The following is a 111,678-nucleotide window of genomic DNA, read 5'->3' as shown; positions in this document are numbered from 1 at the left end:
ACAATGCAAATTTTCTGTCAATATACAGCGGCAAATCTAGGTTTTGGCAAGTACCAACCATGTTTTGCCACTTTGTATTTTCTGGTAACTATCGCACTGGAATTAAGTGGGTATATTCATTTGTTAAATTTAGATATACAAATGTAGGATATATTGATGCATAAATCTGATTTTCGTATAGCGCACCAGTTCAGACCACATGGCTACTGGAATTTAACTGAAATCTACATGCATGTACCAAGAACTGCCTATTAAGCATGGAAGTTTCATAAGCAGCGCTACAGGTTTATTCAGATATGACAAAAGTTTTTAACATAATAAATGCAAACATACCAACTTTTAAATGAATTGGTAGTGATTTACACAAGTGGACTGTATAAATCTGACTACTTGTCTTAGCAAGTGGTAGGTAAATTTTGTGAAGTGACAAAAAGGTTATCTAAATATTATGCTTGCACAGATAACAGAGCAGAGGTGTTCATATAGGCGATTGTCAACAATTGCATTTTCGACTCCTTGAAAACAACCAGCTCAATTGTTTTGACACTTAGTATGTACTGTAAAATCTGTATTTGAAGCCGTGGCTTCTACTTGCATGGTACAACGCAACAGAAGGGATGCGGCTTCCATTAGACCTACACATGAGAAATGGTGAATTTTTGGTTCTCAATTGTTCAAAAAAATGGATGAGACTTCTAATACAGATTTTACGGTAGTTACCTTGGGGGACCTCTGTCAGATTTGCTCATTGCATGAAAACTACTGGTACTAGCTCAATTGCTTTGATACTAGATATGTAGGTACCTCAGATTTCTCCAATCTTCTATTTTAGGTAAAATGATATTTTCGAATTCATCTTGTACACTGCCAATTTGAAGTTGACATCATCCTATTTACCAAACTGCTATTTTGTGGATGTGCGTTGCTCGTAGGACAGCAGAGCTATTTAGACAGGTCGCTTGTCGTTAATGCAAGAAACGTACACTGCTAGGAATTTCCAATTTGATTGCATACATGAAAATTTGTAATTGGTGCAACTATGAGATTTACACCATTAAGCTTACTGTTAATTAATAGAAGCTCAGACTTAGAATTATCGCTGTAAATTTTAATTATTTTATCAACAAGTAGGCAAGAGTTATAGGCTGAAGAATAATCACGTTTGCAAGAACATTAACTGAAGGTGATTCACTACAAATGAACATCACTTAAAATAGTGTTTGTTTGAATCAAAACATTGAGAATCATACTGTGGGAATAGGACGACCACTCTGACTATACACTAGCTAGCGATTTGTATCAGGACAAATACAGTTGGCCATCCTTTCTATCCTCTCAATGCTTGAATCACCAGCTAATTATCATGGAGGATGTTCCACCAAACAATGTCTAGGGGGTCAGATAAGTTTCAAAGTCGATTTTCCAACCTTTGGCTTATTAAGCCAAGTTTATAAAAGTAATAATTATTACCCCGGTATGAACTTTTCCTTGGAAAGAAAAATAAATTAATTTTGTTTTAAATTTTCCAGTTACATACAGGTCTGAGGATATAAAATAATTGTCAGATATACATAAACAATCTGACAAATGGCAACACAAGAAGAAAAAAAATATCCTAGTCTTTTAGTGGATATTAAAATCATGAATGTCTGATGTGGAAGAATGTGATTACATTTGATTTGAAAATGATGCAGCTGTTGTGTAATGGGCAGTAAGAATATAGCATGTGTGTAATGAACAACAATGATAAAGTTATATAATAGACAGTTACAACAGGAATAGCACACATCTAATTGGGAGTTGTATCAATACAGCAGGTATGTAATGGAGAGTAACAATACGGCAGGTATGTAATGGCTAGTAACAATACGGCAGATAGGTAATGGAGAGTAACAATACGGCAGGTATGTAATGGCTAGTAACAATACGGCAGGTATGTAATGGCTAGTAACAATACAGCAGGTATGTAATGGCTAGTAACAATACAGCAGGTATGTGATGGAGAGTAACAATACAGCAGGCATGTGATGGAGAGTAACAATACAGCAGGTATGTAATGGCTACTAACAATACAGCAGGTATGTAATGGAGAGTAACAATACAGCAGGTAGGCAATGGAGAGTAACAATACAGCAGGTATGCAATGGAAAGTAACAATACAGCAGGTATGTAATGGCTAGTAACAATACAGCAGGTATGTAATGGAGAGTAACAATACGGCAGGTATGTAATGGAGAGTAACAATACGGCAGGTATGTAATGAAGAGTAACAATACGGCAGGTATGTAATGGATAGTAACAGTACTGCAGGTATGCAATGGCTAGTAACAATACAGCAGGTATGCAATGGCTAGTAACAATACAGCAGGTATGCAATGGAGAGTAACAATAATACAGCAGGTATGTAATGGCTAGTAACAATACGGCAGGTATGTAATGGAGAGTAACAATACAGCAGATATGTAATGGCTAGTAACAATACGGCAGGTATGTAATGGAGAGTAACAATACAGCAGATATGTAATGGCTAGTAACAATACGGCAGGTATGTAAAGGCTAGTAACAATACGGCAGGCATGTAATGGAGAGTAACAATACGGCAGGTATGCAATGGCTAGTAACAATACGGCAGGTATGCAATGGCTAGTAACAATATGGCAGGTATGCAATGGAGAGTAACAATGCGGCAGGTATGTAATGGCTAGTAATACGGCAGGTATGCAATGGAGAGTAACAATACGGCAGGTAGGTAATGGCGAGTAACAATACGGCAGGTAGGTAATGGCTAGTAACAATACGACAGGTATGTAATGGCTAGTAACAATGCGGCAGGTATGTAATGGCTAGTAACAATACGGCAGGTATGTAATGGAGAGTCACAATACAGCAGGTATGTAATGGCTAGTAACAATACAGCAGGTATGTAATGGCTAGTAACAATACGGCAGGTATGCAATGGTTAGTAACAATATGGCAGGTATGCAATGGAGAGTAACAATGCGGCAGGTATGTAATGGCTAGTAACAATACAGCAGGTATGCAATGGAAAGTAACAATACAGCAGGTATGCAATGGAGAGTAACAATACAGCAGGTATGCAATGGAAAGTAACAATACAGCAGGTATGTAATGGCTAGTAACAATACAGCAGGTAGGTAATGGAGATTAACAATACAGCAGGTATGCAATGGAGAATAACAATACAGCAGGTATGCAATGGAGAATAACAATACAGCAGGTATGCAATGGAGAATAACAATACAGCAGGTATGCAATGGAGAATAACAATACAGCAGGTATGCAATGGAGAATAACAATACGGCAGGTACGTAATGGCTAGTAACAATACGGCAGATAGGTAATGGCTTGTAACAATACGGCAGATAGGTAATGGCTAGTAACAATACGGCAGATAGGTAATGGCTAGTAACAATACGGCAGGTATGTAATGGCTAGTAAATGGCTAGTAACAATACGGCAGGTAGGTAATGGCTAGTAACAATACAGCAGATAGGTAATGGCTAGTAACAATGCGGCAGGTATGTAATGGCTAGTAACAATACGGCAGGTATGTAATGGAGAGTAACAATACAGCAGGTAGGTAATGAGATTAACAATACGGCAGGTATGCAATGGAGATTAACAATACGGCAGGTATGTAATGGCTAGTAACAATACGGCAGGTATGCAATGGAAAGTAACAATACGGCAGATAGGTAATGGCTTGTAACAATACGGCAGATAGGTAATGGCTAGTAACAATACGGCAGATATGTAATGGCTAGTAACAATACGGCAGATAGATAATGGCTAGTAACAATACGGCAGATAGGTAATGGATAGTAACAATGCGGCAGATAGGTAATGGCTAGTAACAATACGGCAGGTATGTAATGGCTAGTAACAATACAGCAGATAGGTAATGGCTAGTAACAATACGGCAGATAGGTAATGGCTAGTAACAATACGGCAGGTATGTAATGGTTAGTAACAATACGGCAGATAGGTAATGGCTAGTAACAATACGGCAGGTATGTAATGGCTAGTAACAATACGGCAGATAGGTAATGGATAGTAACAATACGGCAGGTATGTAATGGTTAGTAACAATACGGCAGATAGGTAATGGCTAGTAACAATACGGCAGGTATGTAATGGCTAGTAACAATACGGCAGATAGGTAATGGCTAGTAACTATGATTATCGTATAGAAGCATAAATTACATAACAGGAAATCTACAATAGTTCACAGCACAATGTAATATTCACACAATATAAAAACTAAAATGTCATTTAATATTTTTAAAATACTGACATTTATTTTGAAGTAAATGCAAACTTAGATATCATGTCTTGTTTGCTTTTTTTAGATATTTTCCACAATGATAGAAATCAACAAGTTTTAAATGCTTACTAGTGATTTACACAACAACATAGACAAGTGGGAGAATTGATAATACCTAGCACATTGATAGGATTCAGCAAACAGTCTCAGTCAGTCGACCCTAACCCTAACACATGAAATACAATCCTACTTTAACAGCAAAACATGTTACAGTACAAAAGCACATGTGTAAGCTTTCCATATTTCTCAGCCTCTGTTGCCAACACCAACTTGAAAATAACAGTCACACAAAAGATGCTTTGCCCAAAGAAAGCGTTTTTTAAACTTATTTTACATTTTTTCCTGAATTATTAGAGACTTTGTGAATTAATTACACAAATCTTAGGTTTTGCCTGAAATTGGACAGTCATTCGCTAAACTTCATCTACGTTTATCTAGTTTTGACATTTTCAGCGGCTACTTGACCATGGTCCCACCACTAGAAAATCATGATTTGGAGTTGACAGTGGACGGTAAAGTTAAACAGAATATTAATAAGAGGATCTTCATGCTAACTCGGATACATGATGTGATCCAATAACATTATCTCTTACAACCCAGAAAATATAGAACGTTGTAACTTCACAATACAAGATTTGATAAGTAGATTATTATCGTAACCCATTATATAAGGAGGTGATAAGAAAATAGATGCAGTTTGATTTGAACTTCTATCAATTATTTTTCCTGCTTTATGCCCTCATAGTTAAATACTCCATAAGTACATTTTAATCTCTGCTTTGAAGCTGGTCAAAGCTGATGTACTGTCATGCATCAAAAAAAAAAATCAGATCAGAAAGCACTATAATGTTTTCTAGCACCTTGCATCAAATCAATAAATTAATATGCAAACAACGCATGAATAGTAATAACTGACATGTCCTTTATACATGCAGGATAGTATGTTACTGTACTGGGTTCATTTTAAAGGTTTTGACGTTGCAGTTAACTATCCAAATTCATCAGGTTTCAATTTAAACCCATTTAGCAATCAACGAAAAATAACGGTCAGCTGATAATATAAACCATACACAGTACTGTAAAACATGTTGAAAAAGCGACATGCAATTTTAGCGAATTGTGGTAAAATGACGTAATAGCGAAATGTTGATTTAGCGAATCTCTCTTGTCATTGTTGATTTCCTGTTTTCACAATACTTGTCTGGCGTGTGTCAAAACAAATGAGCAGTTATCATCTCCATAAAAACAAAGAAAAACTGTCAAGTGTAATTGGGAAGCGCCCCGAATTTTTATGTTCCGGATTACTGTATACAAATCCCCAAGCCTTGGCCATTTTGAATTAGCTAATAGGTTCTCTCGCTAAATTCGCTAAAAAGACATGCTCGCGAAAAAGACATGTTTTACAGTATTCACAGTACATCCTGTACGAGACATAGTACATTACATTCATCCTTTGGAAGACACGTTAGATAAATCACAGGAAATTAGAGCATTAATTGATTTACTTTAAGCAAGCATGCAAGATCAACTCGGATGAGATTAAATGGTAATAAATGCAAAGTTAGAATCACAAATCCTTAATCGGTTTCTAGTAACCATTTTCATTACATCAACATCAGCTGCAATATACACAAGACGACAACAATATCTATACATAATGCTTCTCAAGACAACAGTCACTTACGCCTGCAATTATAAAAGCAGGCAAAATACAAAAAAAAAAAATGAAAACTGCTTCCAAGTACTTGATGACTCTTAATGTTTGTAAGTTGAATTCATCTGGCCAATTTTACCATTATTGATGAATGTTCCCTTTGCGTCTTCATCCTCATTGTATTCATCCGTACTGCTCTCTTCGCAATCACTACGAGCGTCTCTATCAACCTTCACAATAATAAAGATTATAAAGATTTCAATTGCGCTTTTTGCTCACTGTATGACATATATGCAAGTTAGTTTTTGATATTCCTAATTGGGACTGGCTGATGGATGAACCAACAATAGTATACATTCATTTCACATGGCCAAGTGTCAATTTCCAGGTCATAGGTTAAACTATGTCTAAAGGACACTCTTATTCAAACAAGAATTTTTAACCTGATTAACCCAATCAGCCCTAAACCCCCAAAATACCCTCCCCCAGTTCAAAGTCTAGACAACAGTCAGTCCCAGAATGCCTGCAGGAATTTGCATTAAAACAGCGGTTCAAATTGTTCTCATTCACACCCTTCAAGCTTTGTTATCATTCCAATAACGTATGTTTATATTTAAGATTGTCAGTTATCTGTACATGGATTCATCAAGACTACATAAATCAAATAGTAAGTGTGAAACATGAAGAAAAGTTGCCCCTAAATGTATTGATTTATTTGTGTTTGCACACTTCAATGTTACAGTGGGTTGCCTAAAAAAAGAACACTCTTTCAAATACCAGTGAAAATGAGTGCTGGATAAGTTCTGAATAAATTGTTTTGATACAACGTTGAGTTGCAAATTGAGCTAAGCAGCCGAGGATGTAAATCTAGACATTTCATTGGCTGGATAATTGATGTGTGTCACTGACTGCTAATAGGTACCAGAAGACAAACATTTGTTGATAAAGAACTTGGCAATAAATCAAACTAGGAAATACAACATGATAGTAGATAATTTTAACTTTGCACTCCAAAATGGTATATTTAAGTTCATGGGCATTCGCCACATCTTTATCACAGGAGGACCACATATTGAATTTATCTTACCTTGCCATGTGTTAGAGACTTGTATACCATTCTCATAATAATGGAGAACCAGAAGATGTGTAAAAGTTGTAATACTAGCAATAATATATTGAAGATCCACCAAGAAGGCCATGGACCACAAATTTCACGACTCTCTATTGCCGCACTCTTGAAAACACTGGAGGTAAAAGACAATTATAAAATGAGATCATTCAGCACACCTGTGTACATCTTTTGTCTTGTGTCAAGAAGGTAACTCACTGGTTTAGGTCTGAACTGTGTATTAAGGATGATGTGTACAACTTAAGGTATACTGTAAAAGGATTAATTATTCACTGGGTTTTTATTTTTGCTTATTTCACTGATTGGAAAATGCGCTAAATTAAAATCCAATGAATATGCAAAACTGTGCATAGAACGCATTATCTACATGATAAAACTGTGAATTAAAAACCCACTGAATATGCCTGAAATGGTAAATCAGCAAAATTTAAACCCCGTGAAAATTAGACATTTTACAAGTAATCATTCTATCAGTTGCCTTCTATAAACAAAAAACTTCCTTGGGATTCACAACAAATCACGGCAAAATAAATGTAGTTGGAGGTCGGGAATGTATTTATCTACCTGTTTCACGTGCTGTGCAGTGGTATAATATACTTCTATTTTATTTTTAGTGAGATCTTGTAATTGGGACAAACATTATTAAGAGATCATGCATAAAAAGTACTCACTAGAGTGGAAAAACAATCAATCTTGATACGAAAAAGATAATGGCAAATATAATAAATAACACATCACAGATTCGTTGATACTTGGCATAATTGGTCATCTTTGCAGCCTGTGAAAAAAGATGACATAATAGGTGATTTCCAGTTTCACTACGAGATCTCGCATGAAAATTCGCTGATTTAACATTAGCAGCAAAAATGAAATGATTTGTATTTTGAACTGTTTTTTTCATAGTTCATTATCGAAATGCAGAGCTTTCAGACAGGAATATGAGATACACTTACTTCAGCAAAATTGACAATCATCAAATAGATAAAGCAGTGTGGAAATACCCGCTTTTGATGAATCCCACTCAAAGATTTGACGTCACTACAATGAAGTTTGATTTCACGCATAACAAGATCCCAGTGAACAAAAGATGTATATTGCGCTGAAGGATAACAGCTGATTTTCTAGACTGGCAAAGTCGGGACGAAGTCAACAGTGGAGCTAAAAAGTTGACATGGACAGCGACAGACAAGCACTCATAGGATAAGCTCTCCTCAACAAAGTCAACAGCAGAGCTAAAAAAAGAAGTCCCGACTTTGCCAGTCTACTGATTTTCCTCAACTGCTTTATACATAAACTATAACATCAATCTGATTACCAATTCTTTCAACAAAAAACAAGAAACATGCCAGCTATATACATATCTAAACAAACTAAAATAAGGTTCAGTAAAAATAAGCCCAAATTACAGTAAATATTGGGAGATTACTGCATCCAACCAATAGTAATTTGGAATAGAGGCGAATCTCTGTTAATATGTGCGTGTTAGCTCAAATGATATTTGAAGACACAATAAAACAGAAAGCTGAAAATCCTAGCCATTATTATAACATGTCGAAAACATTAAAAATTGAGCTTTTATTCCTTATATTGTGCAAATTCAGACCATAAAAATTTGATGCGATGAAAAATATTAATTACCGGTACATGTTAATGATTATTATTTGCAACACATTAAAATTTAAATAAGCAATTAAATTTCTCTATTTAAATGATAATACTTTGCAGTATCCAAAGTGCTAAGGTCAGGGAGAGAAACGTGCGCCTGTGACATTTTTTTTAGGTAAATTTCAAGTGTTCATGTGTGGGGGTCAAGTTAATAAAAATGTTAGTGTCCAATGATACAAGAAACAGAATTTTTTTTCTTGCCTAAAAGTATAAAAGCAGGACAGGCTGGAAAAAGTGAATAAAAACCACTTTGTGTCCTGAAGGGCAGACATGTTTATTATCATTATAATGAGGACATCTGTCATGATTTGGGCATGTCATTCTGTATTTAGAAAAAAACATGATATAATTTGAAATGATATATCAGGAAGCAGGTATCTCATCAATACCACTTACTTTTGGCATGTTGACAATTAGTGGAGATACACTGAATCCACGTCTTAGGAATGATTTGCATACATGGCAAGTCTCAAAATTAAATTCCTCATAGATGACAACATGAAAACATGTGCCCCAATTGGTCAAGAACCCCCCCCCCCCCAAGTTTTATTTTTAAAAACAAATAGTAAACACAAACAATAGTTAACTGTAATCCAAAAATGAAAACAATTGAACTCCACTCGTTCTGGTCCAATATTAGAAAAGACAACCCAATTATTTACACTAAAGACGTTAGAGTCCACTATTTCAAAACTGGTTGATTTTCGCTTCATTTCACTATCAAATCTAGGCTTGATTATTGAAAACCATTCAATTTTCACTGCTAGAAATGTACATGATTTAAAGATTTTATGGCATTAGCAAACAAATTTTGCTGGTCAGTGGTACTTCACTTCATAGGATAGCAGCAAAATTTTTACCAAAATTTCACGATCTTCACTGATTCACAAAATGTGTCTCTCCCAAAATAAAAAGCAGATTACAATATATAGGTATCACAACCAATAAAAAACAAATAACGTCATTCAGCAGAATTTTTTTTTTTTTCAAAATAAATTATATTTCCCGCATCCTGATACAAATTATAATTTTAGTGTGAAACCAGAATGTGATGAGATTTCAGATTAGAAATTTCTTACCTCTAAAAAGATATCAGACACATCATGGGTTAATATAATTAAAGCACCGACACGAATCATGTTGACCACCCAAGAAAAACCAATTAACATTACAGTCGCTATGTGATGAATGAACATCTGTACGAAGTCCTACAAGAAAAGAATATTACAAGTTATTTATATACTGTAAAACATGTCTTTTTCGCAAGCATGTCTTTTTAGCGAATTTAGCGAGAGAACTGATTTGCTAATTCAAGATGTCGCTAATGACTTTATTATAAATTCAAAATGGTCACCAAACAACGTCTTTTTTCTCCACACACATTTTGTAAACAACATAAAGAAAACGTACCGACATGATAGATACACTTTATTGAAAAGTAAATTAACACAAAAAAATATACGTATTCATTGTGCTCATTAATTCAATGAAAACGAATAAATAACATTGATACAGTGATACTGATATAAAGTTTTTCTTCGTTTTTATGGAGGTGATAACTGCGTATTTGTTTTGGCGCGCAACAGACAAGTATTGTGAAAACAGGAAAACAACAATGAGAAAAGAGATTCGCTAAATCAACATTCTGCTATTACGTCATTATACCACAATTCGTTAAAATTGCATGTCGCTTTTTCAACATGTTTTACAGTAAGTCATGTGAAAGGTGAATAAGTTTTTAAAAACATTCTACAAGTTTAATATTTTGTCTAGGATCAAAGTTTGATAACAGATCACAAGACACAAATGCTGACACTTGTAGTTGTCAGGTCAGCTTAGTCTCATTAGTAACGGCAATCACATGAAAACATTAATCGATGATTTATGATGAGTTTGCAGTAGATTTTGTTTTACAAAATAAATCAATTGTTATGTAATGGTATTTAAATCATTAATGTATAATATTTTTTTAAACCTAAAAAAGGAGTATTGGGTATGGGTATTGGGTATTGGGTATGGGATGGGGTGGGGTGGGGTGGGGTGGGGTGGGGTGGGGTGGGGTTCATAGCATCTGACCCCTGAAGGGGGTTGTACTTTTTATTGCGGGATTTTATCAGCAACCGAACCGAACAAACTGATTTTTAGCGTTTAAGAGAGAAGCATAGACATTTTAGATAGACCACACATGCATGTGATGAATCAGAAAGGAACAGACAATAAAAATTACCTTTCTCTTGACATCTAAAAACTGTGAGAACAATAAAGAGCAGTAAAAAGAAAGCTCTAATAGATAGTACTTCTCCAGTTGATCCGTCAAACTCTGTGAAATTATAATATTGAGATTTGTCATATGATAATGATATGATAATGATATGATAATGATAACATGAACACAATCCAGTATCTCCTCTAACAAGAATGAGTTTGTAAAGATTTTAAGTCAAAATTAAAATCTCCCAAAAAGAACTTGTGAAATTGTGTCAGCTAACTGATTATAGGGAGGAGCTGACAACATTGGTGCAACAAGTTTAGAGTGTATGCAGGGATGGAGACTTCCAGAAGAACAAAATTAAACCATTTGGGCCCTAGTTTTTCCTCTATTTTACCACGGTAAAATAAATCAATCGGTTTTTGTTTTGTTTTAATATGAATACCATAAATGAATTGAATAATTTATCACTTGATCATTGATGATATAGGATATTTTTTTCAGGGTCACCAGGAAAGCACTTTCAGATAACATAGATGCAGACGTCAAATGAGTTTCTGGTTTCCTCGTTGCTAAGCTAAAATGGGAAATTATCGACAAGTATAGGATTTAGAAATTAAAATAAAATTCTATTTTTGACAGCTACCCAAATCAAAGAAGCCTGTGTGCCAAGGGTATTTGAGTACAAATACGCAATATTTCAAATTAATTATAGACTTAATATTTGCTGCTCAAATCAGATGTCTGTCAGCTAATATAGCTCTATCCTTGAGATGTACTATATTAGCCTTTTCACCTCCAGACTCGCCGAAATTTTCTGCACTTTTTTTCTTGTATTCTTCAATATTTCAGGAAATGAAACCTAATTTTGGTCAATTTTCATTTTTTTTCTCAAAAAATTTGGTTATTTCTGTCCCAATCTTTTTAACAAAAGTGCAAACTATAAACAAGACTATTTTGTGAATTTCTGATGAAAAAGTTAAAGCTTGCAGTATTTGGTACCTACATGTATGTTTAAATTAAATCGTGCAATTGAGAAATAAGAAAATGGTAAATTTCATGCATGGATTTCATGTAATCAGAACTTATTGTAACAAGTTTTATTCAAATTTGATGAGTGATACTGGAGATATCTTTGGAACACTTATAAATTTGATAATTTATGCAAATATTTCAACCCAAATCCAATCAGGTCTGGGCGTTGTATACAAGCATATCATATATATTACAAATATTATTGAAATGTGACAATTAGATTTTGAAAAACCTGAAAACTGGCTAACTATTATGCAAATTATGTAATTAATATGCACATTGTTAAGACTAATCAGGTCTGTGCAATGTCTCTGGCATCTATGTACTACGGTAAGTTTCACTGAAATCAGATAAAAAGTGGTTTTTGAGATATCAGTTGAACAGACATACATACACACAGATAGATAGGTTAATCCAAAAGACTCAAGAGTCAATTAAAGCAATACCTAATACATTCAATATTTAACAAACTCAACTGTATATACTTAATTATTTACTAAAGTTGAAACCACTCATATTTTTTTTTTACTTTTTACTACTAGGGATAACTGTAAATATAAATGAGGAATCACAATTCCCATTCAAAATATGTTTATATCCCTGTAATTACAAAACTGATATCTACATATGCAAATTTTCATAATTTAGTGACCTTGAATATCCCCGAAAGGTTCAAGATTGTACTTTTAAATGACTAATTCAGTAATTGAAAAACTAAGACATCATGATCTTAACTGCGTAGGAAGGCTTTCAGTTGCGACACTATTCAGACGAAAGCTTTAAGAAATTTACACAATTGCTCTTGGCAAAGACGAAGCATGTAAAAGTATAAAAACCTTTGAAACTAAAGTCACCTAGAGCTACCATACACAATTTTACAAGATTATCCTACCATGGCACCATTTAAACCAAAGTCATACAACCCAGGGCTATAAGATACACAATTTTACAAGGACACCCTACCATGGCAACTTTTAAACCGAAGTTGTACAACTTAGGGCTACCATACGTAATTTTACCTTACCATGGCAACACAGCGACAACAATAATTTATGTTGAAGTAAAATTCAAGAAAATATACTTGATAGTCGAAATATACAATATGTCCTCGTCCATTTCATTTCAAGAATTGATGTAAAGAAAAACTACATATACAATGTAGCAAACTTCTGATTTTGCTTGGGGAAAACAGAAATCAGAGGCATGTGTTATGTTTGTATGTTACCGCATTTGATGCCGAGTCGCCTGTGCAAACAGGCCTCACAAGACAAATGGACTCAGTTTTTCAATGTGGTATTAAGCCAATAAGGTCACATTTTTTTTTTTTAATTGATAGAAAACAAATAACACAACTAGGAAAATGCAAAGGCTCATGGGTAAACGCTTGTTTGTAAACAATGACATGCTATGGCCACCTGACGCATGCACAGGTGACGACTCCCTCGCTTCAAGTTTTCGTACAGTCGGTAACTCTTAGTATTTTAGTCATTGGATTGATTGTAGTTGTGTTCAGCAGTGACAATAAAAATTGACAACACATCTACGATTGTTCCATATTTAGAAATAAATGCAAGTGAAAAAGTTTTTTGTATGAGAGTTTTTGAAAGTTGATTGTTGATTTCTGAGAAGCCGCCAAAATTTAGCTACATTGTACAAATAATTATATAACGTTGGTTATAAAAAAAAAGTGATTAGAACATGAAAGACTGTATACTATACCTGATAAGGGTAATCAATCCAACAGTACTTTGTATCCCAGAACCATTTCAGTTCTTTCATATGCTGGAATCCATAAATAAATGCAGCTGTATAAAATGTAAATCGCCAACTGAAATAAACAACTTTAATTAGTAATTCAATCACACTAAATTTAAAGCTACGACTGTGGAATACTTTATTTTCGCTGGATTTAATTTTTCGCTGAAAAGGTCTTTTGGGCCTTTTGTATGGAATTTATTTTCTCTGATTTTTGATGAGTTTAATGTGAAATATAGGGAAAAAAAGTATATTCGCTGAATTTTATTTTCACGGAATCATCCCTTCAGCGAAAATAGCGAAAATAAATTCCAAGCGAAAATAAATTATTCTACAGTATATTTGCTACTATTCTAAGTTTTTTTGTTTCATTTTAATTTGGAACACATTTGCTTATCTATTTGCAGATACTCAGAAACAAACAATAAATTAACTTTTGAAGTAACATATATTTGGTGTTAGATTGGAAGCAGGTGTTTTTCCAGGAAAAAATGCAATTTAGCGGTGCCACCAAGTGGGGGGTTCTCCCTACCAGGGTGTGGAGTTTTTGTTAATTCTAAGTTAAAATGGAGCATTCTATGGCTTCCTTGGGGCCAAAATTACTATCAGACAGGTCACTGTGGCCACATGTGATCCCCGGTAAATCAGGATTTTATGGTTGCCAGAGGATCTGCTTCCCAGGGTAAGGGGGCGCATTGCCATGGCATGAGGGTGTTGCGCCCCTGTTCCCTTGTTTAAAAAAATCCAAGGGAAGTAAATTTTTTTAAATCAAACATGGGCCAAAACATTTTTCTAATTGAAGTCACAAATTTGTTTTCTGTTAACAACAAAACCCAAGATAAACAAATATAATACAAATCCAGCCAAGGCACAACACATTAGTTAACAGAAAGAGTGAAAAAGGTCCATTTTTTAATGTGTTTTTTTTTAACTTATTTACATAAGATAGATGGATAAATTTTTCAATTTCAACATAAATTCAAAGAAAGGTACACACCAAAAAAAAAAAAAAAGTCAAAAGATTAAAGCTGTTTTTTTGAGAGGATGTTGTTCACAGACAGACAACAGATGATTCCAATAGCTCATAGCCAGGTAAGCTAAATATGGATACGAAAATAGCTTTTTTCAATTCAGAAATTGTGCACAGGAACAAATGTCGAATGAATGAATTAATAAAAAAAAAATACCTGCTTTCACAGAATTTTGTCAACAATGTTGGTCTTTCCTGATTACGCCGATGTCTAAACCATCTCTCCACCTGTCGAGTAGACCAGTCCAACTGTTTAGCCAATCCCTGGACATGTTTTTTCGATGGATACTGTGTAACAGTCTTAAATACTTTCTCCAGAATAGTATTTGACTCTGCTTTATTGACTCTGCCAGCCTTGACACCAATACATAGAGCAACTGGAGTTGCTACAAATCTAGAAATTAATAATAAGAACATTGTTCATATTTTAAACCACATGAAAATATACATTCACATATTCATTTAAGATTTCATGTACTGAAACATTCCACTTTTCGGGAATAAAATGACAGGATTATTTTTTGTGATCTTCACTGGAAAAATCTGAAATTTATTATAATTTATTTATTCATCCTTAAACTGATTTTGTGGTTAATTTATATTGGTAATCAATAATTGACTAATGATTTAATTGCTGGGAATGGCCAGGCAATGTTTTTTACACATGTTACATCAGTCACTATTAGACCCATATCTAATATACTGCAGCGCCACAACCATCAACTTTTAATAAATTTATTGTTTTCTTTATTATTATTCACTTATTTTCTGTATTATCATTTCTGGGGGAATAACATTTCAAAATGCAGATACTTAACAAAATCGTTAAGCGTATATATGGTATGATTTCTAAATACTGTGGAATACTTTATTTTCGCTGGAATTAATTTTCGCTGAAAAGGCTTTTTGGGCGTTTTGCTTGGAATTTATTTTCACTGATTTTTCATGAGTTTAATGTGAAATATAGGAAAAAAAGTATATTCGCTGGATTTTATTTTCACGGAATCATCCCTTCAGCGAAAATAGCGAAAATTAATTCCAAGCGAAAATAAAGTATTCTACAGTATCAAATATCTACATTGCTGTCTATTGAGAACGTCTTGGTGAAGTTTTATTCCTTGTATTGTATTTCTATATATGCTATGACAATTTTAGCATATTTGGCCTTGAAAAAATGTACTCTCTCAACTCTGAAGCCCTAATATTAGAACTCAAGTTATTCAACTCAACACACCAACAGATTCTAGAATACAAAACAAAAGTGAGTACAAGTTTCCTGATGTTTAACATAGTTAAATCATCTAGGCCTTGTCCTCATCCACAACAATACCACTAACGTAGTTTGGGTAAACAAAGGCCATTCATGAAGTTCACTCATTAGATAACGTGTAGATATAAGACAGGATAACTCATTCATCTTTTGCTCAAACATGAAACAATAACTCGTTACATTAACACAATTCAACATTCTTAGATTAAACCAGTTTTATTTTTAGAAAATTAATGAACTACTCGGCTGCAATAACTCGCCGGGCAACGCTCGTTACCGACTATTATAGTGGCAAAATTGTTTCTAGTGTCCATAAATGCATGTTCCTTTAAAATAGCCCCAAAATGTGCCCCCCAAAACACCTCTTGTCCTACCAAGCCCAGGGTAATGTTTACTGACTTGTGGAAATGCATGGTTTGCAAAATACAAGGTTAGTTATATCATCAACATCTGGGGATGGAAGTGAACAATAAAATACTTGAAAAGTCATTTACGCTTTCAGAGTATATGCATGGATATTTAAACAATATTGAATTTTGTTTGGCAAGTAGGTAACACAAGCGACCTACATCAATCAATACACTACAGCTGTGATATATTCACAAAGACATCATAATTGAACAGTTTAAAATAAACATTATTATTATACATCTGTCACAGTAACGCCATAAGTAACAGTGTGCCATAATTTTGCAGTATTGCACTGGGTATTCGCATCCTACCATATTAGGAAATTTGAATTTCAAATATGGAACAATTACGTGTGTGTAAGCGTCCTGTAATAAAAACAAACAAACATGGCAGTCTCCAGGGTTTGACCGGATCCTACATAAAGAAGGTCACTAAATCTATTCTAACTGTTGGAATTTTGGCATTCCCATGATGTATTCTTAGGAGGAAAAGATGTATAATAATACACAGACAGTACGCAGTTGCATCGCCTCCCCTGCGCATCAGTTAATACTCCCACTGTACTGTCTTTATGCATACTTTACGGTATTCTCGTGATAACCTCATATTATTACCAGAAAAACAGTAATTACATTCATCCAAAATAGATTGCAGGAGATCATCATCTGACAGGTACAGGTACCGGTACATGAATTCTCTCTTTATATATAAATATACTGTAATGCAATTAATTTTTAATTAGACAAATAAGACAAATTTTCATGAATTTCCCAGAGTCAGTGAAGATTACAAAATACATGTATTTTAGCAGAGAAAATAGGATGATCACAAAATATTGCCCTCACTGACACCATAAATAATCAAATATCAACAAATTTCTAGCAGAGTAATGTAAATAGTATATGCATAAAGTAATTCCTATAGTTGATGGCAAACCTTGGCCTGATGATGACCATGAATCACATCAACAAGTGTGTTTTAACATTTTTTTAATGCATCAATGATATTCACAACATTCTCTAGTGCATTAATATTCACACAATTTTGCAGGTAATTAATGCAAGCAATGACTACCGTATTTGCTCTATTAGAAGCACATCTTCAATAAAAGTACATGTGAAAATTAATATTATTGGATTTATTGTATACTAAATCATTCAAATTTTTGGTTTTCTTGAAATCAAACATTGCCAATACTGTATGTTAGTTCATTGAAACATGTTATTAATATGTTCATTGAACCATCGCTTCTTTTATTTACATATTTAAGCACAAGCGCTATTTAATAGAGCAAATATGGTATATATTTAATCGTTAAAGTGAAGACTGTTGTACATACATGTACAAAAATAATTAACTATGTCATGAAGTTAAAATCATTGGAAACTCCAACAATTTTAAAACTTAGAAGACTCAACATTTTTGTTCCAGGTCTCTGGCGACAAAGTAAAAAAATGTTGGCGGTACTAATAAAAGCAAATTTATTGTTTCTCCTGCATTTTCGCAAGTTCTGATAGCAAAACACAGTGTATTCTGTATTGCTTGACATTAAATATGTCAATCAATTCAAACAAAGGCATATTTGAGGGAATGAGACTTGGTAGCCAGCTGGCCACTCTTGAATGTTAATAGCTATGCCAACCAAAACAGTGGCAACTTCTTAGAGGCCCGAGAACATGGATGTATTATACAATGAAAATGTTTTATATAAATATATTCACATGGTTTATGACTGTCTGGTATCTTTCTCAAGGTTAGGCTGAAATATTCTGCAATGAGTAACCAGAAAGCTATAAATCAGTAGACTTAATGTTTTTATGAATACCCTGCGCCTTACAGAGATACTTTATGAGTTAAGCTCTGCAAATCCCATTATGCTTTCAACAAGTTAGTTTTATTTGTCCCTATGTTTGAATACCTGTGTTATTTTTTTTAGATGGGGGGGGGGGGGGGTAGTGTCTTTAGATGGCACTGTCGTCGAAATATATTTCGGATATATCAGTAAGTAAAATTATTTTTATTGTTTGCTTTTGTGCATAGCAGGACATTTTACTTCAATAAGCATGATGGTGATACGGTAGATACAACAGTACATGGATGCCTCAAAACATAGGTTTGAATAGAGAAGTCGTTGCCATGGAATACAGCAATACAATGGAAATTAGTTAGATATCAACAAACGGGTTCAAACTTGTACTTCCTTTGGACGGCAGCCAGCAATAGAACACACAATATTGTATCCATAAATACAAACTTTATTTGTTCTGTTGGAGCGAATAATATTTCAATTTGTTTTGTTAACTGTCTAGAAATGCTCGTTTTAATTTTTCCACATGATTAATCGAATTTTTTGTTAGGAGTACCCCCCGGTACATTGCGTTTGTATAGTTGTTACAATATTAAATAATGACTTGTTTGACCATAATAAGTGCTTTCACTATATACGGCTCATAACCCAACGTCAATTCTTGCTTCTGATAAATACACAATCTGCTACGCTTCAAAATACTCTGATATCCAGGAGTAAATGCCATGAAAGATATTAACTTATCAGTGCTTGTTCATAAAGGATGGTCTGCTACTACAAGTTGACTGATTGGTTGGATCTCAGTAAAAGAAGCATGCTGATTGGTTGATCTCATTAAAAGAAGCATGCTGATTGGTGCATTTGCAAGCTACTGAATGAGACCAAATAGGCATATAATTACAATGGCTTGTGGTAACATTTATATGCGGCAAGCAGGTCAAGGTATCATGACAAGCTTACGTAAATGACAGATGTGCGTCTATGGTCATAATAAGTCATGTTATGATGATCCCACATAAAACAAATACAAATTTAGGTTTATGTGTGCTTCTTTTAGAGATGCGCTTTTAAATACAGCAATTACAGTTTCAATTCAATGCCTGAATCAACATATCCCTAAAAGTCAAACATCCTTTTTTCCCAGAACTTTGATGACAACCGGTTGATTTTTATAAGGAAAATAATTGAAAAAATTTGTACCCTTAGAAGGTACAGAAATGTGTGACACTTTGGGGGTTAAATTCAGCAAGAGATCATTGCATGGGGCATATCAGCATTTTGATTTGATTTGATTTAATTGATTTAACCATAGACCTTCTAAGGTCTATGATTTAACATTCTTATTTTAAGAATGCAATTGTTGCTGAATCTTGAATTATTGGTAGTAAAAGTATAAATTAAATAGTCTAAAATAACATGCTAGCTATGTTTTACTATTTTGGACAAAAAAAAATTGAGAAAAAGCTGGTAGGAGTCAAATTAAAATGAAATAAAGAATACTGCTTTACATTTGCAAGTTTTATTATGAACTGATCTTTTGAATACATGGGATTCAACACATGTAGGTTGTTATTGTCCAACTATTTCCAAGATGGTGGCAGTATTTAGGGATTTGTTTCAAACAGATGATCCATAACTTGAACCTAAACAGTAAACTTGTTTTAATATTTACTATATTGTAGCTACTAGTCATTAAAGTTATTAGACAAACTGAAAAAATACTTGGAAATATATAGCTATACATAGAGTATACATGTATCTAATCATGTTTAAACACAGAAAATTACATAGTTTCCCCTTGGCTTTATGTTTGTTTCATACTTGCAGTATATAATTCATTACAAATAAGGCAAATATTTAGAGAAATTTCCAAAATACCAGCAGATTTTATTAATTTCTATTGTCACAATGGAGTAACTAGCACAAATATACATTACTTTATTTGCTGGATTAGTAGGACATACTCTAGCAATTTTTATTTCTCTACCATTTACACGGTATTTTATAATCCAGCTATACAGTAAATGTGATTTTGGGTTTATTTGTGATTCCATTGGATGATGCACTTCTAGTAGAGCAAGTATGTATTTGTAACTTATCAGGGAAACATTCTGTGTTTGAATGATGCCTGCAATAATTTTAATTTGTTTGGTTTCCACAACTCAAATTTGTTTATCAAGATAAAGCCTCATGTGAGGCAAAGCCAGCAGCAGAATAATTCATTGGCAATTTTGTCTAATTTTGTAAACTTTTGTGGATGAAATCTACACATATTCGCAATAATAATAATTGTGACATAAGTCACTGCTGTAATATTCATAGTCACATATATTTAACTAAGCCAATGAAAAATGATTTGACAGGAACTTCATAAGGGCTGTTTATAACAGTTAAACTTGCTAAGAAAATGATCGTCAATGTTTAGAGTTCATTGCACACCCTAATTTGAATGAAGATTCATATAACTTTGAAGAAAGATAAAAACAACAGTATTGTAGAAAACATGAATTAGTTTTATTGCTAGCATTTATTTTAAATAATTCTAACTAACTTATATTAACAGATCATTTGCTGACACCTGTTATTTTAATTTAATTTCAGCTATCTATGGAGACTTTCATCAGGCCATGTGTTAAAACTGTTTTTCAATTTGTAATGAATTTTGCATTCAGAAATGAAAATAATTTGGGGTCAGATTTCAAATTGAAGCACAGTAATGTTCCTGATACACAAAAACTTGACATCAAAGAACATCCCGCATAATATGCTAAAATCCGGATAAAATCTGTTGAACATCTTCCCAACATGGGAATCAGTCTGGTACATTCCTAGTATATAGACAACAACTTGAGAAATAAACCAAGGCACTACTTGTTGGTACTTAACTTCATACGTAATAGAGGACACGTTCGTCATGTTGCCATAGAAATAGTATAATCAGCCATTTTGAAGAATAAGTTCTAATGCCTCTATTGTTAATAAGGATTGGCAACACAGACACAATTCTCAATGCTTGTTTTCAGTGAGGTCACACCCTCTTTAATCTCCAAGCTACACATTTTTAACAATAGGTACATTTCATTACCTTTAATATAGATAATATTTGGCAATGTGTGCTCAGTAGTGTAATGATATTACTGTTAACAGTTAAGAATTTTCATGATTTTATGAATTTGTAACATTTATAAAAACAAAATTTTGCAAAAGTCACTGACATTCTGAGTCAAGGGATCCCAGAGAAATGTTCACTGCTATAAAACCTTTTCCAATGATGAGTAATAAAAGCAGTTTCTTCATATCGTTTATTTGTTCCCTGTTCCTTTGATCAACAGTCCCTTGTTTTATGCGCCTTGAAGTTTACGCTCATTAGGGTTGAGATAAGTGTGAAACTATTCTAAAATCTCCCCACTGCTATAAAATATGATTTTCAGTGACTCACGAAAATTCGTCTCTCGCAAAATTAATTATACTTGCCAGTTTATAATATATCAACAAAATTTATTACATTATAATAATATGAGGTTATTACGAAGATACCTCAAAGTATACACAAAGACAGTACAGCGCAAGTATCAGCCAATGCGCAGCGGAGGTCGATGCAACGTCGTACTATCTGAGTGCATACTTTTAGGTATCTTCGTAATAACCTTATATCTTTTCCTTTCAAGAATACGTCATGGGACTGCCAAAATCCAGCAAACTTTTTTGTGTGGAGTCCGATCACCCTGGTGGCAGCCATGTTTGATTTTATTTCCTAAAATGGTAGTATGAAAATATCTTGTAAAATACCGCAAAATTAAGGCACGCTGTAACTTATGGCATTACAGTGACAGATGTATAATAACAGTATGTATTTCTCCAGCCTATATTAATTATCCTGGACTGGTGATCCAAAAAATTTACATATGCTACGTGCACTTGATTTTGTACAATGATACAGTGATATGCGATGAAGATTTCAGGATCTTGCAAGTAAAAAACAAAACAAAGTTGAAGATGAAAAAATGAATTGCCCAGCATACAGGGCACATAGACTGCATGTATTTAACAAAGCAGAAATTCATATTAATAATTTTGGAACCAGTAGTGCAAGTGATTAATTTATTTCCATTATGAGCAACAATCATATGTCACTTCCCATAGCTCAGTTCATTAAGACCAGTCTTAATACCAGACAGTGACTGTGTTTTGAATGAGTTTGGAGCTTTGCATTTTTGTTGTTGTTTTTTTTTCTTGACTTGTTTTATTATGTATGACCATTTTTATCTTAACCAAGAGATATTAGGAGCTAATAAATACGATTATCAATCAAGTATATTTTAACCAATGGCATCACAGAACAGTCAAGGCTTACACTAGGAGTAGGATTTCTAGAAATGCACGTTTGACATGCAAATTTGTGATCAACTTGCAATTCATACATACTAGTATACCCATCTTTTATAAAACCTTGGTGATTCACACTGATAAAATCTGTGACTCATTCTACACCTGTGTATCTAATGCATAAGTGAAGTGATTAATTTAAACAATACGAGGCAAAATGCCAAAATATTAAATGAATATTCATGAATGAAATTTGTTGACCAATAAAAAAAAGGTCAAGTACTTTTACCTTGAGTATCGAAGTATGTAATTGCTAGTTTGACAGTAGACAGATTTACGTAAATTTATGATGGGTTGAGAAGATCATAAATTAATCTGCCCAATAAATGATATTACAAAACTCTGCACTTTGTAAAACAATACAAATTTGAATTGTACCATAACAAATATACACGCCATACAACCATCCAGCGCGTACGTCACAATTTTAATAAACAATATTTTATGTATTAAATTGAAACAATCCGACGATCCGAACAAGTGTTGTATATCGAAGATAAAATGCAATATCCACGTGAAGGACATGTTGCTTGAGGTTCATCAGTCACAAGGACACAATAGATTAGAAACGTACGACCATGACAGCAGATAAACCCGGCATGTTTTGTAGAAGGAAAGCGGCACAACACATTGTAAGGAACACTCCGCAGAACACGGCGTGAAAACAGCAACAATGCTGTCTATGAACATAATAATAATCGTGAACTTGTTGATAGCGTTAGAGATTAAAAAGACATGTACTTACCTTTCAAAAACTATTCTGATCAAAAAGATCAAGATAGCGTAAGGGAAGGCTGAGTAAAGATCCTCTGCTTGTGGATATCTGGCTTCATCCGAATTTCTCAAATCCGCCCATGTCACATTGATCGGTAGCCAAAAACGCTCATTCCAAAACCAAGAGTTAGCAACTGGCATGGCAACAGTCAACACTAGATTATTTAGTTTATAGTAATATCGTTTCTAGGCCCCGAATAAGAAAATATTGCACGAAACACACTGCCAAAAATCGAGATTCAAAGCATGGAAAAGGGAAAGTCGGGCGATGTCTTGCCGGATCCGGAAATGAGCAGCCACCCTGAGTAGATTGTACCATTCTGTGAGAGGGAAAGTTTTTTGTATTTTTTTAACGCGAAAGTTGAAGCCCTGCTATACATATTTAACGACAGTGTGTTTATTTTCCGCTAAAAGGTTCGCTTGTCACTTAAAAATAAAATTTTATTATATTATTTGCTTTTCAACATGCCAATTGGGAACACTTTGTAAAACAACAAAGAACGTGTCCCCTGAATAATAGTGTACAGACTCATTTCTCGCGAGATATCAGCGTACTGATTCGTGACTTCCTTCTTTTCAACTGCACGGCCGCCATAGTGTCGAAGGTAATACTGAATGTTGGTAAATGAATCGCCCATCATCGGCCACATTTTCTTCCCAAACAACCCAGAAAGTTACAAAAAACACTTCTTGGTTATCTTATCTAGGTATTCTTGAATTAATCTGTGAACTAAATGGCATTTTAAGCCACATAATCATTCATTTGGTCAGGTCATGATACTCTAGTTGTGTACCAAGTACAGTGTACCAGGTTCGCAGAAATGATTGAATGACATCTTATTTTATTCTGATCAGGTCTGTTGAGCACTGGTGTCAGCCCCAGCTATTTAACTAACCCAAAACTTTTCAAATTTGGGTTTTCTGGACGCGTGATTTAGATTAATAATTATTGGATTATCTCTAGTCTTTAGTCGCTGATTCCATGCCTTCATTGAATAAGTAACCATATTCCGACGCTGTGCTGACCATATCGTGACATTGGTTTGTTATTGGTAAACCAACAAGACAGACTGCGCCAAAAAATCATAGCGTTTTGGGTTAAATACCCTTCTTCAGTGCTAACAAAAATTGAACATTGTATTAGAACAACACAGGAACTCAAAGCACTGAAGTTATTGATCTTATTCCAAATGGTGTCTGCCTTGAATTCTTAACAAACAAGAATATTGGGATTTGCTAGGCCTGTGTGCACATCTATTCCCATATACTACCTGGTTTGCAGGGGGTAGGGTAGCATTTGGAACAACGGACATGTACATAGGGCTATAGGATTTGTTACCTACTATACCTTTAGATTGAATACACCATTAATACTAGGAAGGTTATCATGGGAGAAGTAGATTTTTGCTGTACAATTATGTTGATCCAAGCCCAAACTATCCAGTTCTAGGCTGTATGGAATCTTAATGTCAATACAAAGTTGTGATGGTATAGATACAATAATACCACACACACCTGGGATTGTTGCTTCTGTCTGGATATGTGTGGTCACTGACAGGGCTTGAACTTGTGATTTGGGAACATAAATTTTTAGATCAAAATTTCTGAAAAAGTGTTTGAGAGGCGTATTTGGCTACATTGGTCACCTAGGCCTTTGTGAATTCTTGCGGAGCTTGAACAAATTAGGTGAAAACATGGGTGCATAGATTAACTTGATTTATCTGTGTATTCATGACAATCCAGTCTGATTGATGAAACTGATCTAACACCATCTAAACTGTTTCATCTCTTACAGCAGTACAAATATGGGGAAATTTATGAAACCTGGTAAGGTGGTACTTGTCCTTGGTGGACGATTTGCTGGCCGCAAAGCAGTTATCATAAAGGTAATTTTGTTGTTACACAGTGCAAGTCAACAAGGACCTGCCCAGTATTTTAAAATGCTATTTATTTTAAACTGGATCATTGAATTATGATCATAAACAAACTTGTGTAATATGTAAAAAGCACAATGCTTTTCTGCACACATACGGAGTAGGTTTCATATAATTTTGTGTACTGTATTTACTCTAGTATATTAGAAGCACTTCTGTTACAAGCAGACATCAACAACTGCATATGTTGGATCATTAAATTATGATCATAAACAAACTTGTGTAATATGTAAAAAGCACAATGCTTTTCTGCACACATACAGAGTAGGTTTCATATAATTTTGTGTACTGTATTTACTCTAGTATATTAGAAGCACTTCTCTGTTACAAGCAGACATCAACAACTGCATATGTTGGATCATTAAAATGACCATATGCTCACCTCTGTTATTTACCTATGTGTATGTGCTACTAATAGAGCAAATATGGTACACATTCTTATACTTAGATTTTTAACGTTACTGATGTAGTCGTTGATAACTATTAGGAGGACATTGAGGCTATGCAACTGGTTAAATATGCATCAAAGTCAATTTGAAATAGCTTGAATTGCTCGACAAATCTGGAAATGAGCAGCAATCTTGAGTCTGAGAGGGAGAGTGCTGTGCATTTCAAGAAAGCAATCAAGTCTGAAAGCATTGGTTTAGTGTTTGCCTTGGGTTATTTTTCTAGTGTTGCTGCATAAGCAGATTGTATAGCATGCGTTTTCTTTGGTCCTTCATTAGAGCATTAACTCATTTTGTTTGCTCTTGTTAAAAACACCGCAAGTCCAATTGCTTCGATATTGCATATATAGGTACTACATGTGGACTTCTCTCAGATTTGATCTTTCTGTGATATCTTCAATTCTCTAATTTTTGGTAAAAAGTGATATTTTATACTTCTTGTTGAAAACAGCAAGTCAGATTGCTTTGATACTACACATATAAGTACCTTAGGTAGACCTCTTAGATTTGTTCATTTTCTAATGATATCTTCAGTTCTTTATTTGAAATGTGCATTGCTAACAGCAAAGCTATCTTAGTCGAGAGGCTGCTTGTTACATGTAGGATAACTTTGATGAATCAACAAATGAAATTCATCTTAACCAAAATGACATTATATACAAACACCTAATTATCTGGTTGATCGAGAAAACTTAGCTGGCTATATTTAAAAAAAAAAATCATTTGACATTGGAAAGTGGGTAACCATTTTGATTATAATTTATCGAATGCCCCTCCCCTAATGCACATGCTTTATCTCATGTTTATACAAATAAAATGAAGTGACAAGGTAATTTTGTTTTTATTTATAGAATTATGATGATGGTACATCAGACAAACCATATGGCCATGCTCTCGTAGCTGGTATTGACAGGTATCCACGAAAAGTTACTAGAGATATGGGAAAGAAAAAACTAACACAGCGTTCCAAAATTAAGAGCTTTGTCAGAGTATATAATTACAATCATCTTATGCCTACACGGTAAGTCTCCTCGTGGTCAGTGCCATGTTGCAAATGAATTCAAAAATAATAATCGTTTTTCTCCCTAGAAATTAAAACCACTGTGGCAGTGAAAATTTGCATAACTCCTCGAAACAAATATTGCAATGTTTAACTTACTCAATTACAGTGTACAAAATTATTGACTTACAAAACTGTTATTGCTTCAATTTTAAGTTTTCAGCAACTTGTCAATTTGATTGAAAAAGTCTGCAACAGCACAGTGATTATGGGAGTCATGATGACTGTGACAGTCAGACCAGTGCGTCATTAAAACAAAGTATACCGCCACGCAACTTTTATCCTGATAATGCAAGGCTGAAATGAATACCTAAACCAGATTGGAAAAATCATTTTTTTGAAGTGATTTGCCTGTATTAAACTATCAGCAATAACCTATTCAAATAAAAAAATCATCCCCCAATCTCAAACTCAAAAATGTATGTTTATTCAGAAATTTGACAAAAAAACAGTGCAGAAGGTTTATTGGATCTTGTCCTTTCTTGCTTCATGGCTAAACAGGTTGGTCTTCAGCTAAGGAATACTATGCAGCATCAGCCACCCCTTTAAACCAGCATGGCTGAAAATGTTAATCTTAAACAAAGCCCAGGATGTAATGCACTTTGTAATTTGCATACGTGTACGAGTCTATGTGGTGACACTAGACTGTTGGTGTCAGTGGGAAGATGTCATCTTTATGCCCACAGTAAACTTGCATGTTTCATTACAACTAATGCATTTATGAAGGGATCTAGAAATTTGAATAAAGGTTGTGAATCCAAATTTAAAACAGCTGAAAGTTTAGTTTCAATGCGATTTACATACTTGTGACAGTCGAAGTAAACGTACATCAGCTGACAAAACAGAATAAATATCCTTCAGTTGAAATAATCTGTGCTAAGGAATCACTGTTAATTACTGTTGTCTACAATTGATTTGTAATGGAGGTTTCTCGAAGAAAGCACCGATTGTCTGGTTTTATTAAAAGCTATTCTGTTAAGTGGTATGACGGATACAATTATTTTTCTTCTTTCTCTCTAGTTATTCAGTTGATGTCAATATTGATAAATCTGTTGTAAACAAAGATTGCTTCAGAGATCCATCAAGGAAGAGGAGAGCAAGGAGGGAGGCAAAAGCAAAATTTGAAGAAAGGTAACTCTACTTCCTTCAAACTTTTATTTGTCTCTGTGAAAAGATGAAAGTTTGATTTAAGGCTTTTTATATATAGTTGTTGAAGGGTGATAGGGGGGGGGGAGTCTCAGGAAAACAATTTCGCTAAAAACTGTTGACTATGTTAACATTGCCAGGGTTGAATTTGACTTAATTCCCTTTCAACATTACAATGTCTGCGACTTGAATACAATCATTTCGAATAAGTGGTGGCAGATATCATAGAATGCAACATTCTATGAAATTACCAAGTGTGCACCTAATATTTCCATTTTACCAACATGTGTTGTAAAGGAGAATCCAACAGTAGCTGTTGAATATTTTAAGACATTATTCTGAGATGTTATTGAAAAATTCCAATGCCATTCCGCCAAACCAGAGTTTGACCATTGAAATGAATAGTCACCATGTTTCTGATGCAGGTTGAAAAACTTGAAATATCTGCAATTGAAATATTACAATGCTGCAAGGAAAACTCTTAGGGAGATCCAAAATTGAGCACAACAAAAAACTGTTAATACCAAATACGAAATAGAAGTTGCAATAACTGTTCATTCAAAATAGGGTATGCAGTATTTTGATCTCAGAAATGGAAATGTACAATTTTCTTTTTTTTATATTTCAGATACAAGACTGGTAAAAATAAGTGGTTTTTCCAGAAACTTCGCTTCTAAATATGTATATGTAAGATGATTTGTTTTATGTACCAACGATAAGAAAATAAAGTAACTTTTTGTTGGATTGCGTGTTCATTACTTTTTTTGACTCCCGTGTGCGAAGCACAAAAAGGGAGTCTTTGCAGGTAGTGTGTCTGTATATGTGTACTTGGATTGCTATATGTTCCGAGGACAAAAATACAGATATATAGCTACTTCAGAGGACCTTTTTCATAGTCCTCAGAAAACATAATTTATATTAATAGTTAATTTGATTATTAATACGTTTTGCGTAGCTTAGGTTTAGTATCGGGGGAAGGTATGGTTCACGTTATATTAATATTAATATAATTATACCATACCTTACCCCGATACTACACCTAAGCTTCGCAAACATTTCTATGTTCAGTCACGGGATATTCAACTCTTGTTTAATTAAACTTAATTAAAATGCAATTCTCCATTGTATTGCATTGTAATTGAGTTTAATTAAACTCCAATTAAAACGCAACCCTATATAGGAACGCGTTTTAATCGAGTTCATATCGCAACTATATTAAAAGTTAATTCAACTATATTAAAAGTTAATCCAATGAAGTCCTCGGAACATATAGCAATACAAGTATGTATGTGTGTGTGCGTGTCCGTCTGTCCGTCTGTTCCACTGATATCTCAAGAACCATACATCAGTTTTTGATGAAACTTGGTGCATAGATGCTCCAAACTAATGCGCAGATTTGATTAGTTTTGGGTAAAAATCTGCAATATTAATTACCTAATTTGCATAATGATTAATCAGTAGTAATCATCACATTTTAATGAAATTTGGTACATAGATGTCATAGGACACTGCACAGACCTGATAGTTTTTAGGGTAATAGTGTATATTAATTTGCATAATTAATTTTCAGCTATTGATATTTTGAATAGTAATCATCACATTTCAATGACACTTGGTACATAGATGTCGTAGGACACTGCACAGACCTGGTAGTTTTTAGGGTAATACGAGTACATATTAATTACCTAATTTGCATAATTAATTTTCAGCTTTTGATATATCAAGTAGTAATCATATTTCAACGAGACTTGCTACATAGATCTTCTAGGATTATGCAGAGACCTGATTAATTTTAATTGGATATTAATTACCTAATTTGCATAATGTTCCACTGATATATATAGAACCACAAATTGGATTTTAATGAAACTTTTAAAGAGAACTATGCAGAAACCCAATTAGTTTTTGGTAAATATTTATGCTTATTAATCTCCTAATTAACACTGATATCTCAATTACTGATCATCACATTTGAATAAAATTTGGTACATAAATGCTCTAGGACAATAGACAGGCCTGATTAATTTTGGGTTAAAATTTGTTCATATTAATTCAATCTCTAATTAGCATAATAATTCATAATGTTCTGTTCTGTTCTGTTCTGTTCATATTAGTTGCCTGATTTACATAATTAGTTTTCAGCTTTTCCATCAATATCTCATGTACAAGTAATTTTGAATTAATTTTTAATGTGTCTTCAATACTCTCAGCACACAGGAGTTCTTTCTAAGCTTTCTTTGATTGTCCATGGTAAGGGTTAAATCACATTTAGCAGGAAAACAAATTAGTTATTTTGTCAGAAGGGCATCTTGTGAATAGTTAAGTGGTAATGGTCCATGTAAAAGAGGAAACTGCAATAAAAAAAAAATACACTAATAAATCTACAGATCTCAGTATGGTGGAACATGCATGTAAAATAGTTGTTTTTGATCACCTTTAAAGTATACAACAATATTAGTTCACCCAGGGCTATAGCCAGAAAATATAATCTAAAATCTATACTAAGATGCAAGATATTAGTTACTGGTATGTATCCTCAGACTTGTATTTTTGACTTTCATATGGTTTAATAACTGTTCCACTGATATCTAAAGAACCAGTCATTTAATTTTGATGAAACTTCGTACATAGATGCTCTGAACTAATTCGCAGATTTGGCTAGTACTAGTATTAGGTAAAAATTTGTGCATATTAATTACCTAATTTGCATAATGATTAATCAATTTTCAGCTTTTCCACTGATCTCAATTACTAATCATATTTCAATGAAACTTGGTACATAGATGTCAGGACACTGCACAGACCTGATAGTTTTTGCATAATTAATTTTCAGCTTTTGATATCTCAAGTTGTAATCGGCACATTTCAATGAAACTTAGTACATAGATACAGAGATCGATTGTTTTGGATTAAATATTAATCACCTAGTTTGCATAATTAGTTGATTTTCAGCTTTTACACTGATATATCAAGTATGAATCATCACATTTTAATGAAACTTGGTACATGGATTCTCAAGCATATGCAGAGTCTAGATCAGTTTTTGGATGAATATTTGTGCATTAATCACCTAATTTGCATAATTAGTTAATTTTCAGCTTTTACACTGATATATCAAGTATGAATCATCACATTTCAATGAAACTTGGGACATGGATCCTGGAGGACTATGCAGAGACCTGATTTAGTTTTGGGGTAAATAATTATCTAATTTGCATAACTAACCAATTTTCAACTTTACTGATATCTCAAATACTTTAATCACATCTCAATAACATTTGGTACATAAATGCTCTAAGACAATAGACAGACCTGATTAATTTGGGGTTAAAATCTGTACATATTAATTACCTAATTTGCATAATTAAATCAATTTCAAGTTTTCACACTGATATCTACAGTACTAATTATTCAATTTCAGTGAAACTTGGTACATAAAGATGCTCTAGGACAATGGGCAAACCTGATTAGTTTTGGGTTAAAATCTATTATTTTCATAATTGGCATAATTTATTGGTTCTAATCACATTTCAATGAAACTTGGTACATAGATGGTCTGTTACATTGTCTCTTATCTCAAATACTCTCAGCACACTGGAGTTCTTTCTAAGCTTTCTTTGTTTTAGTTATGGCTATTTTGTTAGGTTTGTAGAAATTTAGCCTATTAAATTTTGTGCCAGTCTAAAATGACTAGTGGCTGGCTAAAAGCCTGCCCAGGACTAAATGATAGTCTGCATATTCAATTAGTTTTTAAGTTAAAATAATGCAAAACCAACTCAACAGTTCCATTTATCGTATACTGCATCATAATAGCATTATAAACAAACCTGTGTAATGTGCAATAACATACACTTATTGTGTACATAATTGCTCAATTTCTGGATGTCTCTGGTAATGAAATTTGGTACATTAAGTGCTTTTGAATTGGGTCAAACATCTAAAAACTTTGGTTGAAAAAAGGTTCTCTTCATGAGCAATAACATTTTCAAAGTCAAATATCTCAAAACGTGCTGTGTCATCTTCTGGCAACTGCCCTCTATCAGCGTTATTTTTTTTACTTCAAATTAAATGTGCCCTCTGTGGACCATTTGTGAGAAATGTCTTTGTCAACAGAAGACATGAAAACCTAAAAAAAAAATCAATTTTCCAGCAATCATATATGTTTTGTGATAAAGGTGTTCTTGTGCACACTATTGTAGGAAGTGACACAAAACTATTGATAGTGAGAGACTTGCCCACTCAAGATGGTGCTGTATTTGCCATTTTGCCGAAGTCACTTTTTTTCATAATGCCCAAAGTTTGCTCGACGAAACTGGATCTTAATAGTGTTCCTTGGGACCTGGACACAACCCCATAGCCATTTTTTCACTTGCAAGTGATTTAAATGTACAACGTTGGTATATAGTATTTTTGAGAAAGTTATTTTTTATTTGATGGCTGCCATTTTGTCAATATTGGCCAGTTTTATTGTTAGTTCCTATGAGGGAACGTGCTGAATCTCAAATTGTTGGCTGGTAACATTGTGAAAAAATTATTTGTCGTGACTGACCTCGAAAGAAGGATGGATCACTCACTCAAATCTGATTAAAATGACACAAAGCAAAAATGTTTTACAGTTTCATAGCTGCTAAAAACTCTGTATATATTAAGCTAGTAAACCCAAAACTGAATTATGTGTCTGGCTTGTCCCCCAGTCTTTTGTTGCAACAAATCCTAGGTACGACCGTGTGCTTATATTAACTGTGGACACATGAATTACGCGTTATGTCGATAAGACAGACCGGAAAAGAAGAATAGTAAAATGAGCACATGTACAGTTCCGACAATTTTGCCTTAAAGGTCAGGTGTAGATAAAGGTTCTTATCGCTTAACTTACAGTATCCAGCAGAAGATTGACTTGGGTTAAGTGATTATAGTGCTCTTTGTTAAATTGTCTGTAGTCAGAAATTGTATTACTGTAAAATACTTTTAGCTGGAATTAATTTTCGCTGAAAATACATTTTGGCTGTTTTGTATGGAATTTATTTTCACTGATTTTTGTCAAATTGAATGCAAGATATAGGAAGAAAGGTATATTCACTGGATTATATTATGAATTCCAATCAAAAATAAAGTATTCTACAGTATATAACAAGTATTAAGATTATGATAATATAGTCTGGGGGCATGTATTCCTGTATACCACACCCCTCCGACAGAGTCCAAGTGATACAACTGATCCCTTTCATAGACAATGAGGCTGAGTATGGTGGTACATAACACAAGAGTGTATGGTAAATGAAAATAAAAACTTGAGAAAGAACTCTCATGTGCAGAGGATATTAGAGGTATGAAGAAGTACAAATAAGGAATATTTAAAATTAATTGCACATTTAAAATTAGCCTTTTTTTAAGGCTAATGATATTTTCGTTTTTTTGTGAAAACCATAAGCTTTGTCACTGTCAAAGTGTGCATTTCTTTGTATAGTTTAGTTGTGTGGTATGAATTTGAATAAATCTTAGATAGTCTAAGTACATACGTAATTAGCTTTCAATAGGAGACTATGCGCTATTCGATTTAGCTTAGTGTTAATTACATATATTCACACCACACTACTACTGCGTTCTACCATAGACCCTCCAGTAGACTGGATCTATGGTTCTACAACTACGAGATACTATGATTGTAGTTTCTGGCTTGGTTTCAAGAACCCACACAAGTTGGAATATCTGCATTATTTGGCATTAACTGGTTCACACTAGTCTCATCGCAATTTTCCGGCCAGTTTATGCAAACTAATGCAGTGACCTCTTGACAGGAACCTTGGGTGGACCTCTCACAGATTTTTATATTTCATTTCTTCAATTGTCTAATGGAAATGTGCATTGTTAACAGCAGAGCTATCTCGGCCGAGATGCTGCTTGTTAATACTATTACATAAAACAAGTCATTGTTAATGATATAGTCCCCGTTGGAATTAGGGGAAAATGTTATTCATGCCAAAAATATGCACCAAAAGCATAGTTAATAATTAAAAATTAGATGTATTAAATGACTCTTCCATATCGTAATATATGGTCAGAAATTAAACAGGATATGCTATTCATGCATTTTCATTTGTCCAGGCTACAAATGTACAGAGATACGAAACAAATCTCAACATGTATAATGTTTGTATCAAATTTTCAAAAAAACAAACTGACATGAACATGTATTCCTACTTGTATATTAGTGCCAAATACCATTGAAATTGGTCTCTAAAGTCTTAGAGATATAGTAGTATAGTCAAAAAGCAAGATGACCGCCAGTCAGCCATCTTTGATCTAAAATGTACAATTTATGTACCAAAACAAAAACATGCATAAGATACATTTTCAAAAAACCGAATGGCTGCCAGTTGGCCATCTTCGATTCAATCGTAAAACGAATCATCATAGACATGTATCCTAACATGCATGCACAAGATACCAAATTTTCAAAAAACAAAATGGTTGCCAGTCAGCCATTTTGGATTGATTCAGTAAACCACTGCATGTACATATGTCCCGGACAAAGTATTGGGCACATGCAAAGAATGAACAGATTTGGTCTAAAGGGTTCTGAAATGTGGCACTGGACGACGGAAGGACGGACAGAGACCGAATTATATTAACTTCGTTCGAACAGGGACTAATAAGGATTAGAGTAGATTGTATCTATAGTTTACATATGTGTACCAAGTTTAATCTAAATCTAATGACTGGCTATTTTGATAAATCATAAAATTGCCTAATTTATGCAAATATTTAATATGCATGGATTTTAAACATGAAGCAATCAGGTGCATGGATTATCAAAAATTATATATCACGTTTTTTTAAGCTTGATGAGTAGTACTAGAGATAATTTATACAAAAAATTTGTACGCACAGAATTCAACCCTAAACTAAACATGTACATTAGAGAAATAAAGTATCATGTTTCATTGAAATCTTGATGCATCATGGTTTTTCAGAAAAGTACATAATTTATGCAAATTAGGCAATTAACATTTTACAGTATTACATCTTCATAACATTACCAGTACATGGAGATTCACAAATGGTGATTCATCACTTAGTGGAAAGGGTGGGTGAAGAGCGGTTAAATTTAAAAGCTGTTGACCAGTATCACTTTTATAGCACCAAAGTCGTGTAAACAAATTGAGATGCAGTGTACAATCCCGGGGAAAGGACTTGGTTGAATGGGGCTTAAATTTTACCCCTAAACAACTACCCCTATCACATAATAGGCAATGTTTACGTAAGGACCCAATTGATTTGTTGGAGACAAAAAAATAAGAGGAGGACACAAAGCATAAATAATTAATGAAATAACTGAAGAAAACGTAGTTTCATTTCTGTTATTGAAAAGCATTTGAAAGTGTCTTGATATTTTTACAAGAAAATTTCCCATAAAGTGTGTCTGATATTTGAACATGGCAATTTTTATGTAATGTGTCCAGCTAAATGTTTATCTCAAGTACAATTTTTTGCAGAAACTGCTGTGACACCTTGTTTTCATAAACCCCCCCCTCCCAGAATTGTAAAATTACACTATTTCACTTAACATCACATACAAATTTACCACAATCAAGGACAATCCTCTTTTATTTATTTTTTAAGCAGACACTACCATATGTCGTCATATGCAGAGAAATACATTACAAGACAAATATAAAGTTTACAATTTTCAATAGAAAAAAACAAAAAAACAAGCATCAATACAAGGCAGTGAATGACATTTGAATTACAGTAATTTGTATATTATGCCGTGGTATCCATAGCAACTGAACTGTTCAAAAGTCTGAAACCCTGAAAATTCATTGATCAAATGACATGAATATTTAATTCTCTGATCCCTCTCCCCTTACTTTTAAGACCCAAAATATCCATTTCACGTACTCCTGAACAAATTTCTGAATGTAATACTGAACCTGATGCAAATATGAGAATTGTAATAATTTTATAATAGCTTGTGGAAATAAAATCAGTACCATACACTAACTACACGTCTACCAATTGTTTAAATCCAGAAATTTCTCAGAATATTATGGTTGACATAGCAGAGAAATACACACATACAGTTTTGAAGCAGTTATCAAGAGATATTGGTTAAAATATGAATTTACCATGATTGATTAATTTTAAATTTACTAATAACTTAAGGAGTCATTTTAGGAACGCTTATTTTTTCAGTTTTTTAAGTCTCTCATCAAGGCTGGCACAGTTCGCCTGGATGGCAGCCATGTTGGAAGCGAAGGAATCTTGTAACTGTGAAGAAAAATATTAGACAAAATGTTAGTGACATGTTAATTACATATTGTGAATGACATAGCCCCCGTCAGTGACTATCAAGTCAAAAAGAGCAATGAACAAATTCTTTAATGAAAGTAATTGATTTACAAGGTAACTTTTTGTTTGTATGGGCGAGTGTTTATGCTGGAGATGGGTGTATAATGTGGGGTAATATTAAGTTGATTATACACTGTAACGTCCACCTGTGACAACTTCAATATATTATGTGAATATTGGTAACTAAACCAGAAACATGTACATATTTATACAAACACAATCAGTTGAGTGTAATTGGCGAGTCCCACCTCTAGGTAATTGTCAACATGTTGCAAGTCAGAAGCAAATGTTTTGTTGTGCACTGCTCGGATATTTGACCTCTCCTTGTTTTTGTCATTATCTCAAGGTGTGCAAGTCACTAGTGCATTACTATTACTGTAAAACCATTTATTTTCACTGGCATTTAATTTCACTATTTTGATGTTTTGAACAATTTTATGTTCACGAAATTGACATGTAAACAATGAGTTCTATAGTATGTTCACATGGATTTAATTTAGCGGATTTTACTTATTGGCAAAAATATCGAAATTAAAACCCAGTTAATAATTAATGCATTTACAGTAATCCACAGACGAATAAAATTCCATTTGAATTGACTTTTTTACCTTTTTCATTGTAGAATATTGTGATTTCAAACTTGATGATATCTGCTGTTGAGTGGTATCCAAGTGACTAAGTGCCTGACTAAACTGTAATGCTGAAATAAACCACAACAAGCCAAAATTTAATTGACGATGAGCACACAACAAATTTGGGGTATCTAAGCTACATCTAATTGTCGTCACCAGGAGCTCACCAAATTTGATTTTTTTTGTGATTAACTACCAATTAAAACATATCATCAGATTTCTTTGACTTTTATAGTATGGTTTTATTTGATTTATATTGTTGATCACAGAAACCTGATAGAATAGATGGTCAGCATAATATTTTGTGCACAATATATGGGTGAAAACCCCATAAAAATTGTAAAAAAAATTGTTGAGCCGTTGAGCCATATCTCAAAATTTCAATCAGTTACGTTGTGAGAAAATCATATGCTGGTATAAGATGGGTACCGGTACTCTTGGTATCACACATAAGGAAATTCTCATGAAATAATGCTATGGAGTTAGCTTCAAAAAGTCTCATTTTTGCATACATTTTTTCTCCAAAAAATATTTTCTACTGAATAAAAAAGCTCAAAAGTTGATGATGACTTGTGTCCAAATCAACGATTATGTAACTCTTTTAAGACCAAAAACTGTGATCATTTAGAAATGCCTACAAATAACATTACAAAGTGAATTTAATCACAATGGTTGACTCTTGTGCCTCGTTCCTGAACCAGAATTCGCTGAAATCCACGATAATGCTTGAGGCCAAGTTTTTTGAGCACTTTTATCAGAAACCTTACTGGTACTATAAATCATGAAATTTTGACATAAGGAGTTATTAATATTCTGTCAATATACCTTGGTTGTGCAGTACTTGGAGAGAGTTCAATCTTTCCACAGTCTTTGGTAAAGTCTCTGCTATACCATCCCATCTTTCCATCATATCGTATAATTCAGATATCTAATGAACAATAAAAATATTACAAATTAATAAACAATCTATAATCATTTGTTGTTGATTTTTACCTTTGAGCTTTTTACAAAAATTATTTGACAGCAAGAGGTTCAAAGCACAGTTCATCAATTTAAATTACTTTCACTTGATAACACATCATCTCTATAATCTTAACTTTTAGATGTGCAAAAGCAATATATTGTGGCGTTTTTAGGACTACGTTATTTCATGTGTCAGAATACATAATTTTGTAAGTGTGTTATATGTCACCTGAAAACCCCAGTGTACTGGGGTAGCTCAAAATGGTGGAACATATACAACAGTAAGTAAATTGTTAAACCTTAAAATCTTGAATGTTCTGAGTGTTCCAGAGTCAACACATGACAATGAATAATGATAATCAGGGAATAGAAGTGCCATACTTGTCCTATTACTTTTATTAATATCGAATGGGTCATTAAAATACAACTTATTTTGACAATACTGTAAAATGACTAATTTTCACTAGGTTTGAAATTCGCTTATTTACCATTTCAGGCATATTTAATGGGTTTTAAATTCACGGTTTTATCATTTAGATAATGTGTTCTATGCTAAATTTTACATATTCACTAGGTTTTAATTTAATAAAGCGCATTTTCCAGTCAGCGAAATAAGCAAAATTAAAACCCAGTGAATAATTAATCCCTCTACAGTAAACATACTCTGTTTGATTAATGTAATAGCATGAACTAATAAAGCAAATTCAGTAATACAGATGATGTACTATTAATTATCATTATACATCTGTCACCGTAACGCCATAAGTTACAGTGTGCCGTAATTTTGCGGTATTTTACGGAGTATTTTCATCCTACCATATTAGGAAATGCGAATTCCAAATATGGAATGATTACGCGCGTAAGTGTCCGCTAATAATAAAAACAAACATGGCTGCCACTAGGGTTTGACCGGACTCCATACAAAGAAGTTCGCTGATTTCGGCATTCCCATGATGTATCCTTGGAAGGAAAAGATGTATAATAATAAGGTTATTACGAAGATACCTCAAAGTATGCACACTCAGACAGTACGCTGTCGCATCGACCTCCGCTGCGCGTCGGCCGATACTGCCGCTGTACTGTCTTCGTGCATACTTTGAGGTATCTTCGTAATGACCTTCTATGAATGGAACATGCGGTATTTGTGACCATGGACATGACACAGCTTATGAGAATAAACAAATAAACAGTGTAACCATAGACCCTCTAACAAAGATAATTTTTAAGTGTTTTTTTCTTGCTCAAACTTTGTAATACATGGATACACATGAAACTCTATAATCGTACTTGGTTGGAATTTATACGTTTTGAGTTATTGTAACCATGAGAAAAAAAGTTGATGACCGGGTATCAATAACAATATATATGGACAAAATAAATCTATTTTCATAATTATTTTTTTAAGTTACCCCCCCCCCCCCCGAATATGTGGGCCTTTCTGTGTGACTAATACAGCTTGTGATGAGCAAAGCAAACATGCTTGGTGCATGGGTGTTTACATGCATATATCAGTGTACAATATTGTAACTGTGATCATAACTTTTATAATGCTAAGTAAGAGTGTTAAATAATATATATGGACAATATATGGCACACCAAATTAAATGAAACCCTGTCATGTAAATATACATTATGCAAACAACAAAACATACCAGGATAACTGTTTAATTATGGCATATGGATATGAGTATGTGTAACATTGTTGCAAGCATAGTAATTTTAGAAAAGACACGAACTAATGATTCAAGACATTCTCTGAACAGTTTCACAGAAGACGCAGGAAGTCAAGATATTTTAGCAGCATCACTAAAAAATCCGCAGAAACTGTGGTGGATGCAGGGAAGGTGCAGTTAAAATATATAAAGTTATGTCAGAAAAGGTTCTTAGTAGCGAGTGAAAACAATAGCAAATTCAGAGAAGATGTAGCAAGTTCAAATATATAAAGTTATGTCAGAAAAGGTTCTTAGTAGCGAGTGAAAACAATAGCAAATTTAGAGAAAATGTAGCAAGTTCAAATATATAAAGTTATGTCAGAAAAGGTTCTTAGTAGCGAGTAAAAACAATAGCAAATTCAGAGAAAATGTAGCAAGTTCAAATATATAAAGTTATGTCAGAAAAGGTTCTTAGTAGCGAGTGAAAACAATAGCAAATTTAGAGAAAATGTAGCAAGTTCAAATATATAAAGTTATGTCAGAAAAGGTCCTTAGTAGCGAGTGAAAACAATAGCAAATTCAGAGAAGACGCAGCAAGTTCAAATATATAAAGTTATGTCAGAAAAGGTCCTTAGTAGCGAGTGAAAACAATAGCAAATTCAGAGAAAATGTAGCAAGTTCAAATATATAAAGTTATGTCAGAAAAGGTTCTTAGTAGCGAGTGAAAACAATAGCAAATTCAGAGAAGATGTAGCAAGTTCAAATATATAAAGTTATGTCAGAAGAGGTTCTTAGTAGCGAGTAAAAACAATAGCAAATTCAGAGAAAATGTAGCAAGTTCAAATATATAAAGTTATGTCAGAAAAGGTTCTTAGTAGCGAGTGAAAACAATAGCAAATTCAGAGAAAATGTAGCAAGTTCAAATATATAAAGTTATGTCAGAAAAGGTTCTTAGTAGCAAGTAAAAACTAGCAAATTTAGAGAAGGTGCAGCAAGTTCAAATATATAAAGTTTTGTCAGAAAAGGTTCTTAGTAGCGAGTAAAAACTAGCAAATTTAGAGAAGGTGTAGCAAGTTCAAATATATAAAGTTATGTCAGAAAATGTTCTTAGTAGCGAGTGAAAACAATAGCAAATTCAGAGAAAATGTAGCAAGTTCAAATATATAATAATAGCAGTTCCAGAGAAAGAAAGAAGTTGAGTTAGTGAATCAAAGAGCAAAAAAGCTAATGAAATTTTCATGCCTATATAACATAATAAATAAAAATATATGATTAAAATCAGCCAAAACCCAAACACCTTTAAAAATAAAAATATTGAAACAGGTAATGTAAACATGCACCCAATGATTACCTGCTTGCTCACTTCATTGTTAGGTTGCTGAGCCTTGAATAGAAAACAACTACTATAAGACAACACTGGTATCAATTTAGATTAGTACAAGTTGAACTCAGTCTTGATGCATTTACTCATTCATTTCTCTACAAAAGTGCAAGTTGTTTTTTTTTGTTCCTGCATTGCTGGGATGATTGTGAAACAAATAGTCGAAGTGACTAATGCGTGGAGACAAAAAGTCAGTACACAACAACATAAACATATTTATAGGAATGCTTTCAATATCTAATTAAACAGCCGATCACTTCAATTAAACAGTACCGGTATGTCTAAAATTGGACACTGCTTTTATTTCACCCAATATGGTCATTAAGTATATACCACAGAATTTTTGTTTGGGCTGGGCATTATTACTGTTTATAGTTAAACTATTGGACAATAATTTCAGCACAAAACAAGACAACACACATTTATCCAAAAATATACATATTGTACTTATAAATGTATACGTATCTGTATGCTTGTTGACACATCAACACCAAAGACATGTATATTATAATTATATATTATTGTTATGCAACACTACATTTAGACCTAATACCATGTCTATTTTATCAACTTCCAATATTATGTCTACATATAATACCATATCTACAACACAACATACACATATTATATACCAGAACTACTATACCAGGTCTATTGCATCTACTTCCACTATCATGCCTACAATATCTACAAATAATACCATGCCCATAAAATCAATATTCTATACAGGGTTTATTGCATCTACACCTACAGTGTCTACAAATTATACCATGTGTATACAACATCTACATCCAATACCCAGTCTATTTTATTATCTTTCAATACCTCATCATTAAAGGAATCAAACTCTTCATTTTCATTTTCATTCTCCTCCTCCTCCTCCTCCTGAGAAACATGTTAATACCGGAATAATTAAAATCAAAAGTTTAAAACTATACGATAACTACAACAGTGAGACAGCGGTAAATGATTACAATGATTCCACGCTAAACATCATCTTAAATTTCCAAGGTATAATATTCCGCCTTACTGTCTCCACATATTACACTTGTTAAGAAAGAGGCGTAGGATAATTGCGCCACCACAGTTAAAATAGAGAAATGTCAAGCCAATCAGATGGCTCCTTCTTTCTATTACAGAGAAAAAAAGGAGTTAACTCCATATTGGATTTGCAAAGGATTGTGGGATCGCATCTTCTCCATACAGCCCCATGTAAAAACCAGCTTTTTACCTCCTTTGTTTTCAAGCAATGCATGATTCTACTCATTCATTCATTCTTATTTGTGTTTTATTATTTTATGTGTCACGGTTGAAAAAAACGTGCATCTATCTTGTCCACTAAAAAGTTTTGGTTGAATTTAAAATCAGTTTTAGAAGACATTTTAAGTGTGTGACAGTATCCAGAATTAAAACAATAGTGGACTTTTAGACTTGATTTGTAGAAAGTGACTGACACCTTTTTTTTAGCCTGTTTAATGAACTGTTGATGTATAAATGTAATGCAGGGTTATATATCTTCATATATCAAAGATCACCACCAACCCTCCAAAAATATGCCACACCCCCTTCTCAGTTCCTAACATCATGTCTCTATAAACTGAAGCTTTGAATCCTAGGAACAAAAAATGCATGGGAAATTTAAATTATCTGTTTTAACTGTTGGTAGAATGTTTTTGTAGTGGGTGCTTACTTGGAATAGGAATGGAAATATTTTGAAACAGTATTTACTGCATGGCTGGTAACTTGATTGCAGGACTGGTTATATTTTTGTCTGGAACACAATTTTATGGAAATTTCAAAGACATACACCATGCATACACCAAATAGCAGGGGGTAATTTAAAGGTAGATCAGTCAATGTTGCAAGAATTTGATACCTTATTTGCATTTTAGGATGAAAGAACCCACTCACCAAATGTCAAACAATTTAATGCTTTCAGAAATAGAAAGATAGATAGATGCATCATTGAAATTATTTTGATAAACTTGAGATTTCTAACACATCAAAGAAATCCAGTTTGCAAGTAGAATTGGCAAAAAATATGGTGTTTAATAATAAGGCTTGCTTTGTGTTAAACCGTTGCACTAAGCGTAGCATACAATTGGTCATCAAGTTACAGTATAGGAGTTTGTATGACATTTATTTTCACATTTTCCAGAAAAGTAATGTGTTTGTATATATTTGTATTTAAAGATGGCGGAAAAATCTCGGCTGAGATAGCGCCGCTGTTAGCAATGCACATTTCAATCAAAGAACTGAAGATATCATTGAAAAGTAACAAATCTGAGAGACGTCTACCTGAGGTACCTATATGTATAGTATTGAAGCAATCAGGCTTCTGAAGTCGAAAATATCACTTTTTACCAAAAATGACAAAGTATTCATCAAAATTCTAGAATTGGAGATATCATCATGAAATGAAAAAATCTGAGAGAGGTCTACCTGGGAGTACCTGTATGTAATATCAAATCAATCGGACTTGCGGTTCTAACAAGAAGTCCAAAATATCACTTTTTACCAAAAATGACAAAAATATTCATCAAAATTAGAGAATTGAAGATATCATCTCGAAATAAACAAATCTGAGAGCGCCCTACAGGTAGTTACCTATATGTATAATATCAAAGCAGTCAGACCTGCGGTTTTCAAAAGAAGTTGAAAATATTCATCAAAATTATAAAATTGAAGATATCATCACGAAATGAACAAATCTAAGAGAGCTCAGTCCAAAGTACATATACATCAAGTATCAAAGCAATAAGAATGGTAGTTTTCAAGAAGAAGTCGAAAATGTAAAAAGTTGACATGGATGATAAGCTCAGCTCAACAAAGTCGACAGGGGAGCTAAAAAGTTGACCAAACCAAATCAAAAAAGAGCTGACACCCCACTTGCAACAGTGGGGGAAACCTTGCATGTGTTACTATCATGATTCTAACAAATACAGAACGCCAGGTTAAACTATGTGCAATTGATATTTTTCCATTAGTATCCAGGTTTAAAGGCAAAATCTCAACCACAAGGAAAAATACTGTGGAATACTTTATTTTCGCTGGAATTAATTTTCACTGAAAAGGCTTTTTGGGCGTTGTGTATGGAATTTATTTTCACTGATTTTTGATGAGTTTAATGTGAAATATAGGAGTATATTCGCTGGATTTTATTTTCACGGAATCATCCCTTCAGCGAAAATAGTGAAAATAAATTCCAAGCGAAAAAAAGTATTCTACAGTACATTTCACTCATTGGTACACTGCAGGCCAGAAAAGGAAAACCGAAGAAGTACAGTAAAAAAAAAAACAAGCACCAGAGTAGTGGAAACAACAGGTTAAGTGCCTGAATAAAAGAATTCAATTGAACTTGTATACCGACACATAAGAATAATTTGTACCAGACTCTACATATATAATAAATTAAGACAACAGGCATCACATGGATTGCAAAAGCGAAGGACAAAGCAAGGACTAATACTATAGATAACAGATTGTAAATACTAAGGCTTGTAACAAGAATAGAACATCAATGCTTCAAGACAGATATTTTCTATGAAGTGTAACTTAGAATAGAAGTGAAGTACTGGCTATTAGCTGATCTAGTATCTTAAAGCATCCTTCGTTAAAAGCTACATGAATATCGGTGTTATACATGTAATAAGCTACAAATTTAATTATTAATTTTCAAAGAAAACAGCAGTTCTTTAAAACATTTTCAGTGATGTGTTACATCTAAAGCATAAATCACAGCATTGGTTAAAGCTTGAGGTATAACTAATATAAATACAATCAATATTCACAAGGTTTTACATCTGATGATGAGAGAAATCAGCTACCTAAATTAAACCCACATGAACATGTAAAATTACAATACAACTGATTGTTTTATTGGTGAATCTGTGAATTAAAAACCAAGTGAATACACTCAAAATATTAAAATGTGATACATCTGCAGCAAGTGATCCTCCACCACTGTGATAATCATTCGTAAATGACATGAGAATGAGAATGAATAACTCACCCTGCTTTCTTTACTGACATCTTCCACAGACTTCTTTTTCGTTTTAATTGTGTTCAATCTTTGTAGCAGGCCCTGCAAACGGGCGTCAACGTGTTCCAGTTGTATTGGATCCAACAACGTAGTCCTGGCTTGCATGACAGCAACTGCATCCTATAAAATAATCACACAACCTATATTAGATTAACCTAGTTGTCCTGAGATAAATAAACCCAAAATCAATAATAGCTGGTGTACAAATCTCAGTATGGAGATCACATTTCGGTCGAGCATATCATTACACACAGGTACAAGCAAGACCGTCAAGCCATATTTGACAACAAGGAACAGTTGATCCAGTTAACAGTTGATGCATAGTGAAGTGGTAAGCTGAATAGGTGATTTTCCGTACAATTGCGAGATGCATGAAAGACGCGCGTCGAACGTCTGCCGCAAAAATCGAACGATTTGATTTTGAACTCGAATTTCCTTATTTCGTAGCTCACACCGACCGGCCAATCTTCGATAGAGGAATATTGCTTCCGAATACCCTTATTTAATCGAAATTGCCTATCATCAAATGTGGACAGCACATTATTAAGCATGGAAATGTCCCCAAAATACTTTCGCGTTTGTCGAATCCCACGCGATGTTTGACGCCACTACGACGCTATGACCTTTGTTTGTCCTGTTTTTACGTTCGATTTCACGCATAACGCGTGATTCTCGCAGTGTACGGAAAATGGTCTATTGACTTCAAGGGTCATATATCCAACGTTCACGAACTCATGCAGTTACCGTAGTATGGAAGTTGCGGTTACTGCTGTTAAATACTGATAATAAACTCACCACAAGGCCATTTGATTGTGTTTCTCTTCTCAGCAATGACTGCAATAAATTAATTAAAGAATGGGATATAAATTCCATTGTGGTTAATTAAAATGTCATGTGATGTCTAAACAGGTAAAAATTTTTTACAGCAGATAAAAAGTACACAGGGAAAAGGCAGGACATAAAATGATGTGGTCAATGATGCCCTCTGATCACCTAATTTGCATGAAAATAGCTCAGAGTGTTCCTATCACCTTTAACTTTCATACAGACTCCTTAAATTTGTCTAAAAATGTAAAAATAAAAATAAATTTCAGAATAAAATTGAAGAAAAAACAACAGACAACAGAGAATTTATGACACAACAAGCATTCATTTATATTGGCCTGCGTACATCATTCTATTTGTAACTAAACATGATGATCGACATTCGGCACCATGGACAGCATTGCGTTAATGCTACTCTATCGATAATCAACTCACAAGTTTCTGTGGATCCTCTCCAACCAGTGTCTCTAATTTGGCTAACCGCTGTTCCAATTCTGCTATCTACAAACGAACAATCAACCAGTAGTCAATGGTACATATAAGTGGACAATACATGAGATATAACATTTTTAGATTTGTTGATAAAATGACATTCCCACCAACAAGGCTTTCAGCTTTAGAATTCTGTGAAATAACTTGGGTTACTAATTGCCGTAAATATAAACACTATTAATGAGAATACAAAATGAAGATATACCATTGAAACTTCACTAAATTTAGCTTGTTCAGGTTTGTAATATAGTTCATAGACCATATGTTGTCCATCTGTCGCTGACTGCGCCTCAGGTTTCTTAGTAGGACTTCCAGCCATCTTCTTATAAGTATCTAGTTGTCCTAGTAATTTCCTACAATATCCACAATGTCAATAAGTAAGATGCACATTAGTATGGATTTGTCATTTGCATCTACAGATTTTCATGGCAGGGTAGTCGCACATGTCTATAGAATTGAATTCAATTCCAGAGGATGTTACTATATAAGCTTTTTAGAAATGGCGTTATTATAGAACCATGAATAATTAAAACATGCACAGGAAATGTAATCCCTTCGTTAAATATTCACCCCCACCCTGTTCCCCTATAAAGAAAAGTTTGCAAGTTTGAGAAAAAAAATGCAACAAACTAAAGTACATTTTCTGCCGAAGTAAATGAAATAACGACCCCTCTCCTAAACGAAAAGTTTAAGTTTGTCAAGCCCATGTTTTAACTACCCTTATTCCCTTAGTCAGAAAATCTCTGGGAAAGTCTTCTAAATCATATACATGTACATGTATGTGCATGACAGTGTAAATGCTACAAAACATACTTTGGAAGCTGAGACTGTGGATCTGCTAAATCTAGCAATGGTTCTGTAGTCAGTAGTTTCTCTAAATGTAAACTATGTAACTGGTCTTGTAAATTATGTACTTGTTCAATAAGTAGTACAGGAGAGTCATTTACTTTAGCTTCTTCTTTGGCTGTAGTCTGAAAAAAAAAATGAACATTTTTTACCATTTCAAAGTTTGCATGTCTCAATTCAATTTTGAAGCTACTGAGCATATGTGCAATGCATTGTGGGAGACAAATTCAAATTTTAAACCACAGAGCATGTTGCAGAACATATGCAATATAATATAATTTTTGTTCTCGTATCCTATCATCGTGACAAAATTTAAACAAAAAACATATGTCTTTTTCAATTCAGTCTGGATCTCCACAAATAGATTTTATGAACACACAGACAGCATAGTTAGAACCTTACTACAGTATACATGTAAGTGACGATACATGATATTACCTTGATTTGTTCCACCTCCTCACTTAACTCTCGTATTTCATGCTGTAGTCGTTGATATTTCTGAATTGGAGTTTCTGGAAGTCCACTCTCTTCACCAACCTAGAGAGTATTGAAAAAAATATTGCTTTATAACTATCATTGTCAACGGTTGCCATTAATTGTTGTCAATTAATGGTGTAGTCATGGATACCAATTCATAAACATAGTGAAACTATGGTAAGCTTTCCCAGATGAAATTATTTATAAATCGTCAGTTTTAAATCAGAGAACAAGCCTGACTAGTTGTATTTGTAAAAGTACAAAACAATAAAATCACAAACTTTCGAATCAGACCAAGAAAATGGGAAAAAAGTCTATGAATGATTTTATCCAAAATTTGTAAAAAATTGGCCATGATATTTCATCAAGCTTGACTAAAAATCATGCGAAATCGCTACAAAATCCTAGTTTTTCTCTCCAATAAGATAGTCAAATAGTGAACGTAAACCTGGCAAACCAATCAGTTCATAAATATTGCTGCGTATCGTGTTCCCCTGACAAGTTATCGGCATAAATCAGGTAAATTGAGAAGGATGGAGATTAACATAGAATTATGCCAAGAGGCAGACATACAAAAATGTTAACCTCTAATACGGTAATCTGATTGGCTGTCATGGTCATGAGGTACAATAATAATTGTTGTCAATTAATGGTGTAGTCCTGGATAGTGAAACTATGGTAAGCTTTCCCAGATGAGATTATTCATAAATCGTTTTAAATCAGAGAACAAACCTTACTAGTTGCGATTGTAAAAGTACAAAACAATAAAATCACAAACTTTCACTATGAATGATTTCATCCAAAATTTGTAAAAACAATTGGCCAGGATATTGTATCTATTTTGACAGAAATCAATTGACGCACGTCTGAGTAATGATTTGAGCAGATGGACTTACAATAAAAAATGGAGAATACTATATTTACTCTATTATGCGTGTACGTCAATTATAGATGTTTCTATGGTCAAAAGAAGCAATATTCTAACAAATGTAATTTTGGTTTATATGATATTCTATTGGAGATGCACTTTACAGGTACTGTGGTACTGTCCCAAAAATATGAAATTAAAGCATGAAATATTGAAACAATCGCTGAGATTCAACACTGATGTCACTCACCATTTCATATTCAGTTTTTGAAGTGTCATATCCAGTTTTTCGATATTTACCAATGCGATCTGAGAAGTCCAGATTACCAGCATCCAGCGAGGAATTTTTAAATTTCTTGTACGCTGAATTGGGAGGCATCGCTATCCTCTCTACACTTTCACTGTTCAGTTCATCCTATATAATAATAAAACTAGAAGTTATGGGAAAGCATACATCAGGCACATGACATGTTGGTTCTCGGACAACTAATGAACTGACTAGCAACGCCTATTTTTAAGGATGCTGTACCGTTTTTGGTATTGATTTTCTAAACTGATATTTTCATATAAAATATTTACTGAACAACACAAAGCTATATATTGATGGAAAGCTTATTTCACACTGGATATGAAATCGACAAGATAGTGTGTGTATGGACGTGTATAGTCACGTGATCTCTGTGTAAACACAGAAAGCCATTTTCGGTAAAAAAATAATTGAACCAATGAATAAACAAATTTAGTGGAACATTGGCAACAAAACAGTTTTTCAGACGACGTTCACCACCATTCCGTGTTAATTGAGATATATATCTACATGATAGTTGGAGAAGAAATAATAATTTAGCTATCTTGAAAAAACAATGCGATCCGGTTCTTTCCGGTATTCAGAAATTAGAACATAATTACGAAACAAATAGGAAAATAGAAAAATCCCAGCGCGGCTTGAGAGGGAACATATCGAAGAGTGTCAGTGCAAAAAATTAGTATAATGCGTCCACTAAAACTCGAGATCAAAGGCCTGCAGTTGCCGTGAATCGCTGTTTTGTTTAACCGAGAAAATGGCAAAAACAACTTAGCAGCAACGTATCGTCGGCTAACTCAAAATCCGTTTGTCCCATGGATCAAAACAAACTCATAATGAATAGTCATGGTATCTGTCTGTCATAATCACATAGATGTGTGGATATGCGTGGTCGCAATTGGTTATAAAGTACGAAATTATGCTCCCAAATCCAATAGGAAACACTGTTTCACAGCGTGACAAAGCTGCGCCAAAATGACGTCATGATTTACATATTCATTAATACGTTGTGGGAGGAGACACTCTTTTTCTGGAAGACTCATTACCATAAATTGCCCTCCATGGAAGGTCATTCTCTTGCTCAGCTGCTGAACCAATAACTGTGGCTGAACGCACCACCAGAGTCAACTACATGTAGTTTTCTTTCCAAGATTTTTGTTTTACTGCGCGAGATGTCTCGACGAAGATCTGTATTATCTGATTTGAATGGCAATGAGGGGGAGAGAAGTCACAGCGAGTGCTGAACTGAATCGGGAGATGCGATCACTTAGGTTTAAAGTTGTCTGTCGATCGGGCGGTGAATTTTCAGTTTGTTTGCTCCATTATTATTTTGTTGATTTGTAACATAACCTGTTCGCCATTAATCGTGTTTTCCGTTTTTTAGTTCCCAAAACTGTTGTGACAAAAATAGTGTGATGATTCTTTTTCCATCTTCAATGCGTAATACATAGTACCGGAACAACTGCTGGTGGGGACTACTGCCGGTATCTTACATTCAATTCACTTTCTATATCATGTATAACAAATCTAACTTCATTGAATCCATCAAATTATTTATTGAGAATGTGAAGATTAAGAAAAATATAACAGGTAAAACAAGGATGCTTACACACACGCTTTTACAGCTGCTTGTCTCGTGCTTTACGTGTAGCCATGGTGTAGCCAAGTCCAGGCCCAAGTGTTTCACTTCCGACTCATTGTGGTCGGAGTCATGACACGTAATTTGGTCACAAAAACTAAGTCTGCCATGTGCTCAAATTTTCTACCTTCTGTTTATACCTCCATGGTCTGATCAATTAAATCGTGGAAGGTACCTTCCACGACTAAATTTTCATAATAATGGCTTTACATACTGTCGACGTTCTTCTCCAAATTTCCTTGCATTCGTTTTCTTTCGTCACTGTCATAGTCGACCCCAAGACGGTTTCATAGTCAACTGCTTGAAGAGCGAGAAATTTGTGGACGATCGTAAGTGGAATGCATGTAACTTGTACCTCGGACTACTAATACTTGTATTACTAGTCTGAGCTTGTACTGAATGCAAGAGACTGTTTATATTTGCTATGGGTGGTGACTATTATGCATATTACCTGTCTATTATGTCTTTGGCTGATTAATTAAAACATAGCTTTCAAAACAATGACATGTGCTTTTGTTTTTAATTAACAAAAATTGTTTTTTACACCCTATAAAAACATCCAATTCACTTTTTTTCCTACTGAGTGTTTGCTCCTTGTAGTCCAGCATTGAAAAATACAAAAAAGTAGAATTTTGGGTTTCAAAGCAAAAAAAGGTGTACAGCATCCTTAAGGTGTTAATCTGGTTTATCAGAGGTACATTATGCAATATGCCACACCTGCTCTCTCAAAAATCGTTGAAAATACCTATTGCTTGCATACATTGTGTACTTTTGTAAATAACGACTATATGTCAAAAAAAACGATAGCAAATCCCAAAACTTGGTAGAAATGAAAACCAAGATTTGTGAAAGATATATCACTTTGAATGAGTTAATGCTTGTACTCAACGTGTATGAATATATAATAAATTAATGTAATACATTTATTTTGATTTTTACTTTTGAAAGACATTTTAGAACTTTTTGTATGGAGGATGGGTGTTTATCTTGACTTGGACAGTGTTTGTATGGCACATTCCTCATTTCTGTGACCATTCCACCCAAAGCAAGTGGTCTTATTATAACTGGCACACATCAGATGAAAAACAGTGTTGCAAGTCTGCTCTATTAGTTGTCTAAGGTTGGTTACCACATACAAAAAATACAATAGTCTAATAGTCTGCAATAAAAAAAAGTCTATTGCGAGATATTTGCTTTACAGCGTCAATTACCAGTAGTCAATATTGAGCAGACACTGTGTTGCCTTCACAGTTGAAGCCCAGGAGTTCACCAACAATCACTGGAATCAAGTATTTTACATATCAAACAATTAATTAATTATCACAATATCACCCAGGATATTTGATTTCCATGATTCAATAATATAATAATGAGACAGCTGGGCACACAATGACTAGCTACAATCATATTTATCAAAATATCATTATTAAAATTATTATTCTCAATGTCTGTACTTTTCATCAGAATTATAATAAATATCAGATGCACTTCAATGGACAAACTTACAGGTTTGTAATCTTGATCCTCTTCAGGCAAATCACTCGTCTCAAATACGTCTGGTTGCGATGTGTCCTGACAACAGTCAATGTCAAAAGTCAAGTTTAGAATGAAATCAAAAGCGATGATATTACAGGATGTAATGATAATACACATGAACATCATGCCCTAGCTTCAGTGGCAGCTCCAGTTAAGCCTAATATCACAGCTAATTTACTTAATGGATTAAAATTAGCAATACAAAACAACTGTGTCCCATGATTCCTTGGTGCAATCTTAGAGATTGAAAGCTTCCTTTTTATGAGAACACCACATTCATGCTCAAAGATGATCTTCCAAAGACACAACATAAATAATGCAGTTGCTTCTCACAGCATTATCCTCATATGAACATAATTGCTGTTAAATGTTCGAGTTTGGTTTTCTTAATTCAAAATACAGTAGTTGTCGCAAATACTATAGTATTAGAAGGGCTACAAAATGTCACCCTTCATACAGTGATGCATACAGGATTGATCTGTGGTAATGATCTGCTTGTGTATAACAATAGACTTACGGAGGTAACCATGCCCGTTTTTAATTGCCTAAATTGGGGAACATCACACATACAGACATCAAAATACAATAGAAGATGCCAAGAAATAAACAGTTTCTAAAAATAAAACAAATGCAACAATGTAGGGGGAAATATGGGGGGAACGTGATGTGAGATGTGAATTGAATTTAAAACAATTTTGAAAACTATTTTGTTAAATATTGAAAAATAATTATGATGGGGGTACCAATTTATGTAAAATGTAAAATCGATAATGATTCACCATAGAATCTTGATAAAATAGAGAATATTTCAACAATTTGTTATGGTTACTCGGTACTGTGTTGAAAGTAATTCTTATAATAAAACAATATTAGAGTGTCAATGAAGAGCATAGTGTCAATAATTAATAATACTAGCATAAAAGTGGCGACCCGGACACGCCCCATAAAACAATAGAGTTCAGTGGTGATCTACTGATGTTAATCAAACAAAATTCACAGTTTCGCTATTTCGGTTTTTTACACAAATATGTCCACCGATCAATTACTGAATATCTGTTTCACTTACGATCCCTGGCAAATCAGCATACTTCGGGTCCGCCATTTTGTCTGTCAGTGACGTGTCATGTGATCGGTATTGTTTTGATTCCCTTCTCTAGAGGTCGCTGTTTCATTGTAAGTTGAAGGTATCACACCACATTTAACAAAACCATAACGATTATAGTTTCGTATCTCTGAAAGAATTGCAGTAGATACGCACAAGCTCAGTACAAAAAGGTAAAAAAAAACAACTATTGATATTTTTGCTAGGGTTATCATTGAAACGTTGTAGAGTTGCAAGTTCACATGCAGCTACTGTGGTGCATGGTTTAGCTGCCAGTGAGTTTGTGTTATCGAATCCAACACAGGTCGTTATTTTATTTATTTTTTGTACTTTTCCCAATCTGTAATAGCTCGCCTACGATTTACTCTGCAAAGAAGTGACTTTCACTAACAGAAAGTTTACAGAATACGTATAAAATCATTAAAATCATATTAGGAACTTACAACACGTTTTGTTGGACAGACTGAGTTGGCGAAACACAATGCCATCGTGAAATTATTCAACCACGTTTTAGCAGGAAGTTTTACCATTTTTTTTCTGCAATTAGTTTCTTTGTTCAGTATTTCTACTAAATATAGGTCTTGAGTTCATAATATACATCAATGATCAACTAAGCAATATTGGTGTACAAACACCAAATAACAACGAAACACCAGACCGACCGTGACTATATATTATATTGATGTCTGAAATTAATGCCGAGCTGCAAAAAACACTTATGCCCCCAAAAAAATTACCAAAACCAATGATAATTATCAAACCTTGTCACGATACCACTAAGAAACTATTTAAAAAAAAACAAGTTACAGATACCTTGGCGATGCCTTGAATACAGAGTAGTAACGATACACCTTGCAGACCATCGAATCAAAAAGTTTCTCGAACTCCGAATAAACGTATCATAGTTTGAGAAGGTGCTTACGGGAAAAAATAAAGCAGAAAGAGAACATTCCTTCAAATGAAAGAATTCATGATATTCATGCATATTTAACAAATCTCACAATATACTGTGAATTTCATAAAGACATGAATGTTTTTAATATGCATCTGCTAATGTATTGTGATTGCTCAAGTTTGAAATTTGAAATTTATAAAACATTTAAAGGTATTTTATATAAATAAAATTCATGTATTTAATGAAATTCAATTTAGAAAATATTATTAATGTTTAAAGTTAACAACACTGTCTATGCCAACTATAATACAAAACACATTCTTCGTACACTCAGTATCTCTCAACATTAGATTGGACATTTGATAGTTATCTGTATTTTACAAAAAAAAACGCAGCTAAAATAACTTTACCATCATAATATAGGGAACACGGCTGTGCAAATAAAGAACTGACACAACGGTTACCATAGAAACATACAAATTATTTATTACCATCAAACACTCTAAAACTGTTAAATGACAAACAGTTGGAACACTAATGAAACTTACATATTCAAACAGGAAGACACACTATCTGAAATCAACATCAGAAAATGCGTGAAACCCATTATGTCGGTTGTAGCATCGACAAACCCCGAAATCATATGTGGTTCGAACTCATCTAATGTATGTTAGGTGCCGATTTTTCCAGTCTAGATAGTGCAATTTTACTTGATTTGATCGCAACTAGTATCATGGTTCCCGTTATTTTCGATTACGTTTGGTAGGCTATATTTTTGGACGAGTTAGACGTGTATATTTGTCATAAAAATGTACAAAACCAGGCATAAAACCCGGTCATGTTTGTTCACTGTTGAAGGCACACTTCGACGAAAACACGCATATTGGTAGTCGGGATGGTAACATGAGAATGAGGAAGTTCAACATTATCAATTCCCACTAGTTTGACAGTCGGTAAGCTTGAGAGTAACCCCCCCCCCCCATTGGAACACCATAAAACGACTGGTTGTACTTGGCCCAGGCGGATTACGACAGGCGAATAAACCATAGTCCCAGAGTCGATTGGGGGGGGGCTGAGTATAATCATTATCCCACTAACAGGTATGCAACTTTGGAGGATCCTTACATCATATGTCAGCAGGTGACTGTGTTGTACCGGACCTGGTTAATTTATAGCAGGACAGCACGGACAGGCTTGTTTTCTCATAGACAGATGATTTGTGTGGTAACACACATTGTCTAAATTTGTATAGTTAGACAGTAACGACTCACTCCCCTCCCCCACACACACACACACATACACTGAGTTCATTCATCATGTATCTCAATGAATTACTAACATACAATAAACAGGAAACACGTGTATTCAATTTCTACACACCAAACTTCTACACGCTATAGAAATGCATACACATTAAAGTACAAGTCTAATCATAAATAAAAATACCTAGAATTTAGTCATTTTCAAATAAATTGGACTTCCGGGAAATATGAGAATATTAAGTTTGAAAAGTTGTGGGTCTTCAGGTTAATTTTCAAGAAAATGATGGTTGAATGTTAGTGGATAGTGGTCATTTTGACAGTATTATAAAAAAATTATCATTGGTTCCTATGGCAGAGATATTATTCCATATCTCAAAATGTAATCACGTGACATAAGCCGAACAAATCATATATTGTGAATGATGGAGTACTTTTTGTTGTCCTCGATTATTTCAAAAATCAGGGTATTAAAAGTGCCAAAAAAATGCAATTTTTGTAACATTGTGTTCCATGGAATTGTTTCAAAAATAGCAATTTTAGGAAAATATTAGGATAAGTTTCTCAAAATATGTCACAGTAACAAACAAAAGAATGCTATTTCACGGTGCCGTGGGACATTTTACATAAATAAACCAATGAACATTGTCATGCAATGTATGACCATTTTTTTCAAACATTATGAGTTGTCTTCTACCTTAATATATAATACTCTGACAAAGCCATTTTCTGATCAGTAAATACTATTATTATAATACATTAATAAAGTGAGATACGGATAAGCTTCATACCAAGAAGTTATTATGTTTTACATGTATTTTGTATATTAACTGCAACAACAACTAGTGTACTAACAAGGATGATTGTGTGGGATCCTGAGTCAAAATAGAATCCCCAATTTCAAGTTACTGTCTCCAGGAATAAAAATTGTATGTGGCTGTACAGGTGACTTTAGGCACAACAAAATCAATTGATACACCAATTAATAGAACAAATTTGTAGAATTATTAACTTCACAAGAAACCAATATTATTAAAAAGTTTGGCAGCCTATGCTTATCACACATTGAAATTTAGGAGCGATATTGCTGATTTTTTGTAATTTAAGAATATTTATGTATTATACTTTTATGGGCCGATGGCCTTAAACTTGTAAATAAAGACCATATATATATATATATATCAACGGCTATATATACTTCTGTGTCATACATTGTATATGAATACTAACCTAGCAACACGTCATGAATACGATTTACATTTTATTGCGTATTATGTATATGTATTATATATCCAGACTAACTATTTATTTAAAATAACTTACATTACAATGAAACATTCACTGGAAAGTATTACAACTACAACAGTTACTATTAAGCTTTTATTTTGTCAGTAAATTAAACAAATTTTCCATATCTGTAGATGTGTGTCTAATTTTGATTTTTTTATTGTCAATAACAAATGCTAAATTTTGAACGTTTTTACATCTAGCAATGTCATTCAATGTTTGTTTCGAATTGAGGTTCACCTAGCAGAATTTATTCTGCATTTAACTGTCAAACCAATAGAATTTAACAAAAACAATAACAAAAACAATAAATTATGTAGGTTACTAATTTCAGGTAATTAGGAATAAATGAAGAACAGTTGCGCTTTTTTTCACTTTAGTATCTTTTGAACCGAAATTGTTATCAATTTAATCCTCGATATACATACAATTCCAGGAAAAGTTAAATTGGTTCTTTTGAGCAAAGACCGAAGACTGTGCCTGCGACTATGGGAGGCCATTTCTTTGTTTACGCTGAAATAATAATGACTAAAATATGAAATAACTGCCAAGAATGCGAATCAAATATTGCTCCGCTCCAGACGAATTAAATCACGCGAACTCCGGGGATTGAATTGCCCTATTATAATATTTGTGACCATAGACAGTATAGTCTCGTGAAATGCGAGAATTTGAAGCAGATGACGTCATTTTGTGTTGGCTGCGATCCCAGAATGCACAGTTTCATCTTGGGACGGTCGGATTGAGCTGTCGTTTCATATTCGTTTATACCTTTAAATATTTTTGATTTATTTTATTCTGATTCACTATATTCTCGAGGTAGATATATATAAAGGTTTTGGCTCTTTATTTACAAATTATCGACGGCATTACTCAAGCAATTTTTGATCTGATCATCGTCGAAAACAGCGGAGACCTTTTTAGCTATATGGCCGCCATCTTGTGAATGTATACGTCCGCCTGATTTCAGTGGAGGCGAAGTTGGATTTTTGACGGAGTGTTTATCTGACGCATAAACATGGGAGACTCCGGTTCGGAGTGCAGCATCAAAGTATGTTGTCGTATTCGGCCAATGAACAATTCCGAAAAGGCTTCTGGTGCTTCGGTTATCGTGAAATTCCCGAGCCAGGACGACACTACAATATCCATAGGGGTAAGCTGTATTTTTAATCAATCCGTCAAGCAGGATCACTGATGTTCGCTTCATATTTTCTGATTTAATTAGCATTCCAAGACAATTAGTGGATGCTCCATTATTTCACAATATTTTTTGTATTTATTTGATCGTAGATTGTTTGAATATATTGTCCACGTACTCTATTTTCACATATACATTACATCCACCGACTATATGTCGATATTCTAGCTTTTAAATAATTCATGATCATTATCATAAACAGTCGGCGTTTTAATTTTTCGCCCTTTTTCTACATCGACATTTATTAGTCACGACTGTTTCCTGTTACTGTGTTACTTAAATGTTATTGATCTTCAAATAAGATTTGAATTCTTTGACACATCATTTTTTAAAAATCATGATACCGCTACGAATCGAAAGGATGGTGTGTTTACAAATTATAATTTACCCTGAACCTTATGTTACAAGGTGAAACATCAATTTATTTAGTTTTCATTTTGCTGCTTTTGGTTACAGTATTTGGTATATATGGATTATGCAAAATTATTTATTTCCATTAATAATAAAAATACATCTTTTTTGGTTTATTGATTTTATGTTAAAATATGGCTATGTTTACAGTCTTTGTTTATGTACAGGACTGTCTCTATGTTTGAATCTTCTCCAAAACCTTATTTTAACTGTCCTTTATAAAGGTGTTGGGAAGATTCTTTTACTTGTTCCTGAGTTTACAATTCACAGAGATCAACATTCATGGAGGCCACAGAGGCCAAGTTGCCGTGCTTTCCCTCCATCTGACTGTATTGTGCCCATTACATATTTTCTTTATAATTTCATATAGTCTAAGCATAGACTTATGGTCTAAGAAAGCCCAGCTTTCAACTCAGTTTTGCTTTATGCAGTCAGTGTGGATTTTTTTCTTTAAGTAGTGCTTTGTTCAGTTTCAGAAAAACAGGTTCAACTTACAGATTTGCATTGACGCATACCGTAACGCAGCGTTGGTGTAGAATAGAAGTGCATGGTAATCTATATACGATACAATTTTTGTGATGCAAATTGTACATACCAACACTTTCATGATGAATAAACTTCTCACACAATGACCTTAATTATTTAAAAAATAATGAAAAAAAAAGTGCACTCAGATTGTCTTAACATGACGAAAATGTCTTGAAACGTCCAAATGAGCGAACTAGTGAATATAGGATTCAATATGGCCACACATCTTGTTGCGCACAAGCAAACAAACTATGACGTCATGGTAAATTACTTCTTGATGATTTTGGATTTCATGTCTTGGCTTTGGTGGTGGGGCCAGGTGTAGTGTTCAGCATAGAAATAAAATAAGATAATTTGTCAACATTCACTTTTCCATATATTAGACGCCCCCTTCCCCATCCTAACCCAAATTTGTAGTATGCGTTGCTTATTGAAAAAACAACAAAACAAAGTAATTACTCAATCTTGCTGTAAGAGGGCAAATAATATTTCATCTTCATTGTCGCCCCATTTTGCTTTCAACGCAATCTGAGATGATTATTGAAAGTTAGTTTGATAATGATATTTTATTGTTAAATAATTGATATCGTACCATGTATGTGTCCTATATGAAGTTCATCCACCAAGAAAGTACTTGCTATCTACTGATTTTATCGCCAAGACCATATTTTTGAGAGATAACTACACACTCCTTTTTACACAAATGCCCGTCATGCCAATGTAGATTCTTAACTGAATCAGTCAGTATTTTAAACAAAACAGACAAATGCGTTTTCAGTGTTGGATAACCTACATGTATATTGTTAGCTGTTCACATAATTATTCTTCAGTCAATGCAGGGATTTTTAGGCTTCGTTCGGACGTAGTCTGAAAACGGGGACTCGTGTATTGACCCCTGTGTGTGTATCCGTGTGTCTGTGCATCCGTGTGTGCATTCGAACCTGTATATTTGACATTCCTGAACTGATTACATTCAAACTTCCCACATAAATCATACATAATATTATACATATGCACATTTGTTTCACAATCTGATTCAAGAGGGCCGAATGACGGCCATTTCTGTGCTGAAAAATCATCAAAATCGGGCATTTCTGGCATTCCGTAACCAGATCTTGGCTGTTTACAGGGGGATTTTGTTCAAACTTGGTAGATACATTGGACATAATGGGACGTCATTTTGTTTCTCAGATGGATTCAAAATGGCAGACAGGTGGCCATTTTGTTTTAATGAATGCTGTCCCAGTGCCATATCTTTGACATGCTTGACTGATTAGGTTCAAATTTTATATATTCACTCTACATCATGTATTGGTTTGATGATCAGATTCAAAATTTGTGCTAAAAATCATCAAAAAAATCAAGTTTTCCTGGCATGCCAAAACCAGATTTCATTTTTTTATGGATGGATTTTGTTCAAACTTTATTACATACATGTACGTTAGACATTATGGGGCCCTAGTGCACTTCATTTTGTTTTTCAGATCTGATTTAAAATTGCTGACTGGCAGCCATTTTGTTTTAATTAATGCGGTTCTGACATGCCTTACGATTATGTTTTATATATTCATTATACATCATGTCATAGATATACATATGTATTGGTTTGACTATCAAATTCAAAATGGCCTACCGGTGGCCATTTTGTTTTAAATAATGCTGTTCTAGAGCAATGTCTCTCAATATGGACAATACTCAGATCAGATGCAAGATGACTGCATGTCAGTAATTTTAATGTTAAAAAATCATAATCAAGCATGACATGTTTATGTTCCAACTATATTACTATAAACAAAACTACAGTATATACTTCTTAACTTTGATAACCAACAGGGACTGTGGCATACATGGCTTGTTTTTATGCAACATTATATTTTTTCAATAACAGAAAACTGAATTAAAAATAAGTTATCATTTTCTTAATTTTTTTAAGATTAGTACATTCTATTTAAATGCAGAAGATGAAAAACAAATTGTAGGGTCATCAGATAAATTTTTTGAAAAACAAAACGCTGAATTTTAATGAAAATTATTTATTATGCAGTGAAAGTATTTCCTCACATCTAGTAATTTTCCTAGTTGACAATTGCTGACATTCTGTTATATTTTTATTGATATGAATATAAATCATTATATTTTTTACAAATTTTTAAACAATTTTTTGTGTAATTGTAACAGTAGCTTTTTCGTTTGATATTAAATAAAATAAATAATTGGTCATGCATGTACTTTGTGAAAACCTAGTGAATTGATCCTCAGGCGGATGCAGAACGGAACACTAGGCATGGTGTAATCTCTCAGCTTGTAGTATTGTTAAAGGTATACTAGTCATATGAATTACTGTCTGTGTTTTCCTGTTTGGATTTGTTCTTGAATGAAGTGTTACACAACAAAATTCTTAGTAAAATAAATTCATGTGTGATCATCCTTGGCTAATTGAGGCTTATGCAGACATCAATTTTGATTTTTTTTCTGACTGTCATATGACACACTGTTATTAATATTTTGTGACTTGTGTGTATGATTGCCACTGTATGGAATGTGAATCTAAAATGAATAAAATAAAATAGAATATATAACCTATAAACCTGACTGAGAAAATTTAGCGAAAATAAGGCTGGAGGGAGCATTGCATCCAATTGCACAGCAAATTTTAATATACTTAAGTGTCTAAAATTATGATTTTAAATTATGAAATTGAAGTGTAAACAATAGGGTCTAATGATTCAAACCAAGACAATAATATTTTTCCCATAATATTGCATCATACAGTTTCATTGTGGTTAGGACATTATACTGTGGATTATGTCAATTTATTTTATGATTTTAGCCGTTATGGTCGACTGAAAACACAGAGGCATGACATGAATATCTCAATGATGTTTTCAGACATGCCTGGCCTAATGACATTTGTATTCAAACTCGGTATGATGTCAAGCATTCTTTCTTGGTTTTGATCATTGTGCGTGGCATGAATATTTCAATTTCATACGACAATGTACACTGTAGACATTCATTATCCATTGTATTAGCTTAGTATAATTGTGTATGAAACACTGGATTACTTACTTTATGGTAAATATGTTGATCTCCTTCAGACATGACAAAGACAGAATTAGAATTGTACATTTATGTTGACTGATTTTGATGTAAACAAAATAACAAGCCCTGCAGTATTGACTTGCATGTAAATATATAGGCATCATCTTGAGTCACACACCATTGTGTTTTTCGATTCTGTGTATCTTTGCGTTTATTGGGTTTATCTTCCTACATTCACTCTGCAACATTTTGTAGATGATCACAGATGATCATTTGGTTTCACGTAAATATTGCTTGTTTTTACAATAAATAAAATAATTATTATGTAAGTGTATAAATGGTGAAAGTCGTGTTACCGCAAAACAAACAAGAGACTTGTGTCTCTTGCAAGGAATTGCTATTAATATTAATGATCATTTCAATGACGTCACAAAATGGTGTGATATACATATCAGAGGATTTGACGGACGGAAACAAAATAATAAGAACAGTTATGCCCAAATATATAATTAAACTTTCCAGTTTTTACGTCGTCCCCCTGTTAGGGACTATCTGCTACCGGTGAGTGCTCTCGTGACCAGATACAGTATGTACACATCAACGACTTGTCCTTGGTACATGCCTATTATCCTTAGTGTACCTTCAACACTGTCTTGCAGTGCCATCATAAAAAAAAAAACTTGACGATGTTTATGAAAATCTAACTTCATTTCAATCTTAATGCTGATTGGCGGAATATTATTGAGTCGGCTTTCACCATTTATAAACAAAAGACTGTATGCTATGCAAGTCTAATGTAAATATTTTATGGCGATTTTTTTTTTTATGAGCCATTTTCTAGTTCCTCATTTCTATTTGAAAGTTCATTAGAAAGAATAGTGTATTTTGCAAAAAAAAATTGAATGCTGAACCATTAAAATATCACTTATTTTGGACATAAACACATCTCTGTAATTTATGTAAATGCTACAAGCAAATATGATAGTTTCCTTACTACTCATATCAACATTACACATGTGGGATCAAGTGCGTTATTCAGTTACATTAAATTCAAACCTACAGTCTTCATTTCAGCACATTTAGAAAAGATAGGATTTTAGTCATCAAATATACCAAAACTATTACATGTATACGCACTAAAACTAAGTTGTGTAATGGTACAAATGTATATGTTGGCCTGAAAAGATGTATAATAGCAAGGTTATCGGCTATCATAAAGTATGTTACTTCCTGGTTGACTGTCTTCGTGATGACAGTGCTTGGTGCTACTCTACCGCTGTGCATACTGTACTTTGTTCTACTCTCCCTGTATTAATCAGTTAGTCAAACATTTAAAGAAATAGTTAAGAAATAAGAATGCAATCTATTTGATGCTTTATTCAGTACATTATAGTATTGACGATTGAATAATTTGCTTTTTCCTATAGTTCAGTGACATGCTATACGGTGTGCCGTGTCGTGTGATGCACAGTGGTCTATCAGTTGATCACTATATGACCGGCCACTTGATCCAAAATAGATGCTGCATACGTGCTGATTTCAGTGTACTTTATGTAAATCTGTGCTGTGTACATACCACCAGTTTCTGATATCTGCATGACTACACTAAAATGATATTGTCTTACATACGTGTGTATGCTATATAATGACTAATACAAAACATACACAAAATTTAGTTGATACAATACATTGTGTCTACCAAATAATAAACTAAAATGAGAAGCAGGTCTAAAAAAAAATTACCAGTAACCAAAAGCTGTTTATTTTGTTCTGAGGGATTTATTAATAAATTCATAGTGGGCTATAACAGACTGGTTGCTCTCTACAAAAATGAAAAGTGCCTTTTTCCCTTCACTTGTATGAGTATCAGATAATCAATAATAAATAAAAAATATTTCATTACAAATTATGTTTTTGTTTCAATAAAATTCACAACCTGTAACTAATTCTGATTGGTCAAATGACCAGGGAGGAAATGTTGAATATTTCTACGACCACCTGCCACAAGTAAAATCTGAGAATCTGTTGGTGGACCACAGACTTGAAATTTTGACTCTGGAATTACTTTGGTTCTTGCTATATATAATACCTAAGTAAATACTGTGATACAGGTGGGGTTTTTTAATAGTGTCGACAAAAAACAGTAATTTTAAAATGTCACTTGATAATGATAAAACATGTATAGGAATGGCCAGCATGGTGAAAATGGCAGAAAATTATAATGTTGGGAATTAGAGAAAAATGCATTAAGCTGAAAACTAAAAATGACATGAATTAATCTGGTACAGTCATGCAGGTACTTAATAAATAGCTGTTTATGAATAATGCATGATATTTGGTTATCTCCGGTCAAAAGCTAAATATGTATTCAATATCATTACTGCTGATAACTAGGAACTACTAAGTATAACGATAAGTAACTTGTTAAGTCATTATTTTTCCAACTAACATTAAGGTGTAACATTATATGCAGTTTTCTCTATTTTCTTCATTGATTTTGAACCAAACAGATATAATTTGCCATTGGCTTGCAAGTCTTGATCAAAATTATGAAAAATATGAAAACAAACTATGTGGTTTTATTTAGTGATTTGGCATCTAAAATGCTAATACCAGGGGTAGTAGTAGTAAATGTTTGGCAAACATACATAATGTATTTAAATAATTGTGTTTTTCTTGTTTAATCTGAATATTTTCAGCCATAATACATTTCCATGCAAAGGTATGGTATATTAATAAACAGGAAAATATCTTTAACGTTGAACAGTTTCTTTGTTTCTGCACTCAATATCCTGTAATGTATCATTTTGTTTACCACCAATACGGAGATGAATATATTATAATGGTCTTTATTTACCACTCAAAGGCCATTGGCCATAATGTATTATAGTGCAAGGCAAATACTCAATTTAAGTGTATGGTAAACATAGGCAGCCAGTCATTGTAAAATATTAGTTTTGTGTGAACTTAGTAGAATGCAATGGGTCTCTTGTTGTGTATACTTTTTTTCAAATGGTCGTGAATATACATGAAAAAGTTTTCTGTAGATTCTTCTGTAGCAGAAGCTCAAATGTTCAAATGAGAGCAAGAGACGTCACTGTAGTATGTATTCCTTGGATATTCCCATCTACCCTTGGACTGAACTTCACACAAATATCGAACATCTTTGGATAATTCTTGCGGGAATTGAATCCCAAGCAATGACAACAACACACGCTAAGAGTGCAAAGGCTCATGGATAGACGCTTGTTTGTAAACAATGACACGCTATGGCCACCTGAAGCATGCGTAGGTGACGACTCCCTCGCTTTAATTGCATGTCGGTGTGTTATTTAGATTGAATTAAAAATGATAAATTTGTGGCCATTTTGTTTCACGAATGCTGTTCCAGTGCCATACTTGCATCTCTGACATGCCTTGACTGATTATGCTCAAACTTTATACAAGCATCATCCATCATGTCACATATGCAATGATACATTTGTTTCCCAGCCCAATTCAACAAATTCCAAATGACATCAATTTTACTGTGGGAACAATATTTCTAAATACCCTATTTCAGCCATTCAGTTTAATAGCTACATGTACATGTTATTGCCTCACTAGTTTGCAACATCACCAATCATTTCACTGAATGGTTTATGTTGGTGCATGTGATTTAAAAATCAAGCATTTTCAATATTCAAAATTTACATGTATGTATGTGTGTGTTGTACGAGTTCTGATTCAAAATGGTTGAATGCTTTCAGATACGTTTACAACGGGGAACATGTCATGTCAATGACTTGTCACTTTCAAATCAAGTGTGGGGAACAGAACAAACAACAGCCTCAAAAAGAAACACGGCCTATGCTCCTTCCACCTGTGCTAGTCCTTTTCAATGCTGGTCACCCTCCAGTTGTTTTTGTACCAAACTGTAGGCTGCTACAGAAAATTAAGTATCATGTACTCACAAGTTTCAACATGGATTCAAGTACCAAAAAAAAGATTTCTTGGGCTACATTTGTACAATCGGTACAAGTGAATATTATCAAGACGCTGTAAACTTTTCAAATTGGTAGGCCAGCTAGGCTCTCGGAATTGATGGTAATTCTTATCACAAAGATGGTCCCTTAGGCATCTCTAGACCTGGAAGCCAACTGTTCTCAATCAAGAGGAGAGCCTTGTCAAAGGGATTCAATCAATTTGGAGCATACTTTGTCTCCTGATTTTCTGATCAATGTGAGAAAATCAGAATCTCTGATTCTGATCATAATCTTTCTGGGATTGGAGCTGAACACAGAAATGTTCTCCTTTTGGCCATCAAGGAACACTTCTAGATTAGTTGATGTTAATATGTTTGCTTTGCTTCATACCAGTAGCAAATATATCAGAAATAACTAATATTGTTGGGCACAACAAGGAAGGGAAGACAGTGTGCAGATCATACTGGTAAATCATCTCACATGGGTTTTTCTAAAAGCTCTACTGATCTCTCAATAAGGTTACTCGTAAAACCAAGCATGGCCATAATCACTAGATATGTTACACTCCTGTTGAGGGGTTAACACGTAATGGATCAGAAGTATATGCCCCAGCCAGGATTGGTTTCCAAATTCCACTAATTCTCATTCTATTAGTGGACCACCAAGGAATCTGCCATTTGAACCTACTAACGCAACATCTTCCATGAAACGCAGGGACATGGACTGCAATGTGTTCAGCATGTTCTAACCCATAAGTTTTCTTAGTTCTCATGCCACTTGTGTAATACCGGTGCATAGATTAGACACTATGTAAACAGTAACAATATTGGATTGCTACTGGCTATGTTTTAGTATTAAAATCAATTCATCTTAGAAAGATAGCAAGGCATTTAGTATAAATACTAGAGTGTCATTAAATCTGATGTAAGATGTATAAAAATGTATATTGATCACATGATATGGAGGGGCCATACTATTAAAGATGATGTATATGTTTATTCAGCTTTACCAATGACTTTGCATTGCTATGCAAATCTAGACAGGTGGGAAACACCTACATTTTGTATGCTAGTCAGGTTCAGATATCTGTACATGTCTCGGTATGGTACTGATTGTGATATGGGAGTGAATACAAAAAATCTACCATCAATCATACAACATTGAACACATAAAATATCCTTCCATGAAGCACTGTCCAGACATCATTGCATGTGTGAATCATTCATTTTGTATTACAATATTGTACATAACTGACTGTCATGGAAAGTGTAATAAAATAAGAACCAATAAAATAGATTATGTAATGTATTGCTTTCAGGTAAAGTAGCTTGATATACCGGTAAATGAGTGATTGTGATGTTTCACTATGTGGGCCTCTAGTGGGTGACATCGTGCATTATTATCACGTACCGTTGTCAGGCAGTATTCACTCCCATATTATATTTAACGAGTAGTATTGACATTACACTCATTTGTCTCGGATTCTACCAAATTTCAGAAATACTGCTGTAATTTTAATCATATATATACATATTGTGTAGGTGGAGCAGTTGTTCTTAGTTCAGACATTTATGTATTGTTAAATTATCCCAGTAGACACTATGAAAATATTGAATATTTATATTCGTGAAGTGAAACATAGTCTCTTCCCATGAATGATATTATTGTTACTTGTATTAATTTTCAAAATGAAGATTAAATTTAAAACTTGATATAATAATGGTTCTTATTCCAATTTTATTTTTTGAATGCAATGATTTTTAATTCATTTAATGCCAGTCATAGTTTTTGATGTTTGCCTTTGCAGTGCTATGTTTGTAGTCAATGAATACACACACATCAGAACTGTATCTTGATAGGATATCCATGTTTACTTTAATTATTCACTTGTCTAGTGGATTTATCACTAAATATGACATGTACATAACTGTTGTCAGTTCTTGCGTGGTTTCACTTTGTCAGTCTGGAAAGAAAAATGCAACATTTTCAACAAATGCCTCAAAAAAATTAAATACAATTAAACTAAGCTAATTTAATAAATATATTCATCTTCATGTGATGCAAATGGAATTCCCTGTTTCAGCCTCATGACATAGATTAGGTAGGTATCTCAGAGTGCTATGCTATCAACAACTGATACAATGTAGGAAACCAGTATTTATTCTTTGTTCTATAATAGTCGGATTACACTGAGACAAACACTGTTATATTGTGTGTGTCCCTCTCAAAGGAGTTTGAGAATTTTTCTGAGGTGACTTGTATAATAATATAGCCATTGATGAATGAACCTCTGTAAAATTTTTGGAGCTGGATATTTCTCAGGATTTTTATTTTTAACAACACTGTTAAGTCTGTGACCTTTATGACTCATTCCTCTGACTACACGGGTCAAAATAATGACTAGATAGTCTGTATTCATTTGACCTAAACACAGTTTTGCTGCCAACTTAATAGCGTTGAATACAAATATTTTTGTATGTAAACATAGTATGAAATATTAAACTGACCTTGCATCAATGTTTCAAACATAAATTATGTAAATGTGAAATTTTTGTTATTGCAAAATGATACTTTATTGTTCAGTGGAAAAAATGGCTGATTTTAAATTCTGGAATGTGTTTTTTTAGCTCCGCTGTCGACTTTGTCGAGCGGAGCTTATCATATGAGTGATTGTCCGTCGTCGTCGTCCGTCGTCCGTGTCAATGTTTTACTTTTTCGACTTCTTCTTGAAAACTACAAGCCTGAATGCTTTGATACTTGGTGTATATGTACCTTGGGTAGACCTCTCTTAGGTTTGTTCATTTCATGTTGATATCTTCAATTCTCTAATTTTGGTGAATATTTTTGTCATTTTTGGTAAAAAGTGATATTTTCGACTTCTTGTTAAAAACCGCAAGTGCAATTGCTTTGATTTTACATATATAGGTACTACATGTGGACCTCTCTCAGATTTGTTCATTTTGTAATGATATCTTTAATTCTCTAATTTTGGTGAATATTTTTGTCATTTTTGGTAAAAAGTGATATTTTCGACTTCTTGTTAAAAACCGCAAGTGCAATTGCTTTGATATTACATATATAGGTACTACATGTGGACCTCTCTCAGATTTGTTCATTTTGTAATGATATCTTTAATTCTCTAATTTTGGTGAATATTTTTGTCATTTTTGGTAAAAAGTGATATTTTCGACTTCTTGTTAAAAACCGCAAGTGCAATTGCTTTGATATTACATATATAGGTACTACATGTGGACCTCTCTCAGATTTGTTCATTTTGTAATGATATCTTTAATTCTCTAATTTTGGTGAATATTTTTGTCATTTTTGGTAAAAAGTGATATTTTCAACTTCTTGTTAAAAACCGCAAGTGCAATTGCTTTGATATTACATATATAGGTACTACATGTGGACCTCTCTCAGAATTGTTCATTTTGTAATGATATCTTTAATTCTCTAATTTTGGTGAATATTTTTATCATTTTTGGTAAAAAGTGATATTTTCGACTTCTTGTTAAAAACCGCAAGTCCAATTGCTTTGATACTACATATATAGGTACTACATGTGGACCTCTCTCAGATTTGTTCATTTTGTGATGATATCTTCAATTCTCTAATTTTGGTGAATATTTTTGTAATTTTTGGTAAAAAGTGATATTTTCGACTTCTTGTTAAAAACCACAAGTCCGATTGCTTTGATATTACATATATAGGTACTACATGTGGACCTCTTTCAGATTTGTTCATTTTGTGATGATGTCTTCAATTCTCTAATTTTCGTGAATATTTTTGTAATTTTTGGTAAAAAGTGATATTTTTGACTTCTTGTTAAAAACCAATAGTTCAATTGCTTTGATATTACATATTTAGATACTACATGTAGACCTTTCTCAGATTTGTTCATTTCGTGATGATATCTTCAATTCTCTAATTTTGGTGAATATTTTAGTCATTTTTGGTAGAAAGTGATATTTTCGACTACTTGTTAAAAACTGTAAGTCCGATTGCTTTGATACTATACATATTGTTCATTTTCTGATGATGTCTTCAGTTCTTTAATTGAAATGTGCATTTCTAACAGCGGAGCTATCTCAGCCGATAGGCTGCTTGTTTTTCTTGTGCGGTAAGCATAGTTGGGCCCAGTGAAGAATTGCATCACCCCATAGCACCATACAATAGATAATAAATTGAGTGTGAAGTCATAGATTTCTAATTTTAGGCTTGTTTCATTCTTTTCAGGGTAAAGTATGGGTTTTTGACAAAATATTTAAACAATTCACAACACAAGAACAAGTTTACAGTTCCTGTGCAAAACAGATTGTTAAAGGTAGGTTATATATATTAAATGATCTTCCTACAACACCTCATCTCCAGTTTCAGCGGTAAAATGACCTCTGTCATATATGCAACTGCACTAGTAGTAAAGTCACAAAACTGACTATGAGAAAGAACAAGCATAAAAAGTAGCGATTGAGAGCGACAAAAGCACTGTGCCTACTTCAGGACGCATACTCGTACTCAAGGAATATGCAAATATTTGGGAAATACTGTTAAACATCAATGGATTTGCTTTGCCAAGTTATTGACTCAAAATATATTTAAAACTTGTAAATATGTTGAATATTTTGTGAATTTGTACAATATTATAAGTAAATTTGTAATGTTAAATTTGCAATGTTAAATTTGCAAACAATTTTGAATGTGCATATTCCACATTTGGAATAGGCTCGCCCTACACTGTTACCATGGAACTTTCTAAAGTAAACAAGATGAAATCTTGCCATCTTTGCTGAAAACAAGTTACAAATGTAGATATTGCGAGTCAGACATTAATTTTTTCGTCAATATCAGTAATGGTCACATATGTTCTACAAGTGTTCATCAGTATCTTACTTGGGTGTCAATATAAATTCGTCTTTGAACTGGAAATCTCATATTAACAAAGTCACTAACATACTTAGCTCTAAAATTGGTATAATCTCACAAATTCGACATTATGTCCCAAAGTATATTCTTATGCTATTATATAATACCCTGATTCTTCCACATTTAACGTACTGTGTTGAAATATGGGGAAACGCTTATCCTACCCTTCTTGAACCGATTCTACGACTCCAGAAAAGACTTGTGCGGCTTGTCACTTTTTCAAAATGGAACTCGCATTCTGCAACACTGTTCTGTTCTCTTCAAATTCTGGACATTCACAAACTATGTAAATTCCACTCTTGTCTATATATTTTCGATTTAAATAAAAATCGTTTCGCATGCTGTTCTGATACCTACATCAACACTCCTTCTCATAATTATCCCACTAAAATAAATAGAAGTGGCAGCCTCTCTATACCAAAAACAAAACTTTCTATAACCCAGCATAAGATAAAGTTTGCATCATTTAAGCATTGGAATTCACTCAGACCAGAACTACAAAATGCCAATATTAGTAATATTTTTTTTAAAATTGTCTGAAAGCTGAACTTATATCTGAATATTCAGATTAATTATACGACTATTGGCTGACAACTCACTACAGACTGACTGATTAACTGATTGACAAGCCGACTAATTGACTGGTAGTTTGTACAATGTGATTGATTGTTTTGCGATTAGAAAAATATTAATCTATTTATTTTGCAATTAAGTGACTTATTTATTCAATTGAATTATGATTATTCACCATATCAGGATAGAGCATAAAAATCACATATACATATATATGATTACCTTGTGATATTTGTTTCATTGACAGACTGATTGTTTGCTTGATTTTGCAGTTTAGTGATTAGTTTATTTTGTGGAAAATGATTTATTAAATTTAGTGATTTGTTTATTGTGCGACAAAATAATGTTCATATTCACTCAGCAATTTCAATGACTTATTTATTTAATTTTGATATTTAGTAATTGAACTATAATTTTGCGCCATTTCACGATAAAAATGTATGTATATGATAAATTTATGATAATCCGCACGTCAGTACAGTATTATTTCTTATTCCGGGTCTAGGACTCGACTAGCTCAAATGAGCTAATTCCATGACCCACACCAGAATCCTTTGCAGTGGTAAAAAGGAAAAATTAATTGTGTTATGTATATTTTCTTTTTCTGATGTAAATAAATAAATACAAATACAAACAATTATGTGGGTTTAAAGTTGCACTGAGTGTGCCATTGTTATTTGTTGACCACTAGTAGAAAAAAATAACACAGTGACCAAAAAATAACATGTGGTCAAAATATAGCGCGTATTGTGCATTAATTACTGCAAAAATATTGCTGAAGTTAAAGCAGTTTCTCATATAATATTGATGTAGAGTCATAATATCTTTGTTATCTACTATCAGATGTCCTGGGAGGTTACAATGGTACTATTTTTGCATATGGACAGACATCCAGTGGTAAAACACATACTATGGAGGTCAGTAATACCTTCTACAGTAATTTCATTTCACTACATCTTATGTTTCATTTGACAATTTTGATGATTAACATAAGTATGGAGATAAAATGGGCTTTTTTTGTTGATTTATTTTTTAGGGTGTATTGGGAGATTCTGAAATGCAAGGTATTATTCCCCGTATAATCCAAGATATATTTAACCATATCTATATGATGGATGAAAACCTAGAGTTTCACATTAAGGTGAGTCATGCTGTATAATGAATGATTCACTGTTTCTATGCTTAAAATTCAGTTCAAGCCTTTTTGTCGTCCGGAACCGGATCTCAGTAGTGTGTGAATAGATTTCATTCTGACTTAGTACATACATTTGACATAATGGCACCTTCATGCACGCCATTTTGTCTTGGGGGGGGGGGGGGGGTTCCACAGTCAGATTCAAGATGGCTTAATTGCTGCCATTTAAATACTCAAAATGTACTCAAAATAAATTATTTGGGATGAAAATAATAGGTCAATGTGCACTGCATCATATTCAATGCCTTCTTTATTATTTAGTATCATGTGTTTATGCATTAATGCACAAAAAAACCATATCTTGATGCAATTTAATGTTTTTTATGTGCATATTACAGGTCTCATATTTTGAAATATATCTGGATAAAATTCGGGACCTTCTAGATGGTAAGTTCTGCACATGTATAAGCTGTCATGTATTTTTAAGTGTTTGTCTTTCTGTAGTTGTCAGTAGTGAAAAAAAAATGATTTTGTACATTCTTTTTATTTGCAAGGCTTGTGGCTATCCCAGTTGGGAGAATTCATTTAGTGGGAAGGGTCATAATGACATAAAATATCCCAGTGTCTTTGTTACAATGAACAGTAGACTATAAATTAATGATGAATTAGACTACCTGTTCTACATCACAGAGCATGTACCAGTGTTGATTTGTCTATTGATTTGTGACTTAGGTTTTCCTAGACATTGTACACACAGAGCATACATGTAGTGTAAACACACAAATTGTATTCAATAGTTTCGTCATGCTTGTTGTAATTTGATCTCCAAATCAATAATTTCAATCGCATACAAAACCAGCATAAAATTGTGGACTGTTCAATTTTCTGGTGTATGCAGGGTTAAATATGTTGGAAATCAGTCAAACTTGAGAATTGCATACAATCTGATTTGTCATTAATGGACATTCTTTACCAATTACTGATATAGTAGTGGTTGCTTTATTGGTCTCTGGATTCTACATGGGGTTTAGCACACTCAAAAAAAATGTGTTGACTCTCTACACTGGCAAGTGTAGAATTTGCCATAGACTCAATAAGAGAAGACAAAAACCACTGACTAAGATTCATTCTCTTATGAATGTGAGGTTAGGAAAGCCCCAATTAAGGTTCACATGTAATTGTGTATGACCGAGTCTTGTTGATAGAATATTAAATTGCAAAATGTGGTCACGCAACAGAGAGAGACCCTTATTGTTACCTGGCATGAAAATATCTAAAAACAAGGATATTATTGTATGACAGATGCACTTGTAGTTCGAGAAGTAATACAGTAAAACCTGTCAAAACCGACCATGACTGGGACTGGGATCTATGGTCGGTTTTCAGAGGGAGTCGGTTTATTCAGGGTGGGCGTGACTTTGATTGAAACAACAATTACAAATAAAAGACACAGGAGTTTGCCTCCTGTGATTATACATGTATTTACATTTATTGTATTGTTTCAATAAAATAATTTACCAAACAAGACAAGAATATTATGGTATGTACATGAAATCAATAAACATTAAAATAACTGTTGGAACAGACCGGGTAAGTATCGCGTATCGTAACTGAAGGCGTCCATTTTGAATGACATCACAATGTAAGTTCACATGAGCTACATGTAATTATCATAATTTATGCAGACAGTCAATTTTGCTGTTAAGTCAATGAATCAAATTACGATGTAAAAAAATCATCAAGTTTTGAAGAACATCTTTTTTCAACGATTTTGTTTTCCGTTCGAATTATGACATTTTGGATATCTGTCAAGTAACTGGAGTCTTTGTTTATTGTGAAGTTTTGTAATCTTGTCAACATGTCTAGCACATTGCCATGCGTCAAGTCACGGTCATCGTGGGGGTCAATAATTTGACTGTTGTTGCAATTTATGTCATCGTTGTCTATAGATTCATGGTTTTCTTTGTCTGCAATAAAATTCTCAACAATCTGTTGCTCTCACTCGCCGTCATACATTGCTTCAGTCAGTATACGTTCATCAAAGTGGAGGTATTCTACAACGCTACACTGTGTTTGCGGGTCTGCAACTTGCTAAATAAGGTTTCCGAATTCTTTGTTGTCGTCTGCTTCTTTGTCATCATAAATTTCAATCTTGAAGCCCCCTTTACGGAAACATTCGAAAGCACAAAATTGTCGATCAGAATCGTTATGGAAAGAAGAAAACTCAATGTCTTGATTATTGAAGAAGTCATGATGCAGTGTGCTTCACCGCAATTGAAGTTGATGACCCCGATCATTTGTTTATATCCGGGGTCATTACACTGTCAAGACATCACGCGATGCGAGGGCGTGTGGTGTGAAAAACGTAATCAGTTGCTATTGTTTTACACGAGACGTTACTGGTAGTGTGAGATTTGATATTGTTTCTGTGACGTTCACGGTAAATTTAAACAATGCACACTTTTTAGGTCGGGCAGACCGGATTACTAGATAGCGGATGTGGTGCAACTGGTCGGATGGTCGATGTATTCAGTGTGAATATTGGACTTGGGACCGATCAATGCAGTCGGTGTGCGGAGTAGACAGTGGTCGGATTTCACAGGTTGTTTTAACATAGTCGTCTATGGAGAAATTTCGGGACTACATAAATCGGTCGGTTCTGACAGTAGGTCGGTTTATCCAGGGGTCGGTTTTGACAGGTTTTACTGTATAACAATTGCTTGCTGAAAATGTTCTTGAATTTTGTATATTTTTGTGACTGTAATGGATGCTAGGTAACTAATGATGCATAATGTTTATTATCTTTTAGTTTCCAAAACAAATTTATCAGTTCATGAAGACAAGAACAGGGTTCCATTTGTTAAAGGTGCTACAGAACGATTTGTATCAAGTCCAGAGGAAGTAATGGAGGCGATAGATGAAGGCAAAGCAAACAGACACATAGCAGTAACAAGTAAGAAGCCATTCCTTGATGCTTCTGTTTCTGTACGCCTGCAAACTGAACCATTTGTACCCCAAAACGGTAGTTCTTTAGTCCACAATTGATCCAATGATCACAGGGTTTACCTTTGTCAAGTCATGATGAGAGGGATACATATTTATATTGTTTTTTTCTTGATTATCGTATAACTAATGAAGTGATGGACTTTATGAAAAACCCCAAAGTGCCAGGAAAATAACAGGGAATGTTGTATGAAAATTTTGTATGCAATATTAATTAATACAATATACTGATTTCAGATATGAATGAGCATAGTTCACGCAGTCACAGCATCTTCCTAATCCATGTTAAACAAGAGAATGTAGAAACACAGAAGAAACTGAGTGGAAAGTTGTATTTGGTGGATTTAGCTGGTAGTGAAAAAGTAAGTGCAAAACTGTAAATAAATCGATTTCTGATCTGAATCTTCTTTAAGCAAATTTATTAACATTTGGTGTTTGATATGTTAAACAGATGGTAATGTTTGTTTTTTTATCCAGGTTAGTAAAACTGGTGCTGAGGGAACAGTGTTAGATGAAGCTAAAAATATTAATAAGTCACTGTCTGCATTAGGTAATGTTATCTCGGCACTGGCAGAAGGCACTGTGAGTATAAACTTTCTACCTAGCATTTGATCTTTGTATAAATGTTTGTAATACAGTGAGTTGTTAAGCTAAATCTTGTTTGTCATCCAATGTTTAACACTGGCTTATTAATTTTGTAGAAAACTCACATCCCTTATCGAGATAGTAAAATGACCAGGATTCTCCAGGAATCTCTTGGTGGTAATTCTCGTACAACTATCATCATCTGCGCATCTCCTGCATCTTACAACGAGGCAGAAACAAAGTCAACGTTAAGTTTTGGTCAGAGGTGAGATTACACTTGAAATCTTGTACTATTTGTGTGTATTTTTTCTAATAGAAGCTTCCTGTAATCTCTGACAAGCATAGGTACATTGTTTTAACTTCATTAATATTATTCTAATTTTTTTAGAGCCAAGACTATTAAGAACCAAGTTTCTGTCAATATAGAACTGACAGCTGAAGAATGGAAACGCCGATACGAGAAAGAACGAGATAAGAATGTTAAACTACGCAATCAACTGAATCGGCTAGAAAACGAGCTTCTCCGGTGGAGGCACGGTACGTGTCTAGACAGTCACACCAAACAAACTGTAATCAATCCACAAGCATTAATATTGAAATTGTTTTTTTTGCAAGGGTATTTTGTTTATCAGAGTTTGTCTAAATTTCAATGCAGTACAATACTGTTAAATTATTATTGCACGTTTTTTTTATTTATTTTTTTTATTTTTCAAGGTGAGAATGTTCCAGAAGAAGAACAGTTTGAAGAAAATAATGATAACTTGCAAGATCTTGCGCCAGAGAAGAAAGCTGAAGAAATGAATGTTGAATCTATGTCTTCAGGCGAAAGAAATAAATTTGAAGCTGAACAAATTAAACTCTTTGAGCAACTAGATGAAAAGGTATTGTTTGCAGTTACATCCACTTATGATTCCTAGTTCTGATAATTTTCTACGACTGTTATTACTAGATAGCTCACATATAAAAGGTTTCAGTTAAAAGTTGTTCTCTGCAATTATTAAAACTAAAATTGTGTATATACATTTCTTCTGGTTGGTTATGTGTAGTAAATGGGCTATAAAATTGAGCTATAAAAAAACTACAAGTACCTCATTTTTGAATAACTTTGGTTTCACTTTTCTACATCATTTTGCTTTGACAATGGTACTTAGTAGCGAGTTGTATTTGTCAGTTTTCATTTCACATCCATTCATTACCTATTGTTATACATTACTTCTGTTGATTCATTTTCAGGACTCTGAAATTGACAGCCAAGCGCAATTGATTGAGAAACTGAAACAACAAATGCTAGACCAGGAGGAACTGATCGCATCGTCACGACGAGATTATGAAACTATCCAACATGAGATGTCCAGATTACAGTCTGAAAGTGATTCAGCCAAGGAAGAAGTCAAGGAAGTCCTACAAGCATTGGAAGAATTGGCTGTTAACTATGATGAAAAGTCAAAAGAAGTTGATGATAAAAAGAAAGAAAATGAAAACCTTAATGAAGAACTCAACACTAAATCGGTAAGTTCAGATATTCAGGTGCTCGCAACATTAATAATTTAATTTTTAATGCACCATTTTTTGCCAATGTGTGAAAGTATTTTTTTTCTTTCTGAGTTAATTACATTATCGTGAATACAAAAGTTAAAATATTTCTATGGTCAAAATAAGTAGTATTTTAATAATCCAGTATAAAATAAATACAATGTTTGCTTTAAGTGTGCTTTTATTTGAGCTGCGCTTCTATACAGTATAATAGGACAAAAAAAAGTATGTGTAGCCAGAATGTACAAGTCGGCTGATAGATTAGGATGAAGATTTGTCATTGTGAGTCATATTGTTGAAGGGTGTCACTGAATAATATATCGTTATTGTTTCAACAGACTACTCTTGACAATACAGAATCTGAGCTCCAGACAATAAAAGCCAGCGAGGCTCATCAAAAGAAACGTATTATGGAGATGCTCGGTAGTCTAATGAAGGATCTTGGTGAGATTGGTTCTGTAGTTGGTGGTAATGCTGCTGAAATGAAGGTATACTACTACTGTACTGTTTCAGTGTAACATCTACGCTTATTGTCAGCTTCATGAAAATATCACAAGGCGTTTTCTTAAGGATTTTGTACAGTATCCTGCTACTAAGTAACGGACAAACACTATTCACTATTTTTGTAAAAGCATGATTACTGTAGAATACTTTATTTTCGCTTGGAATTTATTTTCGCTGAATAATAAATAAAATCCAGCGAATATACTTTTTTTCCTATATTTCACATTAAACTCATCAAAAGACAATGAAAATAAATTCCATAAAAAATACCCAAAAAGCCTTTTCAGTGAAATTTAATTCCAGCGAAAATAAAGTATTCCACAGTACTACACCTATTCCTCATACTTAAACTGTTTTTGTTACCCATGTAGAAGCCATCACTTGAAATCAGTGATAAGATGGATGAAGAGTTCACTGTTGCCAGGTTGTACATCACTAAAATGAAATCAGAAGTGAAAACATTGGCACATCGCTGTAAATCGCTTGAAACAAACACCAGCACATGTAATAAAAAGATTGAAGAAAACGAAGAGGAATTATCATCTTGTAGATTGCTGATACAACAGGTGAATATTAGAAAGCGCTGTCACAAATTAATCCTCTGTTCCTCTCATGAACCTCAACTTGTAACTTTTCATAGATCCGTCTCATTTAGGATTAACATAATCTCTTAATAGATATGGAGTATCTCCATTATAGTCAGGAATTTTCATGTTTTGACGATTCAATGATGTTTGTGAAAACAAAATTTATGAAAATTTACAAGCTTAGTTTAAACTGTTTCACAGTGCATTATTGTGTATGTCCTGATCACTCTGTTGTTGTTTTTTTGCATTTTTATCTCCAACTTAAACGCTACAGGTTGTTTCATCAATTTTACATACATAAAGTAAAATGAAATACTACAATTTTATTCTTATTCTTATTAATAGCATGAAGCAAAGATGAAACAGTTGAGTGAATCCATGAAGGATATAGATGCCAAGAAAAGATCTCTTGAAGAAGCTGTTGATAGTCTCAATGAAGAGTGTGCTCAACTCAGAGCAAAAGGTGGGTCCAAACTAGTAAATATCTTTATGTATTTATTATGACAAAATAACATTAAATATAATAATATTTGATACCTAACAATGGTTGTTTATAAACAACAGAGGAAATGAGATCATCAGCATATGAAGAAAAAGAAAAAGAACACGAAGGATTACAGAAATCAGCTGAAGAAATGAAGGTATCATAATAGTTTTTATATTCTCGGTGTAGGTATTATTCATTTCAGTAAGTTAATGAGATAGACATGATATAGTCAGAAGCATTGAACCTCGAGTTATGAAATTGACCTAACCTGAAAAAATTATTGGTAGTCACATCTGTAATGGGTCTTGTATGACGTAAACAATGTTAGTAAAATACTTTAACATGAAATTTGAATACACATTGACCATCATCTTATATTCTGTCACTGTAAAGTAAATAAAATTTTTCAAATCTGTTGAATTATTACTGATTGAATGAGATTGAAAAAAAATTCAAAGCTAAGTGTAAATTTTTAATACATGCCTTCCTCGCCCTATGTTGTTGAATGGCAATTCAATAGATTATTTGGAATGATTTGCTTTGCAGATGGCTCTTGAGATGCAGATGCAGGGTCACAGAGAGACTCATCAAAAGCAACTAAACAGTCTACGGAATGAAATTGCAGAGAAAGAAGCAATGATTGAACAACTGAAAGAGTAAGTGACACTCCTTCTGTAATACAATATACAAAACAATAGAAATGGAATTCGGAGAAAATACGCCTTATATGTACGGTATCTTCAATTGCAGAACCAACCAGCATTTGGCTCTTGCTCATGGCAAATTGCAGTCAGACTTTGATAAATTGAAACACGAAGAGGCAGAGAAGGCATCTAGATTGCAAGAGTTGACTCTACAAATGGACAGACGTGAACAAGCTAAACAAGATTTGAAAGGACTGGAAGAGACTGTGGTAGGTCTCTTTACAATACATCAATACTTGCATGCATTATCAAATTCAAATATAGGACATATTAGATATAGATTGTGCCCACACAAAGTCTAAATATATGTTGACTAATTTATTTTAATGTGTAGCTCAAAGACGCACAAAATTTGGAAACTTTTGTACATAAAACATTTAATTTTGGTGTATAAACAAATTCAAAATCACATGTTGACTTGCGTGTTCACTATTTCTTTTTTTTCGTGTGTTCCTTTCTTCACAGGCTAAAGAACTCCAAACTTTGCATAATTTACGAAAATTGTTTGTTCAAGACTTGCAGAGCAGAGTCAAGAAGGTGAGGCACATATTGTACTCAGAAATCATGAATTGATGAGTATTTTTTTTATATATAATTCCAAGAACTCCAGTCAGACTAATTCGAATTAAAAATTCGGTGCCAAAGAGGGTAATTTGAGGATACTAACTAATATTTTGATTCCTGCAGGCAATTGATGGAAGTGCAAATGATGACGACAGTGGTAGCAGTGCTGCTCAGAAACAGAAAATTTCTTTCCTGGAGAACAATCTGGAACAGTTAACCAAAGTCCATAAACAGGCAAGTATTATAATATGTTGTGGAATATATGATCCTAGTATAGATTCACCATCAGTATTTCTACCAAACACAATTGATGCAGCCTTGCCTTGTATAGATGGTATATCTGTAAATAAAATGTTTTACTTACTGTTCAGTAAAATAATAATAATGTAACACACCCGTTTCATAAATTTTCTTTGTAGTTGGTACGAGATAATGCTGATCTTCGATGTGAGCTTCCAAAATTGGAGAAGCGTTTAAGAGCTACAGCTGAAAGAGTAAAGTCTCTGGAGACTGCCCTTAAAGACGCTAAAGACAGTGCCATGAGAGATAGAAAAAGGTATGCTCAAAGTTGTTAGTCTTAGTGATGTCATGTTAAGTTTGTCAAGACCATTCAGCTTTTATCATCTTAGCAAGTGACATTAAGTTGGCCTTATTGCCTTTGTCAAATAATCCATAATGAGGCAATCTTGGCAAGCTTTATCTGCAAATGAAACTAGACGCTTTTCAGAAAGTACTTGCTTCATAACAAGTTCAGTGTTTAATATAATATTAAACATAATAGTTCTGTTTCTATAGTAATAAGCATGTTTTATTTCAGATATCAACATGAAGTTGATAGGATCAAAGAGGCTGTAAGACAGAGAAATATGTCAAGAAGGACACATTCTGCTGTTATTGGTAAATATACTTTCAGTTTATCAGTACAGTGGTTTTGCTTGATCTTATTGTGACCAAATTCACTCCATATTTACATTACTGTTGAAGGTGATTTCATTTTGTAGGGATATTTACTAGGTTTCCAATTTGCTGGTTTGTGATAAAAACATCTCATTAACTTTGAATATTGACTGGGTTTTAATTGAGCACATTTAGCTATCAGGGAAATCAGGAAAAATAAAACCAAATAATTAGGCCGTATTTAGTGTGCATCTGTTAGCTGTCTGATGGCAACAGTATACATCAAAAGGTCACCCCACCCCCAAGCGTTTTGACGCCATTGAGGAAATTTCTTATACTCTTCTGCCATCTTGTTAATTTCATGCACAGATGGAATGCTTTATTGTACTGTTTAAAGAGGGGCATCCTTTGAAAACTGTTTTTAGGGTATCATGTAACAGAGAAATTCCATAATGCCCATGTGACTGGACAGAGAATTTGTATGTAGTTGTCTCTTTAGTCGAAAAAAGCCTGCAGAGATCTGTATTGAACTAAATTAAAAAAAAATGCTGATGGTCTGTCTTATTGTATATTGTAGCCAAGCCAATAAGACCAGGACAGCATCACTCACATGGTGTGCCACATTCTAGTATTCGTGGCGGTGGTAATGTCATCTCTCCCCAAGATGGTGGAATCCGAGGAGGTGTCATGAGCCAAAACCAAATGAACCAGATGCAAAACCAGCGCATCATCAATGCTTCGCCACATATGGAAAAGTCGTAAGTCTATTAAATTTGAAATTTAGGAAAATCTAATGACTGCTAATATTTTATTATGGTTTTCAGTTGTGGTTTAATGTAACTTTCACTGAGGAGGAAAGGCCTTTGCTTCTCTAATACATCACCCACTGTAAATAATGTCGTTCAGTTATTTATATTTTATGATTTTTAATATTATGCTAATTGTTATAATAATTAGATTTCTTTTATTTATTATTATTTATTATCTTGGCATGGTGTTTCATATTCCATTTAACCGCAGCATGCGTAACCCCCGCTCTCCTTTCAGTAACAGTGACAACAACCAAGACCGACATGGTAACCAACGCCAACCCTTCACCAATCGTTCCTCCACCTTACCATCACCATCTTCATCAGTTTCATCCATGAACTTTCCCGATCCACTAAAAACCCCCAAAGTTTTATCCGGACAGACCCCACTGCCAGTGAACCCAGGTTATGTTCAAAACACAATGGGCGGTTGGCATACCGTGCCTGCGAGTCAAAGGTCAGCAGCCTTAGAGAACGCACAACTGAGTGCTGATCCCAACATGTTAGTTAAAATCGTTTATTATTATTTTTTTTATCTCCCCGTGTTATAATAACTAACCAGTTAATTCCCTTTCTTCTTTGTAGTCCATTGTTCCAGTTTTTTTTTTGTATTGTTGCATGTGTGTATTTTCATCCTTCTCATTTTGGAATCTTTCTTTTTTTAGTGTATCACCTTTACTTTCTAACTATTTTTTTGTTTTGTGTAGGTTTGAGCCAGCTTGCTAACTCTCTCTGTTTGCCTACCTGAGTGTGTCTTCTAGATCGATGTGTGCTATGTGAGTGTGCACAGTACCCACTAATCAATAACTCACCTCTTTATCTCAAATTCACTTAAGGTAGTCCGACTAACATTCATGATGTTATACGCATGTACAGCGTTACTGTGTTTGTTGTCTTCATTTATCCAAATATACTGTGGTGTGATCTCTGATGATGCTGAAGTTGGTTATAGATTCAGATTTATTTTCAGGTTCAGGTTCAATACATTGAGTACATATTTCTGTGTTTCAGCTTATAGTCACTTGTTTGTTTTTTCAAAAACATTAGTTTTAGGAAACATACCACAGTGTATGTGGTTTGTCAGAAAAAAAAGCTTAGATACGCGTTTTCTTCACAACACATATTATACTTCTAACTCAAAGGTACATTTTTAAAAAGCTTAATCATGCATTGTATTTAACATAATTTAAAATGATATTAATATAATACTACAATAGTGTGATTTTTTTGTATTATGGTATTATCTATGGTAAGGTAATACTTTCAGTCACTTTACAGCCGTTCTGAGAATTATTCGGACAGTCAGTTAGCAATACATCTTGGAACTTTGCAAAACACTTGGGTCTTTTCCAATCTAGACTTGATGGCGCCGTTGTATTGGCACGCCCACAATTGGAATCATTTCATTATCTTGCTAGATGTGGGTAAAACGCTGTCTTCAAAACGGCGCGCATTGGTTACCATATATTAACAGGTTATATGTTGTGTATGCATTCAAATTGTTATTTTAAATTCTTATAACCATCCGAGTCCACCTGACATAGCGCAATTCCCGAGTTTTGAATAACTCCATTAATGAACTCGTCGTTAGCGGTAACGCTCAGAGTAAAGTTTCCTAGCGGGATTTGTACAGCTTGGGTACTTGGGCATTGTTTTAATTGCGCTAGACGTCTGACAGTACAGCTTTGGTTTATATTTCCTGTTTCATAATCAAGCCAGCTTATAATGATATTCACGTACTTCACAGTCCACGCAAACAGGGTCAAACTATAGCCCCACCCCTATATAACCAAATACGAAACGATACCGAGAAAGTAACAATTACATGTATTAAAAATAATTTCCTGTGACCAATCGGAGAGACGAAATCATTCACGAAAGCCCAGGCCTGTTACAAGGCATTTTCTGATTGGTACAAGTTCAGATTATTTTCAATTCTCACAAATAGCTAATTTAAATATTTGAGTCAGGCGGGTCACGTAGACTTCACTTTGCTGTAAGACAAGTTGATCGCACAAGCTTGTGGAACTAATCCATTTGACTTCAATTTTGATTATTTTCGGCAAGAGAGTCCTCTCCAAACTAATGCCAGTTATTTTGTTACTTCCCTGAACATTTTGTCTCGAATCATCCAAAAACGAACGTCTCAAATAAAATGCAAAAAATAACCCAAAATCACGATCAGCGAGAGTGGGCTGCGTAATCATTACATTCTCACAGTCGGAGCTACGTCACGATCCCTCAAACGTTGCCATGACCGGATTAACACCTCTGTTTTCCCCCATGCTAACCAAATTCCCCCCACGCTAAGGAAAAAATCTTTTGTTTTCTGCTGACTTCCTGTTCCGGTCCGTCTGTGAGAATGTATTTTCGATACCTCCGATTTTCCGATAAAGGCGTTCTAAAATCGTGACGTTCTTTACTTGGTTATAAAGACAACATTGACAATGAATATCTCAACGTGTCCTTCGGTGTTTCGGCAAAAAACATACTAGTAGTTACTATGAATAGTTTGTGAATTGGTCGATTGTGTGTCAGAAATATAAAATGGACAAGTTGACAGTCACATTCACGCTCTCAGTGCATTTCTTTCGTCTATCATTCTTCCGTTCTCAATTACACAGGACATCAGGCAAGTTATGGGGATAATCTTTATTTGTCTCACACCTTCTGTGCAGCAATAAACAATGCAGGTGGAAGTGAGGCACGATAAGCTCGGTGTCTGCCTGATTGTAAACAACCGGGTGGCTGGCACTTATTTCTGGGTTCTTATTGACAAAACCACTCAACTCTTGGTGGCTCTTAATGGAGGGTCAAATGTAACAAATTTTCACTGAGTGGCTCTTAATTGAGGGTGACGCTTATTTGCGGGTTTTTACGGTAATCATCACATATCAATGAATGTTTATACATGGATGCTGTAGGACAATAGACAGACCTGGATAATTGTGGGTTAAAATCTGTACATATTAATTACCCAATTTGCATAATTAACCAATTTTAAGCTTTCACACTGATATCTAAAGTACTAATTTCCATTTTAATGAAACTTAGTACAAAGATGCTATAGGACAATGTACAAACCTAATTAGTTTGGGGTAAAACTCTGTTCATATTATTTCCCCAATTAGCATAATAATTCATAATTTTTTGGTTCTAATCACATTTCAATTAAACTTGGTACATAGAGTTTTTGTTACATTGCGCACACCTCATTAGTTTTACAATCAAATCTGTTCATGTTAATTTTCTGATTTGCATAATTAGTTTTCAGCTAAGTAATTTCAAATTATATTTAATGTGTCTCCAATACTCTCAGCACATGGGAGTTCTTTCTAAGCTTTCTTTGATTGTAACAGGTACAACTTACTAAAATGAGTGAGGGGTTGACATTTTTCAACAGATTTAAGCAACACCCAACTTGTGATTTTCAAAATTACAACCCCTATGAAATAGTAATCCCAAACCATGCGCCCGTCACTCAAGTGGCGCCGACAAGTCTAGATCGGGCAAAGTATTTTGCAAAGTTGCAAGTCATTTTTCTAACTGACTGTCCGAATAATTCTCAGAACGGCTGTATACCGAACTTGAAAATGAATATGAAACTGGGACCAACTTCAGCATCATGTTTCTCTGGCCATATTGCTTTGAACGCAGCCATATGGTATTCTAAAGATCAGCATGTCTACTTGGAAGGTCAATATTTGAATTTAATTATCAAATTGTAAGTGGCACAGTGCCTTTTGTTCATTATGTGTAGGTGTGGGCAAATAAAGTGTTACTTTACTGTGAGGTGAAATGTGTACTAGTTTAATATTTGGTATAAAACAGTCAAATGCAACGAAACTTTACGTTTCAACATTTTTTCAAGCAACACATGCCAATTTTCTTGAGTTTGATTTCTCAAGCAAAAATGACCAACGGCATGTATGTAAAAATCATAGCAAATATGTGACAATATTAATTTAAAAAAATGGTGAAATAAATATTTGCAATGTTGTTTATATGACCTGAGAAAAAACTACTTGCAAATATTTCTTTGTACCTCAGTAATAAACCATAAATTACATAAGTTAAGTCATGTTCTCCTCCAATAAACAAATCATACAGTTTGTTTTACAGTAATCAAAACCACATGTATATATAAAAGTATGAATCACTGTTTTATGAATAGCTTTCATTGCATAAATCATTTTTGTTTATTTGTGTGGATTGTAGGAGGAGTACAGGAACGATGAATGACTTGAATAGTGGAGATAATGATCACATGGAACGACGCAAGAAACTACCCAATGTACCATCACTTCCAAATACAGGTATGTCACTTTAATATTGGAAATTAACAAATATTGCAGTGTCAGGTGACTTGATTGGTAAAGATCATGTGATGCTTTAGTAGTTACCAGTAATATATGATGTGTTATTTTCTGTTGTTAGGCAAACTAACAGATGCTGATATTGCAGCAATGAAAGCACGTAGTAAGAAAGGTTCCAGTGGTAGTAGCCGAAAAGTTCCAGGTGATGTACCTCTAATGGCAAAGGGTAATTGAGATTCCAGTCTGTGTTTGTAGGTAAGTGGCATGATACACAAGAAATGTCTTGGGAAACTTATGCCATGTCAAGTGAAAATTTAAGAAAGCAAACATGGTTAGTGGTTTTGCATATCATTTAAGTACAGCATTTAGGCATTTAGTTGTTGCATCAGTCTCATGATTTCATTCAATGTTTTGAGCAAGTTTCATGTATATTTATTTCAGCCATGGAGCCAGAAAGAAGTCAACTTTCATTGGACTAATGTGACAAAATATTGACTGTTCCTGAGTGTCACTTATGACGTATTTTAAAGTCTGTATATGGCTTGGACAAAATGGAACTTATTACGTGTTGTACTGTTGCTGAACATTTACTATTCTGTGGAATTTACTCTGTGATGTATGATGATATTTGTATGACAGTGTTCTGACGGTTTAATCTTAAGGTATATCCATACATCCCTGGGCCTCATCTCAATAAATTCAGAATCTTTTAAAAAAGAGCCCTTAGAGATGTTCTTTGTAGTTTGCACTATTTTACATAATACTCTTGTTAAGATGGCCTGTGTTATTGCGTAACTAACTCATTTGCCTGTCTGATTATAGGCAAGTATAAATATCTTTTGTTATTTTCTTATATCAAGAAAGCCAGCAAGTTTTGGTTCCATTCTTTAATATCTGTACATTTCTTTATAAATTAAATACGAAACATATGCTAATATTTTTTTTTGCCACTACTATATGAATGAAAGTATTTACAGCAAATTGTGTATTTCTGTGATTTTGTGGTCTTGTCTTGGTGGACGAGGTGCTCCGTTGCCCCTCTTATATCTGTGTACATTTTTTAAAGTAATTTTTCCAACAATTGTTTGAGCTGATAATAGTAAGTTAAATAAACCACTGCAAGATTTTGAATATACTAGATTTGTATCAATGCTGCTATTAGTCTAGAAAAACAAATGTAAAATTACTCTTCAGTCTAGTTTAACAGCTTGGCTGCAGCATGATCCCAAAGAGCAACCACTAAAAACATCTTCCAGATTCTCACTATATGTATTTCAGTACACAGTTTAACTGCCACCTATTGTTGTGAAATATTTGGACTATGTTTGTTAGTTCAATCTTGACATCTATTGCTGCTGCTAATGATTTTATCAATGAAATTACCCCTTTTGATTGTACATGTGTGTGCTTCACTGCACTTTAAAGCTTATTTAGAGATCACAATTCAGAAAACGTGTAATTTATCACCCTCCTACCATAGGGTAGCAGAACGTGTCTTTAAATTAGATATATAATATTGTATTTCCGAAATATTTAAGTTTTTAACAGAATCAACAGTTGGCTGTAATGTGTGTGTTCGTATACTTGAGACAAACCATTATTGAATTAGGGTGGGTTGGAGGGGTACATCTTAAATAAGCATGTGAGGGTGGGATGTGATATATATTTGAAAAGTATTACAATTGTGAGAAAATTTGGCATTCTTTGACTATTTCTTGTTCTAAATAGTAGTTATGTGGACATGTACTGCCATTCATTGTTTTGTCCTTGCGTCTACTGTGACATAGTATGTGAGACACTCAATCCATGTACACCTCTACCTTATAACCACCATGAAGATTATGCTTCTGTTGTACACATCCATCCTGAGATTATTGCTGATCTTTCTCTCTGAAGGGTAAAACACTTTTCATTAGATAATTCCATGACGTGTACTACCCCCTAGATATCCATTGACAAATACCTTTTTCTTGATCATTCATTTGGGTGTACAAGCCCATTACCCAGTTTGGCAGACATTGCCCAACCCAAGATAATTCAGTGGGTATGCACTCAGTAAACAGCTAGCTGCCCTTGGGTTATCTAGTTCAATGGGTAGTTCACGTCATCACTAGCCAATTACTACTACTATGTTGATAATGGTTATACATTTTTTAACTTAGGCAAATATGGGTATAATCACCACAATTCTAGCTCCCACAGGACATTGTTAATGGTACGACCTTGGTTACCTAGAATCGTTAGGCACTATGGGTAGCACCACTATGCAATTTCAGTTCTTTCCTGCCTGGCTAGCACAGGGATTTCAACTTATCATAAAATTCTAGTGTTCTATCATGCATTTTTAGTTGTGCACTCCAAAGATAAATGATTTTGCTGGCTGTATCCATGCCATGCCATTCAGCAACAAATGTTGTATGTACTATGAAATGAAATAGATTACTTCTTTTGTCGGCAGCCATCTCTCCTGCATAACTGCCTCAAATTGTCAACTGGCAGATACCCTGCTACGGGAACAATTAGATTGGCAATTCCTGTTTTCTGTAGCTAGGTATCCTTTACTTTTTTTTCTTGCAACGTTCTTTGTGCCTTCCCTGTATGCGAACATTATTCTTTTCTGGTATGTCGGAAGTGCATTGAACTATGTATATTCCTGTCGTTTCATTGTCTTGCTGTCTTCACATCAATTGTTGTCAGCAAGGACCCACTCCACTGAGTCTAGTGGAAATTTATGTTGGACTATGTATCCTGCCTGGTCCTCACACGTTGATAGTTTGTCTTCGGGTAGGAATAGACGTCCAATGGTAACAACTAAACAGAGTATGTGTTGAGTATTCTGCTAGTTTGCCCTTATTACCTTACCTGTCATAGTGGTGTGTGCTCAGTTTTTCAGGTAAGGCAGTGTTCTTGTACATTATTGGTCATTGAAAGTTGTTCTCTCGGGTTCTGACAATTTGAATGTAGTCTTTGTTCTGTACTTCATTCAGTATACCTTTATATAGAACAGTTTGACTGTCTATACTGATGCACATCTGGCTTGGATTAGTACTGACAGGTATTGATCATCTTGTAAATCATTGCTATGGTTTAAATAGCTTGTTACAGACAATCCAACAGATTTTCATCTTGTTTAATGTGGACTCTGTTGGCTAGCTGTCTGGTTGTACTAGGGGTCCCGTATTTGTGCAGCCTGTGGTACAGTTTTGTATTGGGTATTGACTTAGTATGGCCAGTATTTTGGCACAGATCTCTACTTTGTATGCGCTCCATACATCCGGTGTATCAGGTTCCATTTTTGGCAGCTGCATATAACCTTTTACTTTTCTGATTTGTAGCACTGCTCACATCCGTTTTAAGTTTCATAAGGGTCTGCACAGAGTCAATATCAGTGTTCACATCTGGCCTCTGTGCTTGCATCCTGTACGAGGTGTACAAAACCAATATGGACCCTGTGCTGACACATTTGGCTCCCAGACCAAGGGACGAGAAGCCTGTGCCTTTAAAGCATGACTTTTATCCCAAGTTCATTGGTCCTTGTACAAATTGTTGAATATGTCATTGCCAACCTTTGCCCATTATTGGTCTGAGGTATCACCCAGCATTCACTATCAACACAGATACTAGAAAGCACAAGCCATGCTACACTGCATGCTTCCATGCTTTGGACACGCATACCAGTGAAAGGAGTTGGTTACAAATCAATTGCACTCACAGTGGTAGAGCCACATCTACTAGTACCCCTACACTCGGACACCCAACATCTGTTGTATTTGGCAGTAGAAAGGATGGGTTCCTTCCTGTGGACTCCGCTAGGCACCTGACATTTTCGTACACCCATACATAGATGACTAGTTTCTGCATTACCTTCAGTACACACTGCCGTGCTTGAGACCACGAGTATATGTAACCGAGGTAAATCTGAGTTAGTATAACCAAATGAATGACTGACTGACTTGCCTAGGAATGGGAATGGACTTGTACAGTGCAGTCTTCTGCCCGGTGGGCAAACACTGCAACAGAATAGGGCAGTGTGCATCTTGAATAATGACATGAACTTCTACCATACTATGAATGATCATTGGCATAATGTCATCTGTAAGAGAACCAGATCACTTCAAAACTTTCGATTGGACAAGGTGTTTGGACCTTCCTGTGAACTTGCCAACCAATTGTGGGGAACTTCTAGTCTGGTTGACCAACCTCAATCCCCTTTTTGTCAAGGTTTCCTTTCAAACCACACTTGCCAAATGTGTTAATTTTGTCAGATGCATTAGACATTGGCTTCTGGAATGACAGATCCAAATGTCCAGACACAACAACTGTAAAGAGCTATAAAAACAGTTCAACTTGCTATTGGGTCCTTTCTGTCGAAGTCAATGACAGAACAGTTCACTCGAGATTTGACAATATTGTTAACAAGAACAAAGCGCACAGTAATTTTCTCGTGGTGCATTCAACACATCTCACTCCAGGCTCAATCATGTTCAATGTCCAATTAAAAATTTCCAGTTAGGCTAGAATTGTGGTTATACCCAAATTAGTTGAACAATATCTAACTATTATCCAAATAGTGTAACTAATTGATAGTGACAAACAATAGAACTGGCTAAAACTGGCAGTTCTTCTGTACATGCTTGTATCATGGCTGTGTTGTCTTGTGCTTGCGTAAATGCCAGAGGTGTCAACAAGTCATATTTTAACGATTCAGTATACAATACATAACAAATGTTTGCATGTTCTTCTATTGGAGATACACTTCGATTAGAGCAAATACGGTAGTTACTCATCTCGTCATATACATGTCTATCTGCAGATGTTCCAGTGGAAATAACGCCGATCTGCAATCATCACTTGATATATTCTCTGACAAACTACAATGGTCAATATGTGTATATAAAATAGTAAACATGTTAGAACTCAGATTAAAACTGTTCTATATATGACTTAGTAGTAGTTTTGGTTCACCATCTCTGTCATGTCATATGTATTGGGATGTCTTCTCTGTGTAATGTGGTCGAATGCAAAATTGCTTAAAATAAATAAAAAAATATTATGAACATCATGTTGTAATTTGCCTGCAGTTTAGATGAATGATGGTATACAAGGAAAAAATAGTTTTGTGAACTTGTCAGTTTTAGACTTTGCTTTGTTATTAAGTGTGATTATTTCTTGAACAAGTTTGTTTCGGGTGTATCTTGTATGCGTAAATACATTAATAATTCTGGCTTCACTCATAGAGCTTTCTGCAACACCATTAGTAATTCGTGTATTCAGACTCAACTTACTGTTGAGCATGTCATTGGGACACGATTACTCACAATTTGTTGATTTCTGACTCAACGTAATTGATTGGCTTGACCATTGTTTCATATGTGAGAATATAAAAGTGTATGCTAAATTCATACAATGTCTGTCACCATGGTATTTTGAATAGACGCAAGCAAGTTGCATAGTTTTCTTCATCTAAGCAAACAAATGAGTGCCTTGGAAATAAAAAATTCAAGCATTCACTTCAAAAGGATATGTGTGCATTTTCATTTTTTTACTTGGACTTAATGAAGATTGCAAAAGTGTGCCAGGTGTGCTAATAGTATGTTGAATATATTTGAATATCCCCGTAGAGGGCGGTGTTTACACCTGCGTGCTGTACTGTGCTATGCTGAACTCGTGATTTAAAGCGCGGTAGTCGTCGCGCTGCGCATGTGCCACATTTGTGTTGATGAACATTGATTTTCCCACAATCCAATGCGCTCTTCAAATGGAAATCAAAAGTATGAGGTTTGACCTGGACGCGACTTGCACTGATTACCACCGGTGACTCTTTCGATACCTTCCAATAACATGAAAATTACTTAATTAAAGCTTGGAAACGTCTCAGTTCGGACTTGTTGATCTGCGCAAGTCAAAGTCGCCATCTTTGTTTATGAGTCCCATATATCTCGCACATGCGCAGCGCGACGACTACCGCGCTTTAACAATCGCAGTCTTAGAAACCTTGTGAAACAAAGTCTGGAGCACTAAAACGAGGAATCGTAACCTGCTATTCGTATGACAGTCTGACCATGGACAAAACCCATAATTAACTACAAACCTTTTTACAGTTGATACGGATAAATACTGGGCGACATAGTTGCATGGTAGAGGGCGTGTTTCCGTGCAATGTTGACGCATACAATTATATTTTCTATCATGGTATCCTCATAAAAATACCATTTACATATAAGGCATATTACGAGCGTATCCACGCGCAACACGAGATTCAAACGATAGGCCCATAGTTATCTAGCTTGCATGTTTTAGGTCAAAATAGGTTACGACTCTTAGTGTACTAAACGTTCACATAGTTTACCTCTAATTCGCATGTTATGTCTATTATTCTAATGGAATTGGTCAGATTGTTATTTTTCATTGAAACTTATTCCAACTATATACCAGTTGGCCTTTGTACCATTTAACACAAACAACGCAGTTAATATCAATTTCGGTTCTAGTCAACATAGTATAGGATACACTTTATGTGATCTGGTAAATCTTCTTTTAGCCATTGGTCGATACACAGTCCCTCTATCACCGGTCTCGAAACGGTCGCTGTCCTAATGTCCTATTGCGCGTAGCGGGTAAATAGACCATTGACACTTATACGTAAAGCGCAGTTGACGCAACTTGTCAGGGGTCATCTTCAAGTTGATAGAGGGACTGTGGTCGATACAATATTCCCATTCTTTGTTTCCATTAAATCTTTATTATATCTGAATGTTAAAAATTCAAAAACAAATTTATTTTACCAAACCGTACATCCCATGTTTATTACACTAGTTATCTCTATGTTCATCGTATCATTTCGTTCACTGGACTTTACCATCGTTACCATAGTTACAGGCAAATCAACTTATTTTTGCTCATCTGGTTATATTATATATTGTCTAATAATACTGTTCTACATTCACGGTTCACAAAAGTAGCAATACTTTTTGTAACAGATTTTCTGAAAACACATCATAAATTATTCTACTCGGTGTGTTGAATTTCTACATTGTGAGTAAGCCATAATTTACAATTCAGTTCTCTGTACACTGTAAGCACTTATCATGACCCCGTTACACAGTATACCTGGATAGTGTGTACGCCCGGACAATAAACAAACTGCTAATCTGACCTCAATGCTCAAAACAATTCTAAATTAATTCGAGCAAACACTTGTCGAATAACTTGTTTTGCATACAATTGATGTCAACACGAGACGTCACATATTGAACGCACATCATGATAACCTGTGACATCGGTGATAACTCCTCCAATCACGGACTAGTATTTGAAGGCGTGTACAGAGGTGTGTCGTTATACATAACTGTTATTCAGTTGACTATCGAGTTACAGGTAAGGATGGGATAGTCTTTAAATTCTTTTCTTTTTTTAAATTAAGAGTATCTAATTACTTTTATAGTTTTTATTTTAAACGTTAAAGAACGGCAATCGTCGTGCCGCGTCCTGTTCGATATGGGACCCCATATGGGACTCATAGCGACACATACAACGCGGGTAAAATACATTGTTTATTTACATGAAATTCGAAAACGAGCTGCGCGACGACCACCGAGCTTTAATAGACGTGTCTGACAGTTAACGCAATTTGAAATACCATATAATATTACTTACGTCGTTCTGCGCATAGCAAGCTGCCAATAATGTGGTGCCTGGGACACAAATTACAATGTATATCACAAAAAAATGGGGAGGGAAATTGCCTAATGAAATGGTTATTGTCGAGTATTTCAATAATTACGCACCTGATACTAGTATACAAACATACAATTTTCTATATTACGCTTCATATATTGCCATTCCTATTGGAGGTGATTCCTGTGTGACTTGCCGATATCCCGTGCAAATACACGGCACGTTAAACTGTATCGGAAATGTCAATTATTATCGTGGTTATATATAGCTCCACTTGACATAATAGACGTGCTCTGTATAATCACAAGTTAGAGCACGCTAATCCGGGAGGGGGGGGGGTAATATCACATTTGCGTTCCTAATCTTATTTAACAATTTTTAATATTATAGACCAAGACACACAAAAATAATTTTAAGACGACCTTGAAAAAGGTTATCTTCCAGCGCCTGGCCCGCTGTTCCTGATTTTTAAGAGTGGACTTTGAACTCAACTGCACCAGACGACACACGGTTAAAGCGGGAGGATCGTCACCTGCGCACGCGCGGGAATTGAGTCCCAAGCGATGATGACAACACACGCTAAGAGCGCAAAGGCTCATGGATAGACACTTGTTTGTAAACAATGACACGCCATGGCCACCTGACGCATGCGTAGGTGACAACTCCCCCGCTTCAAATATGCCTAGTTATGTGAACCGATGTTTCTAAAATAGCTTTCCACATACGTTGACCGGCGGACAACAAAACTGAAATGAAACAAACTTATATATACCATGGATGCACTAACAGTACTTTGTTAGTACGTCCATGTACAGTATATACAAAGTGTTTATCATGCCTGATGTTTATGACAAAGTTGCTAATCGTTAAAGGGTAGTGGGCGTCGCGTCGCATCGTTTTCGAAATGGGACTCACAGCGAAGTACACAACGTGTGTAAAATACATTGTTTACATCATTTTCTTACACGCGCTGCGCGACGACCACGCCCTTTAAGGTGGACGTGTTTGATATGCGTCCCATACTATGCACAACAATGGCGTGGGTCACACGAGAACACAGTGCCTCTTAAAAGAAAAGTCATAGTTACATAAGTTACTTATTGTGTTTTAGAAAGTATTCTGCAGTAAACTCTGTCACCTTTTTCAGAACCATGACTTCTGAGCAAGATTCCACGGAAACCGCCCCACAAACCGAAACACGGCGAGATACGCTGAATATTATTCTACTTGGTCGCACCGGAAGTGGGAAGAGTGCCACCGGAAATAGCATAATTGGAGAACGAGTTTTCCACAGTGCCCGATCTTTAGTTTCAGCCACAGAAAAAACTCAATGGGCGTCGTCCCAATTTGGGCAAAGAAAGATCGTTGTGATCGACACTCCGGGACTGTTCGACAATCGCGATGATTCCTCACAATCCCACGTGTTGACAGAAGTGAGCAAAAGTATCGGCATTGCCGTGAGTCAAGGTGACGGGATAGATGCCCTTGTCCTCACGCTCAATGCGGATGAACGATTAACGGAAGAGCATATAGCTGGCATCAAAGTCATACGCCAAGTATTCGGGGATAATATTATGAATAGGGTGATAGTTTTATTTACCAGGAAAGACCAGCTTGACCAGGAAGGTATGACACTGGACCAATACTTGTCTGATGTGCCGCCGTTCCTGAAGCGGCTTTTCCGCGACTGTGGTAATCGGGTCATGGCATTTGATAATGACACAGATACATGTAACACTCAAGACAAACAAGATCAAGTCGATAAGCTTATTGAGATGGTGGACAAAACTAATGAGCAGAATGGCAATAAACCATTCAACAACCACCTGACTGAGCGTGTGAAGGAGATATTGAAAATGGATAGAGATCAATATAACGGGGATGCCGATGAGGCAGTGAAAATGCAGTGTGTGGATATCGCTAATGGCGATGCAATTATTATAAGAAACATAGCCGCCGTGTTCTTTCGTATTTTATCTCATGCACTTCGTCTACTATGGGGACAATTGTAAATAAGGTTATCGGGAGGCAAGATAGTTAAATCACCTGCATTCCACGCCCAGCCTGTAAAAATACCGGACAACGATCGACCAGGTCGAAAGTTCGACTTTTATCTTTTACTGATTGCTGCCAGGGCGTTACTATATAAGAGACGGAATGACACACTAGTTGAATATACAATTTAAAACGATTTAATGCTAAGCATAAGTTTTTTTTTAAATTAGTAAACGAACGAGGTTATACAGACTATAATTTTTATGTCTTTGACATTGCACTGCTAGTTATACTCGCTCCATATACAAATAACGTTTCTTGCTGTACATTGCTAGTTGCAAATATATATATATACTCTTTTAATACGGCGGAATAATATGGCCTCACATTGGAATACTTAGTTCTGTTTAATGAATGTCGTGCACACCATACAGCTGGTAATTCCTGCATTTAAATTAACAAGTGTGATCAATCCCGTAGGACGATAATGAACTTGCGCACTGATGACTAACACATCATTTAAATATGAACAATTCTAGTTGTATTCTTACTCTACTGCACAGCACACCGTAATTATTAATGTACTAATCACTTAAAATAGAATATCCAAAATACGAATTCTCACCAAATGCGTCGTATTTAAAGGGCTTGTTCACAGTAGATTTGGATAAATGCTGTTGGATCCACAAACTTCGAACATCTGTCAGTTAAACTGTAGTAAAAATGTGTTTATTTCACGCACAGTCCTTCTGGGGACTGTGTTTCTAGGTATGCAGATTAGTAAACTGCCATGGTTGTATTTATCAAATGGTTGTTGATTGCAACTTTGTTGGATTGGATAGATGAGAGTTCCTCCTATTGAAACAGATGCAATGAATTTTCTTAGAGGAACAATGTAAATAAACCTTAGCAGTGTATATACGCAAAATGTATGAAGTTATTAATAAGAAAATAAAGCATTCAATAAATCATTTGTGAATTATCAAAACCATTCTCAATTTGTATTTCAAGCGAGTAACTGTATGTGTCATGTGTCTACAAGTAGTTATTTTGGCCATATTCATCTATATAATAGGATGACTGTTGACTGTGTATTATGATCAAGCCATTCACAGCCCTATCGGCATGGACTATTTATTATACCCCTGAGAACACAGTGTTGATGGTGTGAGATGAGTAACAAACTTGAAATACTTTTAGGAAACATGAAGAGGGGCATCTCTCAATAATTCTAATGTATGCACATTCATACAATCCATTCATCACCTTACCTGGAAAGCTAGTGACTTGCACTTTTGATAATCCACAGGTGTCTACATGGAATGATTTTTGAAGCTAATTCAATGGCTTCATGGAGATACTTACCTACTATGGACTTTTACATGAAGAAATCTCGTTTGAGTATATTTAGCATACAGAGAGATGCAACAATTCCGCATGGCAATCAAGTGAATTTAGTTTTAGTGGGAATCACTGGGAGTGGAAAAAGTGCAACGGGAAATAGTCTACTGGGCAGAAAGGCTTTTCAGAGTAAGCTGAGCCAGAAAGCAGTGACAGAGAGAGTACAGTGGAATAGAAGAGTTGCTGATCGTGAGACTCTTATAATCGATACACCTGGGTTATTTGATAATCGCTCAAAGTTCCTGCATGAACATACATTGTACGAAATATGTAAATGTATTGATATAGCTAAAAGCCAAACTGGGCAGGGTATACATGCAATTCTTTTGACAATTAATTCAAATAGTCGAATAACGAAGGAAAGTGAACAAGCCATTGAGATTCTTCACAGATTATTTGGTAGCACTTTCACCAACTTTCTTATTATCGTCTTTACTAGAGGAGATGTGCTAGAAAAAGACAAATTAACTCTGGAACAATTTCTTTGTAGCGTACCATCTTGCTTCAAGACACTGCTCAAAGAGTGTAACAATCGATGTATTGTTTTCAACAACAGAACAAAAAATGGACAAACTAATCAGCGACAGTTCTCAAAACTTTTGAATATTATTGATGACATGACTGAAGTTAATGGCAATCAAACTTTGTTAGAGGATATCAGTGGAAATGTAGAGATCATTATCAAAGAAATAGGCAACGACAATCATAATATTCTGTACACAGGACTTACTGAGGATATACTAGACTCATTGGAGGAAGCAAACAAATACAGCATTTGTAGAGATACATCACCTTGATATTCTAAAATGTGTTTGGTATCATACTGATTTGCTTTAAGTTAAACCCAATTTAAATGGTAATACAAGAGATTAGTGTTCCCAAGTGAAGTACAGCCAGGTTGCATTTTCTTTAAAATTAGTTGATGTTCCTGACTCCAGGAAGAAGTAAAATATAGTGATCACAAAAAGAGAATCTTGCTGAGAAATCAAACAAGAACACCAGTTTATTATAACTGGATCAGCATAATCAGTATCCGTCCAGTAAAATTGAGCCACACTGGAGGAATAACCTGTATGATCTCTACTAATATTGATAACCCTAGAAGTGAGTTTTGTAATATAGTGTTTGAGAACATAATATACAATGAACATAATATAATTAACAAGGACGGAAAAAATATCTAAAATTTATTCAACAGCTTTTTCCATTTGCTAATGCATATAATAAACCAATAACAAATAACCAACTAATGCTATACTGTTGCTATGGTTTTGCCAAATCAAAATGCTTCTTCTTGGTTGCTTTGACTTAACTACTTCAATCGGTACCACAACCATGCTGATCAGACAATCTTGCATCACAATTCTCTGACTCTGTACTACAACATTTTAGATGTTACTCTGATTCTGATTCTGCTTTGGTACTACAATCTTGCTTCTCAGATGGTACTGCATCATTCTCATCACCATCATTTTCTTTTTGCTCAGATACTACTTCATTAATTTCTGACAATACTTCCTCCGTACCTTTCAAATGTTGCTGTGACTCCACTGCGTCCATACCATCATCTTGCTGCTCTGACGGCACTGCATTACCATCACATTCCTCCTGCACTGCGATTGCTTCATTTGGTGGTTGATTGGATGTTACTATCACATTACTATCACATGGCTTCTCTGACGATGATAACTCTGTGGCATTAGATTGCTGCAGTGTTGTTGCTGTCTTCTCATCATCACACTGGTTTTGTAGTACCACCACCTCAGGACTATCACATACTGGGAGTGACAATGTCATCTCAGTATCATCATATTGGCGATCAGATGATACTGTCTCAGATTGCAGCTTGTCTTTGTCAGTGCTTGTTTTAACTGCCTCAGTTATACTCTGCTTTGATGTCACTGTACTTGCTATATGATTGTTTAAATGATCTTCTTCAGATAAGGCTTGATTTCCCATAGCTTGAGTTGATAGGCCTTCAATCGATGAAGACACAGATGTTGTTATGGGTGTTGATGTTTTCCTGGACACTGTTTTCTTAGACAGGGCTTGCAGAGATTTTGACGTGCCCGGTTGGCTTTTGTCTACTGTCTGTGGACATAAGTATAAGAAAGAATTATTATTAGGATATAACACGACTGTTTGTTTTATTACAACTACTAGCAAGCGACCTGTTGGGCATTCATAACAACATTATTTGTGAATAGATTTTCGGAATAAAGTTAACCCTTTGTTGAAACACGCCAATCACTTGACAAAGCAAAGTTTGAAAAAAAAAATCAGTCTCTAATGATTTTCAACAGCCAAAACAGCAGTCCATCAGTCATCAATATCAATTTTGTCAAATAAAATGGTCACCTGTAACAAACTCAAATTCAGATCATTACACAAACTAACTCTTATCTACAATGTATGTGGACCAACATACTACCTGTTTACTAAATTGATCAATCTCCATTTGCATTGTTATACATCTAGCACTGAAAACAATAGATCTTACCATTTATTGAAAAAAATCTTCTTGCAATCGTTCAAAATGTATTTATTTTCACATTTTCAACATTCAAAGTTTTCAATAGTTGATCTAAATAACATTTAAGAATATTGACATATTATCACTATCATAGGAAAAAAGAATACTGCCACAGAATACAAAAGTTTGCACAATGCAATACTCTTCAGTTGTCATTTTTTGACATTATTTCTCACTGAATTCTAAGTACAACTATCAGTAATGTATATTAATAATGCGGTTATCATGTCAATTTTATATATGTCGGCCATCCATAATTCCTGTGATAACCTTGTATCTATCAAACAAATATGATAGGTGACAATTTTAACAGACTAAAATGGCAATGACTATTACAGCGGGCGCAAGATATTTACATACACCTGACTCCCGCACCCGGTAGGTAATTACCGAGGCACTTTGCAACATTACTTTGCAAATATAAAAAAAAGAATTATTGTTGACAAAATGAAAGTAACTGATATACATCAAGTTGACAATTTTGAATCAAATCATGAAACAAAATGATGTGCATAGTAGTTTATTTCAAATTAAATTCATGCAAACCCAAGCCTAAAAACAGTATAACTAAATTATGAATCTCTCATTTTCCTCATTTTTCCAATAGTACAGAAACTAATAATGAGAAATAAGTAGAACAGTTATATAAAACACAGTAACAAATGATTATACATTTACCGCTTCTGTTTGTACTTCAAAGCTAGATACAAGATTCTTGACACTTCCTTTACCAGCAAACCACTGTGAGGAGAGGTTGGTTTCCAGACTTTCTTCCACTGAACTAAGATAAGCACAGACATACATTACTGAATTATAACATATTCTCATTTCTCTCACTGTAATGACATATGGGTTTTATAGAAAACAGTAAAAAATTGACCTAAAATGACCAGTAATGAAAGGGAAATGAGTTTCAGATTACTGCAAACCATCTAATCAAAGAAAGCTTAGAATGAACTCCTGTATCTTGAAGTTATTGGAGGCATGAAGTACAAATAAGGAATACTGAAGCACATCTTCAATACACATGAAGCAGGATTGCATTTATTGAACATGTATATCTATATATTTACCATGTTTCATTAAATTCTGTTGATATGGCACTTGACAAACAATTGATAATGCTTAAATTTAGCTAATTAATATGCAAATTAGGTCATTTATATGCACAGATTTCAACCAAAAACTAATCAGATCTGTGCAATATCCCAAGGTATCTATGTACCAAGTTTCAATGCACTAACCACAAAGATCAATGTCAATTGACTGTTTTTTAAAGCAAATTACCAAAGTTAAGGTATTTTGTTTTGATAAAATAGAAGCTTTTTATCTTATTTTAGATATACAGTACATATTTCTTCTCCCCACATCCTGGAAGTATTTATCATCATACATGCTAGCCCACACTGTGAAATAACTATTATTGATCTTACATACTTTTCACAAGAAGGCCTATCCCAAATGCTGGCATTGCTATCATTTTCATATATAGTCGCTGTGGAAGTTTGGCTGTCCAAACTGCTTGGTACCGCTGTGGATGCTACTGTCTCAGGTTGATGACTAAAAAGAAGAAGTAACAAGACAAACTATTCTCTGTTAGATCAGGCTGAGTTTTGATCTGGCACTGTATACAATATGCACAAACAAACAAAAATGTATGTGCAACCAGAAATCCACTATCTGTGATCATTATTAGAGCATGGAAGGTACTAACCGTTAGTACCTTTCATGATCACAAGAATGGTTGATGACCTTGTCTATAACGAACATGGGAAATGGAGGGAAATGATACTGAAAAAACCAAAGAAACCGCCATTTAACCACTTATTGAGCAGATACAGATCAAACATTAGTTTGATGAATGCCATATAGTTTCAACAGAACATGAATATATTTCAAAAACCATATATCCATCAGTCAGTCAAAAAGAACTGTGTTCATTATAGTTTTATAGTGCTTAATTAACTTTATAGTATCACCCTTCCACTTTTAAAGGTTTCTGCAGTCACATGAAACTTAAAGTCACATGATTGGGAATTTTGTTTGTGCTTTAAAATCCCTCAAGATATATTGTCAAGTCTGTAATTACCAATTAGTCGTGTCATTTACAGCAGACTCCTTATCTATTTCAATGGTATCTGAAGAAGGAAAATGTAAAATATATTAATAACTATAAGAAAGCATTCAAAGCAACAAACCAAGACTAAAAATTGATAAACTGCATGTCTGTACCGATTTAAAACAAATGATTGACACTTTAAATTGTATGGTCTATAGCCATGAAAATACTTCTAAGTTCTAGATAATAAACTATGACAGATTATCTAGTTGGTTGTTAACAGAAGCATAGTACTTTTTGAAAGCTTACTGCAATTTTCATTATTATATGTATTATTATATGTAATGTTTTATTTTTCCATAATTCAAATCTGGTGTTTAGTGCTTTTGTTTCATTTATCTACCGGTAGAATGGGTCTTACCGACTGGTGTTGGCTCACTATTTAAGCTTTCTTGTGACTCTGATGGAGTTTGACTGTTTGAGATTGACTCAGATTTCTTGCATTCAACCGTTTTCTTCTCATTCTCTGACTGTTCTCGACGTCTTCTAAATGCGTAATTTACTACATTTTGAATTCTATTCACACATGCAGCTACGTAACCTTGATAATAAAAATAATGTTCCAATAATAAATTGCATATGCAAATAAACAAACAAATATTACAACATGAAATTCACTCATGCAATCATGGCATTGCCTCGTCACTGCAGAGAGACATTCTACCTACCACACCACACCACACACATTAATTAAGATAGGAACAAAAGAAAACAGTATCCATGTACATGTTCCACATTTTCCTTGCAACTATCAGCATAGCTATTTTTGTAGAATATAAAAACATAAATTTGAATAAACTACCTTAATTTTATAATCTAAATATTTGGCAAAAATATCAAAAATATCTAGTGCTTGTTTTTCAATTTCTAGCCATATTTATGTAGAACAGGATCACGCATGTACCATATAGGACTTGTGTCTGATTATTTATCTCAATACATTGGTGTATTACCCGAGTGACTTTTGGCACTTCTTTCTACATCTGATGATGGTTCTGATATTTTCTTCTCATTGAAGTGTTCTCTAGATAATCTGTTATCTATAGATATGGGTCTTTCTTGTTTGGCTAACTAGAAATAGTTATCAAATGCAATGTAGTCAATACAATATATAGGCTTCAAGACATGGGTCAATAAACAGCTTCAAAATAAAATTCCCCAATATATACAGTCTGTATTGTATTTTCCTACAATTGCTTGCAATTGCACATTATTGACCTTCATTTTGGCCAATAGCACTTGTTCCCAGTACTAAACTTTACTCTTGTTTGAGTGTTGGTTTCTATTTTGGTGAATATTACTTGATCCTACTATAACTTTCAATTTGGGTTCACTTTTGAACTTTCATCCAACAGCACCAGCCTACAGAATTGGCCATAACTAAGGCCGATAACATTTTTTGGCTTTTACATTTACATGTAAGTCAATAGTACTTAGTCAGATATCCAGTGGTGTTACACAAAATAAAAGCTGTATAATCACATGACAATATTAAAATGAAGTTTTGAATGTTACCTTTAATGAAGCTCCTTTGAGAATCATAGCTATCTGCTCTAAATTAAAAACTCTTTCTTCTGGTGAAACGGCCAAATTCGATTGCAAAACTTCATTATATGGTTTTGGGAGGACTTTGTTTTCATCATCCATAGCATATAAAACTTTATTCTCCTTTAATAATTTGCGTTTTATAGTGAGAGGAAGCGTTTCCCCCCAAGGAACGTCTCCTGTTGGTGAATTAGAGAAAATGTTGTTATGCTGGAAAATTAGAACATTCGGAGAACGTACGTAAATAGCAAGAATATAGACTTCTTTTTCTATATTTAAATGCATATATACATAGCTTCAAAGTTTTGTTTTAAAAATGAGATATTATTTATTAGAAGCAATAATGTACATATTATATTAAAAAAAAGAAAGATGACCCCAAAAAATCGCTACCCAGATTGTTTAGTTACATAGTAGTACATATCAGTGCACACATAAAATTCAACATTTGCAAATAAACACATTACATTGAACTTTTGCAAATAAACACATTACATTCAACATTTACAAATAAGCAAATTACATTCAACATTTGCAAATAAACACATAACACATAACATTCAACATTTACATTACCTGTAAATATCTCCCACAGAACTGTGGAAAAACTATAAATATCAGACTCAACACTTGGTGGTTCTCCTGCCATCAGTTCTGGTGCCATCCAGTTGTATGTGGACATTGGAGATATTAAATGTCTAACTTTGCTTCTTTTCTGGTTTCCAGAATCAAAGTCCCTACAAAGTAAAGTTATTATCCAGTATTAGTATAGGTAATTGTACGGGTTTTTCGGGCCTTCGGTCGAGTGAGGTTTATAACAATTCTACGCACAACAGTGAAGTTTAGAATTGTAAACCTGTGAGAACCCGTTTAAATACCGACTTATACCACGAAATAAGAGGAAACGGGAATACAAATAAAAAAATATCCACGGTTTTGCGATGTTATTCGGTGGTCGACCAATACGGATCAGCATATGAATTAGCCATCGCCCTACATCTGGGTATGCATATATTTTTTTCTGATTGGTACTTAATGATGTAATCATTGGTGCTTAATGATGTAATGCAATGATCTGATTGGTCGACAGACTGACTACACATACCCAGGAGGATCAGTGGGGCAAAACACGAGCGTGTCATTCATTCCCACTCCGGCATTACTTCAGCATGGACACTTATTCAGATGTCTTCCACTCTGAGTATACTCCCGAAATTGAAAACGTTCGCCAGTATAGTGATCCAAAAAATCCACGTTGTGTGATAAAACTACTGACAAAGTACTTGAATTGTCTACCCCCATCTAATCTATTTTACCTACGCTCCTGTGTGAGCAAGGGTGGGACATTGCAATACTCTAAGCAAAAGATCGGGATTAAGACTCTACGCCAATATTCGTCGAAAATGTGTGATCTGGCAGGCATAACAGGATACCACACAGGTCATTCTGGCAAGGTTAGTATGTGTTAGAATTGCAATCACGTTCATTAGTAAGTTAATAATACACGCTTGTTCGTCTTTTTTGTTGTACGAGGCAATAGAATATTAAGTTTTGGTAATTATGCACGTGAATTGCGAGCTTGAAATGCTGACTCTTTTGTTATTTATTAATGTATAACTGATTAAATTTTATGTTATTTCGAGGTTACAGCAGCCACTTCGATGAGCAACTTATCAAAGAAAGCACCGGGCACCGCTCTGATGATGGTCTGCGCACATACAAGCGAACCAGCACTTCACTGCAGAAAACAGTGTATGATGTTCTGCAACTGCCAAATCCAGTGGTTGAACCTGGCATCAAGGACCAAAAAGAACGCGTGTCATCACCTCATCGTACGCAACCAATAGTGACCACCATTCAAAGTCTATGTAGAGTTTCCTTTCAAGGCATTTCTATTCAAATTCAACATGGCGATAAAAAAGTAAATATTATGTCGTAATTTTGTACTGATTAATTCATTAAAAGCAGGTGCTTTAAAGCACCTTCTATCTGTCTTGAATATTTCATTGACTGAAGTGGTTTTACGTATCATATGTAAATTAGTAAACCTTCACGGTTACATTGATATTCAAATTATAAACCTTACAGTTTTATTCACATGTTAATTAAGTCTATTCATAAAACCGTAAGGTTTAATAATTTGAATATCAATGTAACCGTAAAGGTTTACTAATCTGCATAAGAACAACAGGTGTTACAGTAATAAATGAACGCCGAGAACAATGGTACACGTGACCTAGAGTGGTATAATTTTTAACAAGCAGCCTCTTGGCTGAGATAGCTCCGCTGTTAGCAATGCACATTTCGATTAAAGAACAGAAGATATCATTAGAAAATGAACAATATGCATAGTATCAATGCAATGGGACTTGCTGTTTTCAACAAGAATTCAAAAATATCATTTTTGACCATAGAAGAAAATATCACTTTTTACCAAAAATGACAATAATATTCATCAAAATTAGAGAATTGAAGATATCATCATGAAATGAACAAATTTGAGAGTGGTCCATATGTAGTATCTATATATGTAATATCAAAGCAATTGGACTTGCGGTTTCTAACAAGAAGTTGAAAATATCACTTTTACCAAAAATGACAAAAATATTCACCAAATTTAGAGAATTAAAGATACCATTACAAAATGAACAAATCTGAGAGGTCCACATGTAGTACCTATATATATAATATCAAAGCAATAGGTGATTTTCCGAACAATTGCGAGATCTCGCGAGATGCATGAAAGACGCGCGTCTCACGTCTGCCGCAAAAATCGAACAATTTGATTTTGAACTTGAATTTCTTTATTTCGCAGCTTACATTGACCGGCCGATCTTCGACAGAGGAATATTGCTTCTGAATACCCTCACTTAATCAAAATTGCCTATCATCAAATGTGGACAGCACATTATTAAGCATGGAAATGTCCCCGAAATACTTTCGCGTTTGTCGAATCCCACGCGATGTTTGACGCGACTACGACGCTATGACCTTTGTTTGTCCTGTTTCTACGTTCGATTTCACGCATAACGCGTGATTCTCGCAGTGTACGGAAAATAGTCTATTGGACTTGTCGTTTTTAACAAGAAGTCGAAAATATCACTTATTACCAAAAATGACAAAAATATTCACCAAAATTAGAAAATTAAAGATATCATTATGAAATGAACAAATTTGAGAGTGGTCCACATGTAGTACCTATATATGTAATATCAAAGCAATTGGACTTGTGTTTTTTAACAAGAAGTCGAAAGTATCACTTTTTACCAAAATGACAAAAATATTCACCAAAATTAAAGAATTGAAGATATCATTACAAAATGAACAAATCTGAGAGAGATCCACATGTAGTACCTATATATGTAATATCAAAGCAATTGGACTTGCGGTTTTTAACAAGAAGTCGAAAATATCACTTTTTACCAAAAATGACAAAAATATTCACCAAAATTAAAGAATTGAAGATATGATCATGAAATGAACAAATCTGAGAGAGGTCTACCCAAGGTACATATACACCAAGTATCAAAGCATTCAGACTTGTAGTTTTCAAGAAGAAATCGAAAATGTAAAACATTAACACGGACGACAGACGACGGACGACGGACACCGGACGACGACGAACAATCACTCATATGATAAGCTCCGCTCGACAAAGTCGACAGCAGAGCTAAAAATCATTTACTTGCATAAATCAGTCTTTTTTTACTAATGTACAGAAATGTTAATATAAAGGTACATTACCTCTCAACCATGAATTCTAGATTTCCTAGCTTAGCTATGCTAGTATGAGTAAGATGAATACTGTGAGAAGATATATTACAGTGAAAGTAACCCATACTGTGTAAATATATCAGTGCTTCACAAATCTGAAACAATAATTCACACCCAGTACCTATTGACATTGCCCTGCAAATCTAAAATAAAGCAAAAATATTAAATGATTTTTGAGGTTTATTTACAGTATAATGTTTCTTTATTGATGTTTTTGACATTTGTGGGATATGAATATGGGTGGTAAATATTAAAATAGTGAATTTATGTAATTTATTTATACCTCGTGATGATGGAGTTGATAGAAGAGAGTTCCTAAGTCAGCTCTTTCAAAGACTAACCACATAGAATCTAAATTGTCAGTGTTACATATACCCATTAACAGCAGTAGACTGGGATGCCGTAATTGACTGAAATGATAAAAACTCACCAGTCGGTATGGTCATGTGGTATTTATTACTGGAATTTAAAACATAAAACAAGCACCACACATAAAACAAAACAAAAATGTGCTTTCCAGACAAAGACGCTTTTTATTTAATATGCAAATTGTGCTAATGCTTTATTCCAACCTCAGATAAAGCAGGGAATGTAAAGTTTAGTGGCTGTTGACTAAACAGTGGATAAACCACTTGGACATAGCAATGTAATTCTGTATATTATGAATTTAAAAACTAATGTTAGAATAGGTCATTTAGATTGTTGATAGGTGAGGCTTGCATTATTGTAATCACATTTTAATGAACTGATTTTTATTTGCAACTAATTCAAGTTGGTAAATGATTGGCGAGATATCTGAGTAAAACGAAAATTACGCAAAAAAAAATGTGTTGTACATTTTGATGTTTCTGGTACTGAAATAAAATATCATTCAAATTACCATAGGAAATCTTTCTCATTGATGAGAAGATCTATGAAGGGTTTCTCATCTGGTACATCACTGGTTAGCTTCTTTATTGTTACTTTGTTGAATCCCCATTTAAAACTAAAGAAAAAAAAAAGGAATATATTATATGGAAATTACATCTTAGTCTGTGTGAGCATTAAGACCAAGAGAGCCCATACAATTGTAATATGACAGTTGTTAGATGTTTTATGTGAAAAATAATCACAATATTTTGGATTAAAAGCACATCAAATGGTTTCAATATTCTTAACTAACAAGACAGCCCAGGCTAGAAATTGTTTTTGTATGCTTTTAAACTTGTGACATACGCATCATATAATGCGTTGGCCATCTACAGACCTACCATACTTTCAACACTTCGAACAGACCAAAATAATCAGATCAATGTGTGAAATGTCATTAAACTGACCAGCATCTATCATATTTTAATAATCAGATCATAAAGTAAATTGATGCGCATATATGGGGGCTTTCATAAATCCGGAAATCCCTGTGCCACCCATGCAATTCTGACAATTGATTGCTCCAAATGCATATAGACTCAAGTATGAACGAAACCCAAAAAATATCTAGTAATATTTTCTTTTGCTGTACTTGTCTGAATGGCACTTGATCAGCACTGTGTTATTTGTTGCACTGTATTTTCAACACAGTGTAAATACATATATAATACATTTTTATTATATATTAATACCATCATGTAGCTACTGTTACAGAGCCAATTTTTGTCAAAACCGGTAGACCAGCATTAAATTCTGTTCTAGAAACTGGAACATTGTATACTATGCATTCTGTGCAAAATCATGAGGTGTACCAGCCTGCATTCAATAAAGATTCACCTTTAATTTGTTTCACTATAGACCATTGTTGAGGGTATAAGCTGTAATCAATTGTTTGTATTTTTCGTAATAATGTAATTTTAATAAATAAAAACCGTAAATTCGTAGACATGGGCAAGATGTAACATGTAATCAGTTCGTAATTTGTACAAAGATATTATTTTTCTGTAAGCGTATAAAGCATTTTACAAATTAAATGTTGTCATTTGTACGCAATTTCCAGTTTTGATTCTTAAACACAAAATATCAAAAATATTTGATATCTGATTATGATTTTCAAAGAAGCTGATTTGGTAATTTTTTATCTACCAGAAATGTACCATGTATGCTATCTAATGTTTTTGTAATCAATTATTTTCACTCTAAAAATTCAACCACTTCAAAATTTCAGCGTAATTTTGTTATTCTAAAAACAATTTTTCAAAAAATAAATATTTAAAAGTGGTCAAATTTGTAATACGTAATAAATACCTTTCCATGGCAAAAAGTCGAGTTGTTTGGTAACTGATAGATTGTAGATCTGGTTTAAGAGCAACTTCTGCGATATACGGGACATAAGCCAGAGAACCAGCATGCGACAGAGATGGCATATAAACCTGTAAGTCAACGCAAGACAATCACTTTTAATCTCTGTAAATCTTTTACATTAAAGTCTCTATTCAAATCACTATATAGACATGTTGCATGGGACCATACTAAACGCAGCGCATCATGCAGACCACCATGTAAACCAAAAGTAACATCGTGGTTCACAATTGAAGCTTCAATAAAACAGTTTTGCAGCACATTAAAAAAAATGCTATTTTGCACGATAGAATTTAGTATTTTCCCCTAAAATAGGTGAACTTCCTTCTTGACAATTCTGACTGATTATTTTGTATAGTTTAAGCTTTCAGAAAATATATTTATACTCTGAAATAATCTGATCAACTCCCTGAATTTCAAATACTAAACTCACTTTACCAAAGCCTAGGCTATGTATACTTGACTCCCTTGTACTCAGTGGCTGACTGTGGCTTGTCCGTTTGATTAATCCCTTTCCATTTTTGTCATCTTTAATAGTTGAAAGTTTATCGTAGACACTATTTTTGTTTTCCAACAGTAAATCCTGACCACTTTTAGTCATGGCGTACATCCGAGCTGTTTCTATGTACTCTAGTATTTGTTGTGATTTCTTTGGATTCTGGATCATTGTACACCAATCATTGGGAGCAAAGCCATGCTTGTCATGAAGACGAAGATCTCCGCCTGCCTCAATGAGTCTACACAGTATCTTTGGGTTGCCGCTAGCACATGCGCCGTGTACGGGTGTATACAGCTTCTCATCACACCGACTAAATAAATATTAATAGAATTATATGAAATAATAGTAATGTATTAAGTCAGTGTGTAGCCAGTATGTGAATGTTCAAACATTTGTAAAATGATCTAATCTGGGGATGATCAAATATAAGAGTAGAATGATCACTATGCTGTCAGATCTCTAAATTAATATGCAAAAGATGTTTCTGTTAATATTCCATAACATGGCGAGCAATACAACGTGCTATATGAAAATAATGAAAACCAACAAAATGTGAGTTTATATTTGTGTGGTATATACACTCTAAAACAAAATTGCCAATATATTGCATACATTACATCCATCACTAATGATATTCCATATTAAATATCAAACTACAAGTTACTGCGCCCTCGCTGACGGATTCATGTGGTGTAGATATATGCATGTTTGTGTTGAAGTTAATCCACCAGTGAGGGCATAGTAACTTGTAGTGAGCACGTATGACTGGAGTAATCACTTACTAGTTTGGATCAGCTCCATATTTAAGGAGAAGTTCCACAATACGTTCCTTTCCAGAATAACATGCGATAAACAGAGGGGTCTGGTGTTGATCATTGCTATAATCCACTGGTATTCCTAGAAGCAAATGTTACACATTACTGTAAAATGACTAATTTTCACTGGGTTTAAATTTCACTGATTTACCATTTCAGGCATATTCAGTGGGTTTTAAATTCACTGTTTTATCATTTAGATAATGTGTTCTATGCTAAATTTTACATATTCACTGGGTTTTAATTTAGCGCATTTTCCAGTCCACGAAATAAGCTAAATTAAAACCCAGTGAATACAGTAATTACCCCCTTTACAGTATATGTTATTTGTCACTGCAGACTGATATATCTTGCTTTCAGAATACTTCATATATTACTGGTATATAGCTATGGGAAAAAAAAAATTAGGCAAGGATATATACCAACTACTTTGCTGATGGAATTGATTCAATAAATCTTCTTTCCTTTCAGTCATTTAAATGCATGAAAATCTTTTAAAAAAAGATTTATTCAAACAAGTCTTGGTTATGACTTTGTCTGCACGGTTATCTGTCAATAGTCTATAGAAAGTACAAACATGTAAATACATCTATTTAAATTGTAACATTTTAAATAGATTACAATTACAAATCACAAATAAAATCCATATAGAAATATAATTTTATCTTTAATAATTG

The 111,678-nt window shown here is 34.2% G+C and overlaps 6 protein-coding genes and 1 long non-coding RNA gene across 10 annotated transcripts; 4 read left to right on the top strand and 3 right to left on the bottom strand.

The window, feature by feature from the left end:
• Positions 1-1,093: 1,093 nt before the first annotated feature.
• On the bottom strand, positions 1,094-23,754 carry LOC100373352 (ceramide synthase 6-like). Its single transcript, XM_002732626.4, has 8 exons — positions 23,442-23,754; positions 14,980-15,216; positions 13,757-13,865; positions 11,021-11,113; positions 9,873-10,001; positions 7,800-7,906; positions 7,087-7,243; positions 1,094-6,229 (listed from the first exon to the last, which is right to left on the bottom strand). Exons 1-8 carry the CDS (start codon positions 23,609-23,611, stop codon positions 6,101-6,103), a joined length of 1,131 nt encoding a protein of 376 aa, XP_002732672.1. The 5' UTR covers positions 23,612-23,754; the 3' UTR covers positions 1,094-6,100.
• A 238-nt stretch (positions 23,755-23,992) lies between these two features.
• LOC100373506 (large ribosomal subunit protein eL27) lies at positions 23,993-28,800 on the top strand. The gene is made up of 5 exons (XM_002732627.3): positions 23,993-24,075; positions 25,266-25,356; positions 26,702-26,871; positions 27,931-28,041; positions 28,685-28,800. The coding sequence occupies exons 2-5, from the start codon at positions 25,276-25,278 to the stop codon at positions 28,731-28,733; spliced, it is 411 nt and encodes a 136-aa protein (XP_002732673.1). The 5' UTR covers positions 23,993-24,075; positions 25,266-25,275; the 3' UTR covers positions 28,734-28,800.
• Positions 28,801-35,636: 6,836 nt separating this feature from the next.
• On the bottom strand, positions 35,637-53,197 carry LOC100375464 (dynactin subunit 2-like). 3 transcript variants are annotated; one of them, XM_085501262.1, is made up of 14 exons: positions 53,132-53,197; positions 52,036-52,101; positions 48,837-49,001; positions 47,680-47,778; positions 47,209-47,366; positions 46,601-46,748; positions 46,339-46,404; positions 45,874-45,912; positions 45,049-45,198; positions 41,862-41,921; positions 41,007-41,039; positions 37,866-37,968; positions 37,017-37,108; positions 35,637-36,327 (listed from the first exon to the last, which is right to left on the bottom strand). In XM_085501262.1, the coding sequence occupies exons 1-14, from the start codon at positions 53,165-53,167 to the stop codon at positions 36,241-36,243; spliced, it is 1,302 nt and encodes a 433-aa protein (XP_085357388.1). In that variant the 5' UTR covers positions 53,168-53,197; the 3' UTR covers positions 35,637-36,240. The 3 variants fall into 3 exon arrangements, with proteins under 3 accessions (XP_085357388.1, XP_006813965.1, XP_002732686.1); XM_006813902.2 differs by lacking the exon at positions 41,862-41,921; XM_002732640.3 differs by lacking the exons at positions 41,007-41,039; positions 41,862-41,921.
• A 4,134-nt stretch (positions 53,198-57,331) lies between these two features.
• Positions 57,332-91,429, top strand: LOC100377709 (kinesin heavy chain). Of its 2 annotated transcripts, XM_085501260.1 has the most exons (27): positions 57,332-57,761; positions 69,989-70,076; positions 72,092-72,165; positions 72,285-72,389; positions 72,782-72,830; positions 75,193-75,336; positions 75,624-75,748; positions 75,864-75,968; positions 76,088-76,236; positions 76,360-76,508; positions 76,686-76,852; positions 77,205-77,480; positions 77,843-77,992; positions 78,380-78,574; positions 78,941-79,058; positions 79,160-79,236; positions 79,629-79,738; positions 79,833-79,995; positions 80,252-80,323; positions 80,474-80,584; positions 80,770-80,906; positions 81,168-81,247; positions 81,825-82,005; positions 82,295-82,558; positions 86,275-86,372; positions 86,494-86,627; positions 86,814-91,429. In XM_085501260.1, exons 1-26 carry the CDS (start codon positions 57,627-57,629, stop codon positions 86,604-86,606), a joined length of 3,435 nt encoding a protein of 1,144 aa, XP_085357386.1. In that variant the 5' UTR covers positions 57,332-57,626; the 3' UTR covers positions 86,607-86,627; positions 86,814-91,429. The 2 variants fall into 2 exon arrangements, with proteins under 2 accessions (XP_085357386.1, XP_085357387.1); XM_085501261.1 differs by lacking the exon at positions 82,295-82,558 and having other exon boundaries at positions 57,333-57,761.
• A 2,256-nt stretch (positions 91,430-93,685) lies between these two features.
• On the top strand, positions 93,686-96,292 carry LOC102802500 (GTPase IMAP family member 7-like). The gene is made up of 2 exons (XM_006813915.3): positions 93,686-93,749; positions 95,197-96,292. Exon 2 carries the CDS (start codon positions 95,201-95,203, stop codon positions 96,059-96,061), a length of 861 nt encoding a protein of 286 aa, XP_006813978.2. The 5' UTR covers positions 93,686-93,749; positions 95,197-95,200; the 3' UTR covers positions 96,062-96,292.
• A 1,122-nt stretch (positions 96,293-97,414) lies between these two features.
• LOC102802610 (uncharacterized) lies at positions 97,415-98,242 on the top strand. The gene has a single exon (XM_006813916.1). The coding sequence runs from the start codon at positions 97,415-97,417 to the stop codon at positions 98,240-98,242; it is 828 nt and encodes a 275-aa protein (XP_006813979.1).
• Positions 98,243-102,559: 4,317 nt separating this feature from the next.
• On the bottom strand, positions 102,560-103,090 carry LOC144348032 (uncharacterized). Its single transcript, XR_013419763.1, has 2 exons — positions 103,051-103,090; positions 102,560-102,638 (listed from the first exon to the last, which is right to left on the bottom strand). It is a non-coding gene; the product is annotated as an uncharacterized LOC144348032 (long non-coding RNA).
• Positions 103,091-111,678: the final 8,588 nt, after the last annotated feature.

This window comes from Saccoglossus kowalevskii, chromosome 7 (assembly GCF_978046115.1).
Source record: "Saccoglossus kowalevskii chromosome 7, keSacKowa6.1, whole genome shotgun sequence".
In the NCBI taxonomy this organism is placed as follows: Eukaryota; Metazoa; Hemichordata; class Enteropneusta; family Harrimaniidae; genus Saccoglossus; species Saccoglossus kowalevskii.
This window is presented reverse-complemented; position numbering and strand designations above follow the sequence as displayed.

Coding starts and splice junctions, on each gene's coding strand:
- LOC100373352 (XM_002732626.4), bottom strand. CDS start 23,611: ATGCCAGTTGCTAACTCTTGGTTTTGGAATGAGCGTTTTTGGCTACCG. Junction 13,866..14,979: donor ACAAAATTCTGTGAAAGCAG/GTATTTTTTTTT, acceptor TGTTTATTTCAG/TTGGCGATTTACATTTTATA. Junction 11,114..13,756: donor GGATTGATTACCCTTATCAG/GTATAGTATACA, acceptor ATAATTTCACAG/AGTTTGACGGATCAACTGGA.
- LOC100373506 (XM_002732627.3), top strand. CDS start 25,276: ATGGGGAAATTTATGAAACCTGGTAAGGTGGTACTTGTCCTTGGTGGA. Junction 25,357..26,701: donor GCAAAGCAGTTATCATAAAG/GTAATTTTGTTG, acceptor TTTTATTTATAG/AATTATGATGATGGTACATC. Junction 26,872..27,930: donor AATCATCTTATGCCTACACG/GTAAGTCTCCTC, acceptor CTTTCTCTCTAG/TTATTCAGTTGATGTCAATA.
- LOC100375464 (XM_085501262.1), bottom strand. CDS start 53,167: ATGGCGGACCCGAAGTATGCTGATTTGCCAGGGATC. Junction 47,779..48,836: donor CAAAAACTGAATATGAAATG/GTGAGTGACATC, acceptor AATACTCTCTAG/GTTGGTGAAGAGAGTGGACT. Junction 41,922..45,048: donor ATGTCAGTAAAGAAAGCAGG/GTGAGTTATTCA, acceptor CATGTTTCTCAG/GAGGAGGAGGAGGAGGAGAA.
- LOC100377709 (XM_085501260.1), top strand. CDS start 57,627: ATGGGAGACTCCGGTTCGGAGTGCAGCATCAAAGTATGTTGTCGTATT. Junction 77,993..78,379: donor GTAATGCTGCTGAAATGAAG/GTATACTACTAC, acceptor TTACCCATGTAG/AAGCCATCACTTGAAATCAG. Junction 79,237..79,628: donor AATCAGCTGAAGAAATGAAG/GTATCATAATAG, acceptor TTTGCTTTGCAG/ATGGCTCTTGAGATGCAGAT.
- LOC102802500 (XM_006813915.3), top strand. CDS start 95,201: ATGACTTCTGAGCAAGATTCCACGGAAACCGCCCCACAAACCGAAACA.
- LOC102802610 (XM_006813916.1), top strand. CDS start 97,415: ATGGACTTTTACATGAAGAAATCTCGTTTGAGTATATTTAGCATACAG.